This window comes from Megascapheus bottae, chromosome X (assembly GCF_031878675.1).
Source record: "Megascapheus bottae isolate mThoBot1 chromosome X, mThoBot2.hap1, whole genome shotgun sequence".
Taxonomy (NCBI): Eukaryota; Metazoa; Chordata; class Mammalia; order Rodentia; family Geomyidae; genus Megascapheus; species Megascapheus bottae.
The window spans coordinates 28,784,209-28,925,916 of NC_143547.1; the positions used below are offsets into that span (position 1 = coordinate 28,784,209).

Here is a 141,708-nt window from a genome sequence, read left to right on the forward strand (position 1 = left end):
AAATACAAAGTGTGTAAGAATCATGCAAAGTTAGCCGGGCACAGTGGCTCATACCTACCTACAATCCTAACTACTCAGGAGGCTGAGATCTGAGGATCAAGGTTCAAAGCCAGCCCGGGCACAAAAGGACCTGAGACTCTTCTCTCCAATTAACCTCTAGAAAAGGCAAAGTGGGGCCTGGCTCAAAAAAAAATCATGCAAAATTTAAGTCACCTCTAGGTGACATGCTCTACCTAATACAAGATGAATGTTTTGTAGGTGGGTCAGCTGTATTTCAGAAGTGATGACAGAAAGAATTTGTGTGTTCAGTACAGATCCAATTCTTTTTTGCCAGTCCTGGGCTTGGGCTCAGGGCCTGAGCACTGTCCTTGGACTTTCTCAAGGCTAGAGCTCTACTACTTGAGCCTCAGCACCACTTCCAGCTTTTTCTATGTATGTGGTACCGAAGAATAGAACCCGGTCTTAGTGCATGCTAGGTGAGCACTCTACCACTAGGCCAAACTCCTGGCCCCCCTACAGATGAAATTTTTATCCTAAAAATGTTCCATTATGTTTGAATCTGCAAATGTGGCACTACCACTAGGCCAAACTCCCAGCCCCCCTACAGATGCAATTTTTATCCTAACAAGTTTCCATTATGTTTGCATCTGCAGATATGGCACCTATGTGTACAGAAAACTGCCTGTATTTCTTAATTACAAGGGGGAAAAACTAACTTTATAGGAGAGATTCCTTTCAGGCAGACACCATCTCAAGGAAGGAATGGAAGCGAGCATCCGTATTGCAGTCACATACTACCTGCTTGCAATTTGAGAAGATAACTTCTAGATGAGCCTCCTATTCAATCCTCAGAACCTGAAGTTGAAGGTACCATGATAGCAGAAAAAAAAAGAAACACCTGATGAGTAAACTACCAATATGAACATCATGGGAAGGCTGAGAGACTGTTCTAGACTGGCACAGACAATGCCATCCAAGGGTTCAAATATCACCTTAGGAAGACGTGCCCTGACAATCCTAGCTACAGAGAAATCTGAGATCTGAGGAGCACAGCTTAAAGCCAGCCCAGGCAGAAAAATCAGACTCGTTATCAATTAGCCACCAGAAGGCCAGAAGTAGAACTGTAGCTCAAGTAGTAGAACACACACCTTGAGCAAAGAAAAAGCCCTAAGAAGGTAATGCCCAGGCCCTGAGTTCAAGCTCTAGTACTGGCAAAAAAAATTTTTTTCAAGTCCTCCTACCATACTCTAAGGTACTAAATAAAACCAAAAAGCTGGTAGTGGAGCTGTAACTCAGGCAATAGGGTACGAGCCTTAAAAAAGATAAGGCACAATGCCCAGGGCCTGAATTCAAGCCCCTGTACTGGCAAAAAGAGAAAAGGAAAGAAAGAAAGAAAAGCAAAGGAAAACTAAAGCAAAATAGGCTGAGGGTGTGATTCAAATGGTAGAGAAACTGCTTAGTAAGAGTGAGTCCTTGGGGGCTGGGAGTTTGGCCTAGTGGTAGAGTGCTTGCCTAGCATGCACAAAGACCCAGGTTTGATTCCTCGGTACCCCACATACATAGCAAAAAGCCGGAAGTGGTGCTGAGGTTCAAGTGGTAGAGTTCTAGCCTTGAGAAAGTCCAAGGACAGTGCTCAGGCCCTGAGCTCAAGCCCAGGACTGGCAAAAAAAAAAGAGTGAGACCTTGAGTTTAAACCCTACTACTGCCAAGAGAAAAGTGTGTGTGTGTGGGGGGGGGTTAAGGAAAGGAAAGAGAGGAAAGAAAAAGGCTAGGGCTAATATATAAAGGATTCAGGGGGCCAGGAATTTGGTCTAGTGGTAGAGTGCTTGCCTAGTATGCACTAAGACCCAGGTTTGATTCCTTGGTATCACATACATAGGAAATAGCTGGAAGTGGTGCTGAGGCTCAAGTGGTAGAGTTCTAGCCTTGAGAAAGTCCAAGGACAGTGCTCAGGCCCTGAGCTCAAACCCAGGACTGGCAAAAGAAAAAGTATTAAGATAAATAGACTGGCTGGGAGTGTGGCCTAGTGGTAGAGTGCTTGCCTAGCAAGCACGAAGCCTTGGGTTTTATTCCTCAGTACCACATACACAGAATATGCCAGAAATAGTGCTATAACTCAAGTGGTAGAAAGCCACCCTTGAGCAAAGGAAGCTCTAGGACAGTGCCTATGCCCTGAGTTCAAGCTCCAGGACTGGCAAAAAACAAAAAAGAGAAAAGAAAAACAAAAAACTCTATCCTCTTAGGCTTCTGAGGAGCAAGCATTCTCCTTCATTGCTGGAGGCAAAGTAAAGCTAAACCTCCCATTTTCTTCAGTTCTCTTCCCTTTGCCTGCTTTCTCATCTCCACGGGGCTTTTTGCTATTCTGTGACCCCCTTCCCTCAGTTCCTTTCTATGGCTTATGAAAGTTTATATCCTAGAAGTGGAGGCTTGACTGAAGTCAGCTTTGAGGAGGAAAAAAGCCACATGAGAGCATAAGGCCCTGAATTCAAGCCACAGTACCAACACACACAAACACACACACACAATTCAAGTCTGACACAAAAGCAAAATAACAATTAGTTCAGATGCTAAGGGAGATACTCTATATAGTCTGACCGCATCTGTAATACCTGTTATATACTACATTATACTCTTGTTTCCCATGGATATAATTAAAGACAATATTCAGAGAAGTTAGCCATACTCTTGGCTTTCAGTTGACATCTCTGCTGATCTCCAAATGCACATCTCCAATGCAAACCCTACTCCAAATTCCTGGTCCCCAACTATCCTGTAAGTCGACTCTGCAGTGACAGCTCTACTTAGATACCCAATAACATCTCAAACACAGACAGCTGGGAATTTGTGGCTTTGCCTGTCATCATACCTACTCAGGAGGCTAAATTCTGAAGATCAGGCTTCAGAGCCAGCCCAGGCAGGAAAGCCCATGGGACACTTATCCCCAATTAACCACAGAAAGCCAGAAGAGGGGCCGGGAGTTTGGCCTAGTGGTAGAGTGCTTGCCTAGCATTCACGAAGACCCAGGTTCGATTCTTTGGTACCACATACCTAGAAAAAAGCTGGAAGTGGTACTGAGGCTCAAGTGGTAGAGCTCTAGCCTTGAGAAAGCCCAAGGACAGTGCCCAGGCTAGGAGTTCAAGGCCCAAGACTGGCAAAAAGTGGAACTGTGGCTCAAGTGGTAAAGCATTAGTCGAGCAAAAAAGCTCAGGGATAGAGCCTAGGCCCTGTGTTCAAGACCCAGAACTGGCACAGACCCAGACATACACACACAGACACAGACACAGACACACAGAACAAAATCCAAACTCCTGATAATACCCCAGACCTGCTTCAGATGAAGTATTTCCCATGTGAGTGGGTAACAATTTCCCTGGGGTCAACCATGGCTCCACTGCTTTTTGTTTCCCAAATCTGACTCCTCAGCATTTTTACCTGGTTTCAACATGAATCCATAATTGATTTCTCTTTCCGCTTGCACTATCCTCTGTCATCATTTCGTAGAGTTTTGGAGATTGTACTTCCACTTGTTCCTCTCTTTCCAAATCTTCTCTGGCCACACACAGCAGCCAGACTACCACTACTAAAATAATTGTGTTGGTGTGTTGGGGTGGAGATCAGTGGCAGAGCAGCCTAGCATGCACAAGGCCAGAGGTGCCATTTCCACTATTGCAGGGGGTTCACACCTGTATTCTAGCTACTCAGGGTGCTGAGATCTGAGGATGACAGTTGGAAGCCAGCCTGGGCAGGAAAACCTGCCAGACTCTTATCAATAACCACCAAAAGGCTGGAAAGGAAGGTGTGGCTCAAGTGGTAGTAGGGCAGGTCTAGTCCCTGAGTACAAGCCCTAGAACCAACACACACACACACACACACACAGACTTCATATATTACATGACCCTCCTGATTAATAGCCTATTGTGGCTGGGCACTGGTAGCCCACACTTGTAGTCTTAGCTATTCGGGAGGCCGAGATCTGAGGATCTTGTTTCAAAGCCAGCCCAGGCAGGAATGTCCATGAGACTTTATCCTCAATAAAACTGTTCAGAAGCTGGACGCAAAATAAAACAAAAAAACTACTCAGCTAGACTCGGTGGCTCACACCTGTAATCCTAGCTACTCACAAGGCTCAGATCTGAGGATCAAGGTTCAAAGCCAGCCCGGGCACAAAAAGACCTGAGCCTCTTATCTCCCATTAACCTCTAGAAAATGGGAAATGGGGTTGGGCTCAAGGATAGGGTAGTAGCCTTGAGCTGAAGAGCTCAGGGACAGCACCCAGGCCAAGTTCAAACCCCATGAGCCACACACACACAAAAAAAACACTTAGAAAAAGACTGGCAGGTCCAGAGTTTGGCCTAGTGGTAGAGTGCTTACCTAGCATTCATGAAGTCCTAGATTTGATTCCTTGGTACCACAATGCTGGAAGTGGTGCTGTGGCTCAAGTGGTAGAGCTCTAGCCTTTTGGAAAGCCAAAGGACAGTGGTCAGCCCTGAGTTCAAGTCCCAGGACTAGCAAAAAAAAAGATTGTGTGTGTGTGTGTGTGTGTGTGTGTGTGTGTACTGGAGCTTGAACTGAGGGCCAAGGTGCTGTCCTACGGCTTTTTTTTTTAATTAAAATATTTTATTAACACTGATTTTTTTTTACATATTTCAAATGCCATGTTTAAAAAGCAAGTATTCAAGAAGGGAATCTCGATATATAATCACCGGCACATAAATTTTAGAACATAATTAAAATTAAGCTGAGACTTTGTATATCAGAGGTACATATTGATCTATATAACATTATGTTTATAGACTATATAGCCCATCATAGATTTTTATGTCTATGTAGTTATATTTATGTCTCCCAAACTGTGTCAATAACCTTGTGTACCTGAATATTGAGTCATTGCTCTTGTACTGTTTGGATCCAATATCCACATATCAAGGAGACCATGTGTCTTTTGGTATTCTACTACTTGAGCCACAGTTACGGTTCTGGCTCTTTGCTGGTTAATTGGATATGAACATCTAAGGGACTTTCCTGTCTGGGCTGCCTTGGAACCGGATCTCAGTCTCTCAAATACCCAAGATGACAAGCGTAAGCCACCAGCACCTGGCTAAAACCTTTACAAAACTTTTTGTTTTTCTTCTACCACTTGAGCCTCACCACCTGCTCTTTTTTTAATAGAATCTTGCTTTTTGCAGGGCTGGCCTGGACCAAGTTCCTCTTATTTGTTTCCCCTCGTATTTGTTCCTCTTGTTTGTTTGGCTGACAGGTGTGCCTCACAGTACTGAGGTTTTTGTTGGTTTAAATGGGTTTCTGAGAATTTTTTTGCCTGGGCTATTCTTGACCTAAAACTCTTCTGATCTTAGTCTCACAAGTAGCTAGGATTAAGATGTGAACTTGTTTACTAGGCGAGGTGGTTCAAGCCTATAATCCTAGCTACTCAGGAGGCTGAGCTGACCCAGAGTTCAAGCCCCACAACACACACACACACACACACACACACACACAATATGTGAACCTGTGATCATTTTTCATCAAACTGAAAAATTAGTATTCTTTCTTTCTTTTGTGGGTCATGGGGCTTGAACTCAGCCTGGGCCCTGTCACTAAGCTCTTCAGTTCAAAGCTACCACCCTACCCCTCCTGGGCATTGTCCCTGACCTCTTCAACTCCAGGTTACCACCCTTCCCTTTAGCCAAGCCACTTCCCCTTTTCTAGAGGTTCATTGGAGAGAAAAGTCTCAAGTCACATTTCCTTCCTTCCTTCCTTCCTTCCTTCCTTCCTTCCTTCCTTCTCTCTCTCTCTCTCTCTCTCTCTCTCTCTCTCTCTCTCTCTCTCTCTCCCTCTATTTTTTATTTTTGCAGAGCTAAGGGATAATATCTTGGACCCTGTACATGCTAAACAATTGATATAGGATTAAGCTATATCCCAGGCCTTGATTTCTTTTTTTTGTAAGTTCTGGGTATTGAATTCAGGGCCTGGGCACCTTCCCTGAGCCTCTTTTGCTTAAGGCTAACACTCTACCACTTGATCCATAGCGCCACTTCTGGCTTTTTCTGTTTATGTGGTACTGAGGAATCGAGCCCAGGGCTTCGTGAATGCTAGGCAAGCACTCTACCATTACGCCACATGCCCAGCCCATTGTTTTTTGTTTTTTTGTAATTAAGCAATTCAGGATGCTAGAGAAAGAACCCACATCCTTGCATATGTTAGCCATAGCACTTTATCAGTGAGCTACACTGCTAAAGTGTATTTTACTGCCTAGTATTTTTACTGGATTTTTACAATATTCAAATAAGTTAAGAGGCACAAGGCCAATGTTAGTGGCTCACAACTGTAATCTCAACTACTCAGGAGGTGGACCTCACAAGGACCCCAAGTTGGAGGCCAGCCCAGGCAAAAAGTTGTACCGTTTCTCAACCAATAAACCTGCACATTGGAGCTGGGAGTTTGGCCTAGTGGTAGAGTGCTTACCTAGCATGAACGAAGACCCGGGTTCAATTTCTCAGTACCACATGCATAGAAAAAGCTGGAAGTGGAGCTGTGGCTCAAGTGGTGGGGCTCTAACCTTGAGAATGCCCAAGAACAGTGCTCAGGCCCTGAGCTCAAGCCCCAGGACTCAAAAAAATAAAAAAAAAAACCAGCATGGACGTGGTGATGTACTTGGCATCCCAGCTACAAGGGAAAAATAAGTTGGAGGATCATTATCCAGGTGTTCCCAGGTAAAATCACACAGGATCCTACCTGAAGAAACAAAAAGGGCTTGGTGGTATGGCGCAACTCTATAAACCTGGACTGAGACTGTGGCTTAGTTGTAGAATGTTTGATTAGCATGTATGAAGCCCCAGGTCCCAATTTTTTTTTTTGTGGGTCATGGGGTTTGAACTCTTGGCCTGGGCTCTGTCCCTGAGTTTTTCAGTTCAAGTCTACTGCCCTACCCCCGGAGCCACATCCCCACTTCTCATTTTCTAGTGATTAATTGGGGATAAGAGTCTCTTGGTCTTTAGTGTCAGGGTTAGCTTTGAACCATGTTCCTCAGATCTCAGCCTCCTGAGTAGCTAAGATTATAGGCGTGAACCACCCGCCCAGCTTCAGGTCCCCTTCTTAAGTACCACATAAACAGAAAAGGCTGGGAGTAGTGGCACTGTGGCTTATATGGTAAGCTGGCCGGGAATTTGGCCTAGTGGTAGAGTGCTTGCCTAGCATGCACGAAGACCCAGGTTTGATTCCTTGGTACCACATACATAGAAAAAGCTGGACGTGGTGCTGTGGCTCAAGTGGTAGAGCTCTAGCCTTGAGAAAGTCCAAGGACAGTGCTGAGCCCCTGAGCTCAAGCCCAGGACTGGAAAAAAAGAAAGACATTGCCAGGTGGAGTGGCTCACGCCTGTATTCCTAGCTACTCAGGAGGCTGAGATCTGAGGGTCCCAGTTCAAAACCAGCCCAGGCACTAAAGACCAAGAGTTTTATCTCCAATTAATCACTAGGAAAGGGGGCTGTGGTTCCAGGGATATGGCAGTAGACTTGAGCTGAAGAGCTCAGGGACAGTGCCCAGGCCCAGGGGTAGGGTGGTAGTTGTGAGCTGAAGAGCTCAGGGACAGGGCCCAGGCCCAGGGGTAGGGTGGTAGTTGTCTGCTGAAGAGCTCAGGGACAGCACCCAGGCCCAGAGTTCAAGCCCTATAAGCCCTATGATCCACAAAAAAAACAAACAAAAAACAAAAAAAAACCCATGCTATTTTGTGTGTCGGGGGAAGGCAGGGGTTGTTTCTGTTTGTTTGTTTTTGTTTTTTGTTTTGTTTTTTTGCCTGTCCTAGAGCTTGAACTCTGGGCCAGGACATTGTCCCTGAGCTCCTTTTGCTCAAGGCTAGCACTCTTCCACTTGAGCCACAGTGCCACTTTGGGCTTTTTCTGTGATTAATTAGAGATAAGAGTTTCATGCTGACTTTGAATCAAGATGCTCAGATCTCCGCCTCCTGAGTAGCTATGATTACAGGTGTGAGCCAGCGCGCCTGGCTCTTATGTGTATTTTGATTATATATAATTTATATTACAGATGGGAATATAGCTCAGTGGCAGAGTGCCACTTAATTGGTGTCACTAATTAAGCCCCTAGGTTTGTTCACTATCCTCTCTCTGTCCCTCTCTGTGTCTGTCTTTGTGTCTGTCTATCTGGCTCTCTCTCTGTCACACATACAGCCCTTAGGATAGTGCTTGCCCCATAATCCCAGATACTCTACAGAATGAGGCTAGAACATAGCTCGAGTCCAAGATTTCAAGACCAGCTTGGGCTGTCTGAATAATATGTAAAAACAAAGTAATTTATGTTACATAGCCACAACTTATGTGAGAGAGTATACTTTTAACTCATTTGTCTCTCATTGGACTTAGTCTCCTTTTACCAAGAGGGCAAGGCAGAATCCCCCCCCTCCACCCCCCCACCCCCACCCCCCCGCCTGTGGCTCATGGCTCAAGCTCCACAAACGACAAATGACCAAACCTCTTTGACCACTGGAGCCTCAGTCTCCCGGTCTGTAGGATGGGCGTGCCTTTTTATCCACAGGGACTATCGGGTTCCGGTTCCTTTGCCTACCCCCACAGAGCCCAGCTCTGGGAAATCCTCAGTGCAGGCTTACATTTTCCCCATATTCTAGGCTCTGGTGGCCCACCACGTGCACCAGCCACTGGCCAAGCAGGACTACCACACCCAGCATGCCTCGCGCATTGAGGCTGTTCCACAACCTGGAGGGGTAAATGAGCCTGAAATTGGCGCCAGAGTCGCGAAAGCAGAAACAAACGTCCCTCTAGCAAGGCCAAGTGTGGTATAGCCCAGACCCGGCCCTCTAAGGCCCCGCGCTTCCGAGCTCCGCGCAAACTCTAGTTCTTGCAAGACCGAGGTGGCTTGTTCTTCCGTTGCCCCGTGGCTTCTGCTTGTCTCCAGAAAGAAGGCGAGGCTTCCGCCCGGCACTGGGGGTGAGCTGGAACACTTTCCCCCAAGTCTCTGGACAGCATTTGGAGGAAGGTGCTCCCTCTCCCCTCCCCCGGTCCCAACTTTTGGGATCCCTTAATGAACATATTTGGAGACTCGGGCCTGGAGTACCATTTGGGGGTGGGGGTGTGTGCTTTTAAGGGGACCCATAAGAGGCAGCCTGTAGGGGACCGTGAGGTTTCGGAGGCTTTGGAAGGGGGCTAACTCTTGCAAGCAGGTTTGTGCGTCTGGGAGGCAAGGCTTGGAGGGGGGTGGGGGGTGCTCGGGGGGACGCTCAGAGCCTATGTATGGTTACTCTGTCCGTGAATCGAGTGCAAATGGGAGGGAAGTTTGTGGTTATTTAAGTCGAGGCGGGAGCTGCGGAGGACTCATTTCATGAGGGCACCTGGTGACAGTGGGCATGGTCGGGACGACGTGGCATTGTGAAGGTATACCCTTTGTGACCTCTGGTCCTATGATGAGATGAGAACGCCTTGGATACCGGGGGCTTTGAGTCTGGGGCACATCAGGGCCCAGACCCCGAGAGCGGGAGCCTTCCAACTAGGGCTCTGAAAGAGATGTCTGCTAGGCTCTTCCTGAGCGGACGTAGAGCAACCGGGCGGTCTTGATCAAGGCTTTTGTATTCATTATTCATGAGGAGGTGGGACCGTGGTGGGAAGCAGATTTTTGCCTTTTTCGCACCGGGTCCACTAGAGGTATCAGTTTATAAATTACTCAGGAGGGGACGAAATCGGCGTGCCCAAGAGGCATATCGCAAAGATATTCCGAAGTCTACTGGACAAATTTGTGTACTGATTAAGTCATACAATAATCAGTTAAGGTGAGTAGCGCCTTGAGTTTTCTGAGGCTTTTCCCCCTCCTAGGGGCGTTGTGCATAATTTATGAGGGGGTGTGACTTTTACAGCTTCATCTGCATGATCCCGAGCAAGCTTTTCCCCCCTTACAGTTCCAGGATTTAAGCCTAGCAAAAGGAAGAGGCCTCCGGCATTGTTCATTCTTTAGAGCTCAGTAATCCTAGATTATCAAGCAAGGCTCTTGATTCAAATCCCATCGATCCTGAACTGTTGAGGGATCCTTGGCAAATCTTTACTGAGCCTGAAATACGACCATAGGATAGGAAGATTCATTTTGCCTTTCTGTTATTCAAAATAATGAAGCAGCTGGCCCATTTTATCTGCACAACAGTCCTAGGAGTTAAGTTATTTGTATACCACTTTATAGATGAGAAAACCAGGACCTAGTCTTTTTCTTGAAGTTGGATTCAAACTCGGTCAGTCCCATTTCAAGGAGTTTGAGACTTGTCAATGTTCTTTCTGTCAGTTTTATAGTACTCATCATGGTTGAACTCTGCAGTACACCTGTAGTCCCAGCTATTTAACAGTCTGAGTCTGAAGAAGTGTTCGAGCTCTGGAGTCTGGAGCCAACAAAGGCAACATAGTAACACCCAGTCCCTTAAAAAATAGTGCTATGATATTAGGTATAACTATGAGTTATATATAGTACTTGCTTATGTACCATTGTTCTACAAAATTACTCAAATTTTGTATTAAGGTAAGTTGTTTCTCTTTCTGGATGGGGATACTGTCACCCAAGTTGGGGGTTTCTTAGGCTGGATGTATTCTCACACCAAACTAATTTTACATTGCGGTGAAAATATATTTATGTGTTCTCTTTCTAAGTAGTGTCGGCATGTATATGGTTCCCAAGGTATGTCAATTAAGGAAAAACCTAGAATCCTCAGAATGCAGAGTTTAAACACAGCAGACAGTAATGTGGGTCTGAGAGCTCTACATCCCAATTTGTTTTTGTTTTGTTTTGTTTTTTGATGTTGCTGTGCTTGATTAAAACCACGTGTAAAAAACCCTGTACTACAGGGTTTTGTATTAAAAAAAATGTCAGTACGGTTCTCAGGCCCATTCCATGATTCAGTTTGATTTTCATAATAGCACATCCCACTTCTATGACATGGGTGGGTGGGTTCTATTACTATGGATATTTTTCCAACTATGGAATCAGACACCTGCTGCCATATAGAGACTGTGGGTTTGGTTAGAGCAAAGAAGCTGTAGATTCTGAGCAGTTGGTGGTAGGGAACAGGGAACTCATGTTCCCCTTGGGTTTTCTCCGTGGCTCTGAAGGGTGCTTATGACTCAATAACAGGAAGGTGTGGCCAAGTTGCTAGTTATAGCATCACAATCCCTATTCGCTGGGCTGAGCCTGAGCATCCCTCCTCATGAATGATTCATGGGTTGAGTGGGACCTTTCTTGACCTCGGGGTTTCCAGTTTGAAGAGTTTCGAGTTTGAACGACTTCACGAGTAGTATTTATTATTCAGAAGCCAAGGGAGTGCAGTTTTCCCTGCAGAAGCCCCATTTCCTTGCTGACGAGGTATTCGCTGCAGCAATAGGCGGCCCTCTCTCTTTTGTTCCAACCCACTGGACTTTATGCATTATTCATGAATAAGATGTAGCCTTGGTCTCCTTAGCTTCCGGGCTGCAGCAAGATCATTCATTATTCATGAGCAGTAGGGTGTGGTTGCAGTGTTCTAACCTCTGCTTTCTGGTTGCGTGGTGTTAGTCAAACAACCCACCCGACTTCATGCATAATTTACGGTCTGGAAGCGTGGCCTTGAGAGTCTTCCTTGGTTTCCGTGCCAAGGAAGACTGCAGCAATTGATTTTTTTTTTTTTAATACATATTCCTTGGGGAGTGGCCTCTTATTTCACCTGTTTTCCTAGTTACCGCTGCGTTACCACCAGGTGGAGCTCTTCCCTTTCTAATGCAATGAGTCACAAACCGGGTCGGGAACCTAAGACTTGATTCATGAGTGGGTGCGGCTCTCTCGCATCCGGGTTTCTGGGGGTGGTGCCCAAGGTTTTGTTCCGGCGTTGGGCTCCGCAGCCGCCATCTTGTGTTGGCGGAGTGGAGGTGGCAGGGACAACTGCATCCACCACGGGGGGAGGAGAAGGCTGCGGCGGAGGCGATTCCAGGCGGCCCAGGCGGCGGGGAGGAGGAAAAGGAGAAAGGTGGCGGCCGAGCTTGGCTTCGGCTCCTTGAGGAGTTGGCGGCGGCGCGACCCGGGGAACCGGCATTGGTAATGGTCTTTTCCAAGCACCTGGCCTGGGCTGGATTTCAGGAGAAATTGAAGGGCTGGGCTGGCTGATGTCTGGGAGGTTGCGGTGTCTTGGACGCCAAGGATCCGTGCAGGAGGGGAGCCAGGGGAGCAGAGCCTGGGACCGGAGCAGTTGTTTTCCCACCTGGGACCACCCTATCTCCTTTCCATCTCTGAAATATGACCTTGGGGTCAGACCCCCCCCGCCCCCCGAACTGCTTATGGTGACTCATGTGTAGTGCCTTTAGCCAGGTGCTAAATTCCATCTGAGTCTTTGCATTTCATCCAAAAACTCCCTCCCGTCTTCCAGATCCAGACAAGCGGGATCACCCTTGCTGGTGAAAGCCATTCGCATTTGAATGCTATTAAAGATTTGTTCCCGAATCTAACCCTTAGGTTTTTTTTTCCTAAATGGTATCCAGCTGGGGCCAGACTACTCTTCTGGGACATTCCGGATAGCCTTCATTTCTGAGAGCCGTCTCTAGCATTTCCTTTCACTAACCCTCCTTTAGAGGTGCCATAGAGATCCGAGGTGGTGACAAACCATTTGGGACTGGCCTTCCTGGAGGAGACTTTCTACAATTGCCTTCTGGAATCTTCACATTAGCCCTAGCATCCGGCTATCAGGGAGCCCACTGGAGCCAGCATTTCTGGCTGGATCTCTCAGCGTCTGCTTTCAGACCCTCCTTCAGTTCCTAGAATCTGCCCTTAGACTTCCCCTACTTTTAAGGAAGTCCCCCACTTTTTTTTCCAATGCTCCCAGTGTTTTCTGCCTCTCCTTCCTCCTCAGCATCTTCCCTAGGAGACATTCTTAACCCCCTAGTGACTTTACCCTGAGCTCTAGGGAAATCAGACACTGTGGGGAGGAACTCTTAGGACACATAATTCTCCAGTAAGAGATTCCCTGCCAGCATCTCCTCTTGCAGACCCTATTGGCTTCTAGTCTCTTCACCTTCCCAGCCCAATCCTAGACCCACTGTCTACCTCCAAAAGCTGATGAGACATCTAGCTAGCTTCTTGTCGCAAATCCACTTAAGGTCCAAGGTCCTCACTATCTCCTGGAGCCCTCAGCTTCTGCTTTCAGTCTCATAAAAGAACCCTGGATTTTTCAGATATCTCTTCCCTCAAAAGATCCACTTACCCTCCACCAGAGTGGAAAAACCCTAATGTCCACTACTCATCTACTCACCCTCTCGTCTATAGGCTTAAACAGAATTGTTCAGAGAAGCCAATTTACACTTGACCTAACCAATCTTTGCTTACTAACCTTTTTTTTTGAAGACTTGAATTGTCTGGGTCCTTCTTCCTCTCTCCACCCTGGCCAGAGCATCTGTGGTACCTACATAACATTCCTGTCAGATCTACATAAGGTCCTTTGTGCTCCACTAGAAATTCCCCTATACTTGAAGTCTCTTGTTCACCAACTGTGTCTCTCCTCAGAGACCCCCAGGACCTCAGGTTCTAAACAAAAATTGCCCCCCATTCCTCTTGCAAGTTCTCCTGCACTTGGCCTCCTACTTACTTGGAGACTGACTGGAGTCTTTCCCAACACCCTTGCCCCTGCCTCCCCTCCACTTTGCCATCTCCCTCAGAGCTCCTTGTGCTCAATCACCTTTCTGATTCCCAAGGGTTTCTCAGTCAACCCTTCCCCAGAAACTTAGCAGACCCCAGAATTGCTTCTCCATGCCCTGATTTCTCCATCTTGCTCCCATCTCCCCCTTTCTGTCCCCTTTCAAGCCTGCTTTAGGATTCCTCCTTCAAGCCCTCCTTTGGTTTGGGGGTAGAGCATACTCAAGCTTCACAGGCATCAGTTTGGAGACACCAGGTTAAGTTTTGAAATGCTCTGTCCCACCTCACCTCTTTCTGAAACAGTGCAAAGATATGTTCTAACAGAGGTCTGTGTACTAATAGGGGCCTCAACACATATTAAGGGAGAAAGGGGATTTGGGAGGTTTACTGGTGGAGGTGGGGATCTTTAGCTTCTTTCTAGGAGTTTGATTCAGACTTCTGCTTGCCTTGTGACAAAGATACTCTAAACTTTGATAACTGTAAGTCCACTTTTGTTTTTGAAACAGTGTAGCCCAGGGATCTTCAAACTTGTAATATTCTTGCTTTAGCCTCTTAAGTACTGAGATTACAGCACTTTTGAACAATTGTGCCAAACCTGCTTAGACTCTGGCTGCCAGCACTAGGATGGAGAGGTGAAAGGTCTAGAAAAGAGCTCTGTGGCCCCGGATCACATCTAATTTGGGGAGTGAGGCAAGATTGTGTTCCAACTGAACTGACCAATGACAAGGCAGAGATAACTAAGTAATGGAGGTGCCCTCAGGTGTCCAGGGAGGAGCTTAACGTGCTTAGCTGCAAAAGTTCTGTCCATAGACCTCTTCTTTGAAGACAGTTCCTTTTGTCCTGGCATTTGGAGAAAATAAGGCTTAGAGGAAATAAGATCCCTATGCAAGGTCAGAAAGCCAGTAAATGGAGAATAAGAAATGCCTTTGTTTCTCTCCTAACTCATCAGGGCCTCTTCCTACATAGGTTGGATCTTAGCATTCCTGGCAGTTTGACTTGCAGAGTCAGATCCATCCCCACCTCTTTTTTCCCCCTTCCCTTCTCCTTAATGCCAGAGCTGGGTTCTGACTGCAGTTCATCCAGAAAAATTTTCCAAATTGTTGCTCACCAGCTTCATGACTGCAAGTGAATACTGGTCTCTGAGCCATTGTGTTCTCATCTGGGTGATGTGAGTAGTTCATGGGCATTGTTAGGATTAGACAAAGCCCTTTACCCTGTGATTGACAAACAGTAAGCTCTGGGTAGATAGAAGGGAGCTCTTGTCATTGTGGTTAGTGTTACAGTGTGACAGCACCAAGGTGGAATCCTATGTATGTTTGTGTGATTGGGTGTCAGAAAAAGCTTAAACTAAAAGCGGTCATATGAACAGAAGACAAGTGTTATCAATAGCTCAGTGCTTTGAGGAGCATTGAACCTGGGAAGGGGAATGATCTGGGGTTTTATTTATTGTCTTCAATGTTTGGGTCTAGTCCATGTCTTAGGTCCCCCATGCCACCATCATACTTTCCTTCCTACCACAGGTGATGTGTGTGTGTGTGTGTGTGTATATATATATATAATGTATATTGCCTCTGAGAACTAGCATGTGACCCTTGGCAAGTCACTTATGGTTTTTCCTTTGTTCAGTAAGGACATCAAACCCTGCCTTGTTGGGGTCAGGACCACTGAGGGGGTGAAACTTGATAACACTGGGAAATAGCTTGGACTTCAGAATCAGCAGATCCTGGTCTGCTCCCGATTCAGCCACTCAGCAGGAACATTGGTCAAGTCACAAAATAAATCCCCAAATGTTTTTTCCCCCTCCCTTGTGAGTTGAGGAGTGGGTACTATAGAAGTCTAAAACTCACAGGAGTGCCCTGAGGACAGGCTTTAAAGTGGGATAGGCTCATTAAAGTGCTTAGTATGGTATCTGGTTCTGAGAGGACTCCTAGTAAATTTATCATCAATGTTCACCTGTTTAGGGGACTCCCCATGCAAGTGAGACCTGGGAATTGTTTTCTCATTCTGCAGCCTGTTTTATTGGCCTGGCTTCAGTTTCCCCTCCCAAAATTTAGGAGATTACACTTTGGAAACCTCCTCCCCTAGCAACTTCTGGGGCCTGGGTTTCCAGCAAGGTGTGACCTGCCTATCCCATCTTATCAGTTCCAGTTTCATATCCCTCTTGAACTCACCTCTGTGTCCCTGGGATTGGCTGCTTGGTTGTACTCACTTCCTTTGTGCCAAGTCTGTGTTTTTGTTGTTTTTTTTTTTTAAACTCCTTGCAGAAGCTATATTACCCCTGTTTTACAGGTGAAGAAATAGCCTCATAGGTTGGCTGAAGGAGTGGCCGGGTCAAGGTACAAAACCCAGTCTATCCTGAGTTCACATCTGTCTTCTGACCTCCCACGAGTCCTGTCTCATAGCTTTTTCTCAGCCACAGGATTGGAGTCTTTTTGTTCTGAGCTGGGGGAGAGGCATTTCATACTCAGACTACCTAGGTTCAAATCCTTCACTATGACAGTGATGTGACTCTGGAGACAAATTACTTCATCTCACTGGAACACTTTCTTCTGTAAAATGGAGTTGGTTCCTGCTTTAGTCTTCCTTTTCCTACTTACCTTTAGCAAGCAGAAAGCCACAGGTATAATCACGTCTCCCTCCTTTTTCCTTCTAGATGTCCAGCTCGCCGCTGTCCAAGAAACGTCGCGTGTCCGGGCCTGATCCAAAGCCGGGTTCTAACTGTTCCCCTTCCCCGTCCGTGTTGTCTCAAGTACCCTCAGTGCCAACCAACGTGAGTGTGCAGACCAGCCAGTGGGTGGGAGAGTCCTATCACCATGCATCTGTCCACACCCCACTCCTAACTTGTCCCTAAACCTGTTCTAACCTCCCATCTGTAGGGAATGGCAAAGAACGGCAGTGAAGCAGACATAGATGAGGGACTTTACTCCCGGCAGTTGTAAGTGAGGCTGAAACCTGGCTGAGGTTGGGAGAGGATGGCTTTGGATGGGGCCAGGCCTCTAACTTCAGTGCTTTCTAACTTGGCAGGTATGTGTTGGGCCATGAGGCAATGAAACGGCTCCAGACATCCAGTGTCCTAATCTCAGGCCTTCGGGGCTTGGGTGTGGAGATCGCTAAAAACATCATCCTTGGTGGGGTCAAGGCTGTCACCCTACATGACCAGGGCACTGCCCAGTGGGCTGATCTGTCCTCCCAGGTACTTCTTCCCAGATTACTTCTTCCTGCTAAAATGCCAGCCCCTCTGTGTGCGAAAGCCTGCTTATTTCTTTCCTACTCTCCCACCCTTGCAGTTTTACTTGCGAGAAGAAGACATTGGAAAAAACCGAGCTGAGGTGTCTCAGCCCCGCCTCGCTGAACTCAACAGCTATGTGCCTGTCACTGCCTATACTGGGCCCCTCGTTGAAGACTTCCTTAGTGGCTTTCAGGTACTTGAGAAATCCCCTCCAGCCCTCTACCTCAATACTGTGTTCTTAGAGTTGTTCTGTATTCAATAAACCAGTCTGGGTACCAGACTCCTCCACACTGGGGATTCTAGACTAGAAGCTTGAAAGGATGAGAGCCTTTAGGAAACATATGGACACAGAAACAGTTCAGTATAGTTGATATGACAGACTATCCTGCTCTGCCCTGCACCTCTGGATCTACTGTGACTTCAAGGAGATCACTTAGACCCGGTGCCTTCATTTTCCTACCTATAGACTAAAAATGGCTGCTATACTGGGGCACTTTTTTTTTTTGCCAGTTCTGAGGCTTGAACTCAGGGCCTAGGCACTATCCTTGGGTTTTCTCAAGTCTAGGTCTTTCTCTATCACTTGTGCCATAGCACCACTTCTGGCTTTTTTCTGTGTATGTGATATTGAGGAATCAAACCCAGGGCTTTGTGAATGCTAGGCAAGCACTCTACCACTAGGCTATACTCTCGGCTCCTGTACGTACGCTTCTGTGAGAGTTAAGCATGTACCATACACTAGCAACTCGCCTGTGGGGGGGGGAGTTATATGGTTATTTGCTAATTTATGAGGCTGCATAGGAAAAGGGGCCTCTGGGAGCTGATTCTACTTCGGGCTCCCTGAGAGGCCCAGGCACCACAGCTGCATCTTAGATGCTCACTCTGATGAATAGAGATTGGTATTTAGGCAGAGAGCAGAGCCTCAGAAGCTACAGCTGAGCAGGCAATGTCTTGAGAACCAGGAGCAGGTGGGTGTGGCTGGAGTGAGCTCAGACTTGGCTGGAAAACAGAGTTTTACCCCGCCTGTGTGTCTCAGGGCATGGCAAGGTTGTAGGCAGGCAACAGTGGGTGTTTGTCAAACAAGTGAGTCAGCTGTTCTCTGAAGTCTCATGCACCCAGCTGCCTCTCTACCTTTTCTGACATAGTCTAGGGGTTCATTCTTCTCACTACTTTCACCTTCACTGATTCTAATGCACAGAAAGGTCTTCGTAGCTTGACCCCTGGTGGTTCATGCCAATAATCCTGATACTCAGGAAGCAGAGATCTGAAGAACTCCATTCAGAGCTAGCCCAGTCAATAAAATTCAGGAAACTCATGTCTCCAACTAACCAGAAAAGGCAGATATGGAGCTGTGACTTGAAGTGGTGAGTGCCAGCCTTGAGAAAAAAAAAAAGCTCAGGGACAGCTTCTAGGTCCTCAGTTCGAGTCCCAGTATTGGCAAAAAGAAAAAAGCCAGGAGCTTGGCCTGTGGTATAGTGCTTGCCTAGCATGCCTGAAGACCTGGGTTCGATTCCCTGGTACCACATACAAGAAAAAGCCAGAAGTAGTGCCGTGGCTCTCAAGGTTCTAGCCTTGAGAAAGTCCAAGGAAAATGCTCAGGCCCTGAACTCAAGGCCAGGACTGGCAGAGAGAAAGAGACACAGAGACACAGAGACACAGAGACACAGAGAGAGAGAGAGAGAGAGAGAGAGAGAGAGAGAGAGAGAGAGAGAGAGAGAGAGGGAGAGGGAGAGGGAGAGAGAGAGAGAGGAGAGAGAAGAGAGAGAGAGAGCGCGCGCGCGCGCGCGCGAGCGAGCGAGCAAGCAAGCGCTCGCGCTGAACCAGAGAGCCCCTGCCACACACACTGGCTTTCTGCCATCCTTCTCTTCCTAAGCCTCTTATTTCTCCACAGGTCGTAGTCCTCACCAACTCCCCACTCGAGGACCAGCTTCGAGTGGGTCAATTCTGTCACAATCATGGTATCAAGCTAGTGGTAGCAGACACTCGAGGCCTATTTGGGTGAGTGCTACCTGTCCCCCTACTCCTTTTTCCCCAGCCCCTCCTAGGTCAAGACTCCCAGCCTGTAACTATTGCATATCCACCACCCAAGTTTTGAATTTGTATGTTTGGCACTGGTGCCATCTGATCCCTACAGTGTTCTCCACGGTGTTGGACTGTTTGGTCAGCAGATACCTAGTACTGCACTTTGAGGGCTGCATGGGGCCAGTGTGTGGGGTCCTTAGAAATCATCTCTGTCCCTTCTCTTACAGGCAACTTTTCTGTGACTTTGGAGAGGAAATGGTCCTCACAGATCCCAATGGGGAGCAACCACTCAGTGCTATGGTTTCTATGGTCACCAAGGTGAGGAGACCAGCCTCAAGGGTCTTGGTGGGGTGGGCAGTGGCATCTGTCTGCTTCTGATTCCCTAAGCCTAACTCTGAAGCATTCTCCTTTTTCAATCAGGACAACCCCGGTGTGGTTACCTGCTTGGATGAGGCCCGACATGGATTCGAGAGTGGCGATTTTGTCTCCTTTTCAGAAGTACAGGGCATGGTTCAACTCAATGGGAGTCAGCCAATGGAGATCAAAGTCCTGGGTGAGCTAGGGTCTGGGGACATCAGAGGGGAATAGGCTAAAGTACTGAAGGGGAAAGAGATGTGCCCTTGGTTTAGAATGAGGGGAGACATGCCCTGAGTGTCTGAAGATGAACCAGAGGCAGAATTTCCTGGGGATTCTAGGGATTAGAGAAATGCTGGGACCTCAGAGGAAAGAACTCTGCTATTTGAATAGAGCAGATCAGAGGATCTCAGACTCACGTCTGAGCTGATCTGGGAGGGAATAGAGGCCTTCCAATATATCCTTGAGGCCAGGGACACAGGGTCTCCTGGGGTCCTAGCTGGCTCTGGGGCAGTGAAGATGGTTTCTTTGATGTCCCAAATAGAGTCTGAAGTGAATGGAGAGATGATTCTTTTCTCTTGAGCTGGTTGAGGGGTAGTTGTGTTCTTGTTCTGTGTGCATTGTGGACTTTGAAGGGTGGGTAGACTGACAATCTCCCCCATCCACCCTAGGTCCTTACACCTTTAGTATCTGTGACACCTCTAACTTTTCTGACTACGTTCGTGGAGGCATCGTCAGTCAGGTCAAAGTACCTAAGAAGATTAGCTTTGTAAGTGTGTGTGACGGGGGATGGATAACAAGCCCATACAGGGTTCTAGATAGTTCCAAGTTCTCCATTCCTCTTCTTTTGGTTCTGATGTCCTACCCATACTCCCTACAGAAATCATTGCCGGCCTCACTGGAGGAACCCGATTTTGTGATGACGGACTTCGCTAAATATTCTCGCCCTGCTCAGCTACATATTGGCTTTCAAGCCTTGCATCAATTCTGTGCCCAGCACAACCGCCCACCTCGGCCCCGCAATGAGGTGGGTGACTTGACCTTCAAGCCAGGACACAAGTCCTTGGCACTGAAGTTCTGACATGTCCCCCCTCATGTCCACTCTCCCTCCCCAACAGTGATTTATCTCATCTTCACTTGGTTTCTTTTGGCCTAATAGGAAGATGCAACAGAACTAGTGGCCCTAGCACAGGCTGTGAATTCCCGTGCCCTGCCTGCCGTACAGCAGGAAAACTTGGATGAGGACCTTCTCCGAAAGTTGGCCTATGTCGCTGCTGGAGATCTGGCTCCCATAAATGCTTTCATTGGAGGACTTGCAGCCCAGGAAGTAATGAAAGTAAGTCTGGGTATAGATGGGCCAGGTGTCTCTCTGACCCCACCACGTGTCCATCTGGGTCAGGCCCTGATGAACCACTGACAACTTCACTCCTTCCCCCATCACCAGGCCTGCTCTGGGAAATTTATGCCTATTATGCAGTGGTTGTACTTTGATGCCCTTGAGTGTCTTCCTGAGAACAAAAATGCCCTCACAGAAGAAAAATGTCTCCCGGTATGTGAATGGGGTCTATGGGGAAGCCAGCTATGGGGGCATTTCCAGGGAAATTCCTCTGTGACCCTCCTCTTCCCTTCTTGTTCCTCAGCGGCAGAACCGTTATGATGGGCAGGTGGCTGTATTTGGCTCTGACCTACAAGAGAAGCTAGGCAAGCAGAAGTACTTCCTGGTAGGTGATTCCATTGGATACTCACTGTGTCCACCTCCCCAACATCTGACCTTCCTAAGGGAGGGTCTTGTCCTTGCACCCATACCCCACCCCTTTTGCCTGGGTACAGCCTCATTTGTCCCTCTTGGGTAGTTCCTTATGGTGATTGATGCATGCCAGTCTTGGGTCTTGAACTCAGGGTCTTGAACTCAGGGCCTGGGCATTCCATGAGCTTTTTTTTCCCCACTCCTGGTGCTTGGGCTTAGGGCCTGGGCACTGTTCTTGGGCTTTAGCAAGGCTAGTGCTCTACCACGTGAGCCACAGCACTGCTTCTGGCTTTATCTGTGTATGTGGCACCGGGAAATCAAACCCAGGCTTTTAAGCACTCTACCACTAGGCCACACTCCCAGCCCTGTCCGTGAGGTTTTTGTGCTTAAGGCTAGTGTTCTCGTACTTGAACCACAGCTCCACATCTGGCCTTTTTGCTAGTTAATAGAAAATCTCATAGACCTTCCTTCCTGAGCTGCTTCAAACTGCCATTCTCAGCCTCCTGAGTAGGCTAGGATTACAGGTGTGAGCCATCAGCACCTATCATGTGAGTGATTTGGACCTAAAGATTTATGGTACTAGCCCTCTTCCCTTCTACTGGCTTCAGAATCACTGAAGAGTGATGGGTGGGTTTGTACCAACCTGCATCATCCTGACAGATGTCTGTCTCTCATCTTGGCTGTTTCCTTAGGTTGGTGCTGGGGCCATTGGCTGTGAACTGCTCAAGAACTTTGCCATGATTGGGCTGGGCTGTGGGGAGGAAGGAGAAATTGTTGTCACAGACATGGACACCATTGAGAAGTCAAATTTGAACCGACAGTTTCTGTTCCGGCCCTGGGATGTCACGGTAAGTTGGGCCAGTATAGGAGATGGAGCTTTTACTGCCTTTTCTTTTTCCCGTCCTTTTTTTTTTTTTTTTTTGTCGGTCCTGGTGCTTGAACTCAGGGCCTGAGCATCACCTCTGAGCTTCTTTTGTTCAAGGCTAGCACTCTACCACTTGAGCCACAGTGCCACTTTCCGCTTTTTCTGTGTTTATGGTACTGAGGAATAGGGCTTCATGCATGCTAGGCAAGCACTCTACCACTAAGCCACATTCTCAGCCCCTTGTTCCCGTCCTTTCTGACAAAAGTCTTTTCTTTCCCTTAGTTTCGGTCATTTATCCAACAAACATTAAGTGTCCTTCCATTGAGTTTATCACTTCTCATCTTTTTTTCTTTTGTGCCAGTCCTGGAACTTGGAAGTCCAGGCCTAGCATTGTAACCTGAGCTTCTTTTTTTTTTTTTTTTTTTTTTTTGCCAGTCCTGGGCTTGAGCTCAGGGCCTGAGCCCGGTCCTTGGACTTTCTCAAGGCTAGAGCTCCCCGGGTCTTCATGCATGCTAGGCAAGCACTTTAACCACTAGGCCAAACTCCCGGCCCTGTACCTGAGCTTCTTTGCTTAAAGCTGGTATTCTGCTACTTGAGCCACAGCTCTACTTCTGGCTTTTTGGTAGTTAATTGAAGAATTTCACTGACTCCTGATTGGGCTGGCTTTTTTGTTTGTGTTTTTTTTCCCTGTTCCTGGGGTTTGAACTCATTGTAGATGCTGTCCCTGAGCCTCTACCATTTGAGCCACAATACCACTTTTGGCTTTTTCTGATTAGTTTATTGGAACTAGCCTTAGGGACTTCCCTGCCTGGACTGGCTTTAAACTATGACCCTCAGATCTCAAGCTACCTGAGTAACTAGGATTATAGGCATGAGCTACTTACCTACCAGATGTCCAGGTTTTTGTGGGTGGGGGTCATGGGGCTTGTACTCAGCCCGAGCACTGTACTTGATCCCTTCAGCTCAAGGCTGCGGCCCTACCTTTGAGCCAAGCCCCATTTCCTGGTGGGAGCCAGAGTGGAATCAAACTGTACCTTGACTTGCATCAGACGATGGCTTTATTGTCTTATTGTTTTCTGGCCCTATTCTATGTAAATGACCTGAGAATTACCATATGAATGTAACAGCTGGAGGTTCCCTGGGTCTGGAGGAGGGAAGAAGGGGGAGTGGAAAATAAACGCGGCAGTCTCGGCAGTCTTTGCCTGGACTGCGGACATCCCGGACCCGGTGTGTCTGTCTCTCTTCTATTTCTTGCTAGTCCTTGCCCCCGATTTCAGGAACCCCAATCTGCGAACCCTGGTTTGCTGCCGGTTGGCCCCGGCAATTTCCTGTTTTCTAAAGGTGAATTGGAGAGTCTCACAGACTTTCGTGCCCTGGCTGCCTTTGAACCTTGATCCTCAGACCTCAGCCTCCTGACTAGCTAGGATTACAGGCGTGAACCACTGAACCACCACGCCTGTCTCAGCTTCTTTTTTCTTTTCTTTTCTTTTTGCCAGTCCTAGGTTTGGGCTCAGGGCTTAAGCACTGTCCTTGGACTTTCTCAAGGCTAGAGCTCTACCGCTTGAGCCTCAGCACCACTTCTGGCTTTTTTCTATGTATGTGGTAGTAAGCAATCGAACCCGGGTCTTCGTGCATGCTAGGCAAGCACTCTACCACTAGGCCAAACTCCCGGCCCCAGCTTCTTTTTTCTTTATCCTTCACTTTTTATCAGTGCTGCTTCAGACAAGCTTAGTGCTGCACTAGGAAGATCCCCAAGATTGAGCCATGTGGTCACATGGATGGCTCTGATTTAGTATATAGAAATGACATAGCGTAATGATCACAGTGAAGAGGCTCATGGGGCCAGTTTGTAAGAGTCTTCTTGGGAGTTGTATTATTTCCCCCAGCTACCAAGGCAGCAATGTACATGAAATGTACATTGGAAACTCTCTAAATACTAGTACTTTTAACGATAACTAGCCAGGCATCAATATTTAATACTAGATAAGTGTGGATGGCTCACACCTGTAATCTTAGCAACTTAAGAGGCTGAGATCTGAGGATCAAAATTCAAAGTTTGCGTAGGCAGAAAAGTCCACGAGACTCTAAATTTTCAATTAACCACCAGAAAACCAGAAATTGAGTTGTGGTTCAAAGTGGTAGAATGCTATCCTTGAGAAAGCTCATAGACAGCGGCTAGGCCCTAAGTTCAAGCCCCACCCCTCATCCCCCAAATCCAAACTACCAGCAGGAAAGGTGACATAAATCAGCTGTTTTCTGAGAAGAGTTTAGGTACAGTGAGCCACCGTCACCAATTAGGCAGTGATGGAGAACCCTCCCCAGTTCAGCTTCCTAGACTCAAGCTAAGGGCCAACTTGAGAAGCAAGTTTTCTCTAGGATTTTTTGGGGGGAGGTCATGGGGCTTGAACTCTGGGTCTGGGTGCTGTCCCTGAGCTCTTCAGCTCAAGGCTACTGCCCTACACCTGGACATGGTCATTGTCCCTGGGCTCTTCAGCTCAAGGCTACCATCCTACCCCTGAGCCACAGCCTTACTTCCTGTTTTCTAGTGATTAATTGGAGGTAAGAGTCTCTGGATCTTTGTTGCCCGGGCTGGCTTTGAACTTTGATCTTCAGATCATAGGCTCCAGAGTAGCTAGAATTACAGGCGTGAGCCACCGTGCCTGGATCTTTAGGATTTTGCTGAATTGGTTAACTCTTCTCAGCAAAGTTGGAACTGAGTTGAGCCTTCCGTAGGTACGTGTGTGTGTGTGTATTTTTTTGTGTGGTACTAGGGTTGAACATAGGACCTCCTACAGCATGCTAGGCAAGTGGTCTACCACTTCAGCCACACCACCAGCACATCAGTGTTTACTCATTAATCATCAAGGTTTTTTTTGTTTTGTTTTTGTTTTGTTTTTTTTTTGTGGGTCATGGAGCTTGAACTCCGCCTGGGCCTTGAACTCTGCCTGGGCCTTGAACTCTGCCTGGGCGCTGTCCCTGAGCTCTACAGCTCAAGGCTACCACCCACTTCCCATTTTCTAGAGGTTAATTGGAGTCTCAGGTTCTTTTGCGTCTGGGTTGGCTTTGAACGTTGATCATCAGATCTCAGCCTCCTGAGTAACTAGGATTACAGGTGTGAGCCACCACACCTAGCTGTTTTTCCCTTATGGGGGCAAAGGGTAATATGGGATTTGAACTAGGGGCCTCATATTTGCTAAGCAGTTGCTTCACTTGAGCCATGTCCTTTGCATTTTTTTTTTTGCTTAGCTAATTTTCAAATAGTGTCTCACAGTTTGGGGGTTTGGTTTTTGCCTGGGTCAGCTTTGGACAGTGATCTTCCTATTTATGCTTCCTAAAATAGGTGGTATTGTGGGTATGTGCCAAACAGTTACTATGGGATATACTGTTCTTGACACTTAAGGTATATTAAGAGTGAAACAAAGATTGTGATTGGCTTAAAGGCAAGTAGCAAACAAAAGATACATTAATGATAACAGTAGTGAAGTCTGTCACTCATATTTGTCATAAACAGCTTTGTGAAGGAAGGAAAAAAATTCTTGCTACTCAGGCTGAGATTGAAGGATCATAGTTAAAAGGCAGCCTAAGCAAGAAAGTCTAGTCTGTCTTTTTCTTCCCAATAAGCTATCAAAAAGTCAGAAGTGGAGCTGTAGCTCAAGTAGTAGAGTGCTGGCTTTGGTCAAAAAAACTCAGGAGGGGCTAGGAATGTGGCTTAGTGATAGAGTGCTTGCCTACCATGCATGAAGCCCCTTAGTGCATAAACAGAAAAAGCCGGAAGTGGCACTGTGGCTCAAGTGTTAAAGCACTAACCTTGAGCAAAAGAAACTCGGGGACAGCACCCAGGCCCTGAATTCAAGTCCTAGTACTGGTACAAACAACAAAAACACTAAATGAGAAAGGGAAGTTGAATGTCTGGAGGAGGTTTGTTTTAAGTTGGGATAAGAGTTCTGAGCAGAGGAGGGGTGGGTTCTGACTTGGACTTATTTGTGTTATAGTGTCTTGATTGTATTTGGGGAAATTTCTAAACCTGGGTGCTGCTGCCTAAGAAACAACATAGATGTTGAATGGGCAACCCCTCAAAAGACATCCAGCTCTTTGTTTCCGATATATGCCTGTCCTCTGCTTCTCTTTATACCTAGCTCCTGCCACATTTCTCATAGTTCTGGTGAAGGGACATTGTCTCAGGCTGTCTCCTTGTAAGCCAGGAGTCTCTGGATCTTAGGACTTTTTACAACATTAAATAAAATTTCAGGATAGTTTTCTAGGTGTTTTGAGAGCAGATGCACAAATAACTGACTTTTGTCCCCCTATTCCTACCTTGGAACTGCACCACTTCACACACTAGAAATTAAAGTCCGACACAGCCAGTGCAGCTGTACGCCAGATGAATCCACACATCCGGGTGATAAGCCACCAGAACCGCGTGGGTCCTGACACAGAGCGCATTTATGATGACGATTTCTTCCAAAACTTGGACGGAGTAGCTAATGCCTTGGACAATGTGGATGCCCGTAAGTTCAGTGGCTAATAAGAACATCCAGGGCAGAGTTGGATATTTGCATATGTGTGAGGGCTGCAGGCCTTCCTGTCCTTTCCTGACTCACCCTTCATGCTCTCTATCCAACAGGCATGTACATGGACCGCCGCTGCGTGTACTACCGAAAGCCACTGCTGGAATCAGGCACACTGGGCACTAAGGGCAATGTGCAGGTGGTGATTCCCTTTCTGACAGAGTCGTACAGCTCCAGCCAGGATCCACCAGAGAAATCCATCCCTATCTGTACCCTGAAAAACTTCCCTAATGCTATTGAGCACACACTGCAGGTGAGTGGCTCTGCAGGGAGGAACAGAAGGTGACCCAGCCTAAGCATGAGATGTTCTACTTCCCACCTGACTGCTAAGGCTTCTAGAATGATTCATTCTTCTATTTACCCAACCATAGACAAGTGTAAAGAGTATTATGATGAATACTCAAATACCACTGTTCACCTAGGTTTGACAGTTGTTAAATGGTTTGTCCATTTCTTAGGTTAATCTGATCTATCTTTAGTAGTGGTGGAGTTTACCATGGGATAGCACAACATTGTCTCTTTCTCCTCCTCCTCCTCCTCCTCCTCCTCCTCCTCCTCCTCCTCCTCCTCCTCTTCCTCTTCCTCTTCCTCTTCCTTCTCCTCCTTTTCCTTTTCTTTCTCCTTCCTTTTTTTTGGCCAGTTGAGGAACCTCAGGGCCTGGACCCTAGAGCATTAACCTACCACTTGAACAACAGCACTACTTCTGGCTTTTTCTGTTTATGTGATATTGATGAATCGAACTCAGTTTCATGCTTGTGAGGCAAGCACTCTACCACTAAGCCACATCCCAGCCCACCACTTTATTCTTCCTACTATTTCAGTCTGCCTCTGCAAAGTAAGCATGTATGTCCAAAATATAGTAGGGTCTTCCAATGCCAGCAGTACGGATATTTGAACTCAGTCTCTCCCTCTCTCCTGTCTCCTCTCCTGTTTTTTTTTTTATAAATTAAGATATTTTATTTATTGTTTTTTTTTGTTGTTGTTGTTTTGCCAGTCCTGGGCTTGAGCTCAGGGCCTGTCCTTGGACTTTCTCAAGGCTAGAGCTCTACCACTTGAGCCTCAGCACCACTTCCGGCTTTTTTCTATATATGTGGTACCGAGGAATCGAACCCGGGTCTTCATGCATGCTAGGCAAGCACTTTAACCACTAGGCCAAACTCCCGGCCTCCTCTCCTCTCTTCTCTCTTCTTTCTTCTCTCCCCTCTCCCCTTTCCCCTCTCCCCTCTCCCCTCTCCCCCCTCCCCCCTCCCCCCTCTCCCCCCTCTCCCCTCTCCTCTCTCCTCTCTCCTCTCTCCTCTCTCCTCTCTCCTCTCTCCCCTCTCCCCTCTCCCCTCTCCCTTCTCCCCTCTCCCCGCTCCCCTCGCTCCCCTCTCTCTCTCCTCGCTCCCCTGGCTCCCCTTGCTCCCTCCTCTCTCTCTCTCCCCTCTCTTTCTCTCTCCTCTCTCTCTCTCTCCCTCTCCCTCTCTCTCTCTCCTTCTCTCTCTCTCTCTCTCAGCTTTTTCACTCAAACCATAGCGCCACTTAAGGCTTTTGTTAGTTCATTGGCGATGAGAATTTCGTGGACTCTTCTTTGTTCAAGTTGGCTTCAAACCGCAATCCTCTGATCTCAGCTTCATGAGAGGCATGAGCCACTGGCTCCTAGCTGACTTGGTATTTATTTGTCCTGGGGGTGCTGTTCTGTGTACTATGGGGAAACTCAGTATCTCTGGCTTCAACCTACTCAATACCATGGCATTCCCTAACCACTGTAACAGACAAAAATTTCTTCAAATGTCTTGGGGGGAAGGGACATAGCATATGCAATGTCAGTCCCAGTTGAAAACTAACCCAACCATTTTTTCTTCCCTGTGCCAATACTTGGGCTTGAATTCAAGGCTTCATATTCTTAGTTGACTTTTTTGCTCCAGGTTGCTGTGTTCTACCTCTTGAGCCATACTTTCATTTTCCACTTTTTGCTGTTTAATTGGAAATAAGAGGCTCATAGATGTTTCTGCTAGACTGGCTTTGAAACACAATCATCAGATCTGATCCTTTCGAAGTAGTCAGGATTCTAGCCTTGGACTGCAGTGCCTGAACATTTTCATGCTGAGCAAAATTAGTGGTCACTTATCTCCAGGTTTCTTCAGCTGTTGTTCAAAATGAACTTAATAACTAGTTTGTTAGAACATCTATATGCATATGATGTACTTACATGTAGAATAGTGCATATGATATGGTCTCACAAAACAAAATTTACCTAAGTGACCAGCTTCAGGCCACAAGCAATAGAGCGTGTTCTTAGCATGCATAAGGCTCTGAGTTCCATCTCTAGCAAAGCAAAGAAATAGATACAATTTATTACTTACTTTTCTTTTGTTGGTACTGGGATTTGAACTCAGGGTGCGCAGCTTGCTTGTTTGGCTGGAAATACAGTCTCACAGCCTTTTTTGCCTGGACTAGATTCAACCCCCAGTCCTACAGATATAGTTAGAACTACCTATGTAAGCCACTGGTGCCTGGCCCCATTTGTTACTTTTTTTTTGGTCAGTTGTGGGGCTTGAACTCTGGGCCTGGGCACTGTCCCTGAGCTCTTCAGTTCAAGGCCACAGCGCCACTTCCAGTTTTCTGGTAGTTAATTGGAGATAAGAGTCTTACCTGCTTTTGTGCCTGGGCTGGCTTTGAACCAAGTTCCTCAGATCTCAGTAACTAGGATTACAGGTATGAGCCATCAGTGCCCAGAGCCATTTGTTACTTTATAGCCACTCCTTGAGGTAGGCATTACTATTGACAATATCTAAAGGATATAGTATGTAAAGATATTGTCACCTGTGCCTGAAGTCATAAAACTAAAACGTAATAAAGGTGGAGTTTGAGCCTAGACCACTTAACACTTGTATTTTCCATACTGTGTCCTGGGGATTCTCAAAAGACAGAGCTTCCTTCTTTCTGCCAGATCTCTCAAGCCTGAATAAGAATCAGTTTGCATTTTTATTTTTTTAAAAAAAATTTTAAAAATACATTTATTTCTCTCCTTTTCTTTCTTTCTGTGCACATTCTGGGGTTTGAACTCAAGGCTTGGGCTCTGTCTCTGAGCTTTTTTTGTTCAAGGCTACCACTTGCGTCACAGCTCCATTTCTGGCTTTGTGGTGATTAATTGGAGAAAAGAGACTTCCTGGGGTCTGGGAGTCTGGCCCAGTGGTAGAGTGCTTGCCTAGCATGCTCAAAGACCTGGGTTTAGAAAAGCTGGAAGTGGTGCTGTGGCTCAAGTGGTAAAGTGCTAGTCTTGCGAAAGCCCAAGGACAGTGTTCAGGCCTTGACTTCAAGCCCTGGACCAGCAAAGAGAGAGGCGGGGGAGGGAGAGGGAAAGGGAGAGGGAGGGAGAGAAAGAGACTTCCTGTTAGATTGGTTTCAAACTGATCCTCAGATCTTACCCTCCTGAGTAGGATTACAGATGTGAGCCTCAGGGCTCAGCCTAATAATTTCGTTTTCCTTTTTTTCCCCATTAAGGTATAATAGCCTATGCAGACTAAAATAACACAGATCTTAATAGTTTTTTCCATATGTAATTTGGTATGATCTGCTGCTCAGGTCAAGTTCATTGGTTCTGTCTTTTTTGTCTGTGTCAGCGGGGGGAGGGGGGTGGTTGGAGAACAGAGTCTTATGTATAACCTGGGCTCTCCTGAAAGAATCTCATGACTTTCCTGTCCTGGCTGGCTTTGAACCCTGATCTTCATATCTCAGCTTTCTGAGTCGCTAGGATTAGTGAGCCACTGGCACCTGGCTAAACACAGGTTCTCTGTGTTGAATTTACCCTGACACCTGGTACCGTACCGCTTGAGCCATACCTTCACTTTCAGCTTATTTTTCTGGTTCACTGGAGTTTTGTAGAATTATCTGTCCAAGTTGCCTTTGAACCTTGGTTCTCATATCTCAGCCTCCTGAGTAACTAGGATTACAAGCATGAACAAATGGTACATGGCTGCTTGATTTTTTTTGCCAGTCCTAGGACTTGAACTCAGGGCCTGAGCACTGTCCTTGGGCTTGGGAATCAAACCCAGGACTTTGTGCATACTAGATGAGCACTCTACCACTAGGCCATGCTCCCGGGATTGGCTCCTTGATTTTTAAACGTGAAGTGAGGGGTAGAGAAGGAAGAAGATTGGGATCTTCTGCTTTCCAGAGCAGTAATGTACCGCTTCACAAGCCCATGTTGGTCTACCATTGCCTCAGTTAACCTGTTTGCTTTGTCTGCAGTGGGCTCGGGATGAGTTTGAAGGCCTCTTCAAACAGCCAGCAGAAAATGTCAACCAGTACCTCACGTGAGTAACTGGCCCTCCCTTTGTCCTGTTTCCTGCCAGCCATAGTCTTCTGTGTGCTTTCTAACACTGTCTCCCTCAGCACCAGGCACGCTTTTCAGAAGAGTTTAGGGAATGCTGGAACTTTTCGCTGATGGGGCCAGGAGATTAGCTTTTCGTGGAGAAGGTGGGATTGCCCTGAAGCCTCCTGGGGCTGTTGTGTAATCCTGCCCCTCGGCCCTCTCCGCTCCCTGATAGAGACCCCAAGTTTGTGGAGCGGACATTGCGGCTGGCAGGTACCCAGCCTTTGGAGGTGCTGGAGGCCGTGCAGCGCAGCCTGGTGCTACAGCGACCACAGACCTGGGCCGACTGTGTGACCTGGGCCTGCCACCACTGGCACACCCAGTATTCTAACAACATCCGGCAGCTGTTGCACAACTTTCCTCCCGACCAGGTAATGCCCACTTGCGTGCTCAGTTGGCCACAAGCATTCCCCTGCAAAACTGGAGTCTGCTGTGAGCTCTTCAGATGGCTTTTTGGAGTTACTAATCCACCCAGCTGTAGCCGGTGCCCTGAGGCAAGAGATGTCAGAAGAATGATTAAGCCTGGCCTATTTGCTCCTTTCCCTATTCCTAGAACCGAGGGACTTGGTTTCTGTTTCCTTTGCCTGTGGTAGTGCCTAAGTGTGAGTGCAATTCTCAGTTCTCTTTCAACTCAGCAAGGCACTTCTCTGGACTAGTTTCTTCAGCTATGAAATGGCAACTATCGTAATCTGCCTCACTGGGCATTTTAAGAGGATTCATTAGTATTTTATAGACTTCATGCAGTGCCCAGGAATCTATATAAGCCTGGTAATATGACTCCGTGTCTTAATACAGGGCGATTTCCTCAGCATTGGTGGTAATCCATGAGCAAGGGTCCACTTTCACTCTGCCTTTGGAATATCTCTACACACAGCCATATAGCATGGGTCTTTTGTGATTGACTGGTGTGCCCAGCCAAAAATAGAATTGAGGCATGTGCCAAACCCAAGGCAATGAGTCAGGATTGCCAGAGATGTCTGCAGTCCTGTTCCTCAAATCTCTCTTTGTCCTTTAGCTTACAAGCTCAGGAGCACCATTCTGGTCTGGGCCCAAACGCTGTCCACACCCACTTACTTTTGATGTCAACAATGTAAGTTTCCTTGGGGGCCTGCTGGGATTTGGGAAGAGGTAGGCAGTTGGGAAAGTGCTGTCTCCCCATTTTTTTGAAAGCTAACATGTTCACTCTGCTCTGCCTTCCCCCAGCCCTTGCATCTGGACTATGTGATGGCTGCTGCCAACCTTTTTGCCCAGACCTATGGGTTATTGGGGTCTCAGGACCGAGCTGCTGTAGCCACACTCCTGCAGTCGGTGCAGATCCCTGAGTTTACCCCCAAGTCTGGAGTCAAGATTCATGTTTCTGACCAGGAGCTGCAGAGTGCCAATGCCTCTGTTGGTGAGGGGGTTTGGCCAGTTGGCCAAGAATCACTATCCCCACTTTTCCCCAACCTAATCCAGTTTCCCCACCAGTCTTCATTCTGAAATAATGACTCTTTCATGTTCTCTCTGCTTAGTTCTCTTTCTCTTTCCTTCCAACTCTTTCATAACTTCCCAGTGACTTTCTCCTCATATTTCCTCCCACCTGACTTCCATATATCACCCCTTCCCCCTTTCTCCTATCTATTGTCTTCCCCTCAGATTTTTCATGGCTATCTCGTTCTATGTTTTCACTTTCTCCTAATGTCTTACTTTGTGTCTCTAGAGATAATCTCTATTGATGCCTTCTTTCTCACATTCCCACTCCGTTATTTTGTTCTTCTTCTTTCCTCTTACCTTTCCATTCTCCAAGAATGTGTCTCCCTCCGAAAGTTTGCATTTACCTGAATTTGTTTTGTCCCACCCTGCATTTTCATTTCCACCTCAGATCATCCCCTGGATCTAAAAGGCTGTGGCCCTTCTCTTTGTGCAGATGACAGCCGCCTAGAGGAGCTCAAGGCTACACTACCCAGCCCAGACAAGCTTCTTGGATTCAAGATGTACCCTATTGACTTTGAGAAGGTACTGGGAAGGAGATTCTGGGGAGGGCCAGGACGATGGGCTTGCGCATAGGAGAGGTTGGCAGAATGGATGTGTGGGCTATACAGTCAGTCTTAGGCTATTGTGAGGATCAGCTCATGGTCCTACTATGTGGCTGCAGTGTGGACAGATGAGCAAGAAATTTGTAGTGGAAGATACTCCCTTGAAGCCCAAGAACCTTCCTCCTTACCTCATTCACTCTTTCCACTCATAATAGGATGATGACACTAACTTCCATATGGATTTCATTGTGGCTGCATCCAACCTCCGGGCAGAAAACTATGACATTCCCCCTGCAGATCGACACAAGGTGAGGGGAATCAGCCTGGTATTCCTTCCACCCCCTCCCAGACTTGTGTTCCTCACTTTTGTCTCCTTCTCTTAAGTCCTGAGCTTCTCGCCACTTACCTCCCTCATTTCTTATCTCACAGAGCAAACTGATTGCAGGGAAGATCATACCAGCCATTGCTACAACCACAGCGGCTGTGGTTGGCCTTGTGTGTCTGGAATTGTACAAGGTAGTGCAAGGGCACCGACAGCTGGACTCCTATAAGAATGGTTTCCTCAACTTAGCCCTGCCCTTCTTTGGGTTTTCTGAACCCCTTGCTGCACCTCGTCATCAGGTAGGCCCCTGCAGTAGGAGGTGGTAGATGGGTTATGTCTTGGTGTCCATCTTGGTCTGATTTGCATCATACCCTGTTATTGGGTAAAAATTCCTGTAGAGCCCCAGGGACTTGTCTTTCAGCTGTAGCTTACCGCAGATCAGGGTTTGAGATTTTAATTATGGGGTAGTCAGAGAGCTTGCTGGAAAGATGACTTGTAAATTTACACTTGGAGGGGTGAGAAGACAAGCCTATGTAGGCTTTGATGGCGACTAGGAGATGGCTCTTTCCAAAAGTACTGACTGAGGTAAAGTGTGCCTGGCATGTTGAAAGAACAAAAACCAGTAGAGCAGTATGACTGAGAGGATGAAATCAGTATATAAGAAGAGAATAGACTCATAGTAGCATTGGGCTTTGTCATTTGTCATTTATCATAGGGGGGTTATGCTTCCTTAGAGTGACATATCAGGTTCAGCCACAACACAGTTTTTTGGTTTGGGTTTGATTTTGTTGAGACAGGGTCTTGCTGTAGCCCAGGATGGCCTGAAACTCCAGATACCCCCCCCACTAGAGCCTCCTGAGTGCTGTGATTACAGGCATGTGCTACCATGCCCAGGGACCAAAAGGTTTTAGAGTGGGATTGTGATCTGATGTCTGCATGAGTATAGTAAGGTGGAGACAGACTGAAACTGGCCCCTGTGAGATAGCCCTCATTCTGTTCTCCTTACACTGTAGTACTATAACCGAGAATGGACACTGTGGGATCGCTTTGAGGTACAGGGGCTACTGCCTAATGGTGAGGAGATGACCCTCAAACAGTTCCTTGACTACTTTAAGGTAAGGCCCTAACTCACCTTCACCAGGGGAATGGGTGTATAGGTGACTTGCTGTCCTCTCCCTTCCCCTATGACACTGCTGTTTCCTTTTTCTCCCCTTTAGACAGAGCACAAATTAGAGATCACCATGCTATCCCAGGGTGTGTCCATGCTGTATTCTTTCTTTATGCCAGCTGCGAAGCTCAAGGAACGATTGGATCAGCCGTAAGTTGGCCCCTGCCAGACAATCTGTGTCCTTGTTTGGGTCGTGAAATTTCAGTTTGCAGCTGCCCCTCTCCTGTTGACCAATCTTTACCTGCTCTGACCCTCTGCCCTCACCCTATCCCTAGGATGACAGAGATCGTAAGCCGTGTGTCGAAGCGAAAGCTGGGCCGCCATGTGCGGGCGCTGGTGCTTGAGCTGTGCTGCAACGACGAAAGCGGCGAGGATGTTGAAGTCCCCTATGTACGATACACCATCCGCTGAACCCTGTGGATGTTCTCTAGGCTGGCCCCAGTCTCCTTTCCCAGCCTTCTTCTAGCCCTGGTTCCCATTTGACCTCTGGCAGTGGTACAGCTAGCCAAGCCTGGTGTTCCCTCATCACCCTCTACCTGAACTCCCATTGCCACTGCTTTCTACCTATTTGAAACCTAAATCCTAATAAAAAAAAAAAGATACCAACCCAGAAGTGGCCTGCCTTGCTGGTTCCTGGGAAGGAAGAAGTTTCCTAGGTCTGGTTCAGATGGTCACTTAAAGTTTCCTAGGCTGGTGTCTACAATCCTAACTACTTAGGAGGATGAGATCTGAGGATTGTTGTTTGAAGCAATCTCAGGAAGACTCGTGTCTCCATTTAACCAGCAAAGACCTAGAAATAGAACTGTGGCTCGAGTAGTAGAATGCAAAAAATCTAAGGGAGCTCACACCTGTAATCCAAGCTACCAGGAGGCTGATATCTGAGGATCATAGGTCAAAGCCAGCCCCCAGCAGGAAAGTTATGGAGACATTTCTCATTAACTACTAAAAAGCTGGAAATGGCTCTGTAACTAAAAATGGTAGAGCCCTAACCTTGAGCACAAAAACTCAGCAAAAGAAGCTCAGGGATAGTGGCCAGGCCCAGAGTCAAGCCCTAGGAACAGCACACACACACACACAAACACAAATAATGACAGCTACCAGGCCCTGACTGAGTTCAAGCCTTAGTATCAGCACAGGAAAAGGTTTCCTAGTCAAAGTGGGGGAGTTGTTCACTTTTTTCCCTCTGTTTCTCAGACATGAAAACACTGGTAAAGCCACATAGAACAGATGACTGGTTTGGGCTGGGTGCACATCACACCTTGTTCCTATCCTGTCTCCTTGAAGAACAAATTGGCTGTGATCAGGGTCAACATGCTTATGTCTTTAGGGCAGATACATGCCCCCTGACTGAAAGTGCTCATAGGTTTTTAATAATCATTTCTTGTGGCACTGAAAATAGTGCCCTTAGGTCAACTGGCCTGAAAGGCCATCCAGCACATTGTAGGGGTTATTGTTTTGTTTTTGCCTGCCCTGGGGCTTGAGCTCTGGGCCCTGGGTGCTATCCCTGAGTTCCTTTTGCTCAAGGCTAGAACTCTGCTTCTTGACCCATAATGCACCTTCCAGCTTTTTCTATGATTAATTGGAGATTAAGAGTTTCATGGACTTTCCTGCCCAGCCAACTTCGACCAGCAGTCCTCAGATCTCAGCCTCCAGAGTAGCTAGGATTATAGGCATGAGTCACCAGTGCCCAGAAACACATTGCAGTCTTTTTTTGCCAGTCCTGGGCTTGAGCACTGTCCTTGGACTTCTCAAGGCTAGAGCTCTACCACTTGAGACTCAGAACCACTTCCGGCTTTTTTGTATGTATGTGGTACCGACGAATCGAACCTGGGTCGTCGTGCATGCTAGGCAAGCACTACCACTAGGCCAAACTCCCGGCCCCACACATTGCAGTCTTTATGGAAGCATTTAGTTGACATATAGAGAGGAAAAGACCCTTTTCCTGCTTCACCCTGCCCCTCAGGCCCAGATTTAGACCTGTATGCCCCTTTAAAGGTGCTCAAGAGAGCTGGCTGTGGGAGCACCCACTGGTTACTACTCATCACTAGTTTCACAAAGCTCTGTCCTTGATCTTGGCTGAGCCTTCCAGACTATGAATGGCACCATGGATACAGTTCATGCTTCTGTCCTTTACCTAGCCAATCATTCTATCCTACTTAGAAACAAGACCCTTCTTTCCTCCACTCAAGCTGGAGTGTCAAGAAACACTTACCCTCTCTCCAAACCCGGCTTGATTCCCATCACAGTCTGTCCTTGTATTCTGTTCTTGTATCTGCCTCCTGCTGCCCAAGGCAGTGAATACTCTTTTGCCTACCTCATGCCTTAAGGCTTGCTCTGCTTGGATGACCTCATCTTCCATAGTTCATTTTTAGATCTTGCCAGGACTGACAGGTGCTTTGCCCATAGTATCTACTGATGGTGCTAAGTTGCCGAGAGGTCTTCCAACTATAGGCACTTCTCCATAGTTACTGTTCCAGAGTACTACTCTCCATTACAGCAGCTGAGGCTTTCATGTGCCTGATTCGTTTGCTTCCCTTCACTATCCCAGCGCTTTCATGGCACCCTGCACACTTCTCAATATACCTCTACTTCCACTCTGATTCTCCAGACAGCAATCTTTGCCACCACGGCTGCCGGATCCCTTTCCTACCTAATGTGTACCTGGCCTTCTTCATCAAAACCAGCTTTTCACCTATCCTGGCCACATCTTTGTCCTCCCACATGTCATTTTACTACCATGTTTGTCTATATGACACCAGCCAGAAAAGTCCTCTGTATATAACAGACATAAAGGATAGAATAGAATCCAATACCAGTTTAGCTACTCAGGAGGCTGAGATCTGAGGATCTTCATTCAAAGCCAGCCTGTGCAAGTAAGTCCATGAGACTTATCTTCAATTAGCCAGCAACAAAGTAGAGCTGTGGCTCAAGTAGCACAGCACCAGCCTTGAGCAAAAAAGCTAAGGGACACTGCTTGGGCCATGCAGTCAAGCCCCAGTACGAGTACACACACAAAAACCCAACAAAGATGGAATAGGAACTATTTGTCATTCAGTTACTCAACAGATGTTTAATGCTATATGCACTGTTAAAGACATTTAAGGTGTATCTAGGGATAAAACACCCTTATCCTCCTGAGGCTATTATAGAATGAAATCTAGTAGGATAGATAAACACAATTATCTCAGAAGTTAAAAATTGGAGTTAACCATAGAGTATGTTCTAGGCTCTGGAAACAGACACCAAACACTAAAAAAAAATTTAAGGTACAGGCACTGGTGATTCATGCCTGTATTCCTACCTGTTTATGAGGCTAAGATCTGAGGACCTCAGTTTGAAGCCAACCTGGGCAAAAAGGTCCAGTTAATCATCAAAAAGCCAAAAGTAGATGTATTTCAAGTGGTAGAGCACGACCTTGATGAGAAAAGCCAAGGAAAGCAAAGGCCCTGAGTTCAAGCCCCATACTGGGCTGCTAGGTCTGGAAATGAGGAACTTATGGCGTTTTTTTTTGTTGTTGTTTTTTTGTCAGTTGTGGGGTTAGGGTCTGGAAACTGGCCTTGAGCTTTTTTTTTTTTTGAAGTCCTGGGCTTGAGCTCAGGGCCTGAGCACTGTCCTTGGACTTTCTCAAGGCTAGAGCTCTACCACTTGAGCCTCAGCACTACTTCCGGCTTTTTTCTATGTATGTGGTACCAAGGACTCGAACCTGGGTCTTGGTGCATGCTAGGCCAGCACTCTACCACTAGGCCAAACTCCCAGCCCTGGCCTTGAGCTTTTTCAGTACAAGATTAGTGCTCCACCATTTTGAGCCATTGTTCCACTTCTGGTTACCCTAGAGATAAGAATCAGACTTTCTTGCCTGGGGGCTGGCTTTGAGCCAACATCCTCAGATCTCTGCCTCTTGAGTAGCTAGGATTACAGGTGCGAGCCATTTGCACTTGCTTGAAATATGGAACTTTCAGAGGGGGAAGTCATGCATCAGGGGAAAGGACTTAATTGTGGAAAAGTGAAACCTGAGTATTAGAAGACAAATGTATTCCAAGCAAGATTGGAACACCAGGTATGAAGTCCCAGAGGCTGGATTGTGTCTTTTTTTCAGGAGCAGAAAGGAGAGAAGGGTAGGAGATAAGTCGGTTATGTGATAGATTGATGTCTATCCTGCCATGAGGACTTGTCTAATTTCATTCCCATCATGGCCATTGGATGAAGTACTTACTAATATAAGGTCAGAAAAGGTGAGGAGGCTCCTGGAATGCTTACATTTGAGTAAGCATAGCTGGATAATTGAGGGATTAGAGTGAGGATAGCCTTGGGCAGGACTATGGTGGGCAGAAAGGTAGTTGAGGGGTGGAAGGAAAACCCCATTTAGCTAACAAACAAAAACCTGGAGGCAGGAAAAGATTCCGCTTTGCCCAAAGTTCCATACATGCGTGTTGGCAGAGCCCAGCCTCTATAAAGGTCCGCTTTTCCTTAACCTAGGCTCCATCCCAGGAGGCCTGCAAAAGAATGTAGGCAAGGAAAGGGCGGGCCCTGAAGCCGGTTAAATGTTTCCGAATCAATAACAAGAACTATTCAGCCTACTGTGAGAGGATTTCAGAACAACAACAAAAAAAGAAACCGCCCTATCCGACCGAGAAAACCCTTGAAAACCGGCTGTGGGAGGTGGGGGGGGATGCAGAAGGGGGAAATGAAACCCCGCCTCTTCAGCACAGCCACGCCCTTCATTCTTGTTTCTGCCTCACCATGGGCAGCAAAGCCGATTGGCTGGACCACAACCTCAAAGGGCGGGGCTGCATCCGTTCACAGTGGGAATGAGCTAGCTGTGGAGAGGGCTAGCAAGGCGGGGCTAGATCGTCCTAACTAAGGTGGTAAAAGCCTATGACTACCCAGGCCACCACTCCTAGAAAAAGTCATCTCTCAGGCCTTTAAGATTCCTACCTCTGGAGTCACCTCCCAGAGTTAGAACTGGTTGCCTCATCCGCTCCTTTCCTCCAAGCAAAAGCCCCGTTTGCCACCATGGGCATGTACCAAGTGAGACCGCTTATAGGGAGTGAGTGGTGAGTGGCACACCTGATTTATTGGCTGCTATTCACCTCCACACAAACTTCTGGAAAGATCAAATCTGGGTACTAAGCAACCTCTACATTTCCTGCTGGCGCCGTTCCAAGGAAGAAGACACATTCCCTTGTGGGTGCGCAATGGCCGCGCCCCCACCCGTAACCGAAGGGTCTTTTGGTACACGCAGCCGGAGGTGAGTCCCCGCCTTCCAATACTTCACCCTTTACAGCGCGTGCGCGCGCATGCGTGGAACGCGGCGCGCGCGGTGGTTGGGCTGTTCGCTGTTCTGTCCTGGGATCGGGCCGCGTCTCCGTGAGCAGTCGGCTCGGAGCCGAGAGCCGCTGTGAGCACTTGGGTTCGAGCGGGCGCCTGCGAGCCCAGGGGCATCGCCCGCAGAGGCCAAGCTCATGGCCGGCTGAGCGGGACGCCGCCTCCGCCTCAGCCACCGCCGCCGCCGCCGCCGCCTCCTCCTCCTCAGCCGGCGGCGGCCCGGGCCCAGCAGCCATGGCTGAAGACTACTGGGACGGGCGCCTGCGGCGAACTGGAGGAGAAGGAGGTCGCGCGGCCTCATCCCGGGCCGCCGCCCCAGGCGCCACCGCGCCGGCCCCGCGGCTCTGAGGTTGCTCGTGCGCCCCCGCCGGTGAGCACGTCCTCAAGACTTGGGGTGGGGGCTGCTGCTGTAACTGTGGTGCCATCCCAGAACCCGGGCGGTGCCCGGGGGGGAATCTGGGCTTCTTGCCGAGCTATTGCCCCCTCCCCCATCGAATTTCCCAGACCCACAATGCACCGGGGCGAGGATCATTTGGGGCCTCCCTGACCTTGGCCCCGCCCTGGGCCGGTCCTGCAAAAATGAGGATGATGGAAAGTGCTATGGATGCTAACGGGGAGCAGGGTGATCAAAGGATCAGAGCCTCTGAGAATGGGTGGCAGAGTGGTAAAGGGCATTCAGGTTTGCTAAAGGGGACTGAGCTGTGGAGCTGTGGGGTCCGAACATGAAATAACAGATAAGCATGATAAGGTGTGAGGTGTAGTGTGTGTGAATGGAAGGGGGTTCCAGAGCTGAGACGGACCTGAGGGTGTGTAATAGGAGTAAGGTATAAAGGGACAGTTCTCAGAAACGCTGTAGAGAGGCTCAATCTGTTTAATGGGGACAGAGTTTCCAGAGGTGTTCTAATAGGATCTAGCACTCTTAAGCCCCCCAGATGTGATGAGAGTCAGGGATGGTGTTAATAACGATGGGTGTTTGTCTACGGGAGGCTGCCGCGTGCCAGGGTCCAGGGTGTACTCAAGTAATTGAAAGGTTCAGGTTTTGAGTGTCATGGCAGCAAGGGCTTGTGTGTCTGTTGCAACAAAGGTCTGGGTAATGTGAGGCATAGTGTTAGTGGGGGATAGAATAATGGAAGATCTGAGCCTGTGCTCATGAGTGTCAACACTGTGTATGTATGTACATGGAAGGGTGAGGGAAATGTCTGAAGCTCCGTGCCCAGTATCCATGAAGACAGGGAGTTTGAAATCCCAGAAAGTGCAGTTCTAGTGACTGCTAATGTGGGTTTAGAGACAAAAAGGCACTTAAATGTATGCCACTGTGTGGGAGAAGCTGGGCAGTATGAAGTCTAGGACATGCTAATCACCATCAGAACATTGTGAAAGGATGTATTCTTGTCCATGGGGCACTGATGTATTCCTGGTTCAGAGACTGCTAATAGGGAGTGCTGTAGAGAAGGGGTCTAGTCCGTCACAGGGGAATCAGGGCTATAAAGGGAAACAGCAGAAGTCATAGCGGTGGACAGTTTGAAGCAAAGAAATGCAGGACAAAAATAGGTGCTAAACAAGGTTCAAGCCATAGAAGGCTGAGTGTGTATGACTGTGAGTGAATGAATAAGGGCCAGGACTGAGTGGAGAGCTATGTGCACTAATGTTAGCAGTATGTTTGTGTGTCTCTGGAGGATTGGGCTAAGGATTCAGGGTGTGCTAATGGGGAGACAAGACTGCTAATAGGGGTCAGTGTGGAGGGAATGTTCAGCTTGTGTTGATAGAAGGGACATGTAATAAAAAATGGAACAGATGGGCCGAGAGTTTGGCCTAGTGGTAGAGTGTTTGCCTAGCATGCATGAAGACCCAGGTTGGATTCTTCAGTACCACATACATAGAAAAAAGCTGGAAGTGGTGCAGAGACTCAAGTGGAATAGCCTTGAGAAAGTCCAAGGAGAGTGCTCAGCCTCTGAGCTCAAGCCCAGGACTGGCAAAAAAAACAAATGGAACAGAATGTGCACTAGACATGTTGACAGCTGAGTGTGGACAAAATAAGTCAGGTATCTGCAGGATTCATTGTGCTAAAGGGATCCAGAGCACTGGGCAGGCCCAGTGAGTGCTAATTCAGGCCAGCTGTAGAGGATTCCAGGTGAATGTTAATAAGGCTCAGCATCATAAGAGTGAGCAGTATGTTTATGGGGGAGGGCTCACTGCTATGGAGAAGCTAGTGGGCAGCTGCTGGGCCAGGAAGAGGCCCAAGAATGTGATGGCAGGAGTTAACTTAGAGGAAGCCAAGTATGCCAATAGAATTCAGTGCAATAGGTTAGGGTTTGAGTGCTGAATGGGATTAAAGGGGAAAATGTGCATGCTAATAATAGGACTTAAAAATGTAGTGAGGCCTTCTTGAGGGGCTAGTGTGTGCCCTGGGGGGGTGGGAATCAGGAGAGTATGTGGAGTTGCATGCATGCCTGTGGCATGTAGAATGTGATGAGTGTCTTCAGGGGTTCCTGTGGTATGAGATGGTGAGTAGCCTTGAGTATGAGAGTAGTTGAAGCATGTTTATGTGTCTTTGGGGTGGGGGAGGTCAGGAAGGACATCCGCCCTTCAGCAGTGGGATCATGCGTTCAATTTCTTGCTCCTTTACTAGTTCTAAAATCTGTAAGTTTAGAAAACCAAAAATAGAATATAGTTAAAGTTTTGATGCTTATAGATGGTCAGGTTTGTTGTCTCTTCACAGGGGTCTGCCCAACTCCTTCCAGCCTCACTGCAGAGAGTGCTGTGTGATATACACTGACTTTTGTATCCCATATTCCTAAAATCATCAAAACTTGAACTCTGGAGCATACCTAGCCCTTGAGGTTTCAGTTAGAGGTCAAGGATCCATGGCTCTTCCTGTCTATTCTCCCCTTCCCCCAATCTTCCATTCAGCTCCAGAAACTTAAAGTTTCTGGTAGCCTCTATCACCAATCTCTGTCACCACAGGCAAAGCAATCGACTATCCATCATCCATATGACAGCACAGGATAGCTTGGGCGCTAGCCATACTTTGTCTTCCATGGCTTTAGGTCCAATGTTCAGCCTCCACGTCAGGCTTTTATGTTGGCCTGTTTTGTACATGTGTGTGCATTCACATGTGTGCATTCTTATGCCTGATGTAGGACTTGAACTTTGGGCCTGGGCTTTGTCCCTGAGCTCTTCAGCTCAAGGCTACTGCCCTTGGGCCGGGAGTTTGGCCTAGTGGTAGAGTGCTTGCCTAGCAAGCACGGAGACCCGGGTTCAATTCCTTGGTATCACATAGAAAAAGCCAGAAGTGATGCTGTGGCTCAAATGGTAGGGTTCTAGTCTTGAGAAAAACCAAGGACAGTGCTTAGGCCTTGAGTTCAAGCTCCAGGACTGGCAAAAAAAAAATCTGAAGGCTACTGCCCTGCCCTTTGAGCCACAGCACCACTTCTGATTTTCTGGTGGTTAATCAGAGATAAGAGTCTCACAGACTTTCATGCCTTCATGCTGAGGCTGACTTTGAACCATGTTTCTCAGATCTCAGCCACCTGAGTAGGATTACAGGTGTGAGCTACCTCTTGGTTCTACTTCCCATTTTTTTGATGGAGGTAATAGTTTCCTGGACTTTTCCTGCCCCAGCTGGCTTCAAACCACAATCCTCAGATCTCAGCCTCCTGAGTTGCTAGGATTAGGCATGAGCCCCCAGCACCCATCTTATTCTGGGTTCTTGGTGAATGGGCCTCATCCTGTATCTGAGGTCTTTCTTTCTGGTTGGTCCCTCTTTTCATTCTGTGGCTTGTGAGTTTAGCCTGGCAAATTAAGGCATGGAAACTATTGGGGTAAGCACTTGGTTTCAAGGTAACAGATGACCCATTTCTCTTAAATCCAGCCCCAGCAGCTTCATCAACCTCCTATCTAGCTCTACTTCCCTTGGGCTCTGGGCCATCTTAGTCCTTGCTGTGAGTCCAGATGGTTCCTGGACCAGGTCTTTCCTCCTCCTTGCTGGCCCAGAGCCTAGGAGGAAGCAGAAGGTGACCAGTTTAAACCTTTTGGTGGCCCCATTCCCTTCAGCCCATCTAGGTCATCTTCCTATCAATTCTAGCATTCCTGGTCCACCTTATTTGGGAGTTGGGGATTCACAACCTTGGCAGAGTTTGGTCCTGAGGCCCCCTGATTCGTTCATTTCTGCTATATGTACTTTTGGAACATCTACTCTGTCCATCACTATTTCAGGTCCTCGGGATATAACTGATCTAAACAGACAGGAATGTACCCTGGCAGAGTTGATCTTATACTTGTGGTGAGAAGACAGTAGAAAGCAAAGAAACTAATGAGTAGATGATGTCATTACTAAAGAGAAGATGAGTGCCGGAGGGGAACTCATTGGCAAAGTGAAGGAGCTCAGGATGGTTGACATTTTAAATAGCATTCTATGTGGAGGCCTCACCAAAAGGTGACATTTGAGTAATGGCCTGAAAAGGTTTGAGAGTAAACTGTTTCACAGCATCGGGGAGGAGTGTTCTAGATGTCAGGAACAACCAGTGCAAAGTTCCTGTGATAGAAATTTGCTGGGTATATTTGCAGACCATTTAGGAATGATCAAGGAGCCAAAAGGATAAGACTTAGAGGCCTCATGAAAACTGGAACCTTTATTGTGGTAAGGGAGATAGGATGTATTCTATAGGGAAGACAAGGTTGGACCCCGTGGATTCCAACCCACTCTTTCCAGAAGCCCCAAGAATAGATGATATACTCTGAGAAACACCTCCACCCTCAACCTCAACCAGTGGTTGGGTCTGTCTGGTCAGGACCTCCTCACCTCCCCCACCCCCCATTCTGAATAGAGAAGTGGGAAGGTCCATTGGTCTCACCATGGTGATAGTTGCTGGGGGAGTTAGGACGGTCCCTGTGGCCACAAAGAGCTTTCCACCTTGGCAGTTGGGGGCAATGTGGGGCTGGTGCCAGCGGAATATGCCATTCTATGGACGTGCCCGAAGCTGTATTACTTGTTCTACTGTTCTGAGTGAGCCACTTGTGCCATCTGTGGCTGTTTCCATCGCTCCTGCTGCACCTGAAGATGCCTGCTGTGGAGCTCTTTGCTCTCACTGTGAGGCTGCCACCCTGGAAACCAATCATCTACTGGGTGGGCCATTGCCCTCAGCCAGCCACCCAAGCCTGAATACCCAGGTGGGTTATCTCCCAGGGTAGGGAGATAGGCTGTATCCATTTCAGGTATCCAGGAATCCCTACTGAGTCCATAGTGGTTGTGTAGGCACTAATACATTACTCTGATTAGGTTGTTGTGAGCTTAAGGGGGCCCCTGATGGTTAAGCAAATGCTAATGTGGGCCTTATTTCTGCCCATGCACCCTGCTCAGGTTGCCATGGACCGGATGAAGAAGATCAAACGGCAGCTGTCAATGACACTCCGAGGGGGCCGTGCCATAGACAAGACCAATGGTGCCCCTGAGCAGATAGGCCTGGATGAGAGTGGTGGTGGTGGTGGCAGTGAACTTGGAGAGGCCCCAACTCGTGCTGGCCCTGGGGAACCTCGCCCTGGACGGGGCCCACTCAGCTCTGCCCCTGGTGAGTCTATCGACTCCCTCTCCTTGACCCAGTTTCCAGGTGCCACTTCCCACCCAAGTTCTTAGATTTATGTTGTTTTGATTTTCCTTTCTCTGTTTCCTCCCTTTATCCTGCAGTCTTTTCCCGATTCTCGCCGCCCCCCCCCCCCCCATTTGCCAATCCTGGGGCTTGAATTCAGGGCCTGAGCATTGTCCCTGAGCTTCTTTTGCCCAAGACTAGTGCTCTACCACTTGAGCCACAGCACTACTGGCTTTTTCTATGTATGTGGTATCAAGGAATCAAACCCAGGGCTTCAAGCACTCTACCACTAAACCACATTCCTGGCTCCCCAGCAATCTCTTTTCTTGTTCATTTATGCCTTTTATTTTGGCCTTGTGTTTAGGCCCCAGGGAGAGAAAGGACACTTTGCCTATTGTAGCTGCCTCAAAGCTCCCCTTACTCTCTGCATTCTGGTGCCTTGCCAGGCCTCCCACTGTCTTCTTTTCCTGGGCATGCTGTGGTTTCAGCTCACCCCTGGAATGGAGTACTTTGCTAGGTTACTTTTGACCCTTATACTCCATTCAACCTCACCCCTGGAATGGAGTACTTTGCTAGGTTACTTTTGACCCTTATACTCCATTCAACCTCACCCCTGGAATGGAGTACTTTGCTAGGTTACTTTTGACACTTATACTCCATTTAACCTGTCCTCGGCCTACTTAGGCTTTCCTGGACTCCACCATCCTTTTTCTGAGGGATTTCAAGCTGTTTAGGATCCGTGTACATATATGGGTATGATAAGGGATAATGTAGGAAAGAGGGGTATCTTTGACCCCATTTGACCCCGCCTGGCCACTGCCTGTCCCTACCAGCAGAGATTGTGCACGAGGACATGAAGATGGGGTCTGATGGGGAGAGTGACCAGGCTTCAGCCACATCATCAGATGAGGTGCAGTCACCTGTTAGAGTGCGCATGCGCAACCACCCGCCACGCAAGATCTCCACTGAGGTGCTTACCGCCCCCCCATTCTGTTGATGAAAATGGCTGGGAAAGAGAGTGGAGCTGGGGAGGTGGAACTCATGGTTCCGCTTCTTTGTCCCTCATGTTGCCTCTAATCTTGCCTTCTAGGATATCAACAAGCGCCTATCACTTCCAGCTGACATCCGGCTACCTGAGGGCTACCTTGAAAAGCTCACTCTTAACAGCCCTATTTTTGACAAACCCCTCAGTCGCCGCCTCCGCCGAGTCAGCTTGGTGAGCATCAGTTCCTGCCTTTTCTCCTTTCAGTGCCTTTTTTTCTTGACCTTGCTTTAACCTGCCTTCTTCTCCTCACAGTCCGAGATTGGCTTTGGGAAACTAGAGACTTATATCAAGTTGGACAAGTTGGGTGAGGTGAGAGTCTAGAGGCCCATGATGGGGATAGGGATTAGTGGGAATTCCCTGAAGCCTCATAGTGCCTCTTCTGTCACACTTCCTCCCACCCCAGGGTACCTATGCCACCGTCTACAAAGGTAAAAGCAAACTCACAGACAACCTTGTAGCACTCAAGGAAATCAGACTAGAACACGAAGAGGGAGCACCCTGCACCGCTATCCGGGAAGGTACACATCCCATTTCATCTCCTCCTGACTTTCCTGACCTTGCACTGCATGTATGCACACCCTATGGACAGGCTAGAGACCAGGAATTCTGAGGCATACATCCAATGCTTTGGCCTTCATGAGAAGGCCCATCACATATCCAGGTTAATAGAGTAACCTAACGTATGCATGAACCAGAAAGAAATGAATGGATTGCAAACCACAGTGCTTGCTTTGGTTTGAAAGCAAAGCTCAGACTATCACATGGAATGGATTTGAGTTGCACAGAAAGTGAATGTCCTCATACTGTGTTGCAGGCCTGTGCATTGAGGTTGAAGTAAATCCCCTTCCTAGAAACCAGAAACATGTCATGAAAACTCTAGTGTTACATGAACTTGGGGTTGTAATCCTAAGGTGTTTACTGGGTATTTTTCTCTGGGCCTTATTTTCTGTCTCTTGAATATGGTGAGTTAGAGCTAGTAAGACTGTGAGGCCTGGAACTGGGAATATGGCTTAGTGGTAGAGTGCTTGCCTAGCATGCATGAAGCCCTAGGTTCAATTCCTCAATGCCACATACACAGAAAAGGCTGGAAGTGGCGCTGTGGCTCAAGTGGTAGAGTGCTAGCCTTGAGTAAAAGAAGGGACAGTGCCCAGGCCCTGAGTACAAGCCCCAGGACTGACAAAAAAAGAAAACTGGGGCCGGGAGTTTGGCCTAGTGGTAGAGTACTTGTCTAACATGCACAAATACCCAGGTTCGATTCCTCGGTACCACATACATAGAAAAAACCGGAAGTGGTGCTGAGGTTCAAGTGGTAGAATGCTAGCCTTGAGAAAGTTCAAGGACAGTGCTCAGGCCCTGAGCCCAAACCCAAGACTGGCAAAAAAAAAAGAAGAAGACTGTGAAGCCTTACTCTACACAGGAAAGAAATAAAACCCTGTGCTCATCACCTCTGTCTGGGCCTTGTCCTCACCTTTGTCCTGAAGTGGGACTTTTGACTCTTGCCCCATCCTACTTCATGCTTCTTGCAGTGTCCCTGCTCAAGGACCTCAAACATGCCAACATCGTCACTCTACATGACATTATCCACACTGAGAAGTCCCTCACCCTTGTGTTTGAATACCTGGTAAGATTGGAGTGGGACACAGGGGGAGGTGGTAATAAGACAGGAGCCACAGGATGTAACCCTTGTTTCTTACCTCTTCTTTCCTCAGGACAAGGACCTGAAACAGTACCTAGATGACTGTGGGAATATCATCAACATGCACAACGTGAAAGTAGGTGTGGGGCAGGAACGGGACAGGATCCCCACACATGCACTCCACCCCGCAAATTTTCTAGAAGTGGCCTTTTCCTAATTTGACTGTTTCACTGGGAACCCTTGGAGGGCATTTGGGAGCTGAGCTCAATGTCTTGTGTTTGGGAGGGAGTACCTGCCTGCTAAGGGTTGGGCTAATGAACTCTGCCTGCCATTTCTGGATCCCCAGCTGTTCCTGTTCCAGCTGCTCCGTGGCCTGGCCTACTGCCACAGGCAGAAGGTGCTACACCGAGACCTCAAGCCCCAGAACCTGCTCATCAATGAGAGAGGAGAACTCAAGCTGGCTGACTTTGGTACCACCACTCCCCTTTCTCCCCATTGATCTCCCCATTTCCCCATGACCTCTTTTAGCAAACTCTTCTGCCCCCTGGGATTCGCTCCTAACATTTCTAGCTGTTCCTTCTTTTCACCGTTCAGGCCTGGCGCGGGCCAAATCAATCCCAACGAAGACATATTCCAACGAGGTGGTGACATTGTGGTACAGGCCCCCTGACATCTTGCTTGGATCTACAGATTACTCTACCCAGATTGACATGTGGTGAGGAGAGGTGGAAGTATGGAAGGGTTTGGCTTGGTTGGTGTAGCTACCCAGCAACCTACCTCCCTATTCAATGAACTTTCCCTGCTCAGGGGTGTGGGCTGCATCTTCTATGAGATGGCCACAGGCCGGCCCCTCTTTCCAGGCTCCACAGTGGAGGAACAGCTGCACTTCATTTTCCGCATCTTAGGTGAGGAGGAGGCATGTGCCTTAGGAGTTATGGGGACATGGATGGGGTGGGGTGGGGCAGGGCAGAGGTATTGGGATAAATTCCTCTTCCTTGCCAGGAACCCCAACTGAGGAGACGTGGCCTGGCATTCTGTCCAATGAGGAGTTCAAGACATACAACTATCCCAAGTACCGAGCCGAGGCCCTTCTGAGCCATGCACCCCGGTGAGGCCGGTGGGTGGATAGGGAGGTGGGCATTGGGAGCCACAGTATCCAAACCCAATGTAATTCAAATCCCCTTGTCCTTATGGTAGACTTGATAGCGATGGGGCTGACCTCCTCACTAAGCTGCTACAGGTGAGATCACCTTCCTAGGCTAGCCTTGTTGGGGTGGGGATTCCAGGGGTGGGGATTCCAGGCGTGGGAAAGTGGGACTTCCTTCACCTCCAGGATAAGAGCTGAGGTAGGCAGGAAGAAAGACCTACTTATTGAAAACACCAATATAACCTTCTCCCATCTAACTGTAGTTCGAGGGTCGCAATCGGATATCTGCAGAGGATGCCATGAAACATCCATTCTTCTTCAGCTTGGGGGAACGGATCCACAAACTTCCTGACAGTGAGTGCAGCTGGGGATGTACAGGCCAGAATGGAGGCTGTGGGGAATGGGGATAGGGACTGTGAGGAACAGGACTGTGAGGATAGTTGAGTCAGTTGTGTAGGGTGTAGTGGTGGTGGGGGAAAACATCATCTATGTGATAGTATTTTTTTGCTGGTCCTGGGCTTAAACTCGGGGCCTAAGCTCTGTCCCTGAGCCTCTCTGTGCTCAAAGCTAGTGCTCTACCACTTGAGTTGTGGCACCACTTCTGGCTTTTGCTATTTATGTGGTACTGAGGAATTAAACCCAGGTAGGGCTTCATGCATGCTAGGCAAGTACCCTACCACTAAGATGTGATAGCTACTCAGGAGGCTGAGATCTGAAGATTACAATTGAAGTCGACCCTGGTAGGAAAGTCTGTGAGATTTTTTTTTCCAGTCTTGAGGCTTGAATTTACGACCTGGGCACTGTCCTTGTACTTTCTCAAGACTAGAACTCTACCACTTGAGCACCACTTCTGGCTTTTTCTGTGTATGTGGTACTGAGGAATTGAACCCAAGGCTTCATGCTTGCTAGACAAGCACTCTACCACTTGGCCATGATCCCGGCCCCAAGTCTCTGAGATTCTTACCTTCAATTAACCACAAAAAAAGCCACAAGTGGGGCTTGGAACGTGGCTTAGTGGTAGAGTGTTTGCAAGCCAAAAGTGGAGCTGTGGCTGAAGTGGTAGAGTGCTAGCCTTGAGCAAATAGCTCAGGGAAAGTGCCCAGGCCCTGAGTTTTAAGCCCCAGGACCAGCAAAAAAATGAAAAACAAAAAAAATTTAGTTCTTTTTACCATTCCTGAAAATTCTCATACACTATATAAAATTAGATACAATGGGTTTGATTCTTCACTACCACATAATCAGAAAAGGCCAGATGTGGCTGTGGCTCAAGTGGTATAGTGCTAGCTTTGAGCAAAAGAAGCTCAGGGACAGTGCCCAGGCCCTGAGTTCAAGCTCTAGGACTGGGACAGGAATGAAGGGAGGAAGGGAGGGCAAAAGAGAAAGAAGGTGAGAAAATAAATAGAATGATAGAAGCTTCCCTGGAGTTCCTGGGTATCTTCTTTAGTTATTCCAAGCCTATCCTGGAACAGTGAAGACATTTCAATTTGTTGTCCTTTTTCTTTCAGCCCCAAGGAAGGGGGCAGGGAACTCAGGGCCGTATGCATGCTAGGCAGGTGCTTTGCCAGTCCTGGGGCTTGAACTCAGGGCCTGGGTACTGTCCTTCAACACTTTTTGCTCAAGGCTAGCGCTCTGCCATTTGAGCCACAGCACCACTTCTGGCTTTTTCTGTATATGTGGTACTGAGGAATTGAACCCAGGGCTTCATGCATGCCAGGCGAGCACTCTACCACTAGGCAACACTCCCAGCCCCTGGCTTTGAGCTTTTTAACAAAGGTTATTTCCAAATTAATGTATATTTATATGTTAGACAAAATCATGAGTATACAGAACTTTTAACAAAATAACTCGTAGCCAATATAGTTTTCTCTGTATTCTTTTGAATCATTTGAATCAAATCTAATCTCAGTTATCATATTCATCCTTAAATAATTGTTTGTGCTGATCCTGAGGCTTGAATTTCAGGGCCTAGGCACTGTGCCTGAGCTCTTTTTGCACAAAGCTAGCACTCCACCACTTGATATTGCTCCACTTCTAGCTTTTTGTGGTTAACTGGAGGTAAGAGTTTCACAGACTTTCCTGCCCGTGCTAGCTTTGAACCACACTCCTCAGACCTCAGCCTCCTGAGTAGCTAGGATTATATGCATAAGCCAATGGTAGCTGGCTCTATAAAGGCTTTTTTTTTGTCAGTCCTGGGCTTGAGCTCAGGGCCTGAGCACTGTCCTTGGACTTAAGGCTAGAGCTCTACCACTTGAGCCTCAGCACTATTTCCGGCTTTTTTCTATGTATTTGGTACCAAGGAATCGAACCTGGGTCTTCGTGCATGCTAGGCAAGCATTCTGCCACTAGGCCAAACTCCCGGCCCCTATAAAGGCTTTTTAAATACATAACTACTCAGATAACAAAAATGGCCTATTTTTCCTTACCTCCCCACTGGATTAATATTAAACTCAAATCCCCAAACACCATCCATCACCTGGATTTAAAAAGTGGTAAGTTCAGGGTCTAGGAGTTTGGCCTAGTGGTAGAGTGTTTGCCTAGCATGCATGAAGACCCAGGTTGGATTCCTCGGTACCACATACATAGAAAAAAAAGCTGAAAGTGGTGCTGAGGCTCAAGTGATGGAGATGTAGCCAAGGACAGTGCCCAGGCCCTGAGTTCAAGCCCAGGACTGGCCAAAAAAAGTAATTTCAGTGCCTTGATCACACTTTAATAAAGTTTGTGATTTCTTTGTGTCGTGTAATAGTCTGAATCCCCTCGTCCCTCCTTATAGCTCGTTTGTGTGTGGATGAAAAGCAAGTCCTCAAAGAAGGAGTGACTTCTAATGAATTCCCCAGGGAGTAGATTTATATAGGAGCTATTCCTGGCTGGCTCTGTGGATCCCCCACTTGTGTGTCTCTATCCACAGCTACTTCCATATTTGCACTAAAGGAGATCCAGCTACAAAAGGAGGCCAACCTTCGGTCCTCATCTATGCCTGACTCAGGTGAGTGTGGTCTCTCCTCTCTCCACCCCACCCACCTACCTGCTTCACCCATCCTACCCATCAACAGCCATCCGCTCTGCTTTCCCCTGCAGGCAGGCCAGCTTTCCGTGTGGTGGACACCGAGTTCTAAGCCAAGTTCTAAGCCACAGACCGAGGTCCTAGCAGGCAGCAGCTGGAGGGATGCCACACCCCTCGCAGGGCAGCCCCCAGCTGCATCCTCCCTGCTTGTTGCCTGCCTACCTGCCTGAGCCATGCTCTTCTGCCCACTTGTCCTCTGCCAACTGCCCAGACACCCAATCATTGGCCTGTCAACCCATCCATTGGCCTATCTGCTGGGTGCTAACAAAGCTCTCATCATCAATTCTTTGCTTGGTCTGTCTGTCTTTCTGTGTTGGTAGTTGCCGGCGGACAGCATGGCCGTGCCAGCCTCCCACACTGAGGCCAGGCCTAACCCTCCTCATCATATCCACTCCCTTCCCCAGGACCACTACTCCACGGCCAGCCAAGGGTCTGGAATTAGCCCAGGCTGGGGCTCTCAACGCAGATGAGAAAGGTGATGATGCCTTGGGTCTGAGGCATCTTCTGCCTGCTTTCCTGCCTGCCCCACTGCCTCATGTTGTCGTGGGCCTTCTTTTTTTGTTTGTTTAATTCATTGTTTTTTAATTATTTTAAATGAGGTTCTCATTTTTTTAAATGCAATATCTCTGTATACAGAGTGGCTGGGCCCCAACCCCTGTGTGTGGCCCTCCCACAGTATTTTGTGCAATGAAGCCCCACTCCCAGCCTTTTAGAGGCAGGGACCCAGCCCCTCTTCAGAACCCTGACTATCACCAAACCCTGGGATCGGCTGTTAGAAAGCATGCCTCGGCTACTCGCCTTCCTCCCCCTGCCTGCCATCCCCAGCTGCAGGGTCATCTGGGAACTACTGGAGACTAGGAGATGGACAAGGTCAAGGGGAGCCCTACTTTTCCCTCCTGTAGTTCCGTAGCCGGGGCCTCCTTCTCAGGGTCTCCCCAGCCCAGCCCTTCTGCCCCATCCCACTCGGTGCTGTTGAGTAAGGGCCCTGCCAGGAACTGACCAACTCAGCGAGCAGCCATAATGTGTATATGTACACACGCAGGGACAGGGGTCTATGGGGGCTGTGCCCAGGTGTTGCCCCCTTAACCCCTGGGAGGGTGAGGCAGGGCAGGGGTCAGTCTCCAGGGTGAGTCCCTGGATGGGTGGTTACCTTCCCTTCATCCACCCTAAGCCCTGGGGCCCTTAAATGGAGTGGGAGGGGAGGGGAGGGAGGCCTCCAGGTGGGGTTTGGAGGGTTGGGTTCCTGAATGCACCATAATCGCTGTATGAAATATTAAAAAGTCTAAAGTGAAAAGTCTTGATTGCAAATCCCTATGAAAATGAGGGGGCTCAAGCTGGGATGATTACTGGCCTTTGTGAATTCACATCTGAACCCCATTGTCTAGAATAGAATTGAGAGTGTACCGGAGACATAGTAGAATTCTGAAGAGGGCCCCTGAGGGGGTTTGTACACGGGATGGTAAAACATCAACTTCAAAGCAGTAGGCCAGGCTGGATAGTGTTAATAGGTTGAAACTCAAGCAGACAGTGATATGAGGAAGCCTGACAAGATGGAGGGTCAAAGGAAGAGGCTATTTGAAGGACAATGAAAGGCTTGACAGAAGCAAGGTAAGGGGTGAGGCAGAGAAGCCCCGTATGACCACTACACGTCTGACCCAGGCATTATGAAGAGGACCAGCTGGGAAGGGAACAAGGAGAGTTATTTTGGGGTTACTATATAGGTAAAGGAATATTCCTCCACTTGGGTTGGTACCAAGACTTATACTGGAGACCTCATGCTCATGCTTAGCTTTTTCATTCATAACTGATGCACTGTCACATGAGCCATGCCTTTGTCCAGCATTTTGCTGGGTTAGAGATTTAGATTCAGACTTTTCTGCCCACATTGGTTTTGAACCTTGATCTTATCTAGCCTGCTGATTAGGATTACAAGTGTGAACAGCCATTGCCCTTTACTAGGTATCCTTTGATACATCAGGTCTAGGAGTGAGGCCATAGATAGAGCTCAAAGTTTGGATTATTGATGTCCAAGAAGAAATGGAAACTGGGTATAGTGAGATACACCTGGGAAGGATGCAATGGTTTGTGAGAGGGCAGAAGTCAAATAGCATTTGCCTTCAGGTATGAGCATAGTAAAGGTTTTAATGCCTTCACTTGTAAATTCTAGTCCTATAGCACCATCTTGGGCAAAGCCAGGAATAGAAAAGGTGAAATGGGGGCTGGAAGCGTAGCCTAGTGGTAGAGTGCTCACCTAGCATGCACAAAGCCCTAGGTTTGATTCCTCAGTACCACATACACAGAAAAAGCCGGAAGTGGCACTGTGGCTCAAGTGGCAGAGCACTAGTCTTCAGAAGTAAAAAAAGTCCAAGGACAGTGCCCAGGCCCGGAGTCAAGCCCCAGGACTGGCAAAAAAAAAAGGTGGGATGGACAGAGCCAGGAAAATGCAAGTAATAGAATGTCTTAATTAAGTGCCTATTTACTAAGGCCTAGCAGTGATGGGCTCCGAGCCTCTAATCACTCCACTGTGTCCTTGTAAGCAATTTGATCAATCTCAAGTTGCAGTGTCATGGTGCCAAGACGGCCATCATGTCCCAGATATAGGAAAGCAATCTAGGGAAGCAGGATACTCCCTGTCTGTTCTCTGTACAGGGCTGGAACTAAAACATCTCAGTAGACTTCCTGTCATCCCTGGGTTATTCAGATGACATGATCACCTCTAGAAGCAAAAGAGGCTAGGAAGTTGATGCTGCAAAGGGACAAAATGGCTAAACCTCTGAGTCTACTTAGGAGGACTAGAATTCACTCGGCTACTATAGTTGTTGGTACAGGCAGAGATTGGTTTCAGTGATGAAGAAACTAAGACAAGGGGCTGAGGAGGAGAGTCTGAGGTTTGAGGGACAGTCTGCAGAGGCAAGCAAGAAGGGGAAACTGATTCAGGAGCTAGCTATCTGCCATGTGCCAGATTCAATTCAAATGGCACATTTGGAGGGCAGAATCTACAAGTAGAAGGGGAGCTTCCTTTTCTCCCTCAGAGTTTATATAACCAAATTGTGGCCATTTGTGCCAGGACTGAGTTAAGGGTCGATATACTCAGGAGGCAGAAGGTCAAGATCTGAGGATTAAGGTTTGAAGCCAGACTGGGCAGGAAAGTCCATGAGATTCATCTTCAATGAACTACCAACAAAAGCGGAAGTGGATCTGTGGCTCACGTGCAAGAGCACTAGCCTTGAGCAAAAGACTCAGCAACAGTGCCCACGTCCTGAGTTCAAGCCCCAGGACTGGAACATATACATACACGAAATATATACTGTTTGCCACCCCCCCAGATGAGCTGAAAATAGGTCATATGAGTGAGGAAGGTTGAAATTACAATATGGACAGGCCTGTATTCACATAGGCCTGGGGGTATAGAAAGGTAAAGTGTGTTGGCTCTAGGAACTGTGTGATAATAGTGAAGGATGTCACTGAAACAACCTCCAAAACATGACAAGCCTGCCCTTGGCAGTTTGTGGAATAGGCAGCTACATAGCAGGAGCCAGAGAAATTTAAATCCTCACTAACTGGTATGTCTGGGAGCCATAGCAGAGTAAAGGGTAACAGCCTAGTAGGGTGGGTCTCACCAGAAACAACACACCCCAGGGAATATTAGGTAATGCCAAAGACATTTGGTTCTGTGGGGTGGGCCACATGAGTATAATAATAGAAGCCAAGATACACCATAATGGCTTTCAGAGTTCCTCACAGTGAAATGATTAATAGTGCTGAGGTTAAGAAAGCCTGGCCTGGGGCCAGGATTGTGGTCTAGTAGTAGAGTGCTTGCCTAGCATACATGAAACTCTGAGTTTGATTCTTTGGTAGCATATACACAGAAAAAGCCGGTGCTGTGGGGCTGAAGTGGTAGGCCTTGAGAAAGCTCAAGGACAATGCCCAGGCCATAAGTTCAAGCCCTGCACTGGCAAAAAAAAAGCCTTGCCTGGTACATTGGTTCTCAAACATTGCTTTCAGGATCTCTTTATATTCTTAAAGAGTTGAGAACTCAGGCCAGGAGTTTGGCCTAGGGGTAGAGTGCTTGCCTAGCATGCACGAAGACTGAGGTTCAATTCCTTGGTACCACATACATAGAAAAAAGCCAGAAGTAGTGCTGTGGCTCAAATGGTAGAGTTCTAGCCTTGGAAAAGCCCAAGGATAGTGCTCAGGCCCTGAGCTCAAGGTCCAGGACTGGGAAAAGAGAGAGAGAGAGAGAGAGAGAGAGAGAGTTGAGAACTTTCTCCCCTCCCCCCTTCCTCCAAAAGCATTTGCTTGTCAAGATAATTCTACCACTTATACATGAGAGAATGAGAGTGAAAAACAATTATGAAGCCTGGCATGGACACGCCGGGACTAGCTTGAGATTCTCCTGTGTGGTGTGTGAGGTCATAATTTTGGAACCAAATTTGCTGAGTTGGAAGCACAGCTCTGGCACATACCAGCTGAGGGACAACTGGGATAGCATTTCTGGCCCTCTGATTCTCCCACAGCTGCTCAAGGGTGCTAAGGATAGTGCCTGAGACTATTTAAGTTCAATAAAGTACTTACACTACAAGTTACTGCTGCAAGTCCAGCAAACACAGGGTTGGGGGCTGATTTGCCTTGATCACGATTTTGTCTAAGAAATGAATCCAGGGGCTGGGAGCATGGCCTAGTGGTAGAGTGCTCACCTAACGTGCAGGAAGCTCAGGGCTCGATTCCTCGGTGTCATATACTCAGAAAAAGCCAAAAGTGGTGCTGCGGCTTAAGTGGAAGCCTTGAGTGTCCAAGGACAGTGCACAGGCCCTGAGTTCAAGCCCCAGGACTGGCAAAAAAAAAGAAAAAGAAAAAGAAATGAATGTAGATCATGAAGGTATCAATAGCCTGCAAGCCTATCGGGATCTGGAGGTGGAGACTTTTTTATACTGGGGTTGGATGAGAAGGGTTGTGCAATGAAAGGAGAACACTCTGATCAGGACAACAAAAATTCCCAGGGTAGGGGTCTGCAGTTTTCAGCAAAGTATCGGGCAGGGAAGACAGCACTACCCAACAAGTCCTTACTCACCTAGAAAAATCTCAGCCTATGCCTTCCACACAACCTTCTGCCCTAACTCAACATAGCGTTATTATCCCACAGGCATTATTATCTTTTTTAGTTTGCAAGGGGAGGTTTTTCACCCGGTCTCTTGCTCTCAGAGATCACAGCCCACCGATTGACACCCACCTAGCTCGTGGACAGAGAATAGGGCCCGTTCCAAGATGGCAGTAGCCCCCTGGCCATTTGGGGGGCTCTGCTTCCGTTTCCGGGACAGAATCCGGAAGTAGCGGTTGAGGGTCCTCTTCCCATCTTCAGTTGCGTTGGCAGTTAGAGGACGACGGACGGCGATGGCGGCGGTCGCAGCGGAGCCAGCTGCAGATGCCGTCGCGGCGGCCGCTGAGGATAGAGAGCCACAACGCGAGGCAAAACCTGGCCTGGACGACCAGTGGCACCAAATCGAGAATGCCGAGAGTGGACGAGAGCGTCCACTGCAAGCCGGCGAAAGCTGGTGAGGCTTGGGCTTCAGCGAAACCTTGGTTGAGGGGACGGTGGGGGCGTTAGTAAACCCCGGGGACTAGAAGCCCACGTCTGTGGAAGAAGCGCTGCGGGGGCGGGGGATGGGCGGGTGGGACCCTGGGCGAGAAGAGCGGGCCAGTGCTTGTGAATGAATCGCAACGTCTGGGAAAGAGGCGGGGCCTTTATTGGTGTGCAGTCTTACTCCTGAGAACAAAATGTCTTTTTTGTTTTTGTTTTTGTTGGTTTTTTTTTTTTTTTTTTTTTTTTGGTTGTGATGGAGGCGGGGCCGCGTCTGGGAACCTGCTGCCTGAGAAGGAAGGCAGGCTCTGCCATGTAAGGCTCTGGGGAGGTGTGGGAAGCTTGGCCTGGTCTGTAAGGGGGAAATTAGCGTCGATTACTAGGAGTGGCCTGCGAGCGTGGCTAGCCGCCTGGTGTTAGCTGAAGAGCAGCCTCATAGCCCTTGTGGTTGTGGGTGAGGTGGAGGGAGCTGGAACTTACTGGTGGCTGGGGCCTGGGAACAAGAGACTAAGCCAGTGACACAGGAGGGGCGTGGTCTGGTGCGGAGAGAAGAAAGTGAAGGGGAGGTGGTGCCTAAGGCAGAAAATGGCGCCTGAAGTGAGGGAAATTTTGTGCGGTTTTTTTTCTTTTCTTTTTTTTTTTTTTCTTTTTTAAATTTTGGTGAAAGCCCTCTTTCTAGTCTAGATCGGGAAAAACTGCAGGAGATGAGTACAGGAGGGCTCTCTGATTTAATTTTTTCTTATGTTCTGGCACTTTTATTTTCAGGAGAAAATCGTTTCTTTAAAAATACAGTCTGCATCTTGATAAATCATCTTATTTTTACTGATTTCTTGCTAACCAAAATTGCTTCTTGAAATTTACTGCTTCCGGGTTCATTTGATTTCTTGTCAATTGCGTCTTTTTAAATTGTGAAATATTTAAGAGCTGTGTCAATTTTACACAGCCCAAGTTGATGGACATCATACTTAAGTAAGTGATTTGTACTCTTCAAAACTGTCAAGGTCGTGAAAGACAAAGACCGAAGAACTATTCCAAATAATTCCTGTGATGAATTAATGCAGTTTAACAAGTTTGATAACTAAATGCAACATGTGATCCTCGATTGGATCCTGGAACAGGAAAAGAATAAATTATTTTAAAAATCAGGGGTTTTCTCATTTTGTTTTCATTTTAAAGTTCCATGGGAAAAATCGGTAAGGTTTCACTAAAGCCAATACATAAAATATTATTACTGAAAATTCCTTGATTATGATCATTGTGTTGTGATGATAAAAGAATATTCTTGGCTTGGAGAAATACTGAAATTTTAGAGAAAAGGACTCATCATGTAAGCAACCTATTCTTAAAAGGTTAAAAAATTAGCATCTGTTAAATTGCATGAATTGGGGAGATGTTGATCAAAAGATGTAAATTTTGGGTTAGACAAGAACAAATTTAGGTGACCCATTGTATAAGATGGTGATTATAGTTAATGGCAATCTATTGTATACTTGCAAATTGCTAAAAATAGATTTTTACATGTACTTTACAAATTAGAGATGTGACACAATGGATGTTAATTAGCTTAGTAATTTCATAATGTATACATGTATCGAAACATGCTGTATACCATAAATGAACACAATTTTTGTGCCTTAAAAATAAATAAAAATACCAAAAAGATGCATATGAAGAAACAACGGTTGAGCAAATGGATAAAACATTAGATTTGGGTAATCTGAATAAGGGCATATGGGGAAATCTTTGTATTATTTTTTGCCATTTTCATGAGTTTATTTCAAGTAAAAACAAGTGACAAAATAAAAATGTATGAATTCACCCAGGTTAAAAAAATTCAGAACTTTACCTTAAGAAATCCTTCAGTGCCCCTCCCAGATAGTCATTCCCTTCCCTGCTCCTGAAGAAACATATCCTAAATTTTGAATTAACATTTAATGTTTTACCACCGCTGTATGCGTCCCTAAATAGTGTTTGCCATCTCCAATTTCCCTTTACGTATATGAAGTGTATATATATATATATATATATGAAACTATACTTCATATATGAAATACTGGATGCATACTGTGAGCCCTTCTCATTTATCAGGTGGCACATGGTATCCAAATGATTTGGTTTGTGATGTGAACGTTGATCACTCAGTCACGATTGTGTTTGCCAGGTTTCTCTCAGCTACCAGAGTACCATTTTTCCCTTTATAGAAGCAGTATTACTTTTTTTAAGACATATCCATTGTCCCCTAAAATATCATGCCAGCTTCCCATAGTGTGCAGTATAAATGCTGCAATCTTTACAGTTTCCTGCAGGGCTTTATGAGGCTGGTCCTCTGCTTATATTCTGATTTCTTCTGGAATTTCCTGATTACACACATCTTCCCTCTCCATCTTAGACCACCCATATTGGCTCTCGTCTTGTAGCCTTTTCCAGAGAGCTTTGCTCATATTTCAGAGTTCTTTTTAATAATAATACCAGTAAAATGTGTATGCTTGTTACTGGGGAGACAAGTTGAGATACCCCAAATATGGAATAGAAAACCGATGTGTGGGGCCGGGAGTTTGGCCTAGTGGTTAAAGTGCTTGCCTAGCATGCATGAAGACCCGGGTTCGATTCCTCGGTACCACATACATAGAAAAAAGCCAGAAGTGGTGCTGAGGCTCAAGTGGTAGAGCTCTAGCCTTGAGAAAGTCCAAGGACAGTGCTCAGGCCCTGAGCTCAAGCCCAGGACTGGCAAAAAAAAAAAAAAAAGAAAACCGATGTGTTTCTCTATCATTACATCATAGCTGTCCAGCCAGAAAGAGAAAAACCTAAATCTATAATGAAAATAAACAATAACCAGAATTTGATAGCCCATTTGGACATGATCAGAAGGGCTTCAAGGTTTTCATCCTTACCCCTTCCCATCTTTATACTCCTTCATAATTGTGTCATTATTAGATAGGACATGAAATTCTGCCATTCTTATCAGTACCCCCCTGAAAAGTACTAGTACTGGGTTTCCTTTTGGAGTGATAAAAATGTTTCAGAACTAGGTAGAGTGGTGGTTGCAACAGCCTTGTGAATGTAATAAATACCATTGAATTGTTCACTTTAAAATGGGTTAATTTTATGTTACATGAATTTTACTTCATTAAAAAAATTACCACACCACTGTTGATTCAGTATTGAAACCCGTTTGTCTCTGCTATGGGTATTTAAAAAAAACATGTTTTGCTGATTGCCACCTTTTTAGGTAAGATCAAAGCAGCTGGAGGTTTTTAGTCCTCCATTTTGGGTGGGTTTGCTGCATCTGTCAGGAAATGATTTGTTTATAACATATTTTGATGTCATGAACTAACCTTTGTTTCAGTATTAATATTTGCATCTCTTTTCTTACCAGCTGGCAGATCTAAACATGGGCAATTAATTTGGTCTGAATTGATTTAATTTCTGAGAAAAGTTTATATCTTAAGGGTAAATGCAGACTTTTCTTTTTGGCAATGAACTCTGTGCAGTGAAATCGGGGCAGGTCTTTGCAGGATGTGGACACCTTCCTAACAGGTAAACCTTCACAGCACTCTCAGTGTTCAGGTAAAGGAAGGAGGGTGGCTGGGTTCAGAGTAAAGTACCAACCTGAGGAAGATGTATGAAGGGAAACCCACAGTTTCATAGGAGGTTCAGCCAGGAAATATTGAGGAAACATATTGAGAATAGCAAAACTTAAGTCTCTGTGGTTGACAAATTAATCTGAGAAGATAATCCTTTTTGATATATAATTTAAAAACAATATTTAAAAAAAATAGTCCAGACACCAGTAGCTCATGCCTGTAATTCTAACTACGTAGGTGGCTGAGATCTGAGTATTGTGATTCAAAGCCAGCCCAGGCAGGAAAGTCCACAAGACTCTCATCTCCAGTTAACCAACAGAAAACTGGAAGTGGTGCTGTGGCTCAATGTAGTAGAATGCTGGCCTTGGGCTGAAGAGCTCAGTGCCCAGGCCCAGAGTTCAAGCCCTATAACTAACCAAAACAAAAAAAGTAATTCTAGAGACTGAGATCTGAGGATCTTGGTTTGAAGCCATCCCTGGCAGGAATGTCCACGAGAGCTTATCTCCAGCAACTTATGAAAAAAAAAAGCTGGAGGTAGAACTGTGCCTCAAGTGGTAGAGCGCTAGCCTTGAACAAAAGAAGCTCAGGGACAGCATCCAGGCCCTGAGTTCCAAGCCCCAGCACCAGAAAAATGTTGGGATATGAAAGTTTTTATGAATTTTGGAAATTTTAAGATAAATAGAGGGATTGGAGGCATGTCTCAGTTGATAGAGTGCCAAACAATTAGTGAAAGCATCAGATACCATGTTTGAGTCCTGGTCTCAGACCTTAAAGAAAAAAAGTAGGCCAGGCATGGTGGCTCATGCCTGTAATCCTAGCTACTGGGGAGGGTAATATCTGAGGATCTTGGTTCAAAGCCAGTCTGGGCACTAAAGTCTGTGAGACTCTTATCTCCAATTAATCATCAAAAAACCAGAAATGGCACTGTGGCTCAAGGGGTAGCAGTAGCCTTGCCTTGAAGAGCTCAGGGACAATGCCCAGGCCCAGAGTTCAAGCCCCATGACCTACCAAAAAAAAACCAGAAAAAGTAAAGATAAATAGAACTATTCCTATTTTACTTAGGGGTGAAGGAACAATTTTTTTGTGGTCTGTGCCAAAGTTAGTTTAAGCATAAAAGAACATTTTAACTGCCACGGTTCTGAATTTTAGGAAAGACAAATAGAAAATACTAGACCCTCAAATAAGGTTGGGATCAGTGGGAGGGGGTTGAGCTAACAAAGGGTGTATGGATGGGTATGATTGAGATTGTTTCCATGTGGAAAAACAACAATGAAACTTGTTGAAATCGCTTTCAGAAGGTGGAGGAGATAAGGGAGTAATAAGAGGATGAGGTTGGGATACATTATATCCATGTGGTAATTGTTACAGTGTTTGCTAATAATTGTACAATGTATGTACAACTTGTTCAGCTAGTATCTTCTAATAAAAAGAATACTGAAAAGATATTAAAAAAGAAAAATAGTTACAGTCCATTTTGTGAAAATACACTGATACATAAGACATGAGATTTTTGTTGTTGTCAATACAGGGTTTGAACTCTGCCTCTTACCTGTTCGGCTTGCTGGTGCTTAACCTTGATGCTTCTCTAGATTTCATCCTCCTGAGTAGCTAGGATTACAGACATAATCCGCTGGTACCTAGCTAAGAGTTTGTTTAAGCAACAAATTCAGATGGTTGTTTTTGAAAGCAAGAGGTAACTTGGAAACTTGCACCTGTAATTCTTTGCTATTTGGGAGACTAGGATTGGGAGGATTGAGGTTTCAGGTCAGCCTAGGCAAAAAAAAGTTAATGAGACTCCCGTGTCAACCACCACAACAAAAATACTAGCAGTGCTGGTACATGTCTGTCATCCCAGCTACAGTGGGGAGGTATAAATACGATCATGGTCCATGCTGGTCTGGGCAAAAAGTGAGATTATCTCAAAAATAACTAGAAAAAAAACTAGAATAAAGAAGGGCTGAAGATAATGGGTCAAACAATAGGGCACTGCCTATCAAGTGGGAAGCCCTGAGTTCAAATCCCAATACACCAAGAGTTAATAATGATTTGTTGACAAAAAGGAATTTCTAACGGGGGTCTATATGAAGTATATTTTATAGTAATAAACTTGGTAGAACAATGTTGTATTACATTCACTGTCTGAATAAACTTATCACTTTAACAAGCAGAAAATCTTATTTCTTACCTTATAGCCATATTTGTTCTACTTTTCCATAATTATAAACTTTTATATGAATTATTAACCAAAATAACCAACTTTCTTTTCTCCAGACGTGAGAAGACTAGAGGACAGAAGATAATCGTATAGTAATGTTTTTCATAAGCATGTATTTCATATACTAATAAACAAGTAACTTGAGCCAGGGCCAGGGGGGTGGCATAGTGGTAGAGTGCTTGCCTAGTATTCACAAAGCCCTGTGTTCGATTCTTTGGTACCAAAAACACAAAAAAAGCTGGTAATGATGCTGTGGCTCAGGTGGCACAGCAGTAGCCTTGAGCAAAAAGTGTCCAAGGACAGTGCCCAGGCCCTGAGTTCAAGCCCCAGGGCTAGTATAAAAGAAAAAAGTAACATGAGCCACTTTCTATGAATGAGTAACAAATAATAAGAAAGTTAAAATTCAAAAGATAAAGTTTAAGGTAGAATCCTTCCAAAATTGAATACCTGGGAAAATATGAGTGTTCTTGAAACAGTAACACTTTTGCCATGCCTTCCACCTGGCTTGACAGATTGTGGTGTGTACTGATTTCTGAGTTACAGTGATTTGGTTTTTTTTTTAAGTGTATTTGAATTGAATAAATATAATAATGTTTTGTGAAAATTTGAATGAAACTTGAAATCTTTATTAAGCCTATAAAAATTCAGGTTGTTAAGCCAGATACTGGTGGGTCATTCCTATAATCCTAGGTACTCAAGAGGCTGAAATCTGGGCTGGGAATGTGGTTCAGTGGTAGAGTGCTTGCCTAGCATATATGAAGACCAGGTCCCATTCCTCAGTACCACATAAATAGAAAAAGCCAGAAGTGGTGCTGTGACTCAAGTGGTAGAGTGCTAGCCTTGAGCTCAGGGACAGTGCCTAGGCCCTGAGTTTAAGCCCCAAGACTGGCAAAAAAAGCAGCAGCAGCTCAGGAATAGTTCCTAGGCCCTGGGTTCAAGCCCCAGGACTGGCAAAAGAGGTTGAGATCTAAGGATCATAGTTTGAAGCCAGCCCAGCCAGAAGTCTTTGATTTTTAATAATTTGTTTCCTTCTACTGGATTTGGGATTGGTTTGTTGCTCTTTTTCCAAGAGCTTAAGGTGCACAATCAAAACTTTTTTTTTTGCCAGTCTTGGAGCTTGAACTCTGTCTCTTTGAATGTACCACTAACTGTAAACTAGCTTTATAGACTGTCCTTGGATCCTTTTTGAACAAGGCTAGCTTTCTGCCACTTGAGCCACAGAGCCACTTCCAAGTCTTTGAGACTCTTCTCTCCAGTTAACCATCAATTGCTGGAATCGGAGCTATGGATTAAGTGATTGAAATACCAGCCTTAAGTGAAAAATGTCAAAGGAGAACTGGAGGTACTGAGTTCAAATCCTAGTGCCAACACACGTACTCATGCACACACACACACATTGAGGTTGGAGGCTATGGGTGTAGCTCAGATGCAGAATGCTGGCCTAGCATGTATAAGGTTCTGGATTCCATCCGCAGCAATAGAAGGTTGAGCTTCATAGCATTAACTGCAAATTACAAGTATTCAACTGTGCTATACCTGTAAAGAGTTTTTTTTTTCAGATTGGATCCAGATATGGAAGTCTTGCTACCAGGTGAACTTTATGCTAGTTTTCATCTGCCCTTAGGTTGAGCAGTGTCTCTTTGAAAGTACCACTAACTGTAAACTAGCTTCATAGACTGACTATATAGAGACAAGTAAAGCCAGGCATGGGGGATGAAGGTGTGTGACAGGGTAGGTGGAGGAGGAGGGGGTTTGTAGCATGAACCACCAGACAGGAGACCATATCCTGGTATAAGATCAGGCAGGGTTTGTGCACCAAAAATAAAAACAGAAACAAAAACAAAAAGGTCGGTTCTACAGAATATGTGCCCACTTGTGTGACTCACTATTCCAAGGTTGTTTTAGCCCTCCATCTCCCAATATCTCTAGCCTTTTTACGAACAAGGGAAAATTGGCATATTAATGAATCGTATTGGATCTAGGGGTGTAGCACATGATTATCATATGAAAAGTCCTGAGTTTAATACCTGGTAATCCCTTACCCCCCACCAATCACATCTATGAGGCTAATTTGCTAGGAAAGCATCCAATAATATTAAAGCGTGTTTATTTGAGGCTGGTAATACATGTTTGTGTGTATTTGTTGTTTCTTTTTCTTTTTAAGACAGGGTCTTAATATGTAGCCCAAGCTGGCTCCAGTTCTCAGTCTTCCTACCTCATCCTCCTGAGTGTTGGGATTATGGCTGTATACCAAAATGCCTGGCTAGAGGCTATTAAATATTTGGGGTGGGGGAAAAAACCCTTTATGTGTCAAAAATTTATATGCCTGATGGCTTATGCCTGTAATTCTAGCTGCTCAGGAGGCTGAGATCTGAGAATTGTGGTTCAAAACCAGATTGGGCAAAAAGTCTGTGGGACTCATCTCTAATTACCAAGAAAAAGCCAGGGTGGTGCTATGGCTCAAGTGGTCGAGCACTAGCCTTAAACAAAAAAAGTCAAGGAATAGCACCTAAACCCTGAATGCAGGCCCCATTACTGGCACCAAATAAACAAACAAAAATTGATTTAAAGCCAAAATAATCATTACTCATTGAATCACTATAAATGTTTTGAATTATAATGTATCCCACAATTATATAAAGCTATCCCTTTTTTGTGGGTCAAGGGTTTGAACTCTGGGCATGGGCTACCTTCCCTATCCCAGGAGCCACAACCCCACTTCTTTTTTTATTTATCTTATTTTATTTCTTCTTCTTCTTATTTTTTATTTTGTTGCCAGTTCTGGGCTTGAGCTCAGGGCCTGAGCACTGTCCTTGGACTTTCTCAAGGCTAGAGCTCTACCTCTTGAGCCTCAGCAACACTTCCAGCTTTTTTCTATGTATGTGGTACTGAAGAACCGAGCCTGGGTCTTCATGTATGCTAGGCAAGCACTCTACCACTAGGCCAAACTCCCGGCCTTATCTTATTGATTGATTGATTGATTTGTGGATCATGGGGCTTGAATTCTACCTGGCCTCTGTCCTTGAGCACTTCAGCTCAAGGCTACTGCCCTACCCTTGAGCCAAGCCTCACTTCCCATTTTCTAGAGGTTAATTGGAGATAAGAGTCTCAGGTCCTTTTGTGTCCCTGCTGGCTTTGAACATACATCTCAGCTTCCTGAGTAGTTAGGATTACAGGCTGAGCCACCATGCCCACCTTTTTTTTTCTATGTATATGGTACCAAGGAATCGAACCCAGGGTTTCATGCATGCTAGGCAAGCACTCTACCACTAGGCCACGCCATACTCTTGGCCCACTTCTTGTTTCTTAGTGATTAATTGGCAATAAGAGTCTCATGTTCTTTAGTGGCTTTGAACTTAAATCCTCAGATCTCAGCTTCCTGAGTAGCTAGGATTACAGGCATGAGCCACCAGGCCTGGCCAAGATATTCCATTTTTAAGGTTAGAAAAGAACAGTTGCTATGATTTTCTATATATAAATGTAATAAAAGTTCATTTTTCTCTAGTAAAACAGCCAAAACTGATGAAAAAACAAAACTGATGAGCAATGGTAATATTCCATTTTTGGAGGAAAACCTTAGAACTGTGTTTGGCATTTTTAATTTTTTTCACTTTCTGAAAATCTAGAATTTCAAAATTTATGCAATTCATTTTATTTTTGAGATAGAGTTTTGCTCTGTAGCCCAGGCTGTCCTGGAGCTCAAGGTGTTCCTATATCAGGCCACCCAAGTGTTGGAATTACAGACATGTACTACCAAGCCCACCTTATCAAATCCATTTCTTTTTTCTTTTTTTTCTTTTTTTTTTTTGCCAGTCCTGGGCTTGAGCTCAGGGCCTGAGCACTGTCCTTGGACTTTCTCAAGGCTAGAGCTCTACCACTTGAGCCTCAGCACCACTTCTGGCTTTTTTCTATGTATGTGGTACCAAGGAATCGAACCCGGGTCTTCATGCATGTTAGGCAAGCACTTTAACCACTAGGCCAAACTCCCGGCCCCCCATTTCTTTTTTCTTTTTCTTTTTTTTCCAGTCCTGGAGTTGAACTCAGGGCCTCGGCACTGTCACCAGTTCCAGCTTTTTCTTTGTATGTAGTAGTACGGAGGAATCCAACCTGGTTCTTCATGCACGCTAGGCAAGCACTCTACCACTAGGCCAAACTCCTGGCCCATCAAATCCATTTCTTAATGGAAGAACTTTGTTTCTGTTGATCCGACCTTTGAAAAATCAGTGTACATACAACAAGTAGCTAGGTCTGAGGATGTAGCTCAATTATAATGTGTTTGCTTATTAACATGCACAAGGCCCTTGGGTCTATCCCCAGTATTACCAAAACAGATAGATACAATGTTAGCTGTAAGTCATATTGGCTAAAAAGTTTGCACCTAATTTAACTATTATCCTACAGACAAGTAGAAATCAATTCTATAATAAAACCTAATTTCCTAGTACTGTGGAATTATTTTGTTTGCCATTACCAAGAAAATTTTCAGTCCTTCCTGACACAGATGAGATTTTGCTATGTAGCTCAAATTCAAATCATCTTCCTGCCTCAATCTCCCAAATGCTGGAATGACATTCACAACCCAAGCCTGGTTTACATTTTCCATCCTCAATCCAGTATCAGTATCCTAAGAAGATAAGTCATCTAGGTACTGGGAACGTGACCTAGAGTGCTTGCCTAGTATGTACGAAGCTCTGGGTTCGATTCCTTGGTACCACATATACAGAAAAAGCTGAAAGTGGTGCTGTGACTCAAGTGGTAGAAGGTTAACCTTGAGGCAGCTCAAGGACAGTGCCCAGGCCCTGAGTTCAAGCTCCAGAACTGGAAAAAATAAAGATAGATCATCTAATATGCAAATCTCAGTTTCAATGAATAAATTTTTTTGCTTGTATATGTTGTTGCAACTTCTCATGTTGGATTATAATGAGCTGATCACTTAAGTCTGCTAACAAAGAGAAGCTGCAAAACACCCCCTTCCCCCTACCTCCCCCACCCCTCCCCAGATAACCATGTTATACTCTTGTTGCCTGTCTGGGTCCCAGGTTCCTTGTGAAGCAGCACTGGTATAAACAGTGGGAGGTGTACGTGCAAGGAGGGGACCAGGACGCCAGCACCTTTCCTGGCTGCATCAACAATGCTGAGCTCTTTGAAGGTACTAGGCCTCTGCCTCCCACCCCCCATCAGCCTTGCCCTGGAGTTCCTATCTCCTCAGTCTACAAATGACCAAAAGCCCAAGTTATTGATTTCTGCTCTGCCTCCTCCCCCCAACACTGCAGATCAGATAAACTGGCGCCTCAAGGAGGGCCTGGTGGAAGGCAAGGATTATGTGCTGCTCCCAGCAGCTGCGTGGCATTACCTGGTCAGCTGGTATGGTCTAGAGCATGGCCAGCCACCCATTGAGCGCAAGGTACATGAGAGAGGAGGGTGCTGGGGTTGGGTAGAGTCGCTGGGCTTGTAGGCTTGGAATATAAGTATCTAAGTGAGTAGGGTGGACATGTCTGTGTGTGTATGCTCCTCTCCTCTCACAGGTCATAAAGCTGCCCAGTCTCCAGAAAGTGGAAGTGTACCTAGTAGAGCTGCTGCTGGTCCAGCACACTGATATGGACACAATTCTCACTGCTCAATTCAGCCACACTGATACTCTGGGTGAGTGTGAGGATCATGAGATCCTCACAAATCATAGTCCAGTGACATGAGGATGTGTGGGGGTTAGGCTGGGACCCTCTGAGAAGAACATCAGTCAGACTGGAGAACCAAGAAGGTGATGGCCAAAGGTTTTAAGGGTATGTGAGCTGCATTCCAGTAGCTTGTATGAAGGAGGGGGGTGGGTCCTCAAGTCCTGAGTGTGGATTAGTTTTGATTTTTTTTTGCCAGTCTTTGGCTTGGGCTCAGGGCTTGAGCACTGTCCTTGGATTTTCTCAAGGCTAGCACTCTACCACTTGAGCCTCAGCACCACTTCTGGCTTTTTGCTATGTATGTGGTACCAAGGAATCAAACCCGGGTCTTCATGCATGCTAGGCAAGCACTCTACCACTAGGCCAAACTCCCGGCCCTAGTTTTGATTTTTTTTTAATTTTAAATAGATTTAATTATTTATTGCCAGTCCTGGGGCTTGAACTCAGGTCCTGGGTGCTGTCTTTGTGTTTTCTCAAGGCTAGTGTTCTACCACTTGAGCCACAGCACCACTTCCGGATTTTTCTCTGTGTGTGGTATCAAGGACTCAAACCCAGGACTTTGTGAATGGGAGGCAAGCACTCTACCACTAGGCCATACTCCCTCCCATCCCAGCGTGTGTGTGTGTGTGTGTGTGTGTGTGTGTGTGTGTGTGTGTGTGTGTTTCTGTCTGTCTCTCTCCCCTCTCTCCTCCTCCTCTCTCTCTTTCTCTCTCTCCCTCTCTCTCTCCCCCTCTCCCTCCCTCTCTCTCTCCTCTCTCCCTCCCCTCTCCCTCCCCCCCCTCTCTCTCTGTTGTGGCATTTTAATTCAACACCTAGGTGCTGTCCCTGAACTCTTTTGATCAAGACTAACACTACCACTTTGAGCCATGGCTCCACTTTCTGTGTTTTGCTAGTTAATTGAAGATAAGTCTCACAGACTTTTTTTTTTGCTGAGGCTGGCTTTGAACAGTGATCTCAGACTCCTGATAGTAGCTGGGATTACAGGCATGAGCCACTGGCACCCAGCTAGGTTAAGCTATTTTTTGTTGTTGTTGTTTTTGGTTATGGGATTTGAACTCAGGGCCTGGGTGCTATCCCTGAGCCTCTGTGCTCAAGGCTTGTGCTCTGCCACTTGATTCACAGCACCACTTCTGGTTTTTAAGCTGTATTTTTTTTGTCTTGTCTTTTTTGACACTGGGATCAAGCCCAGGTTATTGCACTTGGTAGGTAAGTGCTTTGTCACTGAACTACATATAGCCCCACTTCTGTTTTTTTGTTTGTTTTTGTTTTGCCAGTTGTGTGGCTTGAACTCAGGGCCCAGGCACTGTCCTTGGGAACTTTTTTTTAAACACACATTTACAGTATTTTTAGTTCATGTTTTTAAAAATAGCTAACAGACCATAATTCTTTTTTATTTTTTTTGTCAGTTATAGGGCTTGAACTCAGGGCCTGGATGCTATCCCTGAGCCTCTTCCTTGCTCAAGGCTAGCACTCTGCCACTTGAGCCACAGCACCACTTCTGGCTTTTTCTTTGTATGTGGTTCTGGGGAATCTAACCCAGGGCTTCATGCATGCTAGGCAAGTACACTACCACTAGGCCATGTTCCTGTCCCCCCCCCCTTTCTGGTTTTTGAGTGGTTAATTGAAGAGTCTCAGGGACTTTTCTGCCCAGGTTGGCTTTAAACTGCGATCCTCAGATCTCAGCCTCCTGAGTAGGTAGGACTACAGATGTGAGCCACTAGAGCCCAGGTTGGATTAGGCATTTTGACACGTATTTGAGGTTTTTGAGGACAGCTAGATTATTCTGCATCTTGGAAAATACTGTTTGTATTCTATCACCCTTCCCAGATGTAGTCTTGAGCACTGCTCGGGAGCATTTTCTGGTGGAGCCCCAGGAAGACACACGCCTTTGGATCAAGAACTCAGAGGGCTCTTTGGATCGGGTATACAACACACAGATCACACTGCTTGATGCTGCCATTGAGACTGGGCAGGTAAGAGTGCAAAACACTTTTGTTTGGTGCAAGTAGCTTGCCAGATGGATTCACCTGATAGCCCTGAAATTGAGGGAGGTCTGGGAATGCAGTAAGCCCTCTGCTCATGCTTTGCTTTCTCCTTTCTCTTTCTCCAACCCAGTTGGTCATCATGGAGACGCGAAACAAAGATGGCACTTGGCCCAGCACACAGCTGCGTGGCATGTGAGCCCTTGGGGTGTCTGGTGCAGAGTGGGGGCATCCCACAACAGGCAGACTGAACCTACAAGTACTGTTGCACCTGTGTGTAGTAGGCCCTCAGCTGATAGGGTTTCTCATCCAACCTCAGGAAGAACATGGCGGAAGAAGATGAAGACTTCCAGGGCCAGCCGGGCATCTGTGGCCTTACCAATCTGGGCAACACGTGCTTCATGAACTCGGCCCTGCAGGTTGGGCCATTAGAGCTATGTCTGGCACAGCCATGGGGTGGGGTTTCAAGAGCTGGGGGTTGGGGATAGAGCTAGGGGACGGGGGTGGGGGGATGACTACAAGACAAGCGGTCAAGTTGGATTTGAAGGCCCCATGAGTCTGAATTGACCTGCTCATATTTGCTTCTGGAGTTATCAACACCTTCTTCCTCCACCTGCTTCCTGCTTTCCCTTCTTTCCTTACCACCATGCTTTTCCTTCTCAGAGGTATTAACATCTTTCCTTGACTCTTCAGTTCTCATCCCCAACCCTTGGCTCCACTCCACTACCCTGTCTTTTCCTCCTCACTCTGCTTCGTTTTCTACATCCTCACTTGGACCACTTCTCTCCTTTCTTCTGCCTTTTTCTCACCATGCCCGCCCCTACAGTGCCTCAGCAATGTGCCTCAGCTCACTGAATACTTCCTCAACAACCGCTACCTGGATGAGCTCAACTTCCGCAACCCACTGGGCATGAAAGGCGAACTTGCCGAGGCCTATGCAGACCTGGTGAAGCAGGCATGGTCTGGGTATCACCGCTCAATCGTGCCTAACGTGTTCAAGGTGTGCCTTCACTCCCATGCACCCCATCCCCACTGCACTTACCTCTTTGAACTCTCACTTCCTCTGACAGCCTTGCTCATCTTCTCAGAATAAGGTTGGCCATTTTGCAACCCAGTTCCTGGGCTACCAGCAGCATGACTCCCAGGAGCTGCTGTCATTCCTCTTGGATGGGCTGCATGAGGATCTCAATCGAGTCAAGAATAAGGAATATGTGGAACTGTGTGAGGCCAATGGGAGGCCAGATCAGGTAGGCTGCTCCTGAAACAAGTCCTCCATCTTGAGAGGCCCATTCATGACACTAAGCCTGCTACCCCAGGGAGTCTTTGGTCTCCTTAGGCTGCTAGATATACTTGCCATTTTTGAAGCTCCCCTGCTCTGACCTCAGCTCCAACCTCAGTTCTTCTTCTTCTTCTTATTTTTAACTACTGGAGACTTCATTGTTTTTGTTTTTTTTTTTCTTACGCTTTTGTTTGTTTGGGGAGATAGGATCTCACTATGTAGTCCAGACTGGTCTTAGCTTCCTAAGTGTTGGGGTTACATGTGTCTACCACTACACCCAGCTGCATGCCATTAGATATTTTATAATACAGAGATGGGAATAGTCCCATGAAAAGTAGCAGCTACAACTAGCAAGGCAAAATGAAATACTCTGAGTTCATTCTTGGCATCCTTCTTGCTCATGGTTATATCTATTATGCGTAAATATACTTGTGTAAAATACCAGCCAGGCCAAGGAACAGTGGCTTCTGCTATTCCAGGAGCTTGAGATCTAAGAATCAAAGCTTAAAGTCAGCCTGAGCAGACAAATTCAAGAGACTCCTTATCTCCAATTAACTAGCAAAAAGCCAGAAGTGCTAGTCACTGGTAGCTCATGCCTATAATCCTAACTACTCAGGAGACTAAAAGCTGAGAACTGTGGTTCAAAGCTAGGCCAGCCAGGAAAGTCTATGAGATTCTTAGCTCCAATTAATCACAGAAAAGTGGTGCTGTGGCTCAAGTGGTAGAACTTGAGTAAAAGGATCCCAGGGATAGTGCCTAAGCCCAGAGTTCAAGCCCCAGAATAGGCAAAAAATAAATAAGTAAAAAAATAGAAAAAGTCAGGGCCGGGAGTTTGGCCTAGTGGTAGAGTGCTTGCCTACTATGCATGAAGACCTGGGTTTGATTCCTTGGTACCACATATGTAGAAGAAAGCCAGAAATGGTGTTATAGCTCAAGTGGTAGAGCTCTAGCCTTGAGAAAGCCCAAGGACAGTGCCTAGGCCCTGGACTGGCAAAAAAAATCAGAAGTGGAGTTGTAGTTCAAGTGGTAGAGTACCAGACTTGTGCAAAAAAAGCCAAGCAGGAGCTGAGTTCAAGTCTCAGTACCAGTACACACACACAAAGTCACACGCACATACACACATGGGTGCACATACACACACAGACAGACACATACACACTCGTTAGTATTTTTGTACTTTTTTTGGATATTGATTTTAAAATGATAGGTTATAATAAAAATTTAATTTTGTTTGTGTTTCCTTTTTTGTGTCTGTGCCAATCCTGGGGATTGAACTCGGAGCTTGGGCACTATCCCTGAGTTCTTTGTTTTCCAGTCCTGGGGTTTGCACTCAGGCCCTGAACACTGTCCTTGGGCTTTCTCAAGGCTAGTAGAGCTCTACAACTTGAGCCACAGCACCACTTCTGGCTTTTCTAAGTATGTGGTAACAAGGAATTGAACCCAGATCTTCTCGCATGCTAGGCAAGCACTCTACCACTAGGCCAAACTCCTGGTCTCCCTGAGCTATTTTTGTTCAAACTTAGCATTCTACCCCTTGAGCCCAGTTTCACTTTGGCTTTTTGCTGGTGAAGTGGAGATAAGAGTCTCAAGGACTTTTCTGCCTGGGCTGACTTTAAACTATGATCCTCAGGTCTCAGCTTCTTAAGTAGCTAGGATTATAGGTGTGAGCCACCTGTCCAGCTTCCAACCTCAGTTCTAGCCATAGCCCTAGCACCAGTCAGTCTTCATATCCACTTCAGAGTGAACTCTAACCACAAAAACCCCAGTCCTGACAGTGAGCATGGGTTCCAGATAGGAGCTGCCATTCCATAGCTGGCTTTGAACACTCTCCTTATTCTGTATGAATATCGCCAAACCAAGCTTTCCCTGTGCCATGGGCAAGCCTTCCACTTACCTATCCATGCTATCAACAGGAGGTAGCTCAGGAGGCCTGGCAGAACCATAAACGGCGGAATGATTCTGTGATCGTGGACACTTTCCATGGCCTCTTCAAGTCCACGCTGGTGTGCCCTGATTGTGGCAATGTATCTGTGACCTTCGACCCCTTCTGCTACCTCAGCGTTCCACTGCCTGTCTGCCATAAGAGGGTCTTGGAGGTCTTCTTCATTCCTATGGATCCTCGCCGCAAGCCAGAGCAGGTGGGAGGGCTGGGGACACAATAGGGGCCATGAAATCTGTTTTGATTACTTTGCCACATGTCAAGCGTTTCATGTATTAACTTACCACAAATCCTTCTGATCTGTTGTGGACATTGTTTCTTCCTTAGCACCGGGTTGTAGTCCCCAAGAAAGGCAATATCTCCGATCTGTGTGTGGCTTTGTCCAAACACACTGGTATTGCTCCAGACAAGGTGAGAGACTGTAGATGCAGGCTGAGGGGGTTGGGATTCAGTATCAAGGGGGCACAAGGCCCTAGGGAGATCTTTTAGACTGACCAGCCACCCCCCATCCCATTCCCAGATGATAGTGACCGATGTCTTCAGTCACCGTTTCTATAAGCTCTACCAGCTGGAGGATCCTCTGAGCAGCATTTTGGACCGTGATGATATCTTTGTGTGAGTGAGGAGATCAAGTAGGAATAGTGATTGAACTATAATCTGGTATACTTTTTGGGGGGTGGGGTGGGGACAGGCTTATTGATGGACCACAGAGTCTCAGAAACATGATAGGCAAGCACTTTACCATGAGGCCATACCTCAATATATTTATTTATTTTTCTGCCAGTGTTGGGGCTTGAACTCAGGGACTTGGGCTCTCACTAGGCTTGTTTTTGCTTCTGGTTGGTATCTTAGCACTTGATCCAGGCCTATGACCCTGTCCTTTGCTAGTTTATTGGAGATAAATTGTTCTGAACAGACTTCAGACTGCTATCCTCATCAGCCTACTGAGTCATTAGGGTTATAGGAGGAGCTAGCAGTGCCTAGCCATTCTTTTCAGCTTCTATTTTTTATTATTTTTTTTATTGGTGTCAGCCTTGGGGCTTAATCACAGAATCTGGGCACTGTCTCTGACCTTTTTGCTCACTCAACCACCTGAGCCACAATTCTACTTCTGGCTTTTTGGTGGTTAATTGGAGATGAGTCTCAAGACTTTCCTGCCAGGGCTGGCTCTGAACCACAACATTTAGATCTCAGCCTCCTGGTAGCTAGGATTATAGGTATGAGCCACTGGCTCCCAGTCTCACTTTTTTTTTACCAGTCCTGGGCTTAAGCTCAGAGCCAGAGGACTGTCCTTGGATTTTTCTCAAGACTAGAGCTCTACCACTTGAGGCTCAGCACCACTTCTGGCTTTTCCTAAGTATGTGGTACCAAGGAATCAAACCTGGGTCTTTGTACATGCTAGGCAAGCACTCTACCTCTAGGCCAAACTCCTGGCCCCAGTCTCACTTTTTAATTTTTTTTTCTTGGAGCTATAGCCCCAGTCACAGGAAAATTAAAAAAAATCTTTAGGCAACTTAAAATTAAACATGGTTTTGTATATAAATTTATTTGTAAACAAAACAAAATTTTACAAAAGAAAAAAATTTTTTTGAGGGGGGACCATGAGGCTTGAAATCTGGGCCTGGGCACTGTCCCTGAGCACTTCAGCTCAATGCTACCACCTTACCCCTTGAGTCACAGACTCACTTCCCATTTTCTAGTGGCTAATTGAAGATAAGAGGTCTCACGTTCTTTAGTGCCCAGGCTGGCTTTGAATAGTGATCCTCAGATCTCAGCCTGAGTAGCTAGGATTACAGGTTTGAGCCACTGCGCCTGGCAAGAAAAGAGTTTTTAAACTACTCTGTCCCAAAAATTGTTAACCCTCTCAGCCCTCTAGTATGACTAAAATACTTCTAAACCAGCACATAAAGTACTATTAGTTACACAATAGTTTGTAAAGCATAAAACATTTAGCTGTTTCTCAAACCCTTTTATTTATGTTTTTTCATGATTTATTTTTTTTATTGTAATTAGTAAAAGGGTTACATGATATTTGCCAGATAGAAGGTGCATTAATTCACATACATTGATATCCTTTCACATTCTCAAACCCTTTTAAAAAAGGGTTTTCAGCCAGATGCCTAGCTACTCAGGAGGCTGAGATCTGAGGTTCACAGTTCAAAAGCAGCCTAAGCAGGAAAGTCTGTAAGACTCATCTTCAGTTCATCACAGAAAAGCCAGAAGTAGAGCTGTGGCTCAAGAGGTAGAATGCTAGCCTTGAACAAAAAGAAACTTTGGGATAGCACCCAGACCCAGCAAAAAGAAAAAAAAAGTTTTCAGGCCATAGGACTAAATGGAGGATCTGGGGATGTGGCTTAGTAGTAGAGTGCTTGTCCAATATGCATGAAGTCCTGGGTTCAATTCCTTAGTACCACATAAGCAGAAAAGGCCAGAAGTGGCACTGTGACTCAAGTTGGTGGACCACTAGCCTTGAATAAGAGAAACTCAGGGACAGTGCCCTAGGACCAGTAAGAAAAAGTAAGTGGAACACTTGGGGGTAGAGTCAGTGAGACTTTCTTGGGATACCATGATTATGTGTGACCTGATGTCCATTCCCACAGATATGAGGTAACAGGCCGGATTGAGCCCACTGAGGGTTCAAGAGATGACATTGTAGTTCCTGTCTACCTGCGGGAGCGCACACAAGCCCGGGACTACAACAATTCCTACTATGGTCTGATACTTTTTGGGCACCCTCTGCTGGTTTCAGTGCCGCGGGACCGGTTCTCTTGGGAGGGCTTGTATAACATCCTGCTTTACCGTCTTTCGTAAGTGTCTCCTTCCCAGGGATAGAGAGGTGGGGGTCTGAACTGAGACCTGGGGGTTCAGCTGGTTTTTGGACCTTTCCCATCAGCATTCAAAAGACAGTGAAAACTTCACAGGGCCACAAAGGAACTTAATAGGATTTTACAAAGCATTTTATTATGCGTTTGACTCCAAAGTCCACCTCTCAGAGGTTCCTTGAGAGGAATTCACAGCTGAGTATGTGTGGCACAGGAGTGTCTGTATTCTTGGGCTATTGCTGGCATGGCATCCACAGCCTCTCTGTATTTACATCCCTATCTCACACCTTCCTGCCCCAAATTAGGAGCTCTTTGTGTGCAGGTTCACTGCAGACTTGCTTTCCATCAACACCAAACCAAAACCTTAACCGTAAGCTCTGCTGACACCCTCCTTGTACCCCAGCCTTGCAAGTCTCTCTTTCTCTCTTTTTTCTGTTGCAGACGCTATGTGACTAAACCCACCTCAGATGAAGAGGATAATGGAGATGAGAAAGGTGAGAGAAAGGAGGGAGATAGGCTCAAGGAGAATGAGGATCTTGGCCAGATGCTGGTGATTTATTCTTATAGGTCAGGCTACTCAGAAGGCAGAGGATCATGGTTTAAAGCCAGCCCTGACAGGAAAGTCCATGAGATACTTACCTCCAATTAACCACCAGAACAGCTAAAAGTGGAGCTGTGGCTCCAGTGGTAAAGCACTAGCCTTAAGCACAAAAACTCCAGGACAGTGCCCAGGCCCTGAGTTCAAGCCTTAGGACCAGCACACCCAAATAAAAAAAAAAATAATAATGATGATGATGATGATGATTTAGATATGTGTTCTATGGCCTACATGGGAATGAGGGGCTGTGGGTGGTAGGTTGGGGCAGGTGAACCACATACAGGGTTCATTGGGGTGTACATTGCAGCTCAGTCCCTTGGGGCTCACACATTCCCATCCTTGACATCTTCCCTACCCCAGGAGATGACAATGATGAGGAGGAGGAGCAAGAAAATGAAGCCATTGTTGATGAAGAAGGGAAAGAGGAAATCCCTGGACCCTCCAACCAAGGCAACATCCAAGAATCTGAGCCCGAACAGCCTGGGCCCAGTTCTGGCATTAATAGAAGATGCTCATTTCTCTTGGACAACCACCTTCATTCATCTCAGTGGCCACCAAGGCGACGCCGCAAGCAACTGTTCACCCTGCAGACAGTCAACTCCAATGGGACCAGTGACCGTTCCACCTCCCCTGAAGAAATACAAAGTATGTCCTTTGGGAGTTGAACTGGGGCAGTGGTGTGAGGGGTGGGGTTTCCTAGCAACAGAAGCCATGACTACCATCACCTCTGCACCTTCAGCCCAGCCATACATCGCCATGGACTGGGAGCCGGAGATGAAGAGACGCTACTATGACGAGGTGGAAGCTGAGGTAAACAGGACCACAGGGATGAGGGTACTTAGAGCTCATGCTTTCAAACCTTCACACATCCAAACATCCTCTCCTCATTGCTAGCCTGGGCCTGGTGTGTGTGTGTGTGTGTGTGTGTGTGTGTGTGTGTGTGTGTGTGTGTGTGTGTGTGTGTGTGTGTGTGTGTGTGTGTGTGTGTGTGTGTGTGTGTGTGTGTGTGTGTGTGTGTGTGTGTGTGTGTGTGTGTGACCGACCATCCTGGAGCTTGAACACAAGGCTTGGGCACTGTCCCTGAGCTATTGTGCTTAAGGCTAGCATTCTATCACATCACTTGAGCACCAGCTCCACTCCTGGCTTTTTGATGGCTAATTGAGATAAGAATCTTATAGACTTTCCTGTCTGGTCAAGCTTTAAACCAGGATCCTCAGATCTCAGCCTCCCAAGTTGCTAGAATTATAGGTGTAAGCCACCACCACCTGACCTGGGCCTTTTTTTTTAACACTTAAACACCTATGGGAGCCCCAGAACCTGGAGTTCCTAGCTTCATTTGGCCTGTGACTCCCCATCCCGACCCTGGCTCTGTTTCTCTGCCCTCCTTACACCATATCCCACTGTGCACTTGCCAGGGATATGTGAAACATGATTGTGTGGGCTATGTACTGAAGAAGGCCCCAGTGCAGCTGCAAGAGTGCATCGAGCTCTTCACCACCATGGAGACACTGGAGAAAGAAAACCCCTGGTGAGAATCCAACATGGCTGGGAGGGACTTTGTGGGTGGCATTTCTTGCCTGGGTCCAGTTCCTTGTCAAGGGATTCTCTGTCCACTTCAACTCCTTCCAACCACACTGGACACACACACACACACATACACACACACACACATACACACACACACAGACTCTTCAGAAGTATAAATGAGAACAAATGAGAAAACATTCCAGGCAAACTGAAAGTCAGAGTACCCTTTAAAATCCGAACTAGGGGGCTGGGAGTTCGGCCTAGTGGTAAAGTGCTTGCCTAGCATGCATGAAGACCCGGGTTCGATTCCTTGGCACCACATACATAGAAAAAAGCTGGAAGTGGTGCTGAGGCTCAAGTGGTAGAACTGTAGCCTTGAGAAAGTCCAAAAACAATGCTTAGGCTCTGAGCTCAAGCCCAGGACTGGCAAAAAAATAAAGACTTTAAAAATAAAATAAAATAAAATCTGAACTGGGCACCAGTGACTCACACTTGGTATTCTAATTACTCAGGAAGCTGAGATCCAGAGGATCATGATTTAGAGCCAGCCTAGGCAGAATAGTCTATGAGATTCTAACTCCAAAGTAACTAACAGCAGCAGCAACAAGAAGAAAGCAAGCCGTACACCAGTGGCTTATGCCTGTAATACTAGCTACTTAGAAGGCTGAGATCTGAGGATCGTGGTTCAAAGCCAGCCCAGGCAGAAAAGTCCATGACACTGTTGTCTCCATTTAACTACCAGAAAACTGGAAGTGGCGCTGTGGCTCAAAGCTGTAGAGCAAAGCTTTGAGCTGAAGAACTCAGGGACAGTGCCCAGGCCCTGAGTTCAAGCCCCACGGCCAGCCTAAAAAACAAACAAAAAAACCCAGAAGGGCTGGAAGTGGAGTTCCAGTAGTAAAGTATCAGCTATCAGCAAGAAAACCAAACAAGTGAAAGGCTCTGAGTTCAAACCCCAGTGCCAGGGCAGGAAGGAGGGAGGGGGAGGGGAATGAAAGCAACTGTTTGTTAGTCTTTATCATAGTCTTTGTGAGGTAGAGTCAGGAAGATGACTAGTTTAAGGACCTCCTAGGCTACATTGTAAGACCATGTTTCTGTTAAACCAAATCTAAGTAAAGAGCGGACAAGACAGGGCACATAGAAGCTGGACCATGCCTAGGTAACAGGGAATCTGTCTGTAGGTACTGTTCTTCCTGCAAGCAACACCAGCTGGCTACCAAGAAACTGGATCTGTGGGCACTACCGGAGATCCTCATCATCCACCTGAAGCGCTTTTCCTTTTCCAAGTTTTCCCATGAGAAGCTGGACACCCTGGTGCAGTTTCCTATTCGGTCAGGGAACTTGAGAATGGAAGGTGTAGGGGGGGAAGTAGAGAAAGAAAACCAGCAGGGAAGGGGGTGGGGACAGGATTAAATGTGTCCTCCTTATCCACAGGGATCTGGACTTCTCTGAGTTCGTCATCAAACCACAAAACGAGTCGGCTCCAGACCTGTACAAATACGATCTCATTGCAGTTTCCAACCACTACGGGGGCATGCGTGATGGTCACTGTATGTGCTGTGTGGTGGGCAGGGCAGTTCCTGGGGGTCTGGATTAAGAGGGTCAGGATGCCCCCAGTGGGTGATTAAGCATGTAGGCTGGAGGAGAGGTTACACAGAGCTGCCGGGGAGGGAATCTAGGTACCTCAGAGAACCAGGAAGGGTGGGTAAAGATGGCTTCTGGTCCCTTGCAGATACAACATTTGCCTGCAACAAGGACAGCGGCCAGTGGCACTACTTTGATGACAACAGCGTCTCACCTGTGAATGAGAATCAGATTGAGGTACCAGTTCTGTTCTCCCTTCTCTTTGTGTCCTATCTGTATCTCCCTTCCCCAGAGCCATGTTGACCTTTATCCTCTCCCTGCAGTCCAAGGCAGCCTATGTCCTGTTCTACCAACGGCAGGATGTGGCACGTCGCCAGCCTCAGCCTGACTCATCTGTTCCCTCAGACTCCCCTGCCTTCAAGTCCTCACCTGGCACTGAGTTCATGGATGTTAATTGAGGTGCCCTAGGACCTGCTAGAGGGAAGAAAGACCTTTCTCTCTCTCTGCCACCCTGCTTCTCATGTCTGCCCTCTCTTGCAAGTGTTCAGTGCCCCCACCAGGTGTTGCAGGCTTAGTTCGTGGCTACTGTTCTCCTGTGCTGCTGCGTTGCTCTGTTCCAGGAGGAAGAGGCACTGTGCCCCAACCTGTGTGCCCCATAGAGCAGTGACCTCCCTCCTAGTCTTATTTATGTGTCCCCATCCCTCTCTCCTGATGCTGGAGTGTTTTTAGTGGTTGGTGATGGGGGTTAAATCTGAACACAGAGTGTATTTTCTTATTGAGATCCGGTACCTTATGCTGTGTATGTGATATACATATATATATTAAAAAAAAGTTCCAGTTTGTTCTTGCACAGCAGTGGACTTTTTTTCCCTCCAACAGACCTAGTAGGTAAAAATTTTAGGCCTAGGTTCTGTGTACTTTGAAGTGTTGTATGTGTTGAGTGTGTGTGTGTGTGTGTGTGTTGATCCTGGGACTTGAACTCAGGACCTGGGTGCTGTCCCTGAGCTTTTGTGTTCAAGACTCTACTTCTAACTTTTTGATGGTTAATTGGAGATAAGTAGCTCATGGACTTTCCTACCCAGGCTGGCTTCAAATTGCAGTCCTCAGATCTCAGCCTCATGAATAGCTAGGATTTTAGGCATGAGCCACCAGTGCTAGGCTGGTTATTGTTTTTTTTTTAAAGATTATAAAATTGGTTTATTGCAAAAGAAGTTCAAGAATAACCAGTTAAATTCTTATCCCCATGCTACCAACACAAGCAAGAGACGTTATAGGCTGGTTATTGTTTTAAGTGTTTGTTTTACCCCATCTGTGGGCCAGATACTAATCACCAAGCACCAAATGTATACCCAGCTTTTTCCAAAGCCTTTTCCAAATATCATCTCAATCCTCACATTGTATCATTTCATGTCAGGGTTGTCAATTGTGGTTTCAGATAGGGAAATTGAGGCATAGAAGGGCAGAAATAGCTCACATTTGGTGAGGAAGTCCATGTGTCTCATTAGTCACACTGGAGTCAGTACCTGGAGATGGGGCATTTGCTTGTCTGGATCTCCCACTCTGCATATCTGTCTAGAGACCTGAGGTACAAAGGGTGTACCTGGAAGACAGTCATCTCTGTAGGCATGTGTCATTTTGGGGCACAAGAATATACACCAGGGTCTCTGAATGTGGCTTAGTGGGAGAATGCTTGTCTAGCATGCACAAAGCCCCAGGTTCCATTCTTCAGCACCACATAAACAAAAAAAGCTGAAAGTGGCTCTGTGGCTCAAGTGGTAGAGTGCTAGCCTTGAGCAAAAGAAGCTCAGGGACAGTGCCCAGGCCCCAGGCCCTGAGTTCGAGCCCCAGGAGACAGACAGACAGACAGACAGACAGACAGACAGACACACACACACACATACACACACAAATAATATACACCAGCCCACATCTCAGACACTAATAGTATCCTCTGAGAGGACTTAGTCCCCTTTGAAAAATGTTCTGGACATGTTAGAACAGCTGACCAGTTGATGGGACTTGAGTCTCTGGTGCCCCAGCCCTTGGTCCCTCACCCAACCAGGACCCTGACCATACCACCCCAAGCAAGTCCCCTGCTGTCATCAAGACTGCTGTGTGTACTCAATGTCCCCCACTGGGCCCTTCCCATAGGAGTCAACTCTCACTTCTGAATAACTTGGCTCAAGTGAAGACAGCTGAGGGAGAGCAAATGTGTGGCAGCTGGACATAAATAACCCACCCAGCCTTTCCCTGGGAGGGAAGGGGTAGGGAGAAGAGCGAGAGAGATTCCTGACTGGGGCAGTTGAAGGGCTGCTCTCACAGCATTCCTCCAGCTTGCTCCCCTTACACTGCCTCCACACTGGGCTTGGCAGGACTCTCTAGAAAGAACACTGCCTGAACTCTGCCACTCACATACCTCCTGATCACTCGTCATTGACAGGAAGGAACCGAAGCCATTGCTGTGAGGTATTAATAACTTATGTGCAAATTGCAGAAGTACTAGTTTCAGTTATGTCAACCCAGGAACTCAAATGCTACCACTGAATTCTTTAAAGACCATGATTGAATCACTATCATCACTGTATTGTATAGATTAAGAAGCAGGCATAGACCAGGCATTGATGGCTTATGGCTCTAATCCTAGCCACTCAGGAGGCTGAGATCTAAGGATCATTGTTCAAAGCCAGCCTGGGCACGAAAGTCCATAAGACTCATTTCAAATTAGCCACCCGAAAACCAGAAGTGGAGCTGTGGCTCAACATGGTAGAGCTGTAGCCTTAAGCTGAAGAGCTTAGGGACAGAACCCAGGCCCAGAGTTCAAGCCCCATAACCAACACACAAAAGTAAAGCAGGCATAAAGCTGGGTACCAGTGGTTCATGCCTATAATCCTAACTACTCAGGAGGCTGAGATCTGAGGATTATGGTTTCAGGCCAGCCCAAGTAGGAAAATCCCTTAGATTCATTTCCAACTAACCATAAAAGTACTAGAAGTAGAGCTGTGGCTTAAGTGGTAAAGAGCTAGCTTTGAACAAAAGCCCCAGGGCTAGACCACACACACACACACAGCTGACACAGAGGCTGGTAGTGTGTTTACCTAACATATACAGAACCCCAGGCTTCATCCTCAGCAGCAGAAAGAAAACCAAAAGAGATGACATACAATGGACGGAACCTAAGAGGCATGCCCCCTTACAGATAGTCAATGACCAATCTCATGTCAAAGTAAAACCATATTGGGTCTTGCTATGCAGTGCAAGCTGGCTTGGAACTTGCTATGGAGCCCAGGCTGGCCTTGAACCTGTAATCCTTCTGCCTCAGTCTTCTAAGTGTTGAGATTACAGGTGTGACCAACTCATCTAGCCCGAAGACTTCTTGAAATGTGATAATATGTGAACGACTAAGGAAAAATAAGACAATAGACACACAGAGACAAGCCTCACTGTAGAATGATCTGACATTAGTATAGTCATGGGGATAAGAGAAATGAACAAGAAGCTGGGTGCTGATGGTGCACGACTCTAATCCTAGCAATTCATGAGGTTGAGATCCAAGGATCACAATTTGAAGCCGGCCCAGGCAGGAATGTAGATGAGACTCCACTTAACCAGCAAAAAGCTGGAAATGGAGCAATGGCTCAAGTTGGTAGAGCACTAGCCTTGGGCAAAAAAGCTCAAGGACAGTATACAGTGTACAGGTCCTGGCACTGGACTAATACAAAAAAATGAACTAGATCATCAATATACCTCCATGGTAGAGCACTTGTGTTGGGGGCCAAGTAACGCCATGTCTAATAACTTTCTGCTGAGACAAGGCAAGGCGCAAGAGGCAGGGCGCAAGACTTGATTACGATTGGTTACATATGTGTTATTGTTTATCGCTCTTTGCTGGGAGCTAGAGTGAGGGTATATTAGCTGGAGGGACTTCCTCAGGAGGGGGTTTTTTGGGGGAGAGAGAGATTTTCCTGCCTTGATGAAGCTGCATGGAGTTTCTGTTCGTGCTCTGGGGAAGGAAGGCTGAGTGCAGGATGACAGTGGGTCTCTCCTCTCACGGCTTGGACTGGTCAGGGTGTGTTTTTCCCCATCCCTCCAACTAATTGAGAGGGACCAGGGACGAAGGACCCCGACACACTTGCCTAGCATATACAAAGCTCTGGGCTTGGTCTCCAGTGACAAAGGAGAAAGGAAGGAAGGAAGGGAGGGAAGGAGGGACAAAAGAAAACTTTGGAAGTATGTGGGGGGGGAATGTAGAAGCTGGGTGTGGGTGACTCATGTCAGTAATCCTAGCTACTTAGGAAGCTCAGGGACAGTGCCTAGGCCCTGAGTTCAAGTCCCGTGTCTGACAGAAAAACAAAACAAAACTTAAGAGCTGGGTGCTGGTAGTTCACACCTATAATCCTAGCTACTCAGGAGGCTAAGCTATGACAATCACGGTTTGAAGGTGGCCTGGAGAGGAAAAAGTCCAGGAGACTCCTATCTCCAATTAACCACTAGAAAACTGGACATGGAGCTGTGGCTTAAAGTGGTAGAGCTCTAGGCCTGTGATTGCCTAGCATGCACAAAGACCCTGATTCGATTCCACAGTACCACATACATAGAAAAAAGCCAGAAGTGGTGCTTAGGCTCAAGTGGTAGAGCTCTAGCCTTGAGAAAGCCTAAGGACAGTGCTCAGGCCCTGAGTTCAAGCCCCAGGACTGGCAAAAAAAGGAGCAACCACATAAGGTCAGATATGTTAGGACACATCTGTAAACACTGCTACTTGGGAAGTGGAGATAGGAGGATCCTGATTCAAGGCTGGCCTTGGGCAAAAGTGAGACCCTCTGAACAAATAAAAAAAGGAGTAGAGGTGTGGTTCAAGTGGCAGAATGCTTGCATAGCAAGCAGAAGGCCTCAAGTTCAATCTCCAATACCACCAAAGCTAAACAAAATAAAAATCATACTGTAGTAGGTAAAAAATGGGTTATTTTGAACAAAGCACTGTGATATTTGGACAGGCAATTTGATAACCAAGATGACTAGTAAATGACAGGTAAAATATGCAGGGTGGATTCACTGGATAATGGAATAATTCATAGCCAGAGTGAGACAAAGTGGGATGGTATTGAGATTTCATCACAGTGGACACAACTGTAAAATTACAGCTTTCAAAAAATAGCTATTTTCAGGGGCTGAGAGTTTGGCCTAATGGTAGAGTGTTTGCCTAGCATGCACGAAGACACAGGTTTGATTCCTGTGTAACACATACGTAGGAAAAAAGCTGGAAGTGGTGCTGTGGCTAAAGTGGTAGAGCTCTAACCTTGAGAAAAGTCCAAGGACAGTGCTCAGGCCCTGAGTTCAAGCCCCACAATTGGCAAATATATAAATAGCTATTTTCAATAACTCCTGAATTCTAAAATTTTCCATTTAATAAACCATGGTTAGATGTGTGCAACAGAAATGCTAGAAAGAGACAGTGCGGGAGGGTTGGGAGTTTGGCTTACTGTTAGAGGGCTTGCCTAGCATGTGCGAAGACCCAAGTTTGATTCTTCAGTACCACATACATTAAAAAAAGCCAGAAGTGGTGCTGTGGCTCAAGTGGCAGAGCTCTAGCTTTTAGAAAGACCAAGGACAGTGCCCAGGCCCTGAGTTCAAGCCCCAGGCCTGGAAAAAAATAAATAGAAAAAAGTGGGGATAAATGGAACCTGTTGAGCTTGGCATGAGGACACACTCGTATAATCCCACCCTACACTATATAGTGAGAATAAAAGCACACAGAAAATGGGCAGGTGAACTGTACACTTTTTGCTAAGCAAAGCTTACTGTCAAGTTTTGTATACAATACTTGGCAAACAGTTTTAAGAATTTCATGATAGCATTTTCATCTCTCTGTGTTCAACCTTGCTATAATCATGCACTTATTTTTTTTGTCAGTTGTGGGATTTGATATCTGAGCCTGGGCCCTGTCCCTGAGCTCTTCAGATCAAGGCTACCACTCTATTCCTTGAGCCACTGTGACACTTCTGGTTTTCCGGTAGTTAATTGGAGATAAGTGTATCACAGACTTTAGTGCCCAGGCTTTGCTTTGAACCTCGATCCTCAGATCTCAGCCTCCCGAGTAGCTAGGATTACAGGCATGAGCCACCACGCCCAGCTCATGCAATTAATTTTTTTATTAGTAGTTTCCAGAGGCTGGAAACGTTGACAAGTGAATATACAGAGGATGGTTAATGGCTATAGGAGTGCAGTTAGGTAGACACTTGCCTCTGTTTTGAACTTCTTTATTGTACCTTTAAAAAATAAAAAGTACGGGCCAGGAGTTTGGCCTAGCAGTAAGAGTGCCTGCCTAGCATGCACAAAGGCCCGGGTTCTATTCCTTGGTATCACATACATAGCAAAAGCTGAAAGTGATGCTGTGGCTCAAGTAGTAGAGCTCTAGCCTTGAGAAAGCCCAAGGATAGTGCTCAGGCCCTGAGTTCAAGCCCCAGTACTGGCGGGGAAAAAAAAGTACATTCTGGGCTGGTGTTGGTGGCTCACACCTTAGCTCAAGAGACTAAGCTCTGAACGGTTGTGGTTTGAAGCCAGCACAAGCAGGAAAGTCTGTGAAACTCTTTTAACTTGTTTTGTCTTTTTTGGTTTTTGCTACTGGGGGTCGAACCTAGGATATTGTACTTGGTAGACAAGTGCTTTGCCACTGAACTACGTCCTAGCCAACGTCCATGAAACTCTTATCTCCACCAAAAAGCCAGAAGTAAAGCTGTGATTCTAGAGCATTGTCCTTGAACACTAAAGTTCAGAGATAACACCCCGTCTCTGAGTTCAAACTCCCCGGCTGAACACACAAAAAATACCAGATTTTTGTTCCTGTCATTTAAAAGACTGAGCCATGGGGCCGGGAGTTTGGCCTAGTGGTAGAGTACTTGCCTAGCATACATGAAGACCCTGGTTCAATTCCTTGGTACCACATACATAGAAAAGAAGCCAGAAATATTGCTGAGACTCAAGTGGTAGAGCTCTAGCCTTGAGAAAAAGAACCCAAGGACAGTGCTCAGGCCCTGATTACAAACCTAGGACTGGCAAAAACAAAAATAAAATAAATAAATAAATGAAAGAGCCATTTTGGAAGGATTAACTCTCTGGAAATAACTTAGTTATTTTTTCTTGCCTGCCTGCTTTGCCTTGCCTTTCTTTCCTTTCTTTCCTCTCTTTTCCTTTCCTTTCCCTTCCTTCCTTTTCTTGTGTTGATACCGGGGCTTGAATTCAGGGCCTGATCACTGACCCTTAGCTTTTTCAGTCAAGGATGGCATTTTGCTACTTGAACTTTCCTCCTGGGTGTTTGCTGGTTAATTAGAAATAAGAATGTCATGAACTTTCCTTCCCAAGCTAGCTTTAAACCTATATCCTCAGAACTCAGCCCCCTGACTAGCTACGATTCCAGGTATAAGCCACCAGTGCCCAGCTCAAGTTCTTTATTTTATTTTTATTTTTATTAAGGAATTGTACAGAGAGGTTACAATTCCATAAGTCAAATAATGAATATAATGAGCTAGCCACCTTTGCTGAAGGTTAGCACTCAACCATTTTGAGCCACAGCACCACTTCCTGCTTTTTCTGAATTATGTTTTGGAGATAAGAGTCTCACAGACTTTTCTGTCAAGGCTGGCTTTGAACTGGAATCCTTAAATCTCAGTCTGCTGGGTAGCTAGGATTACAGGCATGAGCCACCAGTGCCTGGATTGATTTGCATTTCTTTTTTCTTTTTTCTTTCTTTTTTTTTTTTGGCCAATCAAGGTTAGAGCTCTACCACTTGAGCCTCAGCACCACTTCCAGCTTAATTGGACATAAGAGTCACACAATGTTCAGTGCCTGGGCTGGCTTTGAACAGCAATCCTCAGATCTCAGCCTCTTGAGTAGCTAGATTTATAGGTGTCAGCCACCACACCGACTTGTGCGCGCTCTCTCTCTCTCTCCCTCTCTCTCTCGCTTGCTCTCTATCTCTCTCTTCCTTTCTTCTATCAGTCCTTGGAATTGAACTCAGATCCTGGACATTGCCCCTGAGCTTTTTTTTGTCTTGGGGCTTGAACTCTGGGCCTGGGCACTGTCCTTAAGCTTTTCAGCTCAAGTCTCCTGCCCTACCCCTGGGCCTGGGCATTGTTCCTGAGCTCTTCAGCTCACGGCTCCCACCCTACCCGTGGAGCCACAGCCCCACTTCCCGTTTTCTAGAGATTATTTGGAGCGTGAGCTTTTTTCCCCCTCAAGCCTAACACACTACCACTTTGAGCCACAGTTCCACTTCCAGGATTTTGGTGGTTAATTGGAGATGAGAAATTTATAGACTTCTTTTCCTGGGTTGGCTTCAAAACACCATCCTCCGATCTCAGCCTCCTAAGTAGCTAGGATTATAGGTGTGAGCCACTGGCACACAGCTCGGGTCCTTCCTTTAAGATTTTCTTGGTCTTGGGGCCTTGAGTGTGGTCTAATGGAAGAGTTCTTGTCTGCCATGCCCTGGCTTTCATTCCTCGGTACCACATACACAGAAAAAGCCAGAAATGGTGCTATGGCTCAAGTGATAAGTGCTAGCCTTGAGAAAGTGCCCAGGTCCTGAGTTTAAGCCTCAGGACTAGCAAAAAGAAAAATATCTTCTTGGTCAATTCCTAGAGCACATGAATTATTTAGACAAGCAGGCAGGTTCACAGGGAGACAGATTTTTTTGGCTCCCCCCCTCCGCTTTTTATTAATGTTACAGCTTTTGTGACAGTGTGAGGGTTAAATCAAAAATAGAGCTCATGTGTTTTTAATGGATGTGCTCATTAAGACACTGTTTATCTTCCAATTCATGGCTGCTGTTTTCCATGCCTCATTTTCTCCTGATCTATGCTGCCTCATGTGCTGTAGTTTTCTGTCCTAAAAAAAGAAGTAGAGCTTGTTACTCTATAGCTGAAGAAAGAGGCTCTTCACCTTTGTTTAATCTTTGACTGCTTTGAGTGCTACAGTATAAATTATACATACATCCTTTCCTCTGGTGTTTCTGGAGACTCTCATAATTGAATACAGGTAATAAAAATGTCTTGCTGTTTTTCTTTAATAGTCTTTTTAAAGTTGAAGCTAGGAACTAATAGTTTACACCTGTAATCCTAGCTACTCAGAAGACTAAGATCTAAGGATCATGGTTCAAAGCCAGCCTGAGCAGGAAAGTCCATGAGCCTCTTATCTCCAGTTAACCAACAGGAAAAATGGAAGTGGCTCTGTGGCTCTAAGTGGTAGAGTACCAGCCTTGAGTGAAAACGCTCAGAGACAGAGCCCAGGACAAAAAGAAAAATTGAGACCATCTGGTTGTATAACTCAAGGGGTCCTTGAAATACTTCTGTATTCTGCCAAGTGATGATATTACAGGTATGAGTCACAATTTTCCCTTCCCTTTTCCTTTCCCTTTTCTTTTCCCTCCTCCTGCTCCTGCTCCTGCTCCTCCTCCTCCTTCCTCCTCTTTCTCCTCCACTTTCTGTCTTTGTCTGTGTCTCCCTCTGTTTCTTTCTTTCTTTTTGCTGGTCCTGGGGCTTAAACTCAGGGCCTGCATGCTGCCCTTGAGCCTCTTTGTGTTCAAAGCTAGTGCTCTACCACTAGAGCCACAACACCACTTCTTACTTTTTCTGAGTAGTGTATTGGAGATAAGAATCTCATGGACTTCCCTGCCCAGGTTGACTTTGAACCCCCATGCGCTCTCTCTCTCGCTCTGTCTCCCTCCCCCCCTTCCCTCTTTCTGGTTCTCTCTGTCTCTGCCTTTTTCTTCCTCATACTTGGGATGACATCCAGGTCCTCCCACATATAGACAACTCATACCACTGACCCCTTGTTCTCTTTTATATCCATAGAAACTGATATCTTCAGATTGTGTCATTGTGGAAAATAACCAGTGTCAGGAGGAATAATTTTATTTACAAGACAATAATTTAAGGAGGGACTGACTGAGAGAGTGAGAGCACAGATGACACTGTACAAAGGGAAATGTATTCATTACCTGACTCATGTAATTTTAATCTGTATATCACTGTTATGATAACAATAAAGTAAATTAATATTTAAAAAAAACTTGAACTCACCAGGCACTGGTGGCTCACCCCAGTAATCCTAGCTACTCAGGAGGGTAATGCCTGAGGATTGAGGTTCAAAGCCAGCAAGGGAAGGAAGGTTCCTGAGACTCTTATCTCTGGTTAACCACACACAAAATCCCAACCCAACCCAAACCAAACAAACAAACAACCAGGAGAGCTGTGGTTCAAGTGGTAGAAATCCAGCCTTAAGCATAAAAGCTCAAGGATAGTACCCAGGCCCTTAGTTCAAGCCCTGGGACTGGCTAGGTCACACACACACACACACACACACACAGACATACATACACACAGACATACATACACACACATGACATATGCCTCTAATTAATCCCATCTCTAATGAAATGGAAGGAGAAAATGGCACCTGTCGTTCCAAGCCAGCCTGGGCTATATGGAAGGACCCTGTCTCAAAACAAACAAGAAAGGGCAGGGAGTTTGGCCTAGTGGTAGAGTGCTTGCCTAGCATGCATGAAGACCCAGATTCAATTCCTTGGTACCACATATGTAGAAAAAAGTTGGAAGTGGGTCCTTGACTCAAGTGGTAGAGCTCTAGCCTTGGGAAAACCCAAGGACAGTGCTGAGGCCCTGAGTTCAAGCCAGGACTGGCAAAAAAAAACTTAAAGATCCTTTTGTGTTTTAGGGGAATGGGAAATTTTACAGTAATCACATTCTAAAGCCAACATCTCTTCTGATGATAAATCTCAATGGGAAGTTCCAGCAGAGACTATCTTGGTTGAGATAAGGCATCCCATGTTGGACCTACCCAACAGAGTGTGGCACAAATAGGCTAGTTTTATTTATTTGTGTGTGTGTGTGTGTGTGTGTGTGTGTCTGTGTGTGTCTGTCTGTCTGTCTGTCTTGGGACTTGAACTTAGGGCCTCACACTATTGTCTTTTTTTTTTTTTTGCTCAAAGCTGTTATTCAAACTCGTGAGCCACAACTAAACTTCTGGCTTTTTGCTGGTCAGATAGAGCTAAGAGTCTCACAGTGGGTGAGGAGTGTAGGTAGCTTAGTGGTAGATGCTTGTTCAGCATGCACAAAGCCCTAGGTTTGATTCCTCAGTGTCACATACACAGGAACAGCCAGAAGTGGTTTTGTGACTCAAGTGGTGGAGCAATAACTTTGAGGAATCCCAAGGACAGTGCCCAGGCCCTGAGTTCAAGCCCAAGGACTCAAAGACTTTTCTGCCAGGGCTGACTTAATAGAAATCATCAAATCTCAGCTTCTCAGTAGCTAGGATTATAGGTGTGAGCTACAAATCTGCTGACAGTTTTATTGTTAGTTGGTTGGTTGAGGTTGGTTGTGGGACTTGAACTGTGGGTATTGCCCAGATAGCCCAAGTCTATCACCCTACCCCTTGAGCCACAGCGACACTTCCGACACTTCTGATTTTCTGGCAGTTAATTGGAGATAAGAGACTCATGACTTTAGTGCTCACGCTGGCTTTGATTGAACCACAATCCTCAGATCTCAGCCTCCAGAGTAGCTAGGATTACAGGTATGAGCCACCGCACCCGGCTTGCTGTCAGTTTTTATAGCAATGTCAGGGCTAGGGACAATTTCTGACATCTGTAATCCCATCTATTTTGGAAGAAGAGAGATGAAAAAAAGTCAGTCCTAAGACTTCTATGTAAACAAAGAAGTTGGGTGTGGTGGTGTGCATAGATCATTCCACCTAAAGGGAGGCATAAACAGAATCACAGTCCAGAATGGTTATGCAAAAAAGCAAGGCCCAATTTGAAAACTAACAAAAGCAAAATGGTGATAGAGTCCCTGCTTAGCAAGTGTGATGCTCTGAATTCAAACTCTAGTACCACAATACAAAGACAAAAGAGGCCGAGTTCTGGTGACTCTCACTTGTAATCTTAGCTGTTCAGGAGGTTGAGATCTGAAGATTGTGAGTAAAAGACAGCTTTAACAGGAATGACTATGTGATTCTTATCTCCAATTAACTGGCAAAGAGCCAGAAGTGGAGTTGTGGCTGAAGTGGTAGAGTGCCAGCCCTAAATGGATAAAAGCTGAGGGACAGAACTCAGACCCTGAGTTCAAGTCCCAGTACTAGTACAGAAAGAAAGGAAGGAAGGAAGGAAGGAAGGGAGGGAGGGTGGCAGGGAGGGAGGGAGGAAAAGAGTAAGATAGAGAAGGAAAGAAAGGAAGGAAGGAAAAGAAAGAAGGAAAAAAGGAAGGAAAAGAAGAAAAAAGAAGAAAGAATAATTTAAATTGTACAGGAAGGCATCGTCTGCCCCACTGTGTGTGTGGATGAGCATTTTAGTATTCTAGTAGGAACACGACAGCGAATGTATTCCTAAGAGATGATAAATAGTAGCACTATGGCTGGTAATCTCTATGGTAATTTGTGTTGACTGTGCATGCATTTTTACTCATTGTGGTAATCATAGTTTAAAATATAAATGATATCACGTTCCTGGGCATGCATTTGTGATCATCAGTTATTTATGTCAGCAGTCACTGTTGTTTTGCTCTGGGATCTTCTAAAAGCTGTGGAGGAGGTGAATGGAAGAGATGTATGACTCATTTTAACCCTTGCCGGCACAAACAAGTTGATTGCTTCACAGGAAAAATGACTAGTATCTACTCCCTCCCACTCTCAGAAGGGCCATTTGCCTTGACCTTGTCCTTCAGCCACCGCTTTCAGGCTGGGGATGCTTTTCCAGTGGAAGGTGGCCTTGAGATTACCCTGCATTTAAGTGAGTTTAGGCAGAAAGGCTCAGTTGTCTCCTGCTTGTTGGGGATAACAGTTACTAATATTATGAAAATGTATGATTTGCTATAGAACATTGTCAGTGCCCAGCATTGGTGGCTCATAATTGAAATTCTAGCTACTCAGGAAGCGGAGATTTGAGAATTCCAGACTGAAGCCACACTGAGCAGGAAAGTCTGTGAGACTTTGATCTCCAGTGAACCATCAGCAGACCAGAAGTGGAGCTGTGGCTCAAAGTGATAGAGCAGAAAAGCTCAGGGACAGTGCCTAGGCTCTGAGTTCAAGCCCCATGACTAACCCAAAAAAATGCTGGAGCTAGAGTTATGGCTCAAGTGGTAGAGTGCCAGTCTTGAGCAAAAAAAAAAAAACCTAAGAGACAGTGTCCTGAGTGGTCCTGAGTATTAGCCTTAGTACTGGCACACACATAAAAAAAAAACAAAAATTGTTACCAGCTTCATTAAGCCAGATATGACCAAATAAACCCACACCATAGCAAACCTGAATTTTTTGCCAGTTCTGGGCCTTGAACTCAGGGCCTGGGATTTCTCAAGGCTAGAGCTCTATCACATGAGCCACAGCACCATTTCTGGCTTTTTTTCTGTGTATGAGATACCATGGAATCGAACTTGAGTTTTTGTGCATGCTAGGCAAGCATTCTACCACTAGGCCAAACTCCATAGACCATGAATTCTTTTTTTTTAATATTTTTAAATTTTATTGTCGGAGTAACGTATAAAAGGGTTACAGTTACATTTGTCAGGTAGTAGGTGCATTACTTTTCACACATTGACACCCCTTCTCATGTTTTTGTCCCCGTTTCCTTCCCTCCACCCCCTCCCAATCATCTTGTTTTCCCCTTCCCTTCCATATTTCAAATAAGCAAACAAATCCGTATACAATATACCAGGTAACAAACTCAGATGCAGTAACAACATGAGATAAACCATAGGGGAAAAAAAGAGAAGAGAAATAATATAGTACATTAAGAACAACAATTACAAAACCTCTTGTTTCCACATCCTAGAGTTCCTTTCATTTAGTATCATTCTATATAACCTGAATTCATTTTTTGGCAGTTGTGGGGCTTGAAATCAGGGCCTGGGCTTTATCCCTGAGCCTCTCTATGCTCAAGGCTAGAGCTCTACCACTTGAGCCACAGTGCCGCTGCTGGCCTTTTCTGCTTATGTGGAACCCAGGGCTGCATTGTGCTAGGCAAACACTCTACCACTAAGCCATAACCCTTGCCCTGAAACCTGAATTCTTTTGTTTGCCATTCCTGGAGCTTGGACTCAGGGTCTGAGCACTGTCCCTTGGTGTCTTTGTGTTCAAGGCTAGCACTGTAAATTTTAAGCCGTAGCACCACTACAAGCTTTTTCTGAGTAGTTTTTTTTTTTTGCCAGTCCTGGGCTTCGGCTCAGGGCCTGAGCACTGTCCTTGGACTTTCTCAAGGCTAGAGCTCTACCACTTGAGCCTCAGCACCACTTCCGGCATTTTTCTATGTATGTGGTACCGAGGAATCGAACCCGGATCTTCATGCATGCTAGGCAAGCACTTTAACCACTAGGCCAAACTCCTGGCCCCTTTCTGAGTAGTTTATGGTAGATAAGAGTCTCACAGACTTTTCTGATCACGCTGGATTTGAACAGTGATCCTCAGATCTCAGCCTCCTAAGTAGCTAGAATTACAGACATGAGCCACCAGCACCTGGTGATCTTGTGCTTTTGCCAGGTGAAGGCGTCCTACCTTTGTTTCTCAAGTAGCTGAAACAACACATATATACCACCATATCCAGCAATCCAGCATATCCTCTTTTGGGGAAGATTTTTGCTGCTCATATCTGAGCAACCATGCAGCAATGCTAATTATCCATGCTCCAAAATTAGTCTGGGAAAAAAATGATGCTCTTACTATGTTTTGTTCAAGCCAGAATCTTGCTGTGGCCCAGACTGGCCTCAAACTCTGGCTCAAGGAACTTCCTGGCTTCATCCTCCTGGGAACCCAGAACTCTAGGATTGCTCCAGACTTAAGCCACCTTAAGAGGCTTTGGGTTTAACTGCCCCATCACCGAGAAAGCCTGAGCTCAGCGGGGCTGCGGATGGCTCTCACCATCAACTACTCAGGAGGCTGAAATTCCAGTATCAAGATACAAAGCCAGCCTGGGTAGACAAACCTGTGAAACTCTTATTTCCAATTGACCAGAAAAATCCAGCAAGCAGTAGTATAGCTCAAGTGGTAGAGCTTAAAAGCTAAGCAAGAATGAAAGGCCCTGAGTTCAAACTCCATTACCTACCCCCAACGGCTCTAAGCACATAATAACTACTCAAGACTTTCCCTTGTTGTCAGAAAGTTAAAGCAAACATCTGACTATTAGATCTTGCTCCTTCTCATTTTTTTCCCTTCATTTCTCAAGGTCTCCTTCAGATAAATTTTCTCTTTTTACAATGCTGGAGCTGGAACTCAAGCAAGGCCTTGATGGTACTGGAACTGGGGCTTATCATAGTGCTACGGCTGATGATAAATCCCAGTTCCAATAACAATTCTATAATTAAAAGGAAGTACTGCTTTTCAGGACACTTAACCCTCTGTTCTGACACATTTTTTTCCCTTGTTTTGTCACTGAAGTTCTATATTTAGAAGTGAGGCTTTGGTTTACATTCATACCCACTAAATAGGCATATCGGCTGTAATGAATGTTTACACTCCTTTTTTATTTTGTAGTTTTCTTTTGTGTGCCTGTCCTGGGGAATGAACTCAGGACCTGGGTACTGTCCTTGAGCTATTTTTCTTTTAAGGCCAGTACTCTCCTACTTGAATCATGTCTCCACTTACAGCATTTTTCTGATTAATTGAAGATATGAATCTATGGAACTTTTCTATTTTTTATTGTTAGGGTAATGTATAGAGGGGTTACAGTTACATTAATCAGGTAGTAGGTGCATTACTTCTTTTTTTTGCCAAACCTGGTTTAAACTCAGGGCCTGAGCAGTGTCCTTGGGCTTTCTCAAGACTAGAGCTCTACCACTTGAGCCACAGCACCACTTCCAGCCTTTTTCTACATATGTGGTACTGAGGAATCGAACCCTGGACTTTGTGCATGCTAGGCATGCACTCTACCACTAGGTGAAACTCCTGGTTGCATTGCTTCTTGAACATTGATACCCTTTCTCATGTTTTTTTCCCCCTTTCCCTCCCTCCACCCCCTCTCTGGAACTTTTCTGCCTAGTCTGTCTTCCAACTGCAATCCTCAGATGTCAGCCTCCTAAGTAGCTAGGACTACAGACGTGAATCACCAGTGCCTGGCTCCAAATCTGTTTAATGCAACAATATGTTTTAAGTTTAGAAAGGGGGAAAGATTGCAAACTAGAAAGAGCACATATGTTTTGTCATGGGTGTAAAGTGTTTTCTCACAGCTTCTTGAACAGCTTGTGCAAGGATTCCAACTTTCCATGGAAATTTGTCAGTCCCAACTTTACCACTGAGGAAGGAGTAGCTTTGTAGTTTGATGGTGTGTGGATTTCCTGACTTGTGAGATGGCTGGAAACTGTACACAATTGATATATAGGTGCTTGTTGACCTAAGTGATCAGCAGGTACTTTTGTTGTTGTTTTAAGGCTTGAACTCATGGCCTAGCTGATGTCCCCTGAACTGTTTCTCTCAAGTCTAGTGCTCTAGCACTTTAAGCCACAGTTCCACTGCCTGTTTCCTGGAGGTTAAATGGAGATAAGAGTCTCATGGACTTTCCTGCCCAGACTGGCTTTGAACCATGATCTTCAGATCTCAACCTCCCCAATATCTAGGATTACAGGTATGAATTAACAGTTATCTGGCTTTACCAGGTAATTTTTTTCATTTGCCAGTCCTGGGACTTGAACTCAGTGCTTGAGCACTGTTACTTGAGCCACAGCACAAGTTCCAGCCTTTTCTGCTTATGTGATGCTGAGAAATTGAACCTAGGGCTTCATGTATGCTAGACAAGCACTCTACCACTAAGCCACGTTCCCAGCCCTGCCAGGTCTTTTTCTTTTCAATGGAAAATGTCTGTAATCTAGGGCTGGGGACTTAGAACTCAATGGCAAGAACATATGCTTATTATATATGACAACCTGTGTTCCATTCCCAGCATTGCATGTCCACACACACACTTACACGGTGTCTATTATTCACGTTCTTTGATTATGTACATATATTAATTTCTTGGATTTGGAGTGTTTTATTTTGGCTTTCTTTTCTTTTTAGTAAGGGGTTTGGACTCAGGCCCTCATGCTTGCTAGGCTGGTACTCTACCAGTTTAGCTGGAATCATCTTGTTGGTTATTTTGGAAATAAAATCTAGTGACCTTTTATGCCTGGGATGGCCTTGTATCTCGATCCTCCAAGATCTTAGCCACGTGGGTAGCTAGAATTACAGGCTTGAGCCACCAGATACTGATACGTTTATATATATATATATATATATATATATATATATATATATATATATATGGAATAATCTTACTATGTAGCTTAATTCATGGTATTCCTGCCTCTCCCTCTCAAATGAAGGGAATTGTAGGCCTATGCCATCACAGCCAGCTTCCAATTTCTTTTTATTGTCTTTTTCCCCCCCTAGGAAATTTAGTTATGGCTTCCTCTCTTCCTTTTAGAACATCTTAAATTACATTCCACATTCTAGCTCCCAGTCGGTCCCCAACCACTAAAATTTTGTAGCACTCCCCCCCCCCCCCGCAAGAGTGCTGATGTATTAAGCACCAGAACACTGGAGGCTCATGTGGAACATTGGAAAATGAGGTGACATTGAAGCGATGCTTCATCAAAATGCCAAAACGTGCAAAAGCATATCCTCCCTTGCATTTGCGCACATTGGTATCAAGTGGTCAAGCTGTTCCTAAGCAACAGTGTGGAGGCGGTTGCTAGGATAGGTTGTCACATGTCCCTGGATTCGGCAAGAAGAGACAGTGATGCATTCATACACCTTATTGCTTAAAGAGACAGCAAGAGTAAGGCCAGCATAGTGTCAACTCTCATTTCCATTGTCTCCCACACAGGATGACACTTGAACTAGGAAGGTCAGGTGACAGGCAGCATTGGCAGGGGTTTACTCTGTTATTGAAGGGCCAACTATAAAGAAGTATAGACAAAGTGGTATGTGTGTGTGTGTCTGTGTGTGCCATTCCTAGGGCTTGAATTCAGGGCCTGGGTGATGTTCCTGAGCTTTTTTTTTTTTCCTCAAGGTTATCACACTTCCACTTGAGCCATAGCTCCACTTCTGGATTTTTGGGGTAGTTAACTGGAAATTAGCCTCATGGACTTTTCTGCCTCATCTAGCTTGGAACTCCAATCCTCAGATCTCAGCCTCCTGAGTAGCTAAGATTACTGGCATGAGCCACCAGTATCTGGCTTGGCAAAGAGTTTTTATTTGTGTGTGTGTGTGTGCGTGTGTGTGTGTGTGTGCATGCGTGTAGGCACTAGGGCTTAAATTTAGAGCCTTGTGCTATCACTTGGCTTTTTTGCTCAAGGCTAGCACTCTACCACCTGAGCCATAGCTCCACTTTTGGCTTTTTTCCTGGTTAATTGGATATACGAGTCTCACAGGTTTTACTGCCCAGGGTAGATTTGTACTATGATCCTCAAACCTTGACTTTCTGAGGAGCTAAGATTACAGGTATGAGCCAACAGTATCCAAGTATCTTTGACGTTCTACTTGAAGATTTCTGTGTCAGAGGTATCCACACAATGACGTACAGAAATGCATGTCCCCACAGAAGCTGAGAGTTGATCACAAAATTTCCATAATTCCAAGCACTTAGTATTTATAACTATAAAGCAAGCCTGCAGCTGTATCCACTGAGCAGAGAGTTTCCTCTTCCATGCAAAGGTGGAGAGGTTCTAGGCGCTAGTGCTCCACGCCTCTAACCCTAGATAGTCGGGAGGCTGAGATCTGAGGATTGGGGTTCAAAGACAGCCCAGACACTAAATATTGTGAGACACTTCTCTCCAATTAACCACTAGAAAACTGGAAGTTGTGCTATGCTCAAGGGGTAGGGTGGTAACCTTGAGCTAAAGAGCTCAGGGACAGCTCCCAGGTTCAGAGTTCAACTCTCACAACTGGACCAAAAAAAATAATAAAAGGTGGATGGGGCCAGGAGTTTGGCCTAGTGGTAGAGTGCTTGCCTAGCATTCACGAAGACCTGGGTTTGATTCTTCGGTACCATACATAGAACAAACTGGAAGTAGACTGGGCGTGGTGACTCACGCCGGTAATCCTAGGTACCTAGGAGGCTGAGATCTGAGGAACACAGTTCAAAGCCAGCCCAGGCACTAAAGAATGGGAGACTCTTTTTTTTTGCCAGTCCTGGACTTAAGCTCAGGGCCTGAGCACTGTCCTTGGATTTTTCTCAAGGCTAGAGCTCTACCACTTGAGCCTCAGCACCACTTCCGGCTTTTTCTCAGTATGTGGTACCAAGGAATTGAACCCGGGTCTTTGTGCATGCTAGGCAAGCACTCTACCACTAGGCCAAACTCCCGACCCCTGGGAGACTCTTATCTCCAATTAACCACTAGAAAATTGGAAGTAGTGCTGTGATTCAATGGGGTAGGGACAGTGCCCAGGCCCAGAGGTCAAGGCCTCCGACCACCAAAAAAAGAAAAAGGTAGAAATAGTGCTGGAAGCGTGGCCTAGTGGTAGAATGCTTGTCTAGCATGCAAGACCTGGATTTAATTCCTCTATACCACATATATAGAAAAAAATGCTGAAAGTGGTGCTGTGGCTCAAGTGGTAGAGCTCTAACCTTTGAGCAAAAAAAGCCCAAGGACAGTGCTCAGGCACTGAGTTCCAGCCCCAAGATTGGCAAAAAAAAAGAAAGAAAGAAAAAGAAAAAGCTGAAAGTGGTGCTGTGGCTCAAGTGGTAGCGTGCTAGCCTTGAGAAAGCCCAAGAACAGAGATCAGACCCTGAGTTCAAGCCCCAGGACTGGCAAATAAAAGGTGAAGAGTTCTACTTTTAATTTTGAAACAATGGTACAGTCCCATTTCTCAAATGCAAAAGGAAACTGTACAATAAGTTGGGTGCTGGTGGTTCACACCTCTAAACCTAGTTAATCAGGAAGTTGAGATCTGAGGATCAAGCTTCAAAACTAGTCTAAGCAAACAAATCTGAGAGATCCTTATCTCCCATTAACCAACAAAGTGCCAGAATTAGAGCAATGGCTCAAGTGGTATAGCACCAGCCTTGAGTGGAAAAGCTAATGGATGGGGCTAGGAGTTTGTCTTAGTGGTAGAGTGATTGCCTAGCATGCACGAAGACCCAGTTTCAATTCCTTGGTACCACATACATAGAAAAAAAAACAGAAGTGGTGCTGTGGCTTAAGAGATAGAGCTCTAACCTTGAGGAATCCCAAGGACAGTGATCAGGCCCTGAGTTCAAGCCCTGGGACCAGCAAAAAAAAAAAGTTAATGGATAACAACTTGGCCTTGAGTTCAAGCCCTAATTCTGGCACAAAAAAAGTAACACAATGATTGCAAAAAATCATGGTTCAGAGGTTCTATTATATCATTGATATCATGTTTGCATTATTCTATCATGTTCATAGAAAGAAACAGACAAGCCTGGCAGGCGGGCACAGTGGCTCACAACTCCTAGCTACTCAGGAGGCTGAGATCTGAGGATCAAGGTTCAAAGCCAGCCTGGGCACAAAAGAACCTAAGACTCTCATTTCCAATTAACCTCTAGAAAAGGGAAGTGGGGCTTGGCTCAAGGGTAGGGTGGTAGCCTTGAGCTGAAGAGCCCAGGGACAGTACTCAGGCCCAGTTCAAGCCCCATGACCCACAAAAAGAAAGAAAGAAAGGAAGAAGAAAAGAAGAAAGAAAGAGACACATTTTATTTAGATTTGGCCAGCTTTGTAAGCATTCATTGTGTGTGTGGTGTGTGTGTGTGTGTGTGTGTGTGTGTGTGTGTGTGTTGCTATGTAATTTATCATATATGGATTCATGTAATGACCACTACAATCAAGACTCACAACAGCTCTCTTCTCAAGGCAAGGAACTGGATGCTCACCTTTTATGTCCCCCTCCTCCATCCTCGTCTCCTTGGCAACCACCAATCCTTCCCCTATCTCTGTAATTTTATTAGTTCCAAAATGTCACACAAATGGAATCACCGAGCATGAAACCTTTGAGACTAGCTGATTTTTTCCCCCAGCATAATTCCTTCAACTTCCAACTCAGCTGTGGGATTTATCAATGGCTCCTTCATTTATTACTGAATGTATTCCTGGGCAGAGAGGTAGTCTGGATTGTTAACCATCTATTCATGGAAGGATAGTGGAGCTAGTTTTAGCTTAGGGCTATTAGGAAGAACTCTTAAAACCATTCATGTACAGGTTACTGTGTGAATGTACATTTCCATTTCTTCGGAATAACTCTTCAGGGATACATGCTGAGTCATGTGCAAGTTGCATTTCATTTCAAATGAAACTCTCGACATTGCTTCTCTGGGGCTTTAGCTCGTGTTTTCATTCTCTTCAAAGAATCTCAGCTAGGTACATGTGATCATGCCTATGATCTTATCTATTCAGGAGACTGAAATATGGAGAAATATGGCTTGAGGTCAGCCTAGGCAGAAAAGTCTGAGAGACTGTCCAATTACGTAGAAAAAAAAACAGGTCTGGAAAAGTGGTTTAAGTGGTAGAATATCAGCTAATTGAATGAAATGTGGCACTGAGTTTAAATCCCAGTAACATAAAAAAAAATCAAAATGGCTGGGCGCGGTGGCTCACGCCTGTAATCCTAGCTACTTAGGAGGCTAAGATCTGAGGATCAAAGTTCAAAGCTAGCATGGGCACGAAAGGACCTGAGATTCTTATCTCCAATTAACCTCTAGAAAACAGGAAGTAGGGCTTGGCTCAAGGGTAAGGTGGTAGCCTCGAGCTGAAGAGCTCAGGGACAGCACCTAGGCTGAGTTCAAGCTCCATGACCCACCAGAAAAAAAATCAAAACAAAATTTTTGGGGTTTTTTGGGGTGCTGGAAATCAGAGCCTTGAGCTCTCTCTCTCTCACTTTTTGTTTTCACTTAAGACCCATCCACTACCAGCTTTCTGCTGGTGCGTTAGAGATAAGAGTTGCCGGGATTGTTCTGTCTGAGCTGGTTTTGAACTGCAAGTCTTAGTAACTAGGGTTATGGGCATGAGCAATAGGTATTCAACACTCCCCCACCCCACCCCACCCCACCCCACCCCACCCCTCTCTCTCTGCAGAGCCAAATGCCAGTGGCTTGCATATTCAGGAAGCTGAAATCTGAGGATCACCAGATGGTACAGGAAAGTCTGTGAAACTCTTATCTCCAATTAACCACCCAAACCCCAACAACATCAAGAAAAAAACAGAAATGAAGCTGGGGCTCAAGTGGCAGAGTGTTAATCTTAAGCATGAAAAGCTCCGGGACAGTGCTCAGGATCTGAATTCAAGCCCCAGGACTCGCCCCAAAACAAAGCAGAGTTCTAGTAACATGAGCTGGAATATCTCCAGGCGTTTTCTCCATGATGTGGCAATGATGATGTAAATGAAAAAAAAATGAGGATTGCTAAATGACCAAGTTATGCAGGCACAGGCCAGCTCTTTCCCACAGGGACACACAAAGCCAAAGATAATGATCTTGTGCTCGGAGTGAAGAAGGGTCTAGTGTGACCGCTGTATTTGTCTTCAGGTGCATGGCTGCACTCAGCGTTCTGTGTACTTGGCAGAAATGTAATGAGTTTTGTTTGTTTGCAATACTGGGAATTGAACCTAGGATATTAGGCTTGTTCTGTACCACCTGAGTTGCGCCCTCAGTCCTTTTTTTTTTTACTTTAGCATTTCTTTGAATAAGGTCTCCTGTTTTTGTTTTTTGGTAGGCCATGGGGTTTGAACTCTGGGACTGGGTGCACACCTGTGCTCTTCAGTTCAAGGCTAGCACTTTAAGCCACAGGGCTACTCTCAGTTTTCTGATGGTTAATTGGAGATCAAAGTCTCGCGGACTTTCATGCCCGGGCTTGGCTTTGAACCTCAATCCTCAGATCTCAGCCTCCTGAACAACTAGCATTACAGGCATAAGCCACTAGCGCCCTGCAAAGTCTCCTGTTTTTGCCTCTGCTGGCATCCCACCATGATCCTCAGATCTCAGACTCCTGCGTAGCTTGCATAGGAGCCTGACCTACCTCCAATCCCTCACGTAAGTAGGACTGAAGAAATGTACCGTCAAGCTCCACTCATTTGTTGAGATGAGGTATCAATAACTTTTTGCCCAGATCTGCACATCTATTATGTTTCATTTCCTGTGGTATGGCTCTCTGCCCTGATGAAAGGTTTTTGAAAGTTTGTTCTTTTACCTCTGCAATTCATATTTATTTTTTTATTGTAATTAGTAAAAGGGTTACATGATATTTGCCAGATAGAAGGTGCATTAATTCACATACATTGATACCCTTTCACATGTCCTGGTACCCATTACCCCCCCACCCCCCACCCGTCTTGGTTTTCCCCCCTTCCCTATCAAATTTCAAATAACCAAATACAAATAAATTCAATATATCAGATAACAAAGTGAGATACTGTAACAATATGAGATAACCAAGGGACAGCAAAGGAGATGAGAGAAAACATAGTACATTAAGGACAACAATCATTCATTATATGGCTTTTGTTTCAATATCCTGGAGGTCCTTTCAATTAGCTTCATACTATATGGCCTTATGTATCAAGATTTTGCTCTATTGCAGATCTCTGCTAGTAGAGCCCAAGGTTTCTACTGATTATGACAAATGAGGGAAACCATTGAGCCTAAGTTCCTTTGAGTCTGGCTTACTTCACTTAATATGATTTTTTCTAAGTCTTTCCATTTCCTAACAAATGGGGCAATGTCATTCTTTCTGACAGCAGCATAGAATTCCATTGTGTACAAATACCACAACTTGTTGATCCACTCATCAACTGAGGGGCATCTAGCTGGCCAGGAGGGATCACTACTACACTGTTGGTGGGAGTGCAATTCATATTTAATAAAAATGAAGATTCTGCATCCAGGTCATTCCCTTTATGAATCATGATTAATCATTTTCACATCAAGTAATGAGTTCATTGTTTTGGTCACTTCCTTCTCCTTTGGTTGGAGGCGGTCCTGAAGCTGAGTATCTATTGTTTAATATAGACAGTGACATTTAGAATGTTGTAACCATAACAACATGTGGTTTGCTGAAGTAGTTTCATTTTAACTTTACCTACATAGAGGTAATCAACCATGCTTAAGTTCCCTCCCACTGACATATTGCCTAGAAATATTTCAAAATGGGCTGGGAGGCTGAGAGTTTGGCCTAGTGGTAGAGTGCTTGCCTAGCATGCGCGAAGATATGGATTCAATTCCTCGGTATCACATACATAGAAAAAAGCCAGAAGTGGTGCTGTGGCTCAAGTGGTAGAGCTCTAGCCTTGAGAAAGCTCAAGGACAGTGCTCAGGCCCTGAGCCCAAGGCCAAGACCAGCCCCCAAAAAGAGCTTAGGGGGCCAGGAGTTTGGCCTAGTAGTAGAGTGCTTGCCTAGCATGCACGAAGACTCGGGTTCGATTCCTCAGTACCACATACATAGAAAAAAGCTGAAGGTGGTACTGTGGCTCAAGTGGTAGAGTACTACTAGCCTTGAGAAAAGTCCAAGGACAGTGTTCAGGCTCTGAGTGCAAACTCTACGACTGGCAAAAAAAGGGCTTAGAATGTGGCTTTGAGGTAGAGGATACAGGAAGCTCTGTGTTTGATTCCTCAGTACCACATAAACAGGAGAAGTTGGAAGGGCATTGTGGCTCAAGTGGTAGAGTGCTAGCCTTGAGGGGAAAAAAGCCAATCAAACAAAACAACCAATAACAAAAGCAACAACAAATAAAAACATGAAGGTCAAGGACAGTGCCCAAGCCAGGCCCTGAGTTCAAGCCCCATGTTTGGGGCTTCTTCCTTATTTCTTTCTCTTCCTCTCTCTTTTTTTGTGCTGGCACTAGGGCTTGAACTCAGGACCTGGGTGATATCCCTTACCTTTTTCACTCAAGACTGGCACTCTATTACTTAAGCCACAGTTCCACTTCTGGATTTTTGGTTGTTAATTGAAGATAAGACTCTCAGGGAAATTCCTCCCTGAGCTGGCTTAGAACCAGGATCCTCAGATGTCATCCTCCTGAGTAGGATTCCAGGTGTGAGCCAAAAGCACCTAGCTGGATATGTGTGTGTGTGTGTGTGTGTGTGTGTGTGTGTGTGTGTGTGTGTGTGTGTGTGATTATTGAAGTTACTATTGAAATTACCCCTGACTCTTATATCTGTATACAATCAATATAGCTTGCTGGTGTACTTATAGCCACACTTAATTTCATTTGCCAATCATAGCTTCTTCCAAATCTACACACAAATAAACTACGAATTCGATATTTTGCTAGTGTTGCTCCATAAAACATTTTAAAAATGACCTTATCAGAAGTGGTGCTGTGGCTCAAGTGGTAGAATGCTAGCCTTGAGCTAAAATGCTCAGGGACAGCGCCCAGGCCTAGAGTTCAAGCCTCAAGACCAACCAAACAAAAAATTTCTTTATCATCTATAGATCTGAAAAGAGTATGCTTGAGAGTTTGCCTTTTACCTTACTCACGTCATACCATTTGCTGACTTTCTGTTGTTACGTTGTAGGTTTGTGTAGGTTTGTGTAGGTTTGTGTATGCCAGCATTGAGGCTTGAAGTCAGAAGCTCACATTCTTGCTTGGCCTTTTCAATGAAGGCTGAGAATCTACTACTTGAGCCATGCCTTTTGGCTTTTTGCTGGCTATTTAGAGATAAGAGTCTCTCAGGGGCTGGAAGTGTGGCCTAGTGGTAGAGTGCTTGCCTAGTATGCATGACGCTCTGGGTTCAATTCCTTGGTACTGCATACATTGAAAAAAGCTGGAAGTGGTCCTGTGACTCGAGTGGTAGAGCGCTGGCCTTGAGGAAGCCCAAGGATGTTGCTCAGGCCCTGAGTTCAAGCCCCAGGACTGGCAAAAAAAAAAAAACCCAAACCAAACCAAAACAAAAAAAAGAGTCTCTCGGTTTTCTTTGCTTGGGTTGGTTTTGAATCTTTTTTTTTTTTGCCAGTCCTGGGCTTGAGCTCAGGTCCTGAGCACTGTCCTTGGACTTTCTCAAGGCTAGAGCTCTACCACTTGAGCCTCAGCACCACTTCCGGCTTTTTTCTATGTATGTGGTACCAAGGAAACGAACCCGGGTCTTCATGCATGCTAGGCAAGCACTTTAACCACTAGGCCAAACTCCCGGCCCTGGCTTTAAATCTTGATCTTTAGATTCCAGCCTCCGGAGGAGTTAGGATTACAGGCCTGAGCCACCAGCACCCAGATTAATTTGCTGTTTTAAAACAAGGTCTTATGGTATAACCCAGTCTGGCCTGGAACTTGAGATTCTCCTACCTCCAGCTTCCCAAGTGCTGGGATTATAGGTATGTGTCACCAAATAAGGCACATCAATTGGTTATTAAGAGCAATTGGGGCTAGTGTCTAATTTAGCAAGTGCTCATTAAAGAAAAATGGACTAGGGCCTGGAGTTTCGCCTAGTGGTAGAGTGCTTGCCTAGCATGCGGGAAGACCGGGGTTTGCTTCCTCAGAACCACATACATAGAAAAAAGCCAGAAGTGGTGCTGAGGCTCAAGTGGTAGAGCTCTAGCCTTGAGAAAGTCCAAGAACAGTGCTCAGGCCCTGAGCTCAACCCCACGACTGGCAAAAAAAACCCCAAAACAATAAAACAAAAAATGGACCAAAGGAATCACAATTGTGGCATGCAGTAGTAGCTTCTAAAACACCAACACAATCCTCTCATAATGAACAACACGTTTCTTTTCTTGGCTTCCAGAGTGATCAAGTGTTGTGAATCTACTCTCAGAAGAATGCTCTAGGGCTAGGAGCCCTGGGATCGATTCCACAGTACCATATACACAGAAAAAGCTGGAAGTGGCACTGTGGCTCAAGTAGTAGAGCAATAGTCTTGAGAAAGCCCAAGGATGAATCCCAGGCCCTGAGTTCAAGTCCTAGGATGAAGAAGAGGAAGAGGAAGAGAAAGAAGAAGAAGAAGAAGGAGGAGGAGGAGGAGAAGGAGGAGGAGGAGAAGGAGAAGGAGATGGAGAAGGAGACGAAGGAAAGAAAGAAAGAAAGAAAGAAAGAAAGAAAGAAAGAAAGAAAGAAAGAAAGAAAGAGAAAGAAAGAAAGAAAGAAAAAGAAAGAAAGAAAGAGGAGGAGAAGGAGCAGGAGGAGGAGGGGGAGGAGGGGGAGGAGGAGGAGGAGGAAGTACACTATCTGACCACTGGTGGCTCACATCTGTAATATTAACTACTAAAGGAGGCTGAGCTCCAGAGGATCATGGTTTTCTACTCAGCTTGGATCGAAAAGTGAAACGTCATTCTAATTAACAGCAAACAGTAAGGCTGGAGTTGTATCCCAGTAGCAGCACACCAGACATGAGCAAGAAAGACAAGTGAGAGAGCAAGGCACTGATGTTAAGCCCTGCTACTGGTAAATGCAGACTGATCAACTGTCAGAATTTTTAAGGGATCACTAGCGTCGCCTGCTGGTGGAGATGAACTCACACTGGATCTAAGGCTGTTGCGATTCATTTTCCTCCTCACCAGCCCTCAAGTCACCAACTATAAAGAAATCCTGGGGCAAAGAGTAGAGGGAGAGGGGCTTGCATGGGATCCTGACTCAACCACAGGTGAGGAATGGTGGGGAAGTCATCTAATGCATGAGTTCTTTTTTCCACAGAGCAGTAATGTGAAAAGAGGCAGTCTGAGCTCCGGGATCCTGTAGGAGGTCTCCACATATCCCCTGAACTTTGTCTGCACAGCCCTTCTGTCTTCTCTCCAGAACAGCATTGTGACCACAGGTGTCTGTGAGGCTGTGAAGCAGTCCCTAAGCAGCAGCTCAGTTAACTTGGGTCCCTTATTTCCACATGGAGGATACAATGAACCTATGATGATTTGTCATGGACTCAAGTCATGCAAGTGGCATCAATATTGTGTCACTCTTCACAGACTTCATCCTAGAGGTTGACATTGGATCACAGGGGATGAGGACTGCCTGTGACAACTCCTTCCACGAATGCTTTCCAGGGATTAATAACAGAGTGGGCCAGGAAGACAACATATGAGGCCAAATGCAAGATTGTCAGCACAAAGGCCAGCGTCCTTTACCTTCAATGCCCACATGAACACACAGGCCTGTAAACTAGAATCCTACCAACAATTTTTTTTGTAGGTGAGATCAATAATATGTTTCGAATTTAGGGCCTTGTCTTTGCTTGGCTGGCACTCACTCTACCACTTGTACCTTACCTTCAGAGATGATTTTTGCTCGTTATTATTACTTTTTTTGTTGGTCATGCGGTGTGAACTCTGGGCCTGGGCATCATCCCTGAGCTCGTCTCAAGGCTACTGCTGTACCCCTCGATCCACAGCCCCACTTCTGGTTTCCTAGTGGTTAATTGGAGTTAAGAGTCTCACCTTCTTTAGTTGCCTGGGCTGGCTTTGAACCCAGATCCTCAGATCTCAGCCTCCTGAGTAGCTAGGATTACAGGCATGAGCCACCACACCAAGCTTGCTGGTTATTATTACATTTTTTGCCAGTCCTGGGCCTTGAACTCAGGGCCTGGGCACTGTCCTTGGGCTTTCTCAAGGCTAGAGCTCTACCACTTGAGCCCCAGCACCATTTCTGGCTTTTTTTCTATGTATGTAGTGCCAAGGACTCAAACCTGGATCTTCGTGCATGCTAGACAAGCACTCTACCACTAGGCCAAACCACTGGCCCATTGCTGGTCATTTTTGAGAGTCTCTTGATCTTATCTGCTTGGGCTGGCCTCAAACTTCAATTCTGCTCTCAGCCTCCCAAGTCGCTAGGATTACAGTTGTGAGACATTAGCTCCTGACATAGGATAGTATTCTTACACATACACATTTATATATTTACCTATTACATATATATGTATATGCTTTACAAATAACATACAGGGTCGCGAGTGTGGCCTAGTGGTAGAGTGTTTGCCTAGCATGCACAGAGCCCTGGGTTCAATTCCTCGGTATCATATACACAGAAAAAGCCAGAAGTGGTGTTGTGGCTCAAGTGATAGAGCACTAGCCTTGAGAGGAAAAAAAAACCCAAAACCAAGCCTCAGAGACAGTGCTTAGGCTCTGAGTTCAAGCCCCAAGACTAGCAAAAAAAAATTACTTATATAGGAGGGGAGGGGGGGCGGGAGTTTGGCCTACTGGTAGAGTGCTTGCCTAGCATGCACGAAGACCCGGGATCAATTCCTTGGTACCACATGCATAGAAAAAAGCCGGAAGTGGTGCTGAGGCTCAAGTGGTAGAGCTCTAGCCTTGAAAAAGTCCAAGGACAGTGCTCAGGCCCTGAGCTAAAGCCCAAGACTGGCAAAATAAAATAAAATAATAAAGGAGGGGAGGGATTTCTATCACTCTCCCTTACCCCATCCTAAAACAATTTCTATGGGTTTCATTGTTGTGGTTTCATACTCAAACTATTTCAGCCATGTTTATCCTCATTTGCTTTCTCTGTTAGCCCAACCCGCTCCCACTGAAACCTAAATCACCAACAGAACCTGTTTCTCTGTTTCTTTTCCTTTCTCCTTTTCCTTTCTGCTTTTTTTTTGTGGGTCTAGGGGCTTGAACTTTTGTCCTGGGCACTGTACCTGACCTCTTCAGCTCAAGATTACCACCCTACCCTCTTCCCATTTTCTAGAGGTTAATTGGAGATAAGAGTCTTCGTTCCTTTTGTGCCCGGTGGCTTTGAACTTCAATCCTCAGATCTCAGTCTCCTGAGTAGCTAGGATTGCAGGTGTGAGCCACTGCACCCGGCTTTTTTTTTTTGGCAAGTACTGGCCTTGAATTCAGGGCCTGGACGTTGTCCTTGAGCTTTCTCAAGTCCAGTGATCAACGACTTGAGCCACAGCACCACTTCCATCTTTTTCTGTGTATGCGGTAGGAATTGAACCCAGTGCATGGTAGAGAAGCAATCTCCACTAGGCCTCACTCCTGGCCCTGTTTGGGTTTTTTTTTGACAGTAACAGGGATGGAACTCAGGGCCTGAGCACTGTCCTTGGACTTTCTCAAGGCTAGCGCTCTACCACTTGAGCCACAGCACCACTTCTGGCTTTTCCTATGTATGTGATACCAAGGAATTGAACCCCTGCATGATAGGCAAGCACCGTTACCACTAAGCCAAACTCCTGGTCCCTTGGCCCTGTTTCCTATTTTTATTTTGTCAGTCCTGGGATTTGAATTTGGCAAGGGCGCTGTCCCTAACCTTTTGTGCTCAAGGTTAGTGCTCACTGCTTTAAGCCACAGCTCCACTTCCAGTTTTCTGGTGGTTAGTTGGAGATAAAGAGTCTCACAGACTTTCCTGTCCAGGCTGCCTTAGAACCATGATCGTTAGATCTCAGTCTCCTGAGTAGCTAGGATTACACATGTGAGCTAGCAGTGCTTGCTGGAACTTCTTTCCTCACACTTTCAATGCCCTATTAATCACCATCAATAGCTTTCATTGTGTTTCTTACTTGGTTGCACTGTGAAGGTGCTGAGGATTGAACTCAGGGCCTCTTATTTAGCTTGATTACTCAAGGCTGGTGCTCTACCTGTTGAGCCACAAATCTACTGTTGGCTATTTTCTTAGCCAGTCCTAGGGCTTGAACTCAAAGCCTGGGCATTGTCCTGTGTTTCCTCAAGGCTAATGCTGTACCACTTGGGCCACAGCACCACTTCTGGCTTTTTCTGCCCATGTGGTACTGAAGAATTGAAGGGCTTCATGCATGCTAGGCCAGCACTCTACCACTAGGCCACACTCACGTCCCCAACTTCTGGCTTTTTGATAATTAATTGAAGATAAGAGTCTCTTGAATTTTCTTTCAAAGGCTGGCTTCAAACTGCATTATTCAGGTCTCAGCCTCTTGATTACAGGATTATAGGAGAGCCACCAGTAGCTGATTAAATATTTTTTTTGCCAGTCCTGGGGCTTGAACTTAGGGCCTGAGCACTGTCCTTGGGCTTCCTCAAAGCTAGAGCTCTACCACTGGAGCCACAGCAATACTTCTAGCCTTTTCTATGTATGTGATACCAAGGAATCAAACCCAGGTGTTTGTGCATGCTAGGCCAACACTCGATCACCAGTGCAAACTCCTGGCCCTGACTATAATATTTTAAAGTGTGTTTTAGTGGTGGAAGGGTTAAATTATGCTAATTCACATAATCATCATCACCTACTCTTACTGATTTAAAAATTCCTGATATTTTGCTACTCATTGTAGTGACCTGGTAGATCTAACACCTTTTAAGTAACACACAGGCAAGTAGGAAAAAGGAAGTGTGCACGCACGTGCGTGAACACACACACACACACACACACACACACACACACACACACACACACACACATGCAGAGGAGGGACTAGGAAATGTTAGTGGTAGAGTGCTTGTCTAGCATGCATGAAGCCGGAAGTACCGCTGTGGCTCAAGTGGTAGAGTGCTAGCCTTGAGCAAAAAAAGCTCAGGGACAGTGCTCAGGCCCTGAGTTCAAGCCCTAGGACTGGCAAAAAAACAAACAAACAACAAAACAAAAATAAAAAACAGAGGTACCATGTGCTGTTGTCTCACGCCTGTAATCCTTGCTACTCAGGAGGCTGAGATCTGAGAATCACATTTCAAATCCAATCTAGTCAGGAAAGTCATTGAGACTCTTATTTCCAATTAACTGCCAGAAAACCAGAAGTGGAGCTGTGGCTAAAAGCAATAGAGTACTAGCATTAAGCAAAGAGGTTAAGGACAGTGCCCAGGAGTTCAAACCCCATCGTTAACAACTACAAAAAGGAACAAATAAGAAAGTTTCAGACTTCCACTCTAAAATATCAGTGCCTATAAAGTACTCCCCAAATAAAATATGGAGTTTTGCAGAGTGTTTCTGTTCATGAAAATGGAAAGTTTACCCAGAATCATATTCAGCCTTTCCTCTTCTTGTCCAATTAACTGGTAGAGATGAAGCTGAAATTGAAAGAAAAATCTCATTTTTATAATTAATACTTTCCTTGAAACATGTCATGTCAATCCCTATCATTTTCATATTGTGTAACTTCAGTACTCTTGATGGTGTGAATATTTTTCACTCTATGTTGTCTGTATTTGTGTGTGTGTGTGTGTGTGTGTGTGTGTGTGTGTGTGTGTGTGTGTATGTTCTTCCTGGATCTTGACCTCAGAGCCTGTGATTGATCCTGAGCTTTTTTGCCCAAGGCTGGAGTCCTAGGGCTGGAACCACAGCTCCAATTCTGGCTTTTAATGACTAATTGGAGATGATTCTAATGGACTTTACTGCCTGGGGCGGAGTTGGAACCACAATCCTCAGATCTCAGCCTCCAGAATAGCTAGGCTTACAAAAGTGAGGCATAAGCACACTCAGCTATGGGCTTTATGGTCTATTTTTATCTATGAAAGCCACTAGACAAAGAATACAGAAAATTGACTCCAGCTGGATGCCAGAGGCTTATGCAAGTAATTCTAAATACTCGAGGCTGACTGACACTTTGAGGATTATACTTCAAAGCTAGATTGAGCAGGAGAGTCTTTGAGACTCTATCCACTTAACCATCAAATTTGGAACTGGAGACATGGCTCAGGAGGTATAGATGTATGCTGGGTGCTTGTGGCTCACACTTGTAATCCTTGCTACTGAGGAGACTGAGATCTGAGGATCATGGTTCAAAGCCAGCCCAAGAAGGAAAATCCATGAGTCTCATCTCCAATTAACCACCCCAAACCGGAAGTGATGCTGTGGCTCAAAGTGATAGCATGCTAGCCTTTTAGAGTAAAAAAGAGCTCAGGGACAGCTTTTAGGCCTTGAGTACAATTCCCACAACTGACCAAAAAAAGAGGTATACCTTTAGCTGTGAGCAAGAAATCTGAGCAAGAGTACAAGGACCTGAGTTCCTGAGTTCAGGCTCTGGTGCCAACACACCACAAACACACACACACACACACACACACACACACACACACACACACACACACACACACAAGCTGTCTTGGAGGATTCCATACATGTTTCATATTTCCTTTGGCTCTTACATTATTTGCTTCCAGATACATGTGAAAGCAGGTGAGTCCTCACGAGTTTTCTGTGAGAGGACACGCGCACACACACAGAAAGTGGCTCACAATACTTCAATGGGATGGTGCGTCTGAACTTACTGAGGATGTGTACGAACCTCGCAGACAGTGGGCCCACAGGACGCAAGGAGTTCACAGACACTACAAAGACGTATGCTCGGAGCAAACCCACTGCATTTATTTTCTGCCAAGCCAAGCAGATAATAACCCTACAGTCGAGGTACTTCTACTTCTGAGAGGCCAAAATGGCAGTAAAAGTAATTCACAACAGAGAGGCAGATTTTGGTTAGGTTTTCAATAAATCCGCCGAAGAGAGACTCTCTGTGGGGTATAATTAGTAGTTCCTCAGGATGTTCAGTTGGTCTAGACAGAATCCGCTGGATAAATTCATCTAACTTGGTGGCTTGGAGAAAAAATGTCCATCTTCCTTCCTGCACAAATGTTAGTTTGACCCATGTGCCGAAGTCTGGGTAAATGTAAATATTTGATTTTGCCTTTTGTAAGTTTGTTGATGCATTTTCTGGGTTACTTTTTTTTGGAGTTTTAACTTTCAGATAAATTGTGCTTTCCTCCAGACCATAAGAAGATTCTGGAGTGGGAACTTCTTCGGGGTTTGCTATAGACATTTCTGGCTCTGTAGAAATGGATGTCTTCTTCTGCGCTTCCAGATACACAAAATTTTGAAACAGTTCTATGATTTTTTTCCCTGTTTCTTCTTGTGGAACTTCTAAACAGTGTATATTGAAGTACGAATTCCAGTTTTCCAGTTCTGTTATCTTCTTCTTTAAGACACTGATATTTTTCTTCATGGAGAGGACATTGTTAGTAATGGTGGCTTGTTTGTTTTCATTACCATTCATTCTGTTTTGTAGGAACTCCATTTGCTTATGATAATGGTCCATCTTTTTCTGGATTTTTGCTATCACCATGGCCATGTCAGTGATTTGATTGAGGATATCATTTTGGGATGTTTTAATATCTTGAAGCATTTCTGTAAATTTTGTTTCTTCATCAAAACTGAGGTCATCTTCGTCACTCTCATGAGAATTCATTGTTGGATATGTAGCTGAGCATTGGGGTCGAATGTTACATTTTTGGTAGATGATTTTAAAAGACCGTCTGATCTTGGAGAGATTTCTATTCCACATAGATCCAACAGCCGCTCTGGCCCTTCTGATGTAAACTTTGTACATTTTTCATTCTGAAACAAGACAAAGTGTTAGTAACTGTGAATACCATTCTAGGAAAGAAGTAATGTTAACAAGAACTGGCCTTTTTCTTACTATTTTCTTGAGTTTCCCCCTGGTTACATCATAAAATGAGGTATACAGAACCTCAAAAGTTGGAGACTGGTGTCCTTTGGTGGTTGGCTCCTTCTAAGGCAGCCCAGGCTGAGCGCAGTGAAATAATGGTCAGCCTTAGAGGGCTGGGCTGTGGCAACTGTTGACCCAATGCTGATGTCACAATGGCTGCTGGCTGAGGACAGAGGTAGTCACTTGTACCAGAGAGCTTTTTTTTAATTAAAGAATTTATTAACATTGATTTTTACATTATATTTCAAATGACATGTTTAACAAACAAGTATTCAAGTAGGGAATCTCTATAGACAATCACTGGCACTTAGATTTTAGTACATAATCAAAATTAGACTGAGGGTTTGTATGTCAAAAATCCATAATAATCTATGTAATAAAATATTATGTGTATAGAGTCATACGTTTTTAGGTCTATGTAGTTGTGTTTATATTTCCAATACCATATCCATAGCATTGGGTATGCAACTTTTGAGTCCTTGCTCCCAAAGAGCTTTTTTTAAAAAGAATATATATATATAGTTATTATTTTTGGCCAGTCCTGGGGTTTGAGCTCAGGGCCTGGGCACTTTTCCTCAAGGCTAACACTCTACCACTTGAGCCACAGCACCACTTCCAACATTTTCTGAGTAGTTGATTGGAGAGCCCTGCCCAGGCTGGCTTTGAAAACGAATCTCAGATCTCGGACTTCTGAGTAGGTAGGATTAGAGGTATGAGCTATTGGTTCCTGGCTTGTAGTGCATTTAAAAAACACAAAGTAGAAAGGCAAATAGTGTCTTAGTATTGTTTTAGTGTGTGCATGTGTGTAGGTCCTGGGCTTCAACTTGGGCTGGGTACTGTTCCTGAAGTTTTTTTTGTTCAAGGCTAGCATTATACTACTTGAGCTATAGCTCCCCTGCTAACTTTTAGGTGGTTAATTGGAAATTCGTCTTATGGACTTTCCTGTTATGACTGATTTTGAACTGAGATCCTCAGATCTCAGTCTTTTTGTTTCCAGTCCTGGGTCTTGAACTCAAGGCCTGAGGACTGTCCTTGAGCACTTTTGTTGAAGGCTAGCACTCTACTACTTGAACCACAGCACCACTTCTGCTTTTTTCTGTGTATGTGTTACCAAGGAATTGAACCCAGGACTTCATGCATGCTAGGCAAGCACTCTTCCACTAGGCCACACTCCTGGCCCTTAGATCTCAATTTTCTGAGCAGCTAAGATTTAGAGACATGAGCCACTGGTGCCTGGCTTAATTTTAAATATTGTTGCTGGGAGCTATAGCTAAAGGTTTTGATTCTAGTCACTTGGTACCATAATTTGAAGGCCAAAGGTAAAGTATGTTTTTGAGACTCCACTTCAACCAATAACTCAGTGTGTTGGATCACACCTGTTGTATTAAGTAACATGGTGAAATATAAGTAGAAAGTTAGCCTGAAACATAAATATAAGCTAGTTTCTAGTTCACCAGGAAAAACCAGAAGTAGATGTGTGGCTCAAATGGCAGAGCACCAGCTACGATGGAAAAAACAGTGTAAATCCTGAGTTCAAGATCTAGTACTATCAAAACACACAACAAGAATACAAAAACAATGCAGAAAAGGGTTGGGAGAATGGCTCAAATGCTATCCAGTACCATCCAAGCAAGCACAAGGCGCTGATTTCAGTTCCCAGAGTCTACCACATACCATACTGCCCTAGAATTTTTTTATTTTATTTTTCCTTTTATAATTTTTTTGCCAGTTCTGGGCTTGAACTCAGGGCCTGAGCACTGTCCTTGGACTTTCTCAAGGCTCTACCACTTGAGCCACAGCACCACTTGCAGCTTTTTTCTATGTATGTGGTTCTGACGGGGGGTCTTTGTGCATGCTTGGCTCTACCATTAGGCCAAACTCCCAACCCTGCCCTAGAACTTAAAAATAACATTGTACTAAGCCAAGAGCAGAAACATAAATATCACAAAGAACTGAGAAATAAAAGTATCAATATTAATATGAGATTACTAGACTGTGCACTCCTGTAGTCCTAGTTTCTCAGGAAGCTGAGATCTGAGGATCTCTGTTCAAAGCCAGCTGGGGCAGGAACATCCACAGAACTGTTTCGTTGTTGTTGTGGGGTGGGGCTTTAATTGGAAGCCTGGTTATCCCTGAGCTTTTTTGCTCAAGACTAATATTTGATTCACAGTGCACTTTCAGCTTTTTCTGTGTATATGGTACTGAGCAATCCAACCCAGGGCTTTGTGCATGCTAGGCAAGCACTCTACCACTAAACCACATTCCTAGCCTCACTTAAAGATGAATGAAAAGGCCTCATTCTAGGTTTAGGTGGGTCTCCAATAGCTCCTGAAATTAATGCATCTTTTTTTTTACCAGTCCTGGGACTTGAACTCAGGACCTGGGCACTGTCCTTGGACATTTTTTGCTCAAGGCTAGCACTCTGCCACTTGAGCCACAGTGCCATTTCCAGCTTTTTCTATGTATGTGGTTTCTGGGAATCAAACCCAGGGCTTGGTGCGTGCTAGGTGAGCACAGTACCACTAGGCCATGCTCCTGGACCCTGAAATTATGCATCTTTAACTTACCCAGACCATTAAGCCACACACTGGAGGTCAGTTATAATTCCATAAACTTCGCCCAACCTGGAGACAGAGACTGCCCTATAGATGAGTCTTGGGCACACGTTAACACTGCAAGCCCTTCACACACCAACAAAATGTGTGGTGTAAAAATCTTGGTCATGTTAACACTCCATCCAAGCCCTCATACACCAACAAAAAATGTGTGGTGGTGTAAAAATCTTGGTCATTCTCACCCTAGACTGGCTTTCAGTTAATTGAAAGTATTTTAATTTCTGGGTTGTTTTGTATGTGTGTAGGGGGGGCAGTTCTAGAGCTTGACCTCAGGGAATAGGCTGTATCCCTGAGCTTTTTTTTTTTTTTTTTTGGCAGTCCTGGGCTTGAGCTCAGGTCCTGAGCACTGTCCTTGGACTTTCTCAAGGCTAGAGCTCTACCACTTGAGCCTCAGCACCACTTCCGGCTTTTTTGTATGTATGTGGTACCAAGGAATCGAACCCGGGTCTTTGTGCATGCTAGGCAAGCACTTTAATCACTAGGCCAAACTCCCAGCCCTCCCTGAGCTTTTGCACTCTGCTACTTGAGCCACACCTCCACTTCTGGTTTTTGCTGGTTAATTTGCATCCAAGTTGGCTTTGAACCATGATCCTCAAATGTCAGCCCTCTGAGTAGCTAGAATTATAGACATGAGCGTCTGGTGCACCGCCTATCAACTGAAAGTATAATAGACCTTCCTAATAAACTTTCTTGTCACTTTCACTTTAAAATTAAAACAAAAAGCAGCGGTTACAGCTGGTGAGGAGACTGTTGTAGAGCACCTACATACAACAAGCACTAAGCTCTGAGTTCAAACCCCAGTGCCATTGTCTCTGATTCCGGATAAGTGTTTGTGAAGTTGCCCTAAAGAAGTAGGCACCCAGGGCCAGGAATTTGGCCAAGTGGTAGAGTGCTTGCCTAGCATGCACGAAGACCCAGGTTCCATTCTTCAGTGCCCAATATATAGAAAAAAGCCAGAAGTGATGCTGAGGCTCAAGTGGTAGAGCTCTAGCCTTGAGGAAGCCCAAGGATAGTGCTCAGGCTCTGAGTTCAAGGCCAGGACTTGAAATATATGTATATATGTATTATATATACATATATATATGATTTTGTTGGTATTATGAACACCTTATTATTATTGCAGTATTACTGTTATTATTTCAAGGTTCTCTTAGTATTAAGGGGTTATCATTCCATAAGTCAGGTAATGAGTACAATTCTTTTTGTACAATGTCACCTCATTGTTTGCTTTCCCCTAGTTTCCCCCTTCCGTCAGGGCTCACACAATGCACAGTTAACTTTATATAATGTAAATTGAATGTCATGACTACATTTGTTCACCCTTCCTCCCTCCATTTCTGTGTTTCCTTTTTACAGCCCACAAAAAACAAGCAATGACACCACCACCACCAACAAAACCCATGTTCAACCTCAAACTGGTTGGACAGAGGAGTCTATGATAAAAGGCAGTGTTTAACTTCAAGTTATTCTAGGATAAATGTTTTCTTTGTTCTCACACCTGGCACATGTAATCACTCTTGGTGTTGTACTTTTATCACTTGGGCTCAGGGTTTCTAAGACTGACCTGCTTATTAGGCTTGGAAATCCCTTCAAAGAAAGGATACATTCTATGGTACGTATTTTCAGCACAGATGTCCGTCCTTGAGATAAATACTTTGTGCAAGGAGCAGTCATTTTCCTAAGCATTTGCTTTTCCAGGATACATGTCTTTTTTATGTTTTCCTTGCTCAGTTTTCAGAGCACACTATTTTGGGCCAGCAGGCATGGTCAGATGGAGAAATTACTCATATTCTTCTTCTTTATACTAATACTGTGATTTATGGAGTATAAGTTAAAGCAAAGAAGATAATGCTTCTGTGTTTCTAATAGAACTGCAGATTTAAAAAGTGCTTCTGGGGGCTGGGAGTATGGGTTAATGGTAGAGTGCTTGTCTAGCATGCACAAATCCCTGGGTTGGATTCCTTGGTACCACATACACAAAAAAAAGCCGGAAGTGATGCTGTGGTGCAAGTGGTAGAGCACTAGCGTTGAGAAAGCTCAAAGAGAGTGCCAAAGCTCTGAGTTCAAACCCCAGGACTGACCAAAAAAAGTGTTTCCAAACTCCTGGCTGCTCTTTGTTGTTGTTGTTGTTGTTATAATTAATATATTTTTTTCTTTTGTCAGCTTCGAGGCTGGAACTCGGGGCCTGAGCACTCTTCCCGAGCTCTTTTGCTCAAGGATAGCACTCTATCACTTTGAGCCACTGCTTCACTTCCAGTTTTCTGATAGTTAATTCGAGCTAGGAGTTTCACAGACCTTCCTACCTGGGCTGGCTTTGAACTATGATCCTCAGATCTCAGTCTCCTAAGTATCTTAGATTATAGGCATGAGCCACCAGCATTTGGCCTGGTTGTTGTTTATTGTGCCTCGTTTTTTCTAATCTATAAAGCTTTTTATTGTTGTAGACTAGTGATTTATTTGTCTTAGTATATATTAGTTGTACAATGAAAGAGATGCCATTGTGACATTTCCACACTTGTATAGTACATTCTATCAACCTCACTCCTATCACTCTCCCTTATTTCCTACCCTTTAAAACAATTTAAGGCACGGTAGCTCACACCTGTAATCCTAGCTACTGAGGAGACTCTTATCTCCAATTAACCTCTAGAAAATGGGAAGTGGGGCTTGGCTCAAGGGTAGGGTAGTAGGTTTGAACTGAAGAGCTCAGGGACAGCTCCCAGGCTGAGTTCAAGCCCCATGGTCCACCAGAACAACAGCAGCAAAAAACAACAACAACAACAACAACCCCCCCTAATTCAACAGGTCTCATTGTTCTACTATATTATATGTTATCAGATATGCAAAAACTCCTATTTCTAACATATTCATCCTCATTCACCCTCTTGGTTTGAACTTAGGGCCTGTGTGCTCTCTCTGAACTTTTGTGTTTAATGGCAGTGGCTCTACCATTTGAGTCATAACTCCACTTCTGGCATTTTGGTGGTGAACTGGAGTCTCATGGACTGACTATGAACCAGAATCCTCAGATCTCGGCATCCTAAGTAGTTAGAATTGCAGGCGTGAGCCACTGGCATCTGGCCCAGCCTCTGGATATATCTTCCTTTTTCTAGTTTTTTTTTGCCAGCCTGGAGCCCCCGGCCCCGCTGGATGTATCTTTAACACATAAAAAAGTTTATTTTAAATCACCAGAAGTGGTTAATAGTTTATTTCAAATCACTAGCAGTGGTTAATTTTTTTAGACACAGAAGCCATGTACTAAGGTGACAAAAAACAGGACAAGGACATTCATTGGTCCCTGAGGTTTCTGAAGTGTCCTAGAAGAATTAGGCAGTGCTAGTCAAGAAATGAAGAGACAGAAGTTGATGTAGTGATGAAAACTTGTGTCTGGGCTCCAGTTCAGGCTAACCTGGGCAATACAGTGAGACCTTGTTTCTGTATTAAATGAATGAATGAATGAATGTAGTAAATAATGGAAACTAGAGGAAAAAATATTAAAAATGAAGAAGAAAATCTAATAGCTTATCTAGGTACCCATGGCTCACATCTATAATACAAGCTACTTAGAAGGTTGAGATCTGAAGATCACAGTTCAAAGCTAGCTGGGCCAGAAAAACCCCTAAGATTCTTATCTGCAATAAACCACCAAAAATGTCAGAAATAGAGCTGTGGGTTAAGTAGTAGAGTGCTATCCTAGAGTAAAAAAGCTCAGGACGTCAGAGGTTTGGCCTAGTGATAGAGTGCTTGCCTAGCGTGCATGAAGACCTGGGTTCGATTCCTCGGTACCACACACGTAGAAAAAGAAAATGGAAGTGGTGCTGAGGCTCAAGTGGTAGAGCTCTAGCCTTGGGTAAGTTCAAGGACAGTGCTCAGGCCCTGAGCTCAAGCCCAGGACTGGCAAAAAAAAAAGCTCAGGAAGAGTACCCAAGCCCTGAATTCATGCCCCAGGGACAGCACACACACACACACACACACACACACACACACACACACACACACACACACACAAGTGGAAGTATGATTCAAGTGTCCCTATGGATATCAAAACATTAAGTAAACTCCATCGGCTAGTTGGATGAAAAAAAGGTAGACATTAAGCAAGAAGGAAAGGAAGAAAAAAAGAAAGAGAGAGAGAGAGAAAGAGAGAGAGAGAGAAAAGAAGGGAAGGAAGGAAGGAAAGAAGGAAGGAAGGAAGGAAGGAAGGAAGGAAGGAAGGGAAGGAAAGATAAAGGAAGAAAGAAAGAAAAGGAGAAAGGCCCCAGGCCCTTAGTTTAAGTCCAGGACTAGCAATGAAAAAGATACTCAGAATTGTAGTTGATGTCAGTCCTGGCAGAAAAGTCGGGGAGATTGTTATCTCCAATTAACCAGTACTGACAAACATTCAAAAAATTATTATTATTATTACTTGAACTCAGGGCCTGGGCAATGTCCCTGAACTTTTGTGTTAAAGGTTAGTGTTTTACCCCTGGAGCCACAGCTCCACTTCTGGGCTTTTTGGGGGTTTTTTGGTGGTTAATTGGAGATAAGAGTCTCATGGAAAACCTGTAATTCTAGTAATTCAGGAGGCTGAGATCTGAGAATTGCGGTTCAAAGCCAGTCCATGAGATTCATCTCTGCTTAACCACCAGAGGACAGGAAATGGTGCTATGGCTCTAGTGGTAGAGCACTATCCTTGAGCTGAAGAGCTCAGGGACAATGCCCAGGCCCAGAGTTCAAGCCCCACAACCGACTAAAAATAAACAAAAATAAGAGGCCAGGAGTGTGGCCTAGTGGTTGAGTGCTTGCCTGGCATGCACGAAGCCCTGGGTTTGATTCCTTGGTACTACATACACAGAAAAAGCTGGAAATCTTGCGTTGGTGCAAGTGGTAGAAAGCTAGCCTTGAGAAAGCCCAAGGACAATGCCCAGGCCCTGAGTTCAAGTCCTAGGACTGGCCCTCCCCCGCCAAAAAAAAGTCTTGTGGAATTTCTTTTCCCAGTTGACTTTGAATCATGATTCTGAGATCTCAGCCTCCCTAGTAGTGAAGATTATAGGCATGAGCAACTAGCGTCCAGCTCAAAAAATACTGTCTTTTTAAAAATCAGTATTTAGAAGTATAGCTCACTGGAAGATCACTTGCCTTACTATGTTTGAAGTCCTAAAATCACTCGAGTTGTGGCTTAAGAGGTAGAATTCTAATCCTGAGTAAAAAAGCCAAAGGAGGGCCGGGAGTTTGGCCTAGTGGTAGAGTGCTTGCCTAGCATGCACGAAGACCCGGGTTCGATTCCTTGGTACCACATATATAGAAAAAGCCGGAAGTGGTGCTGAGGCTCAAGTGGTAGAGTTCTAGCCTTGAGAAAGTCCAAGGACAGTGCCCAGGCCCTGAGCTTAAGTCCAGGACTGGCAAAAAAAAGCCAAAGGAGGCCAGGCATGGTGGCTCACACCTATAATCCTAGCTACTCAGGAGGCTGAGATCTGAGGATCCCATTTCAACGCCAGCCTGAGCACTAAAGTCTGTGAGACATTTATCTCCAATTAACCACTAGAAAACTGAAAATGGCACTGTGGCTCAGGGGGATTGGGTGGTAGCCTTGAGCTAAAGAGCTCAGGGACAATGCTCAGGCCCAGAGTTCAAGCCCAACAACCCACAAAAAAAGCTAAGGGAGAGCTTGAGGCCCCGAGTTCAAGCCCCAGTACCAGTATACACACACACACACACACACACACACACACACACAGAAGCACATATGCACTCATGTACATGTCTCTATGTTTATAAATACAGTATCAATTTGCCCATCATGCAGTATTGATTCCATTTCATTGTGCATATGTGAATAAGCTAGTCACCCTTCAGTAAGTACCCCAGGGAAATTGGTTCCAGGATCCCTTGAGAATTCTCATATCTGAAGATGTTCAAGCCTTTTATATAAGATGGCAAAAAACTTATATAGAACCTACACATATTTCTCCCATCCAATTTCTGTCATCTGTAGATTATAATATCTAAAACAAAAGCAGGCTTGCTGGTGGCTCAAGCCAGCATAATCCTAGCTACTTGCCCAAGTGCTGGTGACACACACCTGTAATCGTAGCTACTCAGCAGACTGAGATCTGAGAATAGCCCTGCCAGCCTTGGCACCAAAGTCTGTGACTCTTATCTCCAATTAACCACCAGAAAACCAGAAGTGGCACTGTGACTCAAAGTGGTAGAGCACTAGCCTTGAGATGAAGCACTCAGGGACAGCACCCAGGCCCTGAGTCCAAGCTCCACCCACCCCAACACACATTCACAAAAGACAAGCAAAGTCAGAGAACAGGAAATAAAAGTTGCAAAAGTTTGCTGCAGGGGTAACAGTTACTGTGTCTGAGACCTCACTCAAGTCCTAAAACACATGTCTGTGGGGAAGGGTGTACATGGAGCTCTATGACGTATCCATCAGGGCCTGTCTCCATTCCTCCACCTCCACCAAGTCCCCAAAGAGAACCTGAAGAGGGCTGGGAGTTTGGCCTAGTGGTAGAGTGCTTGCCTAGCATGCACGAAACCCAGGTTCGATTCCTCGGTACCACATACATAGCAAAAGCCAGAAGTGGTGTTGTGGCTCAAATGGTAGAGCACTAACCTTGAGAAAGCCCAAGGACAGTGTCCAGGCCCTGAGTTTAGGCCCCAGGGCTGGCAAAAAATGAAGAATTAGTTTGGTGGTAGGATGTAACCCTTTCTAAGAGAAATGCCCCCCCACCCATCAATGAAAGTGGATCCAAAACATAAACAATCAGAATGGTAAACTAGATCCAGAAACTTGGGTGTAACAATACCAAGAGTGAGAGGAAGCAAAGATAAATACCCATCTTTGCATAACTTTAAGGCAGACCCCCTGCCTTTAGCATATTAATAACTCTGATGACAGAAACCCGTGTCTCTCTCTTCGAGAGCAACCACTGTTTTAACAGTATGCCCCTGCCTTTCTGCTCTCTGACCCTTTATCTGCTTGCCTTCTAGCTTACTTACTCAATAAAGCTCCACCCAGATTTCTTGCCTGTATGACTTGTCCTGCAACTCTTATTCTTCGATGGAAGACAGTGACCCTAAGTGAAAAGTCCCTACTGAGAAGGAAACTTCACAAACTCACACCTGTATCCGGTGACACTTGTAGCTCCTTAACTTTGTGGAATTGTTCCACAGAGTAGGAGTGAGGGAAAGCAAGAGTTATATAGGAAAGAAAGGGAAAGTATATCCAAGTTCATTAAGCTGGGGCTTGATGTCACCAGGGACACTGTGTGGAGCCAGTTAAATGGGTCTCCGTTGTCTGCCTGGAATAGGGGTGTAGCTCAGTGGCACAGCACCCTGAGGAATGGAAGAGGACAGTTTTTATCCATGGCTCTCAGGACAAATCAATCAAGGGTACTGAATTCAGAGTACTAGTACACAATCAAAATGTTATTATGGACTCTCTTAGGCCTGTGCAGACACAACAAAGCTCCAGTTCAGAGACAGGTGGCCAAATGGCTATTTCTAAGCTCCATAGGAAGTTAAGACTCGCACTGAGAAAAGCCACTGTAGTCTGTGACCTTGGGCTTCAAAGGGGAGTGCTGTTTTATGAGGATTAGTCCACCCTTCTAGAATCCATTAAGAGGAAAGTTGGCCAGGAATGTGTGGCTCACATCTGTAAATCCTTGCTACTCAAGAGGCTGAGATAGGAAGATCATAGTTCAAAGTCAACCTGGGTAGGAAAGTCTATAAGACTTTCATCTCTAAATAGCAAAAAGGCAGAAATGGAGTTGTGACTCAGATGGTAGAGCACTAGCCTTGACCACAAAAAGCTCAGTGACAGTACCCTGAGTTCAATCTCCAAGATTAGTACACACACACACACACACACACACACACACACACACACACACACCAAAAACGAAACAAAACAGGCATTGAAGCAGACTCCTAGAACCTGGAGTCACTACCTGAGTCTGCTAGGATTTAGTGAGATATGCCCACTTGGTCCACATCTGCATCCTTTTCTCCACATCTACCAAGTTGATCAATGGACCTGGGGGCTGGTGGCTCACGCCTGTAATCCTGGCTACTCAGGAAGCTGAGATATGAGGATCATGATTTGAAGCTAGTGCAGGTAGGATATTTGTGAGATTCTTTCTTTCTTTCTTTCTTTCTTTCTTTCTTTCTTTCTTTCTTTCTTTTTTTCCCAACCCTAGGGCTTGAACTCAGGCCCTGAGTACTGTCCCTGAGCTTCTTTGCTCAAGGCCAGCACTCTACTATTTGAGCCACAGCATCACTTCTAGATTCTTTCTGTGTATGTGGTGCTGAGGAATCGAACCTAGGGTTTCCTGAAGGCTGGGCAAGTACTCTACCACTAAGCCACATCTCCAATATGAGAGTCTTAGCTCCAAGTATCACGTGGTAGAATGCTAGTCTTGAGCACAAAAGATGCTCAGGGACAGCGCCCATGCCCTGAGCTCAGGACCCAGGACTGTTTCTTTAAAAAAAATGATCAACCACATTCCTGCATCTGGTATTGTAGTGAAGGAAAACAATGACAAACTTGTTTGGCAAGATTTCCTCTTCCTCCACCCATGGCCACAACCCATGAAAAAGGCTTGGGTCCTACCATGTCTCAGAAAAAAAGCAATCATGAACATAGACATGCTCACCATCTTGTGACCAATGCCCTGGAGAGGGTCTGTCCTGCTTCATAATAATCAGGGTCTGACAGGTCACTTGAAGAAAGAAGAGAAAGGGGGAGCGGTAGGATAGGGACAACAGAAAGCAACAGTCCAGGACCCACAAGGTGAGAACAGCCAGCTTCCAGATCCCACTGTTTAAAACTGTGCTTGCTGTTCCTGACATTTATTTCAATATTGCTGGAGATTAAGAATTTACCATGCTCATGTATCATGTATCTACAGAGTCTGCTGAGCAAGGAGGCCTTGGCCATCTCTGCTCCGGAAGACCTGCCAGTGGGCCTCCCTCTCCCTCTCTGCCAGTCCTGGGGCTTGAGCTCAGGGCCTGAGGGCTGTCCTTGGGCTTTCTCAAGGCTAGAGCTCTACCACTTGAGCCACAGCACCATTTCTGGCTTTTTTCTATGTATATGCTACTGAGGAATCAAATCCAGGTCTTCGGGCATGCTGGGCAAACATTCTACCACTAGGCCACAGGGGTGTCCTCTTTACTGTTTATGGAGGCCTAAGCCAAGAGTGGAATGAAGGAGCTAAAGGCTATGATGCAGACCTGGGCCTTTGCCTGGTTCCCCCTGGGGTACCTGATGAAGTCAACCAGACCTCAGAACCTTGTAAGTTGCCCTGTCCTGGTGCCAGTGGCTCATTCTTGTAATCCTAGAGACTCTAGAGGCTGAGATCTGAGCATCTCCACTCAAGGTCCTCCTGGGCAACCAAGTGTGATAGTCTTTACCACCAAAGAACTAGCAAAAAGGCCTGGAATGTGGCTGAGTGGTAGAGTGCTTGCCAAGCATGCATGCAGCCCTGACTCCGATTCCTCAGCATCACATAAACAGAAAAAAAGCCAGAAGGGGCCTTGTGGCTCAAGTGGTAATCCTACTACTCAGGAGGCTGGGATCTAAGTATTGCAGTTCAAAGTCATCTCAGGCAGTAAAGTCCATGAGACTCTTCTCTCCAATTAACCACCAGAAAACCGGAAGTGGTGTTGTGGCTCAAGTGGTAGAGTACTAGCCTTGAGCAAAAGAAGCTCAGGGACAGTGCCCAGGCCCTGAGTTCAAGTCGATGACTGTCAAAACCAAAACCAACCAAACAAACAACAAACAAAAAACTACGAAAAAAGTTGGAAATGGAGTTGTGGTTCAAAGTGATAGATCAGTAGCCTTGAACACAAAAGCTCAGAGAAAATGCCCATGCTCTGAATTCAAGCACCAGGACCAGCAAAAAAAAGAAAAAGAAAAAAAAAAGATTCCCTGATGAGCCTGACCTGTTATTTGCCAAGAAGGTGGAAACTTTAAAGTCTGGATCTACAAAATATGCACCTGAACATCTGGATCTGGCCATGGGTATATAGCCACAGCACAAGTCTATTTTACAGAGGTCCCGATTGGCAAACCAACATTAAATCACAGTCCAGGGATAAAAAATAAGTGGCCTTTAGCCAGACGCCAGTGGCTCATGCCTGTAATTCTAGCTACTCAGGAGGCTGAGATCTAAGGATCACAGTTCAAAGCCAGCCCACGCACGAAAGTCTGTGAGAGTCTTCAATTAACCACCAGAAACCTGGAAATGACGCTGTGGCTCAAGGAGTACAGCATTAGCTTGAGCTGAAGAGCTCAGGGACAATAACCAGGCCCAGCGTTCAAGGCCCATGACCAACCAAGAAACAAAACAAAACATAAAATAAGAAAAAAAGAAAATAAGTGATCTTTGATGGTATCTGTAGAACTTATCATTAATGACAGCACCGCGATGATTTTCTAGCCTACCACTTGAGCCACAGCACCACTTCCAGCTTTTTCTATGTATGCGGTAGTGAAGAATCAAACCCAGGTCTTTGTCCATGCTAGGCAAGCACTCTACCTCTAGGCCACACTCCTGGCCCCTAAAATACATTTTTTAAACTTAAATTTGTTTCTTAACCTGGGCCACATGAAAAACCTTTGCATCTCTAACTTCTCCAAGATAAGTGTAGAATTTTATAGTTCCTACTTCAGGAATTTCTGGTATTCTTACAAATATTCAGTCCAACTGCAGCTGCTGCATAATCTCCAGGAGCTTTATTAGACAGGGCACCTTCCTTTCTGGAAAGCTGTCCAAGATCTTCAGGAGCTTTTAAACCCTGTCTTTGAGTTCAAGTCCACAAAAGGAAGCACTTGCACCAGTCAGCTCAAGCACCTGCATCTAAGGAGCTTTTTCGTGAGGAACTTCAGTCCTGGGCCCCTCTGAGTTCTACTAGAGAAAAACTAGAGTTCTACAGACTCATGCCTGTAATCCTAGCTACTCTGGAGGCTGAGATCTGAGGATAGCAGTTCAAAGCCAGCCCAGGCAGGGAAGTCCATGAGATTCTTACTTCTAGCCCCCAAAAACCAGAAATGATGCTGTGGTTCAAAGTGGTAAAAGGCTTCCTTGAGCATGAACGCTCAGAGACAGTGCTAGCGTCCTGAGTTCAAGCCCCAGGACTGACCAAAATAGAAAAAGAAAGTGGCTGGCACCCTGGAGAGGCCTGGCCTTAGAGCATTGTAAGATCATTACTGCCAGCTCTTTGCCATCCTACCCACTCTGAGTTAGTGCTGCCTTTCAGCTTGTTCAGTTTCTATGGTAACCACATTTCCATGGTCACCCTGTAGAACCTTCTGAGCCACACTGACAGGCTGAACCAGTTAAGCTGAGGGCATAGCCTGCTTTTCTGGAAAGCTAGTACCTCAAGTATAGTTCCTTGGGGAGCATCAACCATGAGAGAGTTTTTCTAGATTTGTGCTATGGTGGTGCAGGCCCTGAGTGGCACAGGACCATCTCAGAAGGTTCAGATCTGTACCTACTCCTGCAGAAATGCCAATTTTATACCCTAGGCTCTTTGATAACTGGGTATTCACAGAGGAATGTTTTACTTAGCCCCTCTCCCTGCCTGACTGGGTGGGTTTATCCTGAACCACTTTCTGGGCAATGGGAAACACAACCTCAGATTTAGGACTCACACGTCACGGTTTCAGTGTGGGACGGCAAAGTCAAGACAAGATCTGTTCCTGAGCTTTTCAGTTAAATATTAAAACTGTGATCCAAGGTTTAGTGGGCACTTTTGGAGATGTGTTTTCTGTAGACTCATCTACAAGTATCTGACGGGAGGGCTAGAAATGTGGCTTAGTTGTAGTATCTAATGAGCCCTGGGTTCCATTCCTTAGTACCACATAAACAGAAAAAGTGGGAAGTGTCGCTGTGGCTCAAGTGATAGAGTGCTATCCTTGAACAATAAGAAGCTTAGGGACAGTGCCCAGGTCCAGGGATGGAAGAAGAATAAGGAGGAGGAAGAGGAGGAGGAGGAGGAGGAGGAGAAGGAGGAGAAGGAGGAGGAGGAGGAGGAGGAGGAGGAGGAGGAGGAGGAGGAGGAGGAGGAATCTGAGTGGAGTGGTGCAGTGGATTAGGCCTGGAAGATGTAATCATGCAATTGATTCAGTCAGAGCCAGCACATTGGGTAACTAAACTCGAATACACATGTCTCCTTCACATGCATACACTCACCAGGAAAGAATAAAGAATCTGACAAACCTTCTCTAGGGTAGAAGTTTGCAAATGTCATATCCAACCAGGAACATTGTACATTTGGTGAAACATGGAAATCAGTTCTAAAATCTAAGTGCCAGTGATGGTATATAGAGATTTCCTTCTTGAATACTTGTTTGTTAAATACATTATTTGAAATATGATGTACAAATCAATGTTAATAAATTCTATAATAAAAAAAGGAACAGACTTCAGGTGAAAATGTAAGTGGAATGGTAGAGTTGCCACCATTGAAGCAGTCTTGGTAGACAATAAAGTAACTGTGATGACAGGTTAGACCCAGAGTGAATAGATCTCATCTCCTACCCCTTTTAGAGAAGGAGGAACACATACCACAAACTCAAAGATAATTTGATAAAGAATAAAGTTTATCGAACAAAAGATAACAATTGAAAAAAATCTTTTTGTCTAGGGCTATGGCTAGGTCAAGGCCCTGAGTTTAAATTCTATTGCTTCTTAAAAAAAAACCCTTTCATTTTAGCCCCGTTTGAATAATGTATTGTTTAATATTAGTAACTACTGGCTTTAAACACATAGGAACCTTTTTATTTCGTTCATTAATATACTAAGTGTCTATTAGCTATGGCTTTATATTAGTGACAACCTAAGGTGGAATCTATATTAATGCTTTGTCAGTTTCTTAAATCATCTGCATTTTTTTCTATGTATGTGGTACCAAGGAATTGAACCCAGGTCTTTGTGCATGCTATGCAAGCACTCTACCACTAGGCCAAACTCCCGGTCCTTAAATCATCTGCATTTTTATACTAATATTAAGCTACTTACAAGAACTTCAGAAATTATTATTTATAACTTAGAACCAAACCAGGGAAGTATAAGATTATAGACTGAAAACTGTAAATACTTCCAAAAGTAACTAAAAGGGGCACAAACAAATGAAAAGCCATCCCATGTTCATGGTTTGTAAGAATTAATATGGTGAAATAAGAAATCTATAAACTCAGTGTAATTGCTATCAAAATTACACTTTATAAAGAAATAGAAAAAAAAGCAATTCTAATTCCAATGCCTATATGGATTCACTAAAGAACATGAGATTTAAAACAACAATCTTGAGGGAAAAAAAATAATACTCTTTTACTATAGTGTGGTTACTATCATACTATAGTAACCAATACAGCATGATACTAGAAAACAGACCAACAGCAAGAGAACCCAGAAATAAATTCAAATATATCTGCCAAATTTTGAAAAGGCCACCAAGCCAATATAATGAGGAAAAAGCATTTATCTTCATTGCATAGGGATTGAGAAATTAAATGATCACATAAAACAGCAAAGGTATATTGTTATCTCACACCAACATTAAAAACTCAAAAATTTATCAAATAATCAAAAAACTTGAAACTTTAAAACTCTTATAAGGAAAACAGTGGGGGGGCCGGGAGCTTGGCCTAGTGGTAGAGTGCTTGCCTAGCATGCACAAAGACCCGGGTTTGAATCCTCAGTACCATATACATAGAAAAAGAAAAGCTGAAAATGGTGTGATGGCTCAAGTGGTAGAGCTCCAGCCCTGAGGAAGTCCAAGGACAGTGTAAATTAATATTTTTTAAAACAAACAAACGAACAGGTGTCAAATGCCAATAGCTTACTCCTGTAATTCTAACTACTCAGGAGGCAGAGCTCTCATAACTGCAGTTTGAAGCCAGCTTGGACAGGAAAGTCTATGTGACAATTACCTCTAATTAACTATTTAAAAAGCTAGAAGTGGAGCTGTGGCTCAAGTAGTAGAGCACTAGATTTCTTTTCTTTTGTTTTTCTCTTTCTTTTTTTTTAAACATGATAGCTATACTTCTTTATTTTCCCTTCCTTCCTTCCTTCCTTCCTATCTTTTTTCCCAGATCATGAGGCTTGAACTCTGAGCCCTGGGCATTGTCCTTGAGCTCTTCAGCTCAAGGTTACCGACCTACCCTTTAAGCCACAGTGCTACTTCTGGTTTTCTAGTGGTTAGTTGGAGATGAGTCGCATGGACTTTAGTACCCTTGGCTTTGAACCGAGATCCTCAGATCTCAGCCTCCTGAGTAGCTAGGATTACAGGCATGAGCCACTGTAGGCGGCTTAGAGTACTAGCTTTCTGAGTAAAGAATCTTAGGGACAGTGCCTAGGCCCTGAGTTCAAGTCCTGGGACTGGTGCACGCACAATGTGTGTATGCACATGCACACACACACACAAACACAGATAGACACACAAACACACAGACACATGAGCACACACACACACAAAGCCATCATGGCACATATCAGTAATCCCAGCAACTAAGGAGGCTCAGGCAGAAAGATCCCAATTTCTAGGCCAGTCTAGGCTACGAAGGAAAACTGTCTCCAACATATGCACACAGACAACACACATATGCATACACAAATGTTAATGCTAGACAAACAATTGCCATACTTAATTGTTTAGAGAACAATAAGATTAAAATGTGATATTACGATGTAGATCTTGGTAGAGGGGCTTACTGATGTATAAGGTCGCAGGTTCTGTCTCCAGCACCATAACAAATTAAAAAAAAAATAGTATGCACTCATGTGTAGTGACGCAAGCCTATAATCCTAGCTACTCATGAGGCTGAGATCTGAGGATCACAGTTCAGAGTCACCTTAGACAAAGCTGTGAGACTCTTACCTTTAATTAACCAGCAAAAGCCTGAAGTGAAAATGTGGCTCATGTGATAGAATGCCAGCATTAAGAACAAAAGCTAAGGGGCAGCATTCAGGACCTGAGTTCAAACCTCAGTACTGGTGAATCTCAGTCTCCTCAGTGGCTAGGAATGGAAATAGAAACAGAGCCTCCTTATAACAGAGATAAATAACAGCTTGTCTGAAACCCTAGAAGCAGAGACTGACATAACGACTAATCACATCATGCCTGTGACTGGGTCTGTTCAACACTGCTTACCTTTCTAATTATTTCTCCTCTACTTTAACCTAAAGCTCACCTCTGCACTCTGAAGATGGCTAAAGAATCCTGTTCTGTGCAATATATCTTCTTTCTCTATACTTTATTACCATTTCGTTATTTATATGTAGGGACAAATGGCCCTACCTGACATATGGAATCTCAGCAGTTTGAGCCTAGAACCTAAAACTCTGGTGTCAGTGTAGTAGAAGACTCTGGGTTCCATTTATTTGTTTGTTTATATGTGAGATTTGTTCATTTCTTTGTACCTGTCCTGAAGCTTAAACTCAGGGCCTAGATGCTGGATGCCGTCCCTTAGCTGAGGTTCTACCACTGAAGCCATAGCTCTATTTCTGGCTTTTTTGGAGGAGGGGGTTAGTTAAATAGAGATAAGAGTTTCACAGAATTTCCTGTCTGGGCTGACTTCAAACCTCAATCCTCAGATCGCAGCATTCTAAGTAGGTAGGATTACAGGCATGAGCCACTTGTGCCTGGCTGTTTATCTTTTGAGATTGAATCTTGCTCTGTCACCTAGGCTGGCCTGATCTCACAGTTCTCCTGCCTCAGCCTCCCTCTTGAGTTTTGGAATTCTGGGTAGGCATTACTTATTTATCTGCTGTGCCAGAGACTGAATTGAGAGCCTCATAATTGCTATCACTGAGGTACTTTCCCAGACGTTCTTGATGCTATTTAAATCTTCCAAAAAATGAACAGGCAGTTACCCTGTTTAGTTTGGCATGCAGGTTTTGGCCTAGTTTTTCCTGCTGTGTTCCAGTTTAATTTTCAGAGCCTTTGTGATGGTATTTTTGTCTACGTGCTCTATTTTGGGGCCTCTTGGGCTTCTACTTGCTGTCTGAGTGGGTGGGATTGCAACAGGTGCTTAAGGACCGCTTTTGCTGAAAAGAATTGACTACTTACTGGGACCCATAAATTAACTAAAAGCAATAGAAAAGCTTGGCATTACTGTCTCCATTTTGTATATAGCTTTGCTCTATGCCATTCTCGGTATAGTCCCCTTTGCAATCACCTTTGTTTCTGAGACAGACAGGACTAATGGCTAGCATCTTGAGCTGAAAGTACCTCTAAGGAACAATAGAACAGAGCTTCCATGGGGCCGGGAGTTTGGCCTAGTGGTTAAAGTGCTTGCCTAGCATGCATGAAGACCCGGGTTCGATTCCTCGGTACCACATATATAGAAAAAAGCCGGAAGTGGTGCTGAGGCTCAAGTGGTAGAGCTCTAGCCTTGAGAAAATCCAAGGACAGTGCTCAGGCCCTGAGCTCAAGCCCAGGACTGGCAAAAAAAAAAAGAACAGAGCTTCCTCGGGCAGGCCATCCATCATTTATTTAGCATGAGCAGCAATGACAGTGTGATAACAACTTGTCTAGAATTCCCCCAAATAATGATACACAGAACACACTTGTGACCAGGATGGGTCTATAATTATGTAGTTCTCTTCCTGTTCCCAGTTCTTTGTCTATTTAAAACTGTAGTTCCTGTCAATACCCTAAAGATGGCTAAAACTAGCTGGACATTGGTGTTTCATGCCAGGATTCTTAGCTAGTCATGAAGCTAAGATCTGTCGATGAAAAGTCAAAGGCAGCTGAAATTCTGTGAGAATCATATCTCCAATGAAAAAGCTAGAAGTGGAGCTGTAGCTCAGGAGGTAGAGAAGTGCAGTTAAAAGTTCTATCCTTGACCATAAAAGCTCAGGGACAATGCCTAGGCTCTGAGTTCAAGGCCCAGGATTGGAACACAGGAAAAAAAAGATAAAGATTAATTGAAGTGCCAACTTCTCCCTAATGGCTGCATATATTAGATAACCTCATTTATTTGTCCTTTACCATGTGTCTTTATATGGCATATAGTGGTCCGTATATAAGAATCGCAGTTCAAAAAACAACAGCTGAACCTGACATATAGAAACCCTAGAGTTTGGGCTCTATATTTTCAGAAGGAATCTCTCTTTCTGTCTGTCTCTGTGTCTGTGTCTGTCTCTGTCTGTCTCTCTCTCCCCCTCCCTCTTCCCTCTCTCTTGCCCTGAGGCACTAGAACAATCCAGACTAGCAAGAGGAAACTGAACCACAACAAATAAAGCTCATGAAGCCTCTTTGAGCTTGAGGCCCTGAAATTCCTCTCCAGTGTAAAGATACCCAGTAGCCTGAAGGTCTTGCTGTGTATATAGGTTTGCATTCCATTATTCCACCTCTAAGAGATACCCTGAAGCCTGGCCTGTAGAATTCTCTCCTGAGGTAGGTACTAGTGGTGAAATAAAGTAGCTAAGCCTAAGTAAGGAAACTGCATCACAGCCATGCCAGCATTTGCCCAGGTACTGGGGGCTTCTCAGCCATGCTGGAGCCTCTGGCTGGGGGAGGGACTTCTCCACTCATTGCTGGAAAGCCTAGTGGTGAAAAGAGGCTATTCATTCAATGCAGATGCCTAGCCTCAAAGTGAGCAGGGAGGGTGGCTGTGCTTGTGAGAAAACAGCCTTACAAATGGAGATTTGAGGTCTGGCTCCCGTCCTCTGGTGGGGAAGGTAAAGCCCCCCTCCTCAAGGTGATGGGTGTTGCCTGCATCCCTGGAGACAGGGGTGGGCACTTGGCTGATAGGTTACTAGGTTTGTCAGTCCAGGACCTGGGACTGAGAGCTTCCTGTGACCCTGCCTCCTGCCCTGAGTCTATTCTAGTCTGAACCAGCTTAGGCACATGGACTCACAGGTATCCACGTTCAGATCCTGTGTCCTGTCTCCTGGCTGTTCTCTTATCACCATGCCATCCCAATTCAGCTTTCCATGGGAGCTTGTTGTTATTGTATCTGTTGTTTCTGTCATCTCTGGCCTGTTTCCTGACTCTGTTACATTTTTTTTTCTGGTTGCTGGCCTTTGAGACAAAGTTATCTGCCATGCAGTTAGGCCTTTTAATAAAGACTCCAAGATTCAAACTGGCAAAGAGTACCTTCTATATATTCTGCATTTAAAGAATAGCCTATTTTCACATACACATCAGGGCTTTCAGGATACTGGGTGTTTTTTGTTTTTTGTTTTGTTTTGTTTTGCCAGTCCTGAGCTTGAGATCAGAGCCTGGGCATTGTCCTTGGACTTTCTCAAGGCTAGTGGTCTCAGCATCACTTCCATCTTTTTTCTATGTATGTGATACCAAAGAATCGAACTCAGGTCTTCGTGCATGCTACAGAAGCACTCTACCCCTAGGCCAAACTCCCAGCCTGCTACTGGGTATCCTTACAGTGCTCAAAGAGGCTTCATGAGCCAGGATATTTGTTGTGGTTCAGTTTCCTCTAGCTGGTCTGGATTGTTCTAGTGCCTCAGAGGCAAGAGAGGGATTTCCTGAGCCACACCCTCAGTGAGTGGGTCATTTGTCTAGTCACCAGTAAGCCCAAGTCCTGCCTCAGGAAAAAAGAATTTCACAAGTCTCAGATCTTTGAGGCCTTTAAGGCAAAAGAGATCTTTCCAGGCCTAACCAATTCCGGTGGCTGTGTCCCTCCCATATTTCTTCAAGCCTGTCTAGGGGTCCTAGCCTGGGGGAGAGGAGTCTTGAACCTAGTAGGAAATCCGAACACTTCACTACTCAAGACCCCTTGCTGTTTAAAGTTTTCTGATTCATTCCCTTCTCCCAGCTGTTGGTAGAGGACTGGCCTAGTCAGAAGAGCTGGCCTAGCAGGGTGCTGATAGCTTATGACTGTAACTCTAGCTATTCTGGAGCCTGAGATCTGAGGATCATGGTTCAAATCCAGTCCTGGGCAGGAAAGTCCATGAGACTCAAACTAACCAACAGAAAATAGGAAATGGAACTGTGACTCAGAGTGGTAGAGCAGAAAAGTTCAGGGACAGCTCCCAGGCCCTGAGTTCAAGACCCAAGACCTACTTATGCTGGGGCTGGGAGTTTGGCCTAGTGGTAGTGTTTGCCTAACATGCATGAAGACCCAGGTTTGATTCCTCGGTGCCACATATACAGAAAAGCCGGAAGTGGTGCTATGGCTTAAGTGGTAGAACACTAGCCTTGAGGAAAGTCCAAGGACAGTACTCAGTTCCTTAGTTCAGTCCCCAGGATTGGCAAAACAACAGCAGCAACAACAACAAAAATGTACGCACAGGAGAAAGTGTTGGGCTATTTTCGCAGTCTTCCACTCCTCCATTTTTAGGAGCAGAGCGTGGTGGGGTAGGAAAAACTCTGGTCTGTTGCATTGGTGGATGCGAACATAAGATGCTCTGTAGTTGTTCTGTGTCCACTGGCGCTAGGTTCCTAAGTGAGAGCCTCATCTACTTCCCACCGGAAGTGTTCCTCTGCTTGTCTCTTCTTATTGTCACAGTTGATAGATAGTTGTGCATCACAGGAAGGCACCGGGAGAAATGGATCTGTGCCTTCTTCCTTCCGTCCTTACCTATTTCCATCCCTTCCTTTCCTTTCCCTCCATCTACCTCCCCTCCCCTTCCTTTCCCTCCTTTACTTCCTGCTTCCCCTCTCCTTCCTTCACTATTGTTCTTCCCTTCCTCCTCCTTCAACTCCTCCTCCTCCTATCTCCCTTCCTTCCTTCCTTCCTTCCTTCCTTCCTTCCTTCCTTCCTTCCTTCCTTCCTTCCTTCCTTCCTCTTTCCCTTCTTTTTCTCTCCTTCCTTCCTCCTCATTCATTCCATTTATTTTCTCTGTCCCCTCCATCCTCCTCTCCTCCATTTTTCTTTTTTGGTCAGTCCTAGGGGACTGCACTCAGAGCCTGAGCACTGTCCTTGGGTTTTCCTCAAGGCTAGTGCTCTACCACTTGAGCCACAGCCCCACGTCGGCTTTTCTATGTATGTGGTATTGAGGTATTGAACACAGGTCTTTGTGCATGCTAGGTAAGCGCTTTAGCACTAGGCCAAACTCCCAGTTCCCTGTTTTGTTTCTTTTTCTTTTTTTTAATTTTTGCCAATCCTGGGGCTTGAACTCAGGACCTGGGCACTGTCCCTGAGCTTCTTTTGCTCAAAGCTAGCACCCTACCACTTGAGCCATAGCATCACTTCCAGCTTTTTCTGTTTATGTGATACTGAGGAATCGAACCCAGAGATTCATGCATTTTAGCCACGCACTCTACCACTAAGCCACATACCCAGTCCTGCTCTTTCTTTCTTTCTTTCTCTTTCTTTCTTTCTTTCTTTCTTTCTTTCTTTCTTCCTTTCCTTCCCTTCTTTTTCTTTCTTTCTTTCCTTCCTTCCTTCCTTTCTTTCTTTCTTTCTTTCTTTCTTTCTTTCTTTCTTTCTTTCTTTCTTCCTTTCTTTCTTTCTTTCTGCCAGTCCTGGGCCTGAGCCCTGCCCTTGGACTTACTCAAGGCTAGAGCTCTACTGCTTGAGCCTCAGCACCACTTCCAGCTTTTTTCTATGTATGTGGTACCGAGGAATTGAACCCAGGTCTTCGTGCATGCTAGGCAGGCACTCTAACACTGGACCAAATTCCTGGCCCATGGCTCTACTTTTTAAGAAACCCCTTAGTACCACTAAGATCTGATCTGGAACCCAAACTTCTGCGAACTCCCCCACTCTCAATGCTACTCTGCTCTGCCTTTGAATGTGGGTTTCTGTCAGCCATTCACCAGGACTGCTCATCTCTTCTATCTCTGCCAACTCTTCTGGTATCTGTGGCCCTCTGATCTGTCACTCAACAGCAAGCCTCTTTCAGCCTGATATACTGACTCTTCCTACCTTATGGTCTGCTGTCACACATACCCTCGCCACTTGTGACACCACATATGGGACTCTGTGGTTTTTTTCCTCCCACCAAGTGGCTCTATAGCAGGTGCACCTGCTGGGAGGCTGCGAATTGAATTCATTCTGATGTCATCTACCTACAGATAGCTTAAGATCCCACTGTCTGAGGGCTCAGTGCCACAAGACTCCCCTGGGGGAGATAACATAGGGAGAGATGTGAAGGTGACACCTCCTTCTCTTCTTGGGGACTGTGTGGAAAGTGGGGAGATAGCCCTTAGAGTCTGCACCTCCTCTTCTTCTAGAAGACCTTGGGAAAGTAGAGACAAGAAGGGGTGCTATACCTCTTTTTCTGGGAAATTTGAGATAATGGTTCTGGGGAAACAAAGGCTTTGTTGACTTTGGAGCAAGCTAGCTCAGAGACAGGCAACCCCTCCTCTTGGAGTGAGGTGAGCCTTGACCAAACCAGATGTCAGAACAACTGAAACTTACAAAAACAACTATAAATGAAGGACTTTATGAGCCTACAGTGTTGGGGGAAGCTACCAATTTCAGAGCCCCACTTCTCACTCTCTTACATTGAGAATTCTGTAGTCTTTACCTCCTACTTCTCCTTGCCTGGAAAATAGCTCTTACGGCATAAGCGGACCTTCCTAGTCAAGTGTGTCTGCCGTAGGGTTTTTTCCTAGCCTGTTAATACCTACAAGGCTTTTCTCAATTTTCCTTAACATCTTTTTTTTGGTGCTATTCTTGGATCTTGAACTCAGAGCCTAGCTGCTGTTCCTGAGCTTTTTTTTCCCCTCAAGGCCAGCACTCTACTGCTTCAGCTACAGCTCCACTTCTGACTTTTTGGATGTTTATTAGAAAGTAGAGTCTCACAGACTTTCTTGCCTGTACTCTCTTTGGACTAGCATCCTCAGATCTGTCTCCTGAGTACTTAGGATTGCAGGAATGAGCCACTGGCACTCAGCTAAAAACACTTTTTTTATGGGGCTTGAATTTTGGGCCTGGGTTCTATCCCTGATTTTTTCCTTTTATCCAGCTTTTTTTAAAATTGTTTCTGGTGGTTAATTGGAGATATAAATCTCAGAATTTCCTGCCCTGGCTAACTTCCTTTGAATCACAATCCTCAGATTTCTGCCTCCTGAGCAGCAAGGATTAGAGGCCTAAGCCACCAGTGCCTGTCTCAGATATCTATCTACATACTTATCTGTCTGTCTATATCATTTATATCTACAACTATACATTATGGTATTGGAGTTTGGACTCAGGATCCAGAGCTTATTTGGCTTGCTTGCTCACAGTTAATACTCTATTTGAGCCATACCTCCATTCCAGCCTCTCACTGGTTAACTTGAGATAGAATTTCATAGAATTTTCCTCCCTGGACTGACTTTGAACTGCAGTCTTTCAGATATCAACCTCCTCATTAGCTAGGATCACAGGTGTGATCCTAGAACCTGGAGCCCAGCTCAAATCAAATATTTATGGTGAAAATTTGGCTTTCAAGTTGAGATGTGTTGTCAGTGTAAACTACACATGACTTCACAAACTTCCATAACAAAATAAAAAGCCAGGTATCTCATGAAAAAAATTCAAATTATAATGCTTTGATGTTTTTTAAGCAAATTGTGTTATTAAATTTAATCTCTTGCTTCTTTTTCTTTTCCTTTTTTTCTTTAATGTGTGGCTGTAAGAGGCAATTTAAAAGATGCTTTTCTAGGCCTATAAATTAACTAAAAGCCCTCTACTTCACATCTATGCCCTTTGGATCTAAGCCAACCTAAGACAATCAAGTCCGCATCTTTTAAAAGAAAGACGGGGGACTTTACAAGCACCCTGGTCTACAGAAAGAATAGAGTATACTGATAAGCATCTTGTGATAAAAGGCAAAATGCCCTCATACAGGCAAAGCTATTTTCATTTTTATTTCAAAGAAAATAGCCAAAAGCGCAGGAGACCACTTTTAGGCAATTTGTTCTTGCTCTTTCCCGTGGTAAAGTGAAAACTTCACCTCCATGGACAAAGACCTGACTGAGGGTCAACGAGCCATTGCTTACACTTGAGGCTGTTTTAGCTCTGCATACTTTTCTCACACCTTTCTCCCAATTCTCCCTACTTAACCTGAAGTCTGTATCCCTGAAGATGGCTGAAGATGTACTGAAGTACTGTCTACTATATATATTGGCACATCGAGGCAAGTGGCCAGACCTAATTCGAGACTCCTAGAGTTTGAGCTTAAGGTCTGAAAATAGTTTTGTAAGAGGCAACTTAAAAGATGAGTATGTTTGGTTTGGGGGCCTGGCTCAGGTGATAGAGCACCAATCAGTGAGAGAAAGTATCAAATATTAAGTTTGAGTTCTGATCTCAAACAAAAAAATACAAAAATCTTGGGAGGGAAGGGAAATGGGAGGGGGAAAACTGGGAGAGAAGAAGGGAGTGGGTGACACTGTTCAAAAGGAAATGTGCTCATTACCCGACTTATGTAATTGTAACACCTCTGTATCCACCTTTACAATAAAATAAACAAAACAAAGCAAACAAAAAGAAAAACAGGCTTTTGCTAGGTCTTGGTGAATTCACTAAGAGCCCCCCCTCCCCGCCCCCAACCGTGTATCTGTGCCTCTTGATCTGACCTATTCTCTGAAGCACTTTGTAATCACTTTGAACCCCATGAAAGGTTCACTGATAAGCATCTTAAGTGCAAGGCATACCTGTCCTTCCAATAGATAATACCTTCTTATCATCAGGGCCTAGGCACTATTCCTGAGCCTCTTCATGCTCAAGGCTAGTGCTCTACCATTTGTGCCAAAATACTACTTCCTGTTTCTGAATGGTTAATTGGAGGTAAGAGTCTCATGGGGCCTTTTCTACCTAGGCTGTCTTTGAACTGTGATCCTCAGATCTTAACCACCTGAGAAGCTGGGATTACAGGTATGAGCCACCAGCACCCGACTGAGTTCAAGCCCCACAACTGACCAAAATTTAAAACAAAAACAAAACAAAACAAAACAAACAAACCTGGTTTCAGCTTCATGACCAGTCTGTGGTCCCTGTGTATGTGGTTGGGTGGGGCGGGAGGTGGG

General features: G+C 45.5%; 4 protein-coding genes across 11 annotated transcripts; 3 read left to right on the plus strand and 1 right to left on the minus strand.

Annotated features, from left to right (window-relative positions):
• The first annotated feature begins 11,868 nt into the window (after positions 1-11,868).
• Uba1 (ubiquitin like modifier activating enzyme 1) lies at positions 11,869-34,908 on the plus strand. Its single transcript, XM_090326608.1, has 26 exons — positions 11,869-12,064; positions 16,305-16,421; positions 16,528-16,586; positions 16,676-16,844; positions 16,939-17,073; positions 18,769-18,875; positions 19,127-19,217; positions 19,320-19,452; positions 19,925-20,022; positions 20,134-20,280; positions 20,413-20,589; positions 20,698-20,802; positions 20,894-20,974; positions 21,693-21,848; positions 26,208-26,373; positions 26,490-26,686; positions 30,667-30,731; positions 30,966-31,161; positions 31,806-31,880; positions 31,994-32,183; positions 32,697-32,785; positions 33,021-33,113; positions 33,235-33,426; positions 34,141-34,242; positions 34,345-34,445; positions 34,571-34,908. Exons 2-26 carry the CDS (start codon positions 16,305-16,307, stop codon positions 34,704-34,706), a joined length of 3,177 nt encoding a protein of 1,058 aa, XP_090182734.1. The 5' UTR covers positions 11,869-12,064; the 3' UTR covers positions 34,707-34,908.
• A 4,226-nt stretch (positions 34,909-39,134) lies between these two features.
• Positions 39,135-53,287, plus strand: Cdk16 (cyclin dependent kinase 16). Of its 8 annotated transcripts, none has more exons than XM_090325652.1 (16): positions 39,135-39,543; positions 44,980-45,187; positions 46,039-46,175; positions 46,296-46,421; positions 46,503-46,559; positions 46,654-46,768; positions 47,777-47,871; positions 47,960-48,022; positions 48,233-48,356; positions 48,481-48,601; positions 48,694-48,791; positions 48,889-48,994; positions 49,084-49,126; positions 49,297-49,387; positions 51,939-52,016; positions 52,415-53,287. In XM_090325652.1, exons 2-16 carry the CDS (start codon positions 44,986-44,988, stop codon positions 52,453-52,455), a joined length of 1,497 nt encoding a protein of 498 aa, XP_090181778.1. In that variant the 5' UTR covers positions 39,135-39,543; positions 44,980-44,985; the 3' UTR covers positions 52,456-53,287. The 8 variants fall into 8 exon arrangements, with proteins under 8 accessions (XP_090181778.1, XP_090181777.1, XP_090181775.1 ...); XM_090325651.1 differs by lacking the exon at positions 39,135-39,543 and adding an exon at positions 39,623-39,990; XM_090325649.1 differs by lacking the exons at positions 39,135-39,543; positions 52,415-53,287 and adding exons at positions 39,681-39,990; positions 52,109-52,377 and having other exon boundaries at positions 46,042-46,175.
• A 257-nt stretch (positions 53,288-53,544) lies between these two features.
• On the plus strand, positions 53,545-81,703 carry Usp11 (ubiquitin specific peptidase 11). Its single transcript, XM_090325643.1, has 22 exons — positions 53,545-53,702; positions 57,454-57,646; positions 68,511-68,620; positions 68,745-68,875; positions 68,997-69,114; positions 70,971-71,116; positions 71,259-71,320; positions 71,445-71,544; positions 71,952-72,125; positions 72,214-72,372; positions 74,318-74,542; positions 74,671-74,754; positions 74,864-74,958; positions 76,944-77,150; positions 77,607-77,659; positions 78,124-78,408; positions 78,503-78,573; positions 79,179-79,291; positions 80,469-80,618; positions 80,722-80,837; positions 81,020-81,108; positions 81,195-81,703. The coding sequence occupies exons 2-22, from the start codon at positions 57,486-57,488 to the stop codon at positions 81,327-81,329; spliced, it is 2,784 nt and encodes a 927-aa protein (XP_090181769.1). The 5' UTR covers positions 53,545-53,702; positions 57,454-57,485; the 3' UTR covers positions 81,330-81,703.
• A 32,315-nt stretch (positions 81,704-114,018) lies between these two features.
• LOC150040673 (coiled-coil domain-containing protein 54-like) lies at positions 114,019-115,056 on the minus strand. Its single transcript, XM_090326069.1, has one exon. It carries the CDS (start codon positions 115,052-115,054, stop codon positions 114,071-114,073), a length of 984 nt encoding a protein of 327 aa, XP_090182195.1. The 5' UTR covers positions 115,055-115,056; the 3' UTR covers positions 114,019-114,070.
• Between the last annotated feature and the right edge of the window lie 26,652 nt (positions 115,057-141,708).

Coding starts and splice junctions, on each gene's coding strand:
- LOC150040673 (XM_090326069.1), bottom strand. CDS start 115,054: ATGTACAAAGTTTACATCAGAAGGGCCAGAGCGGCTGTTGGATCTATG.
- Uba1 (XM_090326608.1), top strand. CDS start 16,305: ATGTCCAGCTCGCCGCTGTCCAAGAAACGTCGCGTGTCCGGGCCTGAT. Junction 20,803..20,893: donor CAGAAGAAAAATGTCTCCCG/GTATGTGAATGG, acceptor CTTGTTCCTCAG/CGGCAGAACCGTTATGATGG. Junction 30,732..30,965: donor AATGTCAACCAGTACCTCAC/GTGAGTAACTGG, acceptor GCTCCCTGATAG/AGACCCCAAGTTTGTGGAGC.
- Usp11 (XM_090325643.1), top strand. CDS start 57,486: ATGGCGGCGGTCGCAGCGGAGCCAGCTGCAGATGCCGTCGCGGCGGCC. Junction 68,876..68,996: donor AGCCACCCATTGAGCGCAAG/GTACATGAGAGA, acceptor CTCCTCTCACAG/GTCATAAAGCTGCCCAGTCT. Junction 74,755..74,863: donor CTGGTATTGCTCCAGACAAG/GTGAGAGACTGT, acceptor TCCCATTCCCAG/ATGATAGTGACCGATGTCTT.
- Cdk16 (XM_090325644.1), top strand. CDS start 44,550: ATGTGGGGCTGGTGCCAGCGGAATATGCCATTCTATGGACGTGCCCGA. Junction 48,023..48,232: donor TCAACATGCACAACGTGAAA/GTAGGTGTGGGG, acceptor CTGGATCCCCAG/CTGTTCCTGTTCCAGCTGCT. Junction 52,017..52,414: donor CTCATCTATGCCTGACTCAG/GTGAGTGTGGTC, acceptor CTGTGTTGGTAG/TTGCCGGCGGACAGCATGGC.